Source organism: Panthera leo, chromosome D1, assembly GCF_018350215.1.
Source record: "Panthera leo isolate Ple1 chromosome D1, P.leo_Ple1_pat1.1, whole genome shotgun sequence".
NCBI classification, from domain to species: domain Eukaryota; kingdom Metazoa; phylum Chordata; class Mammalia; order Carnivora; family Felidae; genus Panthera; species Panthera leo.
The window spans coordinates 26,228,282-26,372,460 of record NC_056688.1 but is presented as its reverse complement, the minus strand read 5'-3'; the positions used below and the strand labels follow the sequence as shown (position 1 = coordinate 26,372,460).

General features: G+C 43.0%; 1 protein-coding gene across 1 annotated transcript; it reads right to left on the bottom strand.

Moving 5' to 3' along the window:
• Positions 1 to 50,570: 50,570 nt before the first annotated feature.
• On the bottom strand, positions 50,571 to 126,886 carry BARX2 (BARX homeobox 2). Its single transcript, XM_042905126.1, has 4 exons — positions 126,266 to 126,886; positions 65,406 to 65,706; positions 60,740 to 60,824; positions 50,571 to 51,333 (listed from the first exon to the last, which is right to left on the bottom strand). Exons 1-4 carry the CDS (start codon positions 126,450 to 126,452, stop codon positions 51,067 to 51,069), a joined length of 840 nt encoding a protein of 279 aa, XP_042761060.1. The 5' UTR covers positions 126,453 to 126,886; the 3' UTR covers positions 50,571 to 51,066.
• Positions 126,887 to 144,179: the final 17,293 nt, after the last annotated feature.

Here is a 144,179-nt window from a genome sequence, read left to right as displayed (position 1 = left end):
GCAGTCAGTAAGACAGAGTTTGGAGTGTGAGATGCTTGTTAAGGATGGAAGTCGGTTAAAGGGGGCAGGAGGAAAGCACAATTGGGCAGAAGCAAAAGTTGAACATGACACAGGCCTGACAGAACCTCAGGACCCAAATGTAAACTCTGGAACAGTCACACCACAATGGCCCAAATGCAAGTCTTTATGCCCCTGTGTACAGTTTCCTAAAACAAAGCACAACAATAGAAATTTATTCCGTCGCAGTTCTGGAGGCCTGAAATCTGACATCAAGGTGTCTGCAAGGCAGGCCCCCTCCAAAGGTGCTAGGGGAAGATTCCTTCCTTGTCTCTTCCAGCTCCTGGTGACTCCAGGTGCTCCTTGACTTGTGACTGCACCATCCAATCTCTTTCTCTGTCTCCACAGGACCTCTCCTCCATGTGTCCAAGTCTCGAATCTCCTTCTGCCTTTTTCTTATATGGACATCTGTCACTGGATTTGGGGTGCACTCTAAATCCAAAATGACCTCATCGAGATCCTTAATTAAATTCACAAAGACTTTTTTTTCCAGCTAAGTTCTCACTGACAAGTTCAGGGGTTTAGGACATGGACGCATCTTTTGGGGCCCACCATTCAATCCTCTACACCCTACCTCACTCAGTCATCTAATACAGACTGCCCCCTAAAGGATTCAGCCTTCAGAGATGCTGCTCTTGGTAACTGAGACAGACCCTAAAGTTGCTGACAGCTGGAGGCTGTCTGTTGGCTGTATTCTCCACAGATGGGCAGCAAAGTCTTCCTTGAAGGAGGTCTGTGTGGTACATCTTGTCTACTACACGTAGCCAAGCCCCATGCTAGAATCAAGATGAAGTGGCAATAACATCAGAGTTCCTGTTCTTACTACACTTGCAGTGTGGCAAGGGAAGACAAATATTAATCACACAACCCCACAACTCCAGGCGAAAGCACTTCAGTGGCCAGCGCTGCCAAGAAGAGGTACATGTTACCATAAGAAAATGTGGAGGGGAGACCCTATAGGGCATGATGTGAGAGTGGAGAACAATGTTTAGGACAGAGACAAAAGCTTGAACAAAGATTGGGTCATGTGCCTTCAAGGAAGTGAAGGGAAGCCAGTGAAGCTAGAGACAGAGAGTGAAGACGGACAAGGTGTGGCATGAGATTGGGGAGGGGGGTGCTGTGGGGAATGTGACCTCTAGCCTTAGAACAACACAACTCTATTGAAGAGTTTCAAGAAAGAGTATGATGGCAAGGCAGGAACTAGGAAGCGACCATACTAACTTGCATTTGAAGGCGAGATACATAATGCCATGACAGCAGTGCAGAGAACAGATTCCAGAAGAGAGGCAGTCATTGTAGCAAACCAGCCAGGAGTTTATGGGACCTCAGCTAATGGATGATGATAGCGGTGATGGAAAGAAACCAATGGATTCCAGAGCAATTTAATCAATATTTAACTGGATTTGGTGATGGACTGGGCATAGAAGTGAGGGAGGGAAAGATGTTCAGGATGAATTCCAGGTTTCTGCAAGTGGATAAAGAGTGTTGATCCTCACTGAAAGAGGGAGTGTTAGAAAGACCAGGTGCGAACGAGCATGGAATGTTCAAGAAGCTGGGAAGAGTTGTTCCATGTGTGGTGTAAGGGGAGACCAAGTGTTCAGAGATAGGCTAAGCTCTCTCTCCTCCCTCCCCCTACCCCATTGCTGAGTGCAAACTGTTGCCTCACCATCTTCATGTACAAATCTTCCCTTTTGAGATTTTTCTTCTTGAGTATGCAATATTATTGCCCTGTCTTATCATTGACAGGTACTGAATCACCTCTTGGACCCTACCCACATTTGGTGAGGATTTTGGCTTGTGGCCCAGACTTTCTATTTCATGTTATGCTGTCATTCTTGGTAACTTCTGTTATTTATGTAGATATTGGGATATCACTGACTCTACTTTGCCTCAGTCACTCACCCCTACTCACCTTGTCCTTCTCAGCCCCCAAACTGTACCATATCAGATCTTACACATCATATCCCACTGTCTGAATACAATCTTCTATCCTTCCAGCTTGCTTGAAATTTCCTCCTATAACTGTTGTTCTTTGTCCCTTCATCTTTTCCTGGTCAGCCATCCCTGGCCTCACTTTCTTCCTTTCCAGCTTACATCGAGTAGGGTATCTCCATATTGCACTGCCTTCTCTGAGCATAACCTTGAATTTTGTGTCTTAGTCTCCACATTCACTAGAAATTTCAATTCCCTTCCAAGTTTCTCCTTCTTTATGTTAGGCAAAGCCCAAACCAGGATTAATCCTAACTGTGCCTCCTTCCTCCTCGGCTTCTTCCAGGCTACTCACACTGCTGAAGAAAGTTATCAGGCTTTCTCTAGCTAGTCTCCAACCTCAGCTTAGCGCTCAGACCCCTAGACTATTCTTTGGAGTAGTCTGGGTGTGGGTCACCAGCAAATATGGTAGTTGTGACACGTACATGGGTGAGGCTGCCCAAGGAAAATGGGAAACAGGATGGAAGAAACTAGACTACAGCAGTTTGAGGCATGAATGAGTAATGAAGTGGAGACCTTAAGCAGGAATGCTTATTCAAAAATTTGATAGAAAAGGGAAGGACATGGGGTGCCTGGGTGGCTCAGTCAGTTGAGCGTCTGACTTCGGCTCAGGTCATGATCTCACTGCTCCTGAGTTCGAGCCCTGCGTCAGGCTCTGGGCTGATAGCTCAGAGCCTGGAGCCTGCTTCGGATTCTGTGTCTCCCTCTCTCTCTGCCCCTCCCCCACTCATACTCTGTCTGTCTGTCTCTCTCTCAAAAACAAATAAACATTAAAAAAAATTAAAAGCAAAAAGAAAAGGGAAGGACAAAAAAAGGAAGGTAGGTTTGGTACTTTGTAGGATAGGAGAGATGAGAGTGTATGTATATGTTCAGAAGAAAGAGGTAATTAAGGGGGAGAGGTTGAGGTTATAGGAGAGGGGATGATTTCAAATGTCCAAGAAGAAAGGAGTCATGAAGCAAACAATGGACCTCAACTTAGCAGAATATTTTATACATACAGAAAGGAGACACACAAAACTGTTATGCTGTATGATCACAACTACGTAAACAGTGTGTCCATTGGCATAAGGTTTGGACAGGAATAAAGAAAAATAAAGAGCACTTATATCAATGGAGCAGATTTATTTATTTATTTACTTATTTATTTATTTATTTATTTATTTATTTTTTTAACGTTTTATTTATTTTTGAGACAGAGAGAGACAGAGCATGAACGGGGGAGGGGCAGAGAGAGAGGGAGACACAGAATCGGAAGCAGGCTCCAGGCTCCGAGCCATCAGCCCAGAGCCTGATGCGCGGCTCGAACTCACAGACCGCGAGATCATGACCTGAGTTGAAGTCGGCCACTCAACCGACTGAGCCACCCAGGCGCCCCTATTTATTTATTTATTTATTTATTCATTCATTCATTTATTTTCTTTTTAAATTCAGATTATTATTAGTGCAAAAAATTTAATAATAAGAAATGCCTTTTGGAAAAGATGAATAGGTCCATTCTGCATCATTTCACATAGGGCCAGAAATTCCAACCGTATAATGTGGACACAGATGAATCTGGGTTCAGGGCTTGCTTTGCGACTTGCTTTGTTAGTCATTTAAAACATCTAAGCCTTGGTTTTCTTAAATATGTAAAATGAGGATAATAATAATTCTTCTTTCATAACTGTGGGGATTAAATGAGATAAAACATATTCTTATGGTCTGTGGCATATAGTAAGTGCTTAGTAAATGTTACTGATGATTATCATTGTCGTTAGCTCCACCAATGCTGAGTCAGATGCTCTGTCTTCAGATGTCTTCACAGCAATCACAGCACAGCATAGTGGAATGAGGAAAGGTGTTGGAACTGGACATACCTTCCAGTTTTGTCTCTGATTTAGCTTAATAAATTTAAATAAGTTAGTTAACTTCTGAGATTTGATTTCCACATCTTTTAAAAAAGAATATCTACCTTTTAAAACCAAAATCAAAATTCTTAATCTATTTTACAAGATCTGGGCAATGCTTGTCTCTCCAGCCTCACCTTTTCTCTCGTCCCTGTACCGTTACAACCCAAACTGACTCCTCCCATTCACCTTTCGGATCTGTTTCCTCATTTCCTGCCATCTGTGGGGTTACTTCCGGTTTCTTTGTTTTCTCCCTGTCACTCTACTGATTTGTAAATTATATGCTCTAATTCTATTAGTGTTTTATGTAGATATAATGTTTTAGCTACCATCAGTACCTTTTCATATTATATTGGTCATTGTTGCCCAGTATTTTAGTTTCACTGCTTTAATACCCCACTTAATGAACTATCATTATTTTTCCTGTTTAGCAGTCAATGCATGTATTTACCTACAGGCTTATCAATTTCTTTGCTCAATATTTCTTCTGATATATATTTTTTTACCTTCTGATACCTTTTTGATTTAGTTTCTTCATATATATATATATATATACACACACACACATATGTATATATATATATAGTTTATGTATTTTTTATTTAATTTATATAATTATATTTATATAATTTAATAGTTCATCCAGCAAGTTTCTGTTTATGATAAAATCTCAGTTTTCAGTTATCCAAAATGTCTTAATTTCACTGCCATTACTATGTGATACTTTAACTGGGTATTGGATTTTAGGTTTATGATGTTAATCCCTTATCACTTTGAAGATAGTATTCCATTGCCAGTGGTTAGTATTGTAAGTCACCTGTCAGTCTACATGCCATTTCTCTGATGGTATCTTATCTTTCTCTATGTTTAAAAACATTTGTCTATGTTTTTCTCTCTGGTTAAAAAAATTTTTCTCCATCTTAAAAATATTCTTTGTCTTTGTAGTTTAATTACATTGTACAATTGTACAATTACAAAAGTACAATTGTAGTTTAATTACATTTTCTTTATCATGCCAAGTACTCAGTATGCTCCCTATATCTGAGGATTCATTTCTTTATTGATTCTAGGAAATTGTCTTTGAACATTCTTTCTTCCCTATTTTCTCAATTCTTTCATTTTAAAACCATAATAGATATAACTTCACATTCTCAGTCTATTCTCCGTTAGTCTCTTTTCCCATTTTCCATTTTTTATCTTTCTGAACTTCATTTTCTTTTCTTTAATTTTTTCACCTTATCTTCCAGTTTATTAATTCTCTCTTCAGCAGCCTCTAATTTAATTTGTTTTAATCTGAATGACTATATTTTTTTCTAAAAATTTTATTTAGTTTTTTCTCACAATTATATATTTATTAAAGCAATTTTGTCCCATTTTTTCAATCCTCATTTTGTGTCTTTAATAATTTTAAACTTATTTATCTTGTGGGCTTTTTCAACTCATTCCATTACTGATGTTCTTAAAGGTCTAATTTTGTTAGGTATTATTTGTTTTTTTTAATGCTCCTGATAACTTGCTTTTACTGTGTTTGGTAATGTTAAATTGTGGGCTTATCTTGATAATGATTTATTTGTGGCTTTATTTGTGGAAATTTGTGGAAGCGTGAATTATATCTATATTTATGTAGATGTGAAAGGAAGGATCTGTGTCCCTCCAGGGAATTTTTGCTTTTGCCTAAGACATCAGCATAGGACCATCTTTAATATTACTTTCTCCCCAAAGTCATGTATATTTAAACCCCAAATTCTTTGAAGTTCTGTAATTATGAAGTTTCAGGGGGTACTTACTCCCTGCCACCAGAACCCAGACTAAGACAAATAAATGTTCTCATCTCCCTTTACCTGCTGGCAGATTTTTTTTAAACTATCATTTTTTACTAATACTGTGAGTGTCCTGGATTACATGATGGTTGCAGTTTTAACGACTCACCTTTGGGGAAGTCCTAAAGGTCTTTCTTCTTGAACTAGTGTATTTCAATCTAAGCTCCACGGTTACTGAGATAACGGTGTTCTTTATAACCCCTGTACCCTACTCACATCACATGCCCCAGACACTGTCAGTTTATACTTTCCAACCTTTTTTTTTACTTTATTTTTTGCTTTGAGGAGCTGGGAATTTTTATCTAATTCTATACAAGCTCAACTATATATTTAAAAGGATTTTTACTATATTTTGTCAGTAGTTCTCTTTAATAACCCTAACTCTATTGTAGTTAATCAATTAATTAATAATTTAATTTTTATTTTGTGTTTCTGCTCCCCACTGGATCCGAAACTCTTTAAGAGCAAAGATTATATATATTTTGCTTAATAGTAAACCTTGAGGGCCCCACACAGTGCTTGACACATAGTACATCACAAATAAATATGTGTAGAATGGATGGAGGTGTTGTGAGATTTAAATGAGAGATTGTGTGGAATCAGCATATAATATTAGGTGCACAGTTACTAGAAGGTATTTGTTCATTGTGTCTTTTACTTTCTTCTTCATTTACATGGATTATCACTTCTGGAAAAGTAAAAAAGCTTCAGTGAAGCCACCTTATCTTATTGTGAGCCAGCAATTTCCCTACCACTCTCATAAGCCAGTTTAATGTGGAGCAGCCCCAGATATGGAGGCTTAAATCCTACTCCTCACACTTGGGTGCACTTATATTTTTTGAAATGCATTGTGGGGAAGGTGTGGATGAAAGACAGAGATGCGTATTTGATCCTACTGAGCTAGTCCCTTATCCTTATGCCAACATTTTCTTCTGGTCTTTCTCTTCACCGATCTGCTGCATTCTCCAGCACCCACGTGGGCTCTTATTGGACTAGCACAGAACTAAGCACAAAAAGACCAAAGATCCAAGTTCTGTCACTGACAGGCTATGTGGTCTTAGGCAGTTCACTTAACATTCTTATAATTTGTTCCTAACAAGGAAAATTAAAAATTTGGGCTTCACTGAAAAATCTTCCTTGATATGAATATGACTTACTATAAAATTGCTTGCTTGTCAGACTATCTTCCACCTTCCGTCATTAGCAAAGCAGTATGCTTTCTTTCTCTAAGTTGCTTGTCTACCTTCTGTTCCTCGCTATGCCAGTTTCCTTCCTCCTTCCAATCCATACCTTCACCACTGGTTTATCCCCAGTTATAACAGATAAGCTACTTGAGGGTGGAGTAATATCTGTCTAGAATCTACAGATTAATAAACTATTATCATTATTATCATAATAATTACACTTTATTTTCACCCTGATCCTTTGAGCTCAAGTTAATCCTGCCCTACCCTCTTAAATTGACAAGTAAAAAAATTGCTTGGAATCCCGTAATAGAGGGATTTGTATTTTCCAAGTGTCTCACTCCCTGTGACACCTTGTCAATATCCTCCCTAGTTTACCAAGGAGATGTCAGGGGCACAGATGAGGGAGGAAGATCTTCAAGAGCCTTGTAGGGATGCAGTGACTCCCTGCTTCCTCTCTGATTATGATAGCAATGAATGGCCTGGAAGGAGAATTTAACTGAGTTTTGGTAGTTCTAGGATTAGTTTTACTGGAATATCTTGGTGTCCTTAGGCAGATTGCTTCGCCTCTCAAAGTTTCATTGTCTTCATCTGTTATAAGAAGGGATTACCAAGGGATTGGTAAGCATGGACCTTAGAGTCACATAGATCCCAATTTACATCTGGGCTCTGCTACTTTAGTGGCTATATAACTTAGGGGCCATTAAATTCTCTGAGGCACAATCTCCTCCATTTCCTAATTGTCTAGCCTAGGTTAGCTCTTAGGCTAAGTATTTCTATCTTAAGTCACTCTACTTCATTTCCTGTTCCAACTAACTCAGTTATCTCCCATCCTCATTCATTATTCTTCTTTTCACCTTTTTCTCCCTCCCAAGGCAGCTCTCATTCTTCACATTGACTGGCCCTCACATAGTCTCCTACCCCTTAGAATTGTACAGACTTAGGCTTAAAGCTCTCCAGGGCTTTCCATCTTTCCTCATATGCCTAAGATCAGCACCAAGGAAGCACATACCCAATTAATAGTCTCCTTGGGAATGCCTGGGTGGCTCAGTTGGTTAAGCATCCGAATTGGACAGCTCAGGTCATGATCTCATGGTTAGTGAGTTCTGGCGCTGCATTGGGCTCTCTGCTGTCAGCACAGAACCCGCTTTGGATTTTCTGTCTCTCTCTCTGCCCCTCCCCTACTGATGTGCACATGCTCTCTCCCTCTCTCAAAAATAAATAAACATAAAAAATAGTTTCCCCATTTCCACCACCACTACCAGCATACATCCCTCACTTGTGACCCTTCAGTGATAAGGATCATACACCGGCTGACTCAGCTTTCACCATTTTAGTTCACCTATCTCTCCATCTCACTTATTCCTCTTAGCAGACTAAGAGACTCAGCAGACTTCACAGACTGCTTTTGCTATGTGCTGAGAAATATGGTCCCTTACTTTTTTATCTTACAGCTTCACTCACAAGAGTGAACATGCTTTAATCATGTGGATCTCAAAGCTAATAACCTTTAAGAAGAAGGGATTTATTAGCCTATCTCAGGTCAGATGAAAAACATGACAACTATAATAGCCACGTAAACGGGGCAAGGATGTAGTTGCCAGGAGAAAAGGGACACGATTACCAGTTAGAGTGGAGTTATATTTTATAGAGGCATTCATTCTAAAATCGTACAAAAAGCAAAAATTAAATATAGCATAGACCACCCTTAAAAATGGCTTAGGGATGCACTGTATTAGAGACTGAAATCCAGTGTCTCAGTAAGTCCAAAGTCACCAGTGTCTCTTCCAGTGTCAGAACACATTGTTGCTTCCTCACTAGATGATGCCTGTGGATTGTGTTTAGTGGCCATGTGGTGCAAAACAAAGCAAACACAAACAAACAAAACTTTTGAACAGACATTCATGTGAATTCCTCTCACTAAGATTTACTATGCGTGCTGTTTGGTGCTGAGTGGAAATCAGTCAGGATTGCTTGAGTACTTTTGAGATAATAGTCACTTACTCCCTGCCTCATTCTTTCTCTCTTTTTAATATAGTTATACAGTTGAGTTCATGCAAATTAAAACCATGGAGAAGTTCTTTCCACCCTATTTCTACAAGCCCCTTTAAAGATCTTACAGCTTAATCCGGAAGACAGACTGGTAATGGGCAAAGGGGATAATTGTCACAATAGAGCAAGGAAAAGGTCATGGGAGTCCATTGCAGAATTACCTAATCCAGTATAAGAGGAGTCAGGAAAGGTGCCCACAAGACAGGACAACCAACCCAAAATGTGACGGACAGATAAGAGTTAGCCAGAGTGAGGAAAAGAATGATCCAGACAGAATGTACCAAGTTTAGGAGGTGAGTTAGAGCCTATTATACTAGTTAAGGATAAGTCTTGAATACTGTGGCTATGTGACAGGGGCCTGATGACCAAAGAGAGCCTTGAATACTGTGCTACTGAGTTTGGAAATTATTCTGAAAGCAGTAGGGAACCACTGAAGCAGAAGAGAGGCATGATCAAGTTGTATAGTGCAAAGAAAATTCTGGTTGTGATTTGCAAGTAAGAGTGAAGAACAAAAAATGTGTTGTACTAAGAGATCAATTAAGAACATTCCAGTAGTGGAGGCAAAAGATCATAGGGGCCTAGATTATTGGCTGTGGAGGTAGAGGAGACAAAAGAAAGGAATCAGTGATGGTCTCCCAAGTGTCTGACATGAACAACTAGGTGGATGTTGGTGCCATTTGCCTAGGTAAGAATAATGAGAATAGCTTCCCATTTTCCAATTGGCTTTAAATTACTCTTCATATTTCCTTCCCAGTCATCTCTTTTCTTCCTCCCTCTTCCCACTTCCAGAGAATGAAGACCAGGATAGCAAAGGCTTTTTCCACCTTCACTGTGTGAGAGTCTAGACAACAAGACCTCAGGAAGAACCTTCTAACTTCAAGACCTCTGATTTCTTAGTCCTTAAAATGGTGACTGGATGGCAACAGAGAGAAGGCAGAGCATAATGGGATACAGAGAAAGATCTACTCATGGGGTAAAGAGTGATTTGGATGGCAGTTGAGACACAATTGTAGACCTCCCGTTTCCCTTGGTAACTCAAGTTCTGACATGCCAATTTCCCCCGCAGTTTCCAATCTTTCCACGTCAAAGCTTTCCTGGTGATGGCTAACGTTGGCCATGGTTGCCTCATCTTACACAGAGCCTAGAAGGTCTATTTCATCTCACAGGAGATTGCCACACAAAGAGCCATTGAGAAAAGGAAATCTAATAGGTGGATTTCTCCTGACCCTTCCCTTTTTGGTTATAGGCCAAAGGGCACACATGAATCCCAGTTCTTAGGATTAAGAGATTACCTTTAGAAAAAAAAAATAGATAGTGTTAATTAATTTTTATTTGAGGCCTCCACCCTTTTCCTGCTCTCTATTCCTCTTTTGTCTGTTCCCAGGGAAAAACCTGTGGGAGAGGTTCAGCCTGTCAGCAGAGCTGGCTCTTCCTCAGCAGGGGACTAACTGTGGCCACTGTGAGCCACCCTGCCCCAGCCACTCCTCTTCCCCTTCCAGCTCTTACACAACAACCAAGCAGGCAGATGGAGAGTCCAGTCTGTGCTTTTCTTTCTGGGCTCCCAGGCTTTTCAAAGAATCCCTTTGTTAGTTAATGTCAACCTCTCCCCAAAGGCCCAAAGTGGGAGCCAAGGAGGCTGAGCCCAGATGAAGTGGAAGCTTCTGTGAGGGGTGCCTGAAGGACGGGACTTTTGGTTGCCTCTGGGGTAACCTTGCCATCAGCGTGTTTTCCAGGATGAGAGTGGTCTAGCACTTTCAAAGTCTTTTATAAGACTCACCCACTAAAGGAAGCCCTCCTAATTATCCCCATTCCTGCTACACCTGTGTCTTCATTGGGCATTCTCTTAGGCTGGTATGCATGTAATGCCTCTTCCTGCAGTATTTTATAGACCACTGAATACATACACACAAAAAGGTACATGCTTGGATCAGAGACAAATTCAAAGCCAAGACTCAAAGTTCTGTGCTCTTTCTACCTAACTTCTCTAGTCCATTCAATACTCTAGAATCAATTATGTTAGTTTCAGGTGCCCAGTGGAGAGGTTGAGTCCTCTTATAGGACTTATACTACTCCATTGTGGTCCTTGGTGCTCACTTATGGCCTGAGGTTGCTCAAATACAGTGGACTCTGTCTTTCTGGAAGCCTGGGCATTTAAGGAGTGTTTAAATGGAGGCCCTCAGTGCTCTAGCACTCCCCTTTTCCAAGCAGGCCCTCTCAAGAACTCCTGACATGGTGACATTCAGGTTAGGGCACAAAACAACCAGCACCAAGAAAGACAGTGGGACCAGAAACGTACACAGCTTGTATTATATTCTCCATCTATTATGAGTTCTCGCTGACAGAAGTAAAGAAAGAGGCATCTAATGTTGGAGAGGCTGCACAAAGGAGCATTTCAAGCATGAACTTGGAACCAGATGGCCCATGTGGGTCCAAGTGCTGGTGCTATTCATTTGTTGGATAGTCTTAGAAAAATTTACTTACCTCTCTCTAAACTTTATTTCCTCCTCCTTAAAATGGGATTTATCATACCTGCCTAAGTAAGCTATCATGAGGATTAAATGCAGTAATGTAATTAGAAAGTACTTAGCACATGATACTTCTTCAATAAGTGGTAGGCGGTATAATGAAAGAATTCTGTACTGACCAGTCCAGGGTTAAATCTGAATTTTGTCTCTTTTGGTTCTCTGACCTTGAGCAAGTCACTCAACCTCTTTGGGACTCAGTATCCTCTCCTTTAGTGAAAGATTGGACTGATGACCTCCAAGTTCCCTCCCAGCTATAAAATCTTTTAATTTTGTGTGTCTACCTGCCTCATCTCCACGTCTGACTCCCAATTCACTTGTAAGCCTCTTCATGGCAGGAAGCATTTCACTTTCAACCCTAGAGCCAAGAATAAAAGCAAGGCTTAGTGGATATATTTTTTTTTTTTCTAGTAGGAAAAACCCTAGTGTTGGGAGCTGGGATCATCTTTCTTGGTGCCTTAGGGACCCACAGTGTAAGCTTGGATCAGCTGAGGGAGGCTTGTCAGCTGCCCTGAGCTTAGGGGCCACAGAGACATCCATCCCGTCAAGGCCAAATCATCAAACATGCTGAAAAAAGACTAAGGGCTGGCGACTTGGTGTCTGGCAGGCCCAATGTCATCTTCATTCCAGCTGGAACGAAGGAACACAACAAACCCATGTTATGCTGGGAGCATGACGACCTGCCCCCTCCTCCCCTAACTTTCCAGACCTAAGCATGACAGAACTTTGACCAAGGTTACTCTGCCATATGGGTGGCCCAAAATAGCTAAATGATCATCCCATGCCCTTACCTCAGTTCATTTTTAAAACAAACGAATAAACAAAAAAGAGAAGCGTTTCCAAAGTCAGAACTATTGGGGTTATAATACTTCCCTCTTTCTAACGTTTTCAGACCTTGGTATTTCAGTGAGACTAGACTATCTCTGTTGTCTTGAAAAGAAAAGATTTATCTTCGGTTTGATTCTTGAGTACGTCTCCTTTGGGAAGATGGGTTTGCAGATGTGGAATCCGTGGATTACAACAGAAGCCAGCAAGGCGGCTTGATTCTGGAAATGAGGCCAACTTAAGACTAAAAGGGGAAAAGAAGCGATGACTCAAGAAGCCTAAAAGCCTGATGTGCTGACATTCATGACCACTAACCACAGAACACACTTCATGTGTGTGCACTGTCGACACTTCATGTATGTGCACTATAGACACAGCCTAGAGATCTTCAGCCTTGTCTGTATAATAGGAGCATCTGATTGGTCACTAAGCCTTGTGAGTTCCACCTTCATGATTCCATTTCCCACTTTCCATTCTTCACTGCTGCTTCCCCAGTGAGCTGCCCCAAGGTTTCCCAGGTCTGTGAATGCAAGTGGGAACACATGAGCATACACACTGCTCTTCTCAGATCTGAACGCTTATCTGCTGCAAGAAAGCCCAGCCCTTCCCAGCGTCTCCCCAGGTGTCTGGGATTCTTCAGGTTTGTCATGGGCGCTCAAAACCAATGCAGTCTTCTCATCAATACCTACACACACACCACCACCCACCAGCAGCAGCTCTGTTACTAATACTTCCCATAGGATGCCCATGTTTGACCTGGGCTGGGGTTGATGTCAAATCTGGGAGAAGTCCCTCTGCCACTGTGCTGCACTTGGTCAAGGTTGTACCTGGAGTCCCACAAAGACCCTTGTGGAAAAGGCTCCTTTATTGTTTAGCTCTCCTACTTTCTCCCCAGAGTCTCTAAACCAGTCTAACAAGCAGCTGTCAGGGCATTCAACCATTCTCCTCAACACTCCCCTTTCTTTCCCCAAACCTCTGGAAGATTTTTCCTGAGGGGGAAAGAGTCCTATGCACATTGGCACATTCAGTCAAGAACTTGGGGGTAGGCAGGTGCGGCCTAATTTCATTTCTCAGAAGCATCCACGTCCACACTGGCCAAGCAAAGACATCCTGTTAGAACAGCTGAACCACCATTATCTTCTGCTTGAATTATTGATTACACGTCTCCTGCTTATCAGTCTCTCCTTCTTCCAGTACACCGTCCACACTGCTTCCAGAATGATTTGCTTCTAATCTAGCAACAATTGCCTGTTGTTTACAGAGCAAAGAGCATGTTTTTCAAGGGCCTGCCAAATGTAATTATTGGCCTTAATCCCCAATACGACCTCCTTTGCACCCCAGAATCTGGCCACTCGGTTCTCTTTCCAATTCCCTAAATAAGCCAGGTGTTGTTGTGTCTTGATCTTTTGTTGACACTGACTGTCCCAGCTGACTGTCCACTTACTCTCTAGTTGACTACATCTTACTGAAATTTCAAAAACCGCTTATATAGCATCTATGTGAAGAACTTCCAGCTTCCTCTTTCCCCTCCTGCTCCAGAATTCTTAGAAAAGGCTAGGGTTTAGGACTAGAGAATTCCATGTTTGCATCCCGGTTCTTCTGTTTACTAGCTATGTAAAATATTCAGCAAGTAGTTATAACCTCTATAAGCTTCACTTTCTCATCTGCAAAATGAAAATAATAACCCTTTCCTCCTGGGATTATTTTATTTTATTATTCTTTCTCATGGGATTACTTTAAAGATTAAATGCAATAATGTATGTGAGGTGCCTGGCACATATTCTTATTGACTACTATTTAGAGACTTATTTTCTCTGAGTTTCAGTTACTCATCAATAAAAGTACAAGTAAAATACCAAATGTGAACATATTTTTTAAAATGATTTATAAAGTGTTGAATGTATATTCACTAATTGCAGTATTTTTGACTTACAGCTATAGGTGGTTTATCCTTACCTGCCTGGATTTTTGTGGTTTGTTAGATGATGTACACTTAGTTCTGCAGTTAAGTGTTGTCCCTGGGTTTTTTTTTTTAATTTTTTTTTTTTAACATTTATTCATTTTTGAGACAGAGAGAGACAGAGCATGAACGGGGGAAGGTCAGAGAGAGAGGGAGATACAGAATCCGAAACAGGCTCCAGGCTCTGAGCTGTCAGCACAGAGCCCGACGCAGGGCTCGAACTCACAGACCGCAAGATCATGACCTGAGCCGAAGTCGGACGTCCAACTGACTGAGCCCCCCAGGCACCCCTGTCCCTGGGTTTTTAATCTATGTTCTATAGCTTTGTCTACTTTGGGGGGGGGGGCGATTAGAAGGTATCTAAACTGTGTCACCACTGCCACCTTCCCCATATCCTCTGACAGTCCATATTTTGAGCTTTATTAAGGTATAATTGACAAATAAAAGTGTAAGAATTTTTTTAAGAGGGAGGGAGAGAGAGAGAATGAATGAGCAGGGGAGGGGAAGAGAGAGAGAGGAAGACATAGAATCCCAAGCAGGCTCCACGCCCAGTGCAGAGCCCCATGTGGGGCTTGATCTCACAACCTTGAGATCATGACCTGAGCCAAAATCAAGAGTCGGACACTTAACTGACTGAGCCACCCAGCTTCCCCAAATTGTAAGACGTTTAAAACGTACATCATGGTGATACGATATGCATATACATCATGCAAGAATTTCAACCATCCCATATCCATCATCTCACATATTTATCTTTTGTCTTTTTTTTTTTTTTTGTGAGAACATTTTCGTGTTCTACTTTCTCAGAAATTTTAATTAAATAATACAGTGTTACTAACTACAGCCAACATCGTGTACATTAGATCCTCAGGCCTTATTTATCTTATCACTGAAAGTTTGTACCCTCCCTTTTACTAACCTCTCCCTACTGCCCCACCTTTCAGCCCCTGTAAACTTTTCTACTCTGTTTCACAAGTTTGACTTTTTTTTAATTCCACATTTAAGTGATACCATGCCATATTTGTCTTTCTCTCACTTAGCATAATGCCCTGAAGTTCCATCCATGTTGTCACAAATGGGAAGATTTCCTTTTTTCTCATGTCTGAATAATATTCTGTTGTATATATATCCCACTTTATTTATCCATTTATCCACTGATAGATACTTAGCTAATGTAAAAATGCTGTAGTAAACATGGGGAATGTAACTATCTCTTTGATATCCTATTTTAATTTCTTTCAGATGTGTACTCAGAAATGGGATTCCTGGATCATATGGTAGTTCTATTTTTAATGTTTTCAGGAACTGTTGTACTGTTTTCCATAGTGGCTGCCCCAGTTTACATTTCCACCAACAGTACACAAGTGTTCCCTTTTCTCCACATCCTTGACAACACTTGTTAGCTCTTGTCTTTTTGATGACAGCCATTCTAACAGGTGTGAGGTGATATCTCATTGTGGTTTTGATTTGCATTTCCCTGATGTTTAGTGATATCAAGCACCTTTTTGTATAGCTGTTGGCCATCTGTATATCTTTGAGAAAATGTCTATTCAGATCCTCTGCCTGTTTTTAACAGATTGTTTGTTTGCTTGCTATTGAGTTGTAGGAGTTCTTTATATATTTTAGATGTTAACCCCCTATCAGATATATGATTTGCAAATATCTTCTCCCATTTAGTAAGTTGCCTATTCATTTTGTTGATGTTGACTTACTACTAATATCGTACTTCATAGTGAAATATTGAACACTTTGCCCTTAAGATCAAACAAGGGGAGGATGTCCACTTTCATCACTTCTATTCAACATTGTACTGGAAAGCCTAACCAAGGTAGTAATAAGAGAAAAAATAAGCATAAGATTAGAAAATAAGAAATAGAATCATCTCTATTTGCAAATCATAATTGTTTACATAGAAAATTCTAACAAATCTAGCAAAAAAAAAAAAACCCTACTAGAAACAGTAAGTGAATTTCCTAAAATTGCAGGATACAAGAAAAATATACAAAAAGTGGTTGTGTTTTTATATATTACTAGCAAAAACTGGAGCAATTAATTTTTTAAAATACCATTTATAATAATGTAAAAATCATAAATATTTAAGAATAGATTTAAACAAAGGGTATTCAAAACCAATTAATGAAAATTATATAGTGCTGATGAGAGAAATGTTAAAAGGCCCATATAAATGGAGAGATATATCATGTTTACAAACTGGAAGACTTAGTATTGTTGAAATAACAATTCTCGGAGTGCCTGAGTGGCTCAGTTGGTTGAGCACCCGACTTCTTCTCAGGTCATGATCTCACCGTTTGTGGGTTCGAGCCTGCATCAGGCTCTGTGCTGACAGCTCAGAGCCTGGAGCCTGCTTCAGATTCTATGTCTCCCTCTCTCTCTGCTCCTCCCCTGCTCACGCTCTGTCTCTCTGTCTCTCTCTCTGAAAAATAAACATTAAAAAATTTAAAAAAAGAAATATCAATTCTCTCTAGATTAATCTGTAGTTTCAATGCAATCTCAGCCAAAATCGATGCAGACTTTTGTATAAACTGAAAAGCCGCTTCTAAAATTAATGTGATAATGCAGTAGACCAAGAATATCCAAAAGAATCCTATAAAAGGATGACCCTAGAAAAACAAAAATGTGCTCACACCATAACCTTTACTGTTCTAGCAGCTATATTTATAATTTTCCCCAAATGTTTGTTCTTTAATGAATGAATGGATAAACAAACTGCAATGTATCTGTAAGATGGAATATTGCTTGACAAATAAAAGGAATGTTATTGATACATGCAACAACTTGGTTGAATTTAAAAGGCATTTTACTGAGTGAAAAGAGCCAGTCTCAAACATGTACACATACTGTATGATTCCATTTATATGATATTTTCTAAAAGACAAAGCTATAATGACAAAGAACAGATTAGTGATCGCCAGGGTTTAGGAGCAGGGAAACGGTGCCAGCGTTCTGTATTCTGAGTGTGATGATGGTTACATAAATTTATTTATGTGTTCAAATTAATGGAACTATACAGTTTCAAAAATTGGCCTTTACTATGTGTTCATGTTAAAAATCAAATTTTATTTGTTTTTGTTGTTGTTTATTTATTTTTGAGGGAGCACAAGCTAGGAACGGGTGGAGAGAAAGGGGTACAGAGGATCTGAGGCCGGCTTCGTAGCCCGATGTGGAGCTAGAACTCACAAACCACAAGATCATGACCTGAGCCAAAGTCTGATGTTCAACCGACTTGAGACACCTGCCCCTAAAAATAAAATTTAAAAAGAGGAACAAAGTTACAAGACAAAATATCTGACTTCAGAACATATGATAAGTTATAGTAATCAAGATAATGTGCTACTGGCATGAGGATAAACAAATAGCTCAATAAACTTATATCGAGAATGCTGCTGGAACCCGTATTTATATGGCAATTTGATTCTCAAAAAGATGCTAAATCAAGCCAATGAGAAAGGAAAGTCTTTTCAATAAATGATACTCAAACAGCTGCTTATCCATATGGGAAATAATGAACTCCTGCTGTATTTCATACACAGTGATTAATTCAAAATGAATTAGAGTTCTAAACATAAAAAGCTCAAACTATAGGGGCACTTGGGTGGCTCAGTCGGTTGAGGGTCCGACTTCAGCACAGGTCATGATCTTGTGGTTCATGGGTTTGAGTCCTGCATCGGGATCTGTGCTGACAGCTCAGAGCCTGGAACCTACTTCAGATTCTGTGTCTCCCTCTCTCTCTGCCCCTCCCCCACTTACACGCTCTCTCAAAGTAAATAAACACTTTTTTTTTTAAAGCTCCAACTATAAAGCTACTAGAAGAAAACTTAAGAGAATATTTTTACGACCAAAGGTAGGCGAGGATTTTTTCAGCAAGGTTCACAAAGAATAACCATCAAAGAAATACTTGATAAATTAGACTTCACCAAAATTTAAAAATTCCCTCAACAAATGATACCATAGTAGAAAATGAATAATCAAGCCACAGGATAGGAGAAGATGTTAGTAAAGCACATGTATCTAAAAAATTATACCCACAGGGGTGCCTGTGGGTTATTCAATGGGTTATTCGCCTGATTCTCCATCTTAGCTCAGGTCTTGACCTCAGGGTTGTGAGTGCAAGCCCTGCATTGGGCATGGAGCCTACTTTAAACAAACAAACAAACAAACAAACAAATAAATAAATAAATAAATAAAATTAGCAAGACATTAGTAGGATAATAAAAAACGTTGGCTCCCAGGATAATCTTCTCTACACCCACCAAACAGATGAGTTAAATGTTAAATGGGGGACATGGATAGGAATCACTCCACCTGCATCTTCTAAGTCTTTAAAGTTACACAAATCCCTGTAATTTCCTTGGGCTTGTAGAATTGCTTGTAGGATTTCGAACTGTGAGGACTGGGAATTTAGTGAGCACCCATGATGCTCTGTTGTAGTTACTAGAGACACATCTCCGTTCACCAGACCTAGGATTTTTTTTTTTTTCTTTTCTAGAGTTCAAATAAAACACTAATGGACTGACCATCTATTTCAGTCCTTGAGCACCTATGAGCAGTTAGTAATGCTAATGATCAGTCTAGTTACCACTTTAGCCCTGCTAAATCACGATAGTTATTACAGTGGCCATCCATTTCACCTTCATCCTTGCACGACAGAGGCAGGAAAACTGAAAGTCACCTTTCTTGGACCTTTGCAGCTATGACTCTGGATGTGAGTTAGGCTCCACCAACCTGATGTTTTTCCATAAGATCTGGAAGGTAGAAATCATGTTTTTGCTGCTTCTGTTGATTCGCCCAGTAAGCGTAGTTATGGCTGTATTGAGTTTTTCTTTGTCAGGTTGGCTGGATTCCCAGCATCCAATCCTTACATTTATGGTCGTTACGAGGCAGGATTGGGGGAGCATTTATGTTTTGCTAGTATGAATCTAGCAGGCATCATCTGACTTTTTTTTTATGTTTATTTATGTATTTTAAGAGAGAGAGCGTGCACACACAAGCAGGGGAGCGGGAGAGAGAGAGGGAGACAGAAAGAATCCCAGGCAGTCTCTGCACCATCAGCACAGAGCCCAATGCGGGGCTCAAATCCAGGAACCATGAGATCATGACCTGAGTCGAAACCAAGAGTCAGACGTTTAACTGACTGAGCCACCCAGGGGCCCCTGCTTCATAGATTTTAAAGCCATGTTATTAGGTGCATGAACCTTGAGGATTGTCACAACCTCTGATAAAATGACTCCTTTATCACTATGAACATACTTTCTTTTTATTCTTTTTTTCTGACATCTGCTTTGTCTGATATTAAAATACCCACTGTAGCTTTTTTTAAACTAGTGTTAGAATGGTATATTTTTATCCACCTTTTTACTTTTAACCAGTTGTGTCTTTGTATTTGAAGTGGGTTTCTTGAAGTCAGCATCTAGTTGGATCTTGCTATTTTATCCAGTCTCACAATCTCTGCTTTCTTTTGTTTGTTTTATTATTTTTTTTTCTTTAAATCCAAGTTAGTTAACATATAGTGTAATCATGGCTTCAGGAGTAGAATTTAGTGATTCATCACGTACATACAATACCCAGCGCTCATCCCAACAAGTGACCTTCTTAATGCTCATCAACCATTTGGCCCATTCTCCTGCCTGCCATCCAGGAACTCTCAGTTTGTTCTCTATATTTAAGAGTCTCTTATGGTTTGCCTCTCTCTGTTTTTATCTTATTTTTCCTTCCCTGCTCTTATGTTCATCTGTTTTATTTCTTAAATTCTACATATGAGTGAAATCAGGTTATTTATCTTTCTCTGATTGACTTATTCCATTCAGCATAATACATTCTAGTTCCATCCATGTTGTGGCAAATGGCAAGATTTCATTCTTTTTGATTGTCAAGTAATATTCCGATATATAGATATATATATAGATATAGATATAGATATATATAGATATATATATATATACCACATCTTTATCCATTCATCAGTGGATGGACATTTGGGCTCTTTCCATACTTTGGCTATTGTTGATAGTACTGCTAGAAACATTGGGGTGCATGTGCCCCTTTGAAATAGCACTCCTGTATCCTTTGGATAAATACCTAGTAGTGTAATTGCTGAGTCATAGGGTAGTTCTATTTTTAATTTTTTGAGGAACCTCCATACTGTTTTTCAGAGTGGCTGCACCAGTTTGCATTCCCACCAGCAGTGCAAAAGAGTTCCCCTTTCTCTGCATCATCACCAACATCTGTTGTTGTCTGAGTTGTTAATTTTAGCCATTTTGACAGGTGTGAGGCGGTAGCTCATTGTGGTTTTGATTTGTCTTCCCCTGATGATGAATGATGTTGAACTTTTCATGTGTCTGTTAGCCATTTGGATGTCTTCTTTAGAAAAGTGTCTGTTCATGTCTTTTGCCTATTTCTTCACTGGATTATTTGTTCTTTGGGTGTTGAGTTTGATAAGTTCTTTATAGATTTTGGATACTAACCCTTTATTAGATATGACATTTGCAAATATCTTCTCCCATTCCGTCGTTTGCCTTATAGTTTTGTTGATTGTTTCCTTCACCACGTAGAAGCTTTTTATCTTGATGAGATGCCAATAGTTCATTTTTGCTTTTGTTTCCCTTGCCTTAGGAGACATATCTAGTAAGAAATTGCTGTGACTGAGGTCAAAGAGGTTGTTGCCTATTTTCTCCTCTAGGATTTTGATAGTTTCCTATTTTACATTTAAGTCTTTCATCCATTTTGAATTTATTTTTGTGTATGGTGTAAGAAAGTGGTCCAGATTCTTTTGCACGTCGCTGTCCAATTTCCCCAACACCATTTGCTGAAGAGACTGTCTTTTTTCCATTAGATATTCTTTCCTGCTTTGTCAAAGATTAGTTGGGTCCATATATGGGTCCATTTCTGGGTTCTCTTTTCTGTTCCATTGATCTATGTGTCTGTTCTTGTGCCAGTACCATACTGTCTTGATGATTACAGCTTTGTAACACAGCTTGAAGTCCGGAATTGTGATGCCTCCAGCTTTGGTTCTCTTTTTCAACATTATGTTGGCTACTTGGGGTCTTTTCTGGTTCCATACAAATTTTAGAATTGTTTGTTCTAGCTTTGTGAAGAATGCTGGTGTTATTTTGATAGGGATTGCATTGAATATGTAGATTGCTTTGGGTAGTATCGACATTTTAACAATATTTTTTCTTCCAATTCATGAGTATGAAATATTTTTCCATTTCTTTGTATCTTCTTCAATTTCATTCATAAGCTTTCTATAGTTTTCAGTGTACACATCTTTTACTTCTTTGGTTAGTTTTATTCCTAGGTATTTTATGGTTTTTGGTGCAATTGTAAGTGGCATCAATTCCTTGATTTCTCTTTCTGATGTTCATTATTGGTGTATAGAAATGCAACTGATTTTATACATTGATTTTATATCCTGCAATTTTTGCTAAATTCATGTGTCAGTTCTGACAGTATTTTGGTGGAGTCTTTCAGGTTTTCCACATATCATGTTGTCTATGAAGAGTGAAAGTTTGACTTCTTCCTTGCCAACAATCTCTGCTTTCTTAAAAAAAATTTTTTTAACATTTATTCATTTAGAGAGAGAGAGAGACAGAGCACGAGAAGGGGAGGGGCAGAGAGAGAGGGAGACGAGACAAAGAATCTGAAGCAGCGTCCAGGCTCTGAGCTGTCAGCACAGAGCCTGACATGGGGCTCGAACCCAAGAACTGCCAGATCATGACCTGAGCCAAAGTCAGATGCTTAACTGACTGAGCCGCCCAGGCGCCCCAATCTCTGCTTTCTAATTGGAATGCTGAGACCATTTACATTTAATTGAGTCTTTTATCCTCCTATATGTTTTCTATTTGTTCCACTTGTTCTTTGGTTCATTTTTCCTCTTTTGATGCCAATTTTAGATTCAGTATCTTTATAATTTCATTTGAGAGTCATCTCATAGTGATAAAAAGGTCAGTTCATCAGAGGACATGACAATCCCATATGTTCACGTACCTAGTAACATAGCTGGTCTGTCTCTCTCTCTCCCTCAATCTCTCTCTCTCTATCTCCATCTATATTTATATCTATCTATCTATAGATATATATATGTAATTCTTTAATGTACACAACATGTAGATAGATATAGATATCTAGATAGATATATGTGTGTGTGTGTGTATATATAACTCATATATGTACATATAAAACAATTGTTATGTACAACAATTTATTAACATTTTAAAGGTTGCTTTAAGGCTTATAGTATACATCTTTAAGTTATCACAATTTATCTTCAAATAATATTACAGTACTTTACGTGAAGTATAGCAGCCTTACTATAATATACTTCTTTTTCTTTCCTCTTGGCCTTTGTACTATTGTTGTCATATACTTTCCCTCTACATATGTTGTAAATTCCACAATGCACTGTTATTATTTTTGTTTAATCGGTTACTTTTAAAAAGGTTTTTACAAAGAGAAATCAGGTCTTTTATATTTACCCACCTAGTTACCATTTTCAGTCCTCTTTAATCATTTGTATAGATTCAATTTTTCACCCATATTTTTATTTATACACATATTTTAAGCTCCATAGTACACTGTTATTCATTTTGTGTGCACTGTCAATGATCTTTTCAGGAGGTTTAAATAATAGACAAAAATATTTGTTATTGATCCGTATAGTTGCCATTTCCGGTGTCCTTCATTCTTTTGTGTAGGTCCTAATTTCCAACAAGTTTCATGTTCCTTTTGCCTATAGGAGTTTCTTTAACATTTATTGCAAGATAGGTCTCCTGGTGATAAATTCTTTCAGCTTTTGAATGTCTGAAAAAGTCTCTTTCACTTTCATTTGTGGAAAACTGCTGACTATGGATTTCTAGGTTGCATTTTTCCCCCTTTCGGTATTTCAATGATGTTACTCCACTGTCTTTGGCTTGTGTTGTTTACAACAAGAAATTTGCAGGCATTGTTATTTTTGTTCTTCGGTACATGATTTTTTTTTTCTGGTTACTTTTAAGACTTTCCCTTTATCACATATTTTAAGCAAGTGATTATGATATGCCTTGGTGTAGTTTCCTTCATGTATTTTGTGTTTAAGATTTATTGAACTTGTGGGATCTGTGAACGTAAAGTTTTCATCAAATTTGGAGAATGTCCAGTCATTATTTCTTCAAATATTTTTTCTGCCACCCACTCCTTCTTTCCTTCTGGGGCTCTAATTACATGTATATTGCACTGCTTGAAATTTCTCTACAGCTCACTGATGCTAAATGGGTTTGTTTAATCTTTTTCTTCCAAATGTTTCATTTTGGAAATGAAATTTTGTTTCTAGTCTAAGAATTCACTAATATTTTCTTCTGTAATATCTAATCTGCTGTTAATCTGGTCCAGCAAATTTTTCATCTCAGACATCATAACTGTTAGGACAACTGTTTTTATAACTTTGTTTCCTAATTCCATCATCTGTGTCATTTCTGAGTCAGTTTCATTTCATTAGTTTTGCTTCCCTCATTACAAGTTATATTTTCCTGCTTCTCTGCATGTTTGATAAGTTTTGATTGGATGCTAGCCACTGTATATTTTACTATGTTTGGTTGCTAAATATTTTATAGTTCTTTTTTTTTTTTAAAGTAAGTTCCATGCCCAACATGGAGTACAACGTGGGGTTTGAACTCATGACCCTGAGATCAAGACCTGAGCTGAGAGTGAGAGTCAGATATTTAACCAACTGAGTCATGCAGGTACCCCTGAAAATTTTATATTTCTATTAAGTAGTTGGTAGCTTTGTTTTTCAATCCTGTTCAATCGCTTGGAAATACTCTGATGCTCTCACATCTTGTGTTTATGTTTAGTGTGTTGGTGTTAGAACAGCATTAAGGACTAATACTTTCCCACTACTCAAGACTCTATCTGATGCTTCATGAATTATGAAGTTTTGTACTCTTGACAGGTGAGAACAGGAACTATTCTCAGCCCTGTGTGAATTCTAAACATTCTTCATCCTAATTCTTTAATGTGGTTCTTTCCTGGCCTTGGGGAGTTTCCTCACATGCATTCGTTAATCTTTACTCATATTTAGACTCAAGAGGGATCTTCTGCAGCTCTGCAGAGCTCTCTCTCTATTCAAGTGTTTCCTCTTGGTCCTTCGCTCTGCAAATGCTAATCATTTTTGTTCTTTCTACACTCCCAGGTTTGTCTCCTCAATTCAGGGACAGTACCAAATTCTGCCTGGGTCTCCTTCCCTGTGCACCAAAGGAGAGTTATCAAGAAACTGTCTCCAGAATGTAAATTGATGCTATCATAGGAGTTCTTTTATTGGTTTCTCACTTCTCAGAAATAATTTCCCTTATCTGATTTTTAATTTTTTAAACCATTGTTTTTTATATTTTCTGTCTCTCTCTCTCTTTTTTTTTTTTTTTTTTTTTTTTTTTTTTTTTTTTTTTGGATATTTCACGTGGAAGGGAAAATCTGGTTCTGGCTCTTTTATCTGGGCCAGCAACCAAAGTCCTTGTCATCTACCATTGAACCTTGACTAATACATACATCAACCTTGCCTTGCCTCTCATTGGATAAATCCTGCTACCTCTGCTACCTTACTACCCCATAATCCTCATTCAAAGAGATGATTTCAACAGAAACATCTTCCATATGTATCCCCAGCCTGCAGAAAACAGTATCTACAATACACCAATCCATTGGTGCTCTCTTCACTAATGTTATATTTCAGGGTCTTAGAGAATGAATTGTCTTCTGGGAACTTTCAAGGACATAGTTGAGTGTTAGTGAGTGGGTCACATGATAAATCCACTCTAACATTCTTTTTCTTTCTGAAGTCTTGGGATTTCTTTCTTCCTATATTTCCCCTAATGATGTCTAGCATCTCAAGTTTTATTTGGCATCAATCCTCACTGAGACTAAATTTTAACCAGCCAAATGAGAAACCATTAAAATTACTCTCAATTATTTGAACTAACATATTCAGTTCAAAATCTCCACTAAGTGAACCCATATTAATCAGCTTGGCCTTATCTAAAATTATATTTCTACTCCTATCCCACGCAGCCTCTTATCATTTATTACCAAGTATATTTCCCAGTTTTTAACCATATAAATTAGCAAAATCTTGTCATTATTTTTGTCACTTCCACGGATTGAGTTTGTAATTGCCTCCCTGCCATACCCAAGGATTTGACTTTAATTACAGATCTGAAGACAATACAAGGCGGTTAGTATAGCCCATGAAGACAAAATGTTACCTCTAAGGTAACATCATGCAGGAACAGACTCAATGAAGAAGGGAAAAAGTCCCTCCTGCTGCTGAAACTTTGGGAATTGAGATGCTCTCAAATGTCCCCATACCAATTCATGCCTCACTCTTTCCCAGTCAGTGTCCTAACTTCCACATAAGAATCCGCTTAAAGCAGTGAATTCAACCTATTTTAGAATTCGGTGTTCCGTTGTGAATTTTATTTTCAGCTACTTCAACGCTGTGGCTGCAAGAGATAGCATAGAAACTGATTACAGGATAGTCTCATATGCTAAAACTTTTCACTTTTGACTTAACACTTTCTTTGTTTAAAACATCCAACAGAGTTAGAAGCATCAGGCTCAGTCCACAGTACTTACATTTCTCAGGCCCTCCAACATGAAGGCCACCAAAGCCTTGGGTTGGTAGGTTATGGGACAGTTTACATAATTGTTTCATCACTGTTCCTCCTAGGCTACCAGAATCCCCTCCTCTAACACCAACTAAACAATCATTGCCTCGCATTCAAATCCAACCACTTCAGATAACCAACCGTCAAGTCCCCATTTCCTTGAACGTTTATTGCTGGTAACCATTCCAAGTACCAATCAGTGCATCTGTCAGGGTCTTTATTTATTTTTTATTTTTTATTTTTTCAATATATGAAGTTTATTGTCAAATTGGTTTCCATACAACACCCAGTGCTCATCCCAAAACGTGCCCTCCTCAATACCCATCACCCACCCTCCCCTCCCTCCCACCCCCCATCAACCCTCAGTTTGTTCTCAGTTTTTAACAGTCTCTTATGCTTTGGCTCTCTTCCACTCTAACCTCTTTTTTTTTTTCCTTCCCCTCCCCCATGGGTTTCTGTTAAGTTTCTCAGGATCCACATAAGAGTGAAACCTTATGGTATCTGTCTTTGTATGGCTTATTTCACCTAGCATAACACTCTCCAGTTCCATCCGTGTTGCTACAAACAGCCATATTTCATTCTTTCTCATTGCCATGTAGTACTCCATTGTGTATAGAAACCACAATTTCTTTATCCATTCATCAGTTGATGGACATTTAGGCTCTTTCCATAATTTGGCTATTGTTGAGAGTGCTGCTATAAACATTGGGGTATAAGTGCCCCTATGCATCAGTATTCCTGTATCCCTTGGGTAAATTCCTAGCAGTGCTATTGCTGGGTCATAGGGTAGGTCTATTTTTAATTTTCTGAGGAACCTCCACACTGTTTTCCAGAGTGGCTGCACCAATTTGCATTCCCACCAACAGTGCAAGAGGGTTCCCGTTTCTCCACATCCTCTCCAGCATCTATAGTCTCCTGATTTGTTCGTTTGGCCACTCTGGCGTGAGGTGATATCTGAGTGTGGTTTTGATTTGTAGTTCCCTGATGAGGAGCGACGCTGAGCATCTTTTCATGTGCCTGTTGGCCATCCGGATGTCTTCTTTAGAGAAGTGTCTATTCATGTTTTCTGCCCATTTCTTCACTGGGTTGTTTTTCGGGTGTGGAGTTTGGTGAGCTCTTTATAGATTTTGGATACTAGCCCTTTCTGTCAGCGTCTTTAAATGCAAACAGTAGAAGTAATTATGGAACTTTAAGCTAAAAAAAAGAAAGTTTTAAGAATACCAGGTAGCTCATCAAATCTCCTGGAGGTCAAGAGATCTAGATCCTGAAGGTAAGCAGCCAAAACAATGTTCATCTGCTTAGTCTCCCAACGGTTTACAGCCAGAAATTCCACGATTGCCACTCTGAAGATCTGGAGACTTCTGCTATCATGCCTGCTTGAGGATTGATCACTCATGTATAGCTCTCTCCTCATATTTGTTACTTCTGAATCAAAGTCTTATGAGGGTGTGTCTGATTGCCAGAATCTAGACCATATGATTGCACCATAGCTGGGTGAGGTCTGCAGTTGTGAATTTTCTAGCTTCTACCTTGGGGAGAGAGGATTCAGAATACAGTAAGTTACCAAAATGTAAGAAGCAATTGAGAGTTATAGGATGACCACAAATAAATAATTAATGTTCACTACACAAGATTGTAATTCATAGCCATTTATATCCAGAGTGCACAATTATGAGTTAATGCACACAGATACACAATTTCAGTTGCCCAGAGATCTCTGAGATTTAGGGATCAGTAAAAACCTCAATCTAGATCTTGTATCCATATAGGACTTTCTGCCACTAAAATGGAAGTTCGCGTGATCTAGAAAGAAGCCAAATTAGCCTACAATGCAATCTTGCCTAAGACAAGAAGGCTAGATCTAGTGCCAAGAATGCCCCTCCCTCCTGGAAATTCCAACACTCTATCACCGTGCAACATGCTTCAGTGACCCTTGCGGCAATCTTGCATACTGGTCCCTCTATTTATAAAGTAGAGTTTCTGGGTAGAAGAGCCTTGGCGAATGTCAGGTTCCCTCTGTGCCAGGATAGGATTAGGGTTCTCTGCATCTTGGTCACACCAATCACTCCCAGAAGAGACATAGGCAGGCTGTGGCTAAAATTAAGTGTTCAGCCCCACCTGACCCCCAGTAGACAGCCCATCATGCCCACTTTTGGAATAGCTAATGTTCCCTGCCTCTTCTGGGGATCAGGTGGCTGAGGACTGCAGCCAAGGTTCTTCTGTATGGTGATGTGGACTCCACGGTTCGCAGCGGAAGCGATATCACCTGGGATTAAAGGATTGCCGCCTCTTTAAATCTGATCTCTCTCAGAATTATTAGTAGGCTGTTCTCTGGCCCCATTTCTCTGTCGTCGTTCATTCAGGACAATAATTTGATCCAGAGGAATAGATGTCTGGGTTCAGGGGGATCTTTCCAAGCCAGGAGAGCTATGTGGGAAGATCATCATTAAGTAGACACATTCATCAAAAACCTGATTACCAGCTGCTCTGCCTGGATTCTGCCGAAAAAGGGGGCACATCCCCTGCTTCGAGGGCATATAACTCAGCACAGACATGGGGGCTCAGATGGGTCTGTAAAGGACAGACACATGGCAAAAAGAGCAAGGAGCAGCTGACTCACAGCCAGACCACAAAATATGGTGCTGACATCAAACCCACTGCTGTCTACCTCCATGCAGGTCCTCATTACCTCACCCTGGAGCTATGTGAGCAGCCTCCTCCCTGCTCTCTCTGCCTTCCAAGGCTCCCTTCCTCCACCCACTCTGAGCACCTGTAACTCTTCTCAAAAACCTCCAGGGGCTCCCCTTGTTCCCACAAGCCCTTCTCAATCTTTTTGTAAAAAAAAAAAAATTTACAGCTTTCTACAACATGGAAGTCATACTGTGCGATCTGCTTAAAATAGCCAAAAGCTACTTATGTAATAGTCAGGAAATCTTGTGTATTAAGTTATATTTTAGTAATCCAAACAGCATCCACATCGATTCAAAATAAAGGTGAGACATTATTTTTTCTGCCCAAAGACAATGATTACTGCATATTAGGATTTCAGTAATTCTCCTTGTCCTGCTCCGTGCTTCCTTGAAAGTTCTACTGTTTTCAGTAGAAGGTTCAAGTTTGTCACAATGTAGCCACCACCTATCTTTCTGAGCAGAAAACCCATTACTCCATTTTATGGCCCATTTATCCCATTTCATCCACCTGTCATTCCAAACACTTGCTTCTCTACTTCCACACCGTTGCTCACACTTTTCTTGCCCTGAAGGCCGTTTCCTATCCCTCTCCTTCCATCATCATCTGCCCAAACCCTCTCAATTGTTTGAGGTATAATTTAAATGCCACCTACTATCAGAATAACCTGCAGGTCTTTTTTCAAAAAACATGGATTCCCTGGGGCATCTGGATGGGTCAGTTGGTTAAGTATCTGACTTCAGCTCAGGTCACGATCTCACGATTCATGAGTCTGAGCCCCACATCGAGCTCACTGCTGTCAGCACAGAGCCCCTTCGGATCCTCTGTCCCCCTTTCTCTCTGCCCCTCACCTGCTCACACTCTCTCAAAAGTAAATAAAACATTTAAAAAATAATTTTAAAAAATGAAAACATGGATTCCCCAGGCCCTCATTTTCTAGTTCCTCAGTTCTGGGACAAAGCCCAGGAATCTATTTTTTATTGTCCCAAATGATCCTTACATCCCACAGATTTAGGGAACCACCCACTAGGGCTATGGATCCTAAACTCTTAGATTTCACAGACCAACAAGATTTGCACATGCATGTGTGCACGCACACACAAACGCAACAAAGCACTCAGACTAGGCTGCTGACTTTATATTTTGTTCAATAAGATATTATAAAACATCGGGAGAAAAGCACATCGCTTTTCATGTCTCCTGAATAAAGCCGTCAGCCCATAAGCATTACCTGGTGGGACCTGAGCATGGGCTCAGCCCTTGCCCAGGTACTTGGGGGTGTGGGAAATTATAGGATGGTCCCTACCTGAGGGGCCTATAGCCTGGGAGGGTTGCGGGGGGAGGAAGAGGGTAAGAGTCATCAAACTGAAGAACAATTCAAGTCCATTTCCATGAGTGCTAGAGAAGGTCGGAGCTGGAGCTGGCTCCGTGAAGCCAGGGCCACAGGGGAGGACTTCACAGCAAGGGTGGAACGCAGCCGAAGGAACCGAAGGGAGGAAGGAGAAGGATGTGATGGTGAGGCGGCAGCCTGCATGAGAACCTCCAGCCCAGAAGAATTTTGTCTCCTCAAGAGAGAACTTCACTAGCCTTGCCCCCCATCCAAATAAACCAATTAGAAGGGAAATGAAGGCAAACATCAGTGTGATTAGCTGAGCTTTAAAAAACTGGGCTCGATAACTCTGCTGCATCTATAATTTAGCAACCCATGTATAGTCTGCATAAGTGTAGCAGAGCAGAAAGAGCAGGGGCCTGGATTCACCTCCCAACTCTTCTTGCACAGATTACATGACTACACGGAGCCTCAGTTTTTTCATCTGAATGATGGGAATAACATCTGCCTGCCTGGGTGTTGTTCTAATTAGGTAGGATGAGTGATTCAGCTCCACCATTATCCTTTCTATGAAACTTCTCCGTTCTCAGTCTCCTGATCCCATAGTTGGAAACAATCGCTTCATGTTTTATGCCCTATTGTGCTTTATAGAGATTCACAACACATTTTTCCCAAGCTTATATCCCTCTACCAGACTAAGAGCTCCTTGAGAAAAGAACTATATCTTACTCATGTTAAGTTCCAGTGCCTACTGCACTCTCAGCACAGCTAAAAACTCAATATATTTCTGAGAGAGTGAGAGAGCGTGCATGAGAGGGGGAGGGGCAGAGAGAGAGGGGGACAGAGGATCCCAAGTGGGCTCTTCACTGACAGCAGACAGCCTGATGCAGGGCTCGAACTCAGGAGCCATGAGATCATGACCTGAGCTGAAGTCGGACACTTAACCAACTGAGCCACCCCTGTGAACATATTAATTAATAATTATTAATTATGTGAATTAATTAATTAATTAATTTGTTGCTGTGGTTATTAGTTGACTCTTAGTCTTCTCTGACCACAACGCTGGTAGAGACCTCCCAGAGAATCTAGTCCAACTTGTTCCCAACACGTAATTATCTCTGCTCTCAGATAGATGGTTATCTGCCACGGAGAAATGTCGGCGACAGCGTGCTCTCATTTCCAGATCGTTGTAATAATTATGAAAATTGTTCTTGATTTGGCAGATTCTAGCTAGATGTGCAGAAAACCCATTTCTTCCTCTTCCTGGGAACACAGCAAGACTATATATCCTGGGTTTCTTTCAATGCGATGAAGAACATGACTAAGTTCTAGCCACTCTTGGCAGAAGCTTATATCCTACTTCTGGGTCTGGGCCACTGAAACCTCTATTCTGTTCTCTGCCCCTCTTCTGCCAGCTGGATGTAGAGGATGGAGAGAGGCATTAAGGGATGGGAGAGCCCTAGGAGACATGAGCATACACTTCTTCAAAGAAGACATCCAGAGGGCCAACAGACAGCTGGAAAGATGCTCAACATCACTCATCATCAGGGAGATACAAATCAAAACTATAGTCAGATAGCACCTCACACCTGTCAAAATAGCTAAAATCAACAACACAAGAAACAACAGGTGTTGGCCAGGATGTGGAGAAAAAGAAACCCTCATGCACTATTGGTGCGAATGCAAACTCGTGTAGCCACTACAGAAAATGGTTATGGAAGATTCTCAAAAAGTTAAAAATAGAAGTACCCCTAGGATTCAGTAATTGCACTACTGGGTATTTACCGCCAAAATATAAAAACACTAATTCAAAAGAATACATGGGGCGCCTGGGTGGCTCAGTCGGTTAAGCGTCCGACTTCGGCTCAGGTCATGATCTCACGGTTTGTGGGTTCGAGCCCCGCGTCGGGCTCTGTGCTGGCAGAGCCTGGAGCCTGTTTCAGATTCTGTGTCTCCTTCTCTCTCTGCCCCTCCCCAACTTGCACTCTGTCTCTCTCTGTCTCAAAAATAAATAAACATTAAAAAAAGAACTTAAAAAAAAGAATACATGCACCACTATGTTTATTGCAACATTATTTACAATAGCTAAATTATAGAAGCAGCCCAAGTGTCCACTGATAGATGAATGGATCAAAAAGATGTGGTATATATACATAATGGAATATTACTCAGCCATAAAAAGAATGAAATCTTGCCACTTGCAACAACATGGATAGAGGTAGGGAGTATAATGCTAAGTGAAATAAGTCAGTCAATAAATAAGTCAGAGAAAGACAAATGCCATGATTTCACTCGTGTGGAATTTAAGAAACATAACAAAAGGGCAAAGGAAAAATAGAAACAAATCAAGAAATAGACTTGGAAGTATAGACAACAAACTGATGGTTACCAGAGCGGGGAGGGATGGGGGGATGGGTGAAATAGGTGATGGGGACTAAAGAGTATGCTTATCATGATGAAAAGAAAATTTTTAAAAATCTATTTGGGGGCACCTGGGTGGCTCAGTCAGTTAAGCTTTTGATTTCAGCTCAGGTCATGATCTCGCGGTCCATGAGTTCGAGCCCTGTGTCAGGCTCTATGCTGACAGCTCAGAGCCTGGAGCTTGTTTCAGATTCTCTGTCTCCCTCTCTCTCTGAACCTCCCCCGTTCAGCTCTGTCTCTCTCTGTCTCAAAAATAACGTTAAAAAAAAATAAAAAAAAGATTAAAAAAAATCTGTTTGAATAAGACAATAAAACCAAGCAAAAATTTTTTAAAAAGAGAGGGAGAAATGGCAGAGCCCCTAAAATGAGGTCCCTGATGCTCAGTTTGGAGGAAAGCTTCCCAGGAGAAATACCTGACTAGGAATATGCACATTGGACCACTGTCAGAGCAAGAAGTGAATTTCACTGTGCTATGGAATAGAAATTTGGGGACTGCCTTGTAGAGCAACTAGCATAACTTAACTTGCATAAAACTTTGTACCTTGAAATAGAGTGCTGCCATTTCTTCCCCCCAAAAACCACTATGATATGTGACATTGGCTTAGCAGTGAGGTGACAAGAGAACTAGTAATAAAGGCTGGGAAAGGTATTTACAATGGCAAAATATTTGGTATAAACTGGCCTGTGCTAACTCAGAAAGCAGGCCTGTAGGTTCTAAGGGCACAGCTCCAGGGGTGATGGCCCAAAACAATCCATGCAAGCGTTAGTCTGCATTGGCTACTATGGGCTGCCTTCAATAAATATTGTAAGAAAGAGATAAGTTCAGGAAAGAAATGGACCTTTAGTAAAGGCGAGATTGAGGGCCATGGGGCTTCTCACCCAAGCCTATTAGCACAGCTAGCTTCAAAGAAACAAATAAACTTGGTGAGGATGTAAAGTAACTAATCAAGGTTGAGCATTAAGCTTGGGGAAGAAATTTAGGTACAGTTACTGGCACATAGCACTGACTAGAAGCAAATAGAAAGGAATCCCAATAACGTTTTAAGGCTATTGTATTACCAAAGAGGCCACAAAACATACTAAAAAATCTTTAACTGTATTCTGACTCAAAACAGTCCTTGAGCCTCAAAACTTACACAAGAATGAATGTACATGAAGGCTGTACAGCCCCAAGGAAGCATCCTCCAAAATATCCACTTCAGATGTACTTAAGCAGACACAGAAGAACCTTACCGGGGGTGGATTCAGAGGCTATAGAAAACAATGGACAAAAGAGACCCTCTCAAAGTAGATCAAGTCTAACCTAAGGAACATTTCTCCCTCTCCAAATCCCCTGCCTTAGTAGGGGGACTTCATAATGGCTCCCCAGCGTGCTTTTACCATTATTGTAGATCGGTGATTATTGTGTCTCCTACTCTCCCTTCTGTAAATAGGGTAACTTACTGAGACTACCCAGTCACCATTCCATCATAGTCTGTTAGGGATACATGGATGCTTGGAGACTGAGGGCAGGCAGACAACTCATCTATTTAGTTCATAGATGTCCACACCACAAGAAACCTCAACTGGATCTGCCAGAGAGATCTATGCAATATTTGGGAACAGTGGATTGGAGCAGAATGCAATAGCTGAGTTAGATTTGCGGTTGTTTTCTTTGAGGAGATAGGAGAAAATCTGTATATGGGAAGAAGAATGAAAGAGTATTTGGTGACTATAAGGGCAGTCCATGGCAGAGATGGGGTCAATAATGAACAAACATATTTCCTCTTATTACTGAACTAGACTGTATTCTGCCATCTTCCTTACAATCAGTTTTGGCCTTATGGTTAAGTTCTAGCCCATAAAATGTGGTTAGAACTGATACACGCCATTTTCAAGGCTGGTCCATTAAACTTGCAATCTCCCGCAGCTGTCCCTCTTCCTGGTTTTGCTGCCCAAGCACGGGGCGTGCAGGAGAGGGCTGTGGAGCCCTAAGGGATGCAGTCCACTTAGGAGCCTGGGTCCCTGCACCACCACTGGACGAGAGCTACAATGGTGGTCCAACCAGGAACACCCCATTGAATTGTTGCCATACCAAGAAATCACAGTTTTTATTTACAATTAAGCTATCAAAATTTAGGAGTTTGTTATATAAGTTGACCTACTTCTTTTTTTTTTTTTAAGTTTATTTATTCTGACAGAGAGAGAGAGGAGAGAGAGAGCATGGGCAGGAGAGATGCAGAGAGGGGGGCAGAGAGAGAATCCCAGGCAAGCTCTGAACTGCCCCACGGAGCCCAATGTGGGGCTTGAACTCACAACTGCGAGATCATGACCTGAGCTGAAACCAAGAGTCGGACGCTTAACTGACCAAGCCATCCAGGTGCCCCTTGATTAACTCACTCCTATCATACTAGCATCCCTTTTCCTTCCATGCACCAAGCCTTACTGAGTTACACAGAAAACAATAAATCTTCCAAGCTGGCAACTCACGGAAGACAACTGTCATAGCCCCACCCATTGACTTTCCTTTTCCAGGTTTAATATAAAATATTCTTTCATCTTTTTTTTTTTTTTCATTCTTTGTGTTTTAAATATTCCTTCCCCTATGAATTTGAGAACAGATTATTTGGGTCCGGCTAGAATGTTTTTAAATGGCTCCATGAAATTTCGGTTACATAAAACCTCCTCTCAAAAGATCATTTTATGATTTTACCCTCTTTATTTCCATTTGGAAAAATACCTGTAGGTTAATTGCCATCCTCCTAGTCAAATTGAAACAAAAACTGAGACACTGTTTGGACAAAACAGCATACAAGCTTTGGACGAATAATATAATTATGTTAGCTCTCGAAGATGCCCTGAAGAAGCTTGGGTTGATTCTTTTGCAAGTACGTCACATCCCCCAACCAACAGATATGATTCTTAAGTTATTCAGTGCTCTGAGTAGTCAAGAAACTGTAGTATACACAGGTAAAGAGCAAAGCGGTTGGTAGCAGGAATATCGGAGGGTTAGCTGTCTTCCAAAATCTCTTTTCCACTTCTACCATAATTTAATACACTTTTAGTTGAGCACAAAACTTATCAGACAGTGGCCACAGTTCCCAGCCTCCCTTACAGCTAGGAATGGCCATATGGCTACATTCCCACCAGTGAAAAATGCAAGTGAAGTGATGTCACCACTTCTATGTCACTTGAATAAAAGGAATTATTTGTCTTCTACTTATTTCCTTCCCTTTCTCCCTTTCCCGGGAATATATAAAATTTGAGTTCTGGGGCTCCTGAGTGGCTCAGTCAGTTAAGCGTCCAGCTCTTGATTTTGGTTCAGGTCAGGATCTGGCTGTTCATAACATCAAGCCCTGTGTCAGGCTCTGCCCTGAGAGTGCAGAGCCTCTTTGGATTCTCTCTCTCTTTCTTTCTCTGCCTCTACCCCATTTGCATGTGCTCTCTCTCTCTCTCTCTCTCTCTCAAAATAAATAAACATTTTTCAAAAATAAATAAGTAAATAAAATTTGAGTTCTGTACAGTAGTCCCCCCTTTCCTGCAGGAGATATATTTCAAAACTTCCAGTGGCTTCCTGAAACCCCAAATAGCACCAAATCCGTTATACACTATGTTTTTTCTTATGTGTAATACCTATGGTAAATTTTAACTTACGAATTAGGCACAGAAAGAGATTAACAATAAGTAATAAAAATAATTCTAATATACTGAAATAAAAGTTATGTAATGGGTTTTCTTTCTTTCCCTCAAAATATCTTATTGTACTGTTGTTATATTATTTTCAAGCCACATCAAATCAAACACCCTCATGAGAGACAGCAAAATTAACCCCCTCAGTAATGGGTGAGTACAATTAGCTAATAAGAAATGGTGTTTGCCACAAAGTGATAGGATAGAGGTAATATATGAAATAAGAAGCATGAGGGGCACCTGGGTGGCTCAGTCGGTTGAGCATCCGACTTCGGCTCAGGTTATGATCTCGTGGTCCGTGAGTTCAAGCCTCGCGTCGGGCTCTGTGCTGACAGCTCAGAGCCTGGAGCCTGTTTCAGATTCTGTGTCTCCCTCTCTCTGACCCTCCCCCGTTCATGCTCTGTCTCTCTCTGTCTCAAAAATAAATAAACGTTAAAAAAAATTTAAAAAAAATTAAAAAAAAAAAAAATAAGAAGCATGAGGGGTAGAAAGGCTCCAGAATGCTCTCTGGGTTTCTGACCTGTATGACTGGTGGATGATAACGCCACTCACAGAGACACAGCATAATCTACCCTTTACTGTTTTTTTTTGTTTGTTTTTTTGTTTGTTTGTTTTGGTTTTGGTTTTTCAAGAAGAAGGGAAGACCAAGTTTGGGAGAATCCCATGAGTTTAATTTTAATATGTTGAGTTTACGATGCATTTTTCAGCAACTAAGTGTAGATGTTAAGTAGACAACTGAATTATATTTGAAGTTGTGGATTTTTATGAGATGGACTTTAGCCAGGACACAGGGTTGCCAGAGCACCTGGAGAGGGTGTCCCAGACAAGTTCCAGGGCTCACCACTGACAAAATCCAAAGGCAGAGAGAGGAGTGGTGGGGAAACAAGAAAGGAAGTTATGTCAGCGAGGCCAATACTGGGAAGACAGCAGACAGGTGTCTCAAAGACTGCCTCCAAAGTGCTGAGAATACTTCCAGGTTTATATAAGGAAAATGTGGGGCAAAGGTGGGCGGGCACGTGCATGTGGGCAGGAAAGGTCAGGTCGACCATTGTCTTGGGGTCAGTCACAGGAGGTCTTGCCATGTCAGGACAGTTGTCAGAGGAGGCGATTTTGGTTCCCATCAGGGGATGTTGTGCCCTCAGGATCTTCCACCTGAGCCAAGAGATCCCCTGGAAAGAAGAACCCAACTAGAAAGCTTAAGGTCAAAATGGAAGCAGCCAGAGTCTTCTCTTTAAGGATCAAGGAGGCAATACAGATTACAGAGAAAATAGGGGGTCTATGTAGAACCTAAAGATGCAAGAATGTAATGGCTTTGATAGATGAGGATGAGTCTAAAAGGAACTCATGAAAGGCATGTCAAAAGAGGGAGAGTGGGAGAGCATGGTGTCATCAAATTCAGAGAGAGAGGATCCAAGAATGAGGGAATGGTCAAATATGTGGAAAGGCCAAGTAAGATGAATGCTTAGAATTGTCCACTGGCTTTAGAAACATAAAGGTCTTAGCTATTCTTTTTTTTATGTTTATTTATTTATTGGGGGGGAGGGGCAGAGAGGGAGAGAGAGAATTCCAAGCAGTCAGCTCAGAGCCTGATGCAGGGCTCGAACTCACGAACCAACATTGAAGCTTAGCCAACTGAGCCACCAGGCACCCCAAGTCTTAGCTATTCTTAATTAAAAAACTGTTTGGGGGCACCCAGCTGGTTCAGTAGATAGAGTGTGCGGTTCTTGATCTCTGGGCTGTGAGTTCGAGCCTCAAGTTGGGCATAGAGATTACTTAAATAAACTTAAAAAACAAACAAACAAACCCAAAAATGTCTTCAGTGAAGTGAGAGAACAGAAGCCGGATTGGAGTCAACTGAGTAGTGGGGGGCGGGGAGAGTAAGCACAGGAACTGTGGCTGGAAGAGGAAAAAGGTCAGGAGCTGGAGACAATGGTATATTGAAAAATGGAAACAACCCAATTCAAACGGGCAAAACGTTTACACAGACATTCCACAAAAGGAGATACACAGATCACAGATAAGCTCAGGAAAAGATGCACAGCATCATTAGTCATTAGTGAAATGCATATGAAAACCACCGTGAAAAACCACAACACATCTATCAGAGTCACTAAAAGTAGGGGGCACCTGGGTGGCTCAGTGGGTTAAGCATCCAACTCTTGATCTCGGCTCAGGTCTTGATCTCCTCAGGATCTTGAGTTCAAGCTCCACACTATGTGTGAAGTCTATTCAAAAAAGAAAAAAAAAAAGAGAATCACTAGAATTAACAAGAATGAACAATTAAGAAAGAATTCTTGAGATGTCTTCAGTGCAAAAAGAGTGACTTTTTAAAGCACAGGGACAAGACTTGTGGGCAGCAAGAGCTGCATTGGGGTTACGAGGAGCGGTGGATTATATACTTTCAAAGCCGGGGGGGGGGGGGTAGGGATAGTGTAAGTCTCTAAAGAATTTGGAGGCAAGGTTTCCAGGACCTTGAGGGGCTAGCTGTTGTTGGGGAAAGGTCATCCACCACCGTCTGGTAAAACCTTAGTCACAAGATCCTTCAGATGTATATCAGTGATCCATACGCTTGGAGGATGATTGCTAACATGTATCTTGCCAAGGTAGAGATAAAGGAAGTTTCCAAAGGGATTTTTATGGGATCCTGGAGGTCAGGCTAATGTCAAGCTAAGGTTGCCTTTTGCCTCTAACATAGTATTAACATGGGGGCAGTTGAGCTCCTTGGAAGAAGGTCACCCTGCCTGTCCCAAGTCCTTGCCAATGGGCTAACTTATAAGGAAGTTTAATTTTTTTTTCTTTTGACTTTGTTCTCCACATCAGTGACCATCCTAAGTGTTGGTGAGGATGTGGAGGAATTGGAACTCTCACTCGTTGCTGGTGGGAATGTAAAATGGTACAACCACTTTGGAAAACAGTCTGACAGTTTCTTAAAAAATTAAACATAAGCCTTCCTTACGATTGAGCCTTTCCTAGGTACTTACTCATGAGAAAAGGGAGCAGACATCCACACAAAGACTTGTACATTAATGTTCTTTTCAGCTGTATTTATAACGGCCGAAACCTCAAAACAACCCAAATGTCTAGCAAGTAGTGAACGGATAAACAAATTTTGGTTTTGAATCACATTGGAATACTGCTCGGCAATTAAAAAGAATGAATTATTTATATACGACATGAATGAATCGCAAAATAAGTATGCGGACTGAAAGCCAGACAAAAGCATCTGAGTATTTGTTGGTTGATACCATCTATATAAATCTTTAGAAAACACAGACTAATCTCAAGTGACACAAGGCAGATCAGTGGTTGCCTGGGGAAGTGGGGCAGGAGCAGAGGATTAGCAAGGGGCGTGTGGAAATCTTTTGGGTGGTGGATATGGTTACTATCTTGATTGTGCTAATGGTTTTACATGTATATGCATATGTCAAACTTGTCAAATTATACACTTTATGCGAAACTTATTATTTGTCAATTGTGCCTCAGTAAAACTATTTAATAATAGATGCACAGTTGGAAGAGCTGAGAATGAGAAGGTATAAGCCACAGGAAAAGTTTCCAGAAGTGTGAGGTGGGCATCCGAAACACAGGTCAAAGAAGTAATTGTGCATAAGGGTAGGGACACTTCTTCAGTAACAAGAGGAAGAAAGGAGAGGCTGGGGACAGAGACAGAGGTTTGTGCCTTTGGGAGCAGGGTGTTGAGGGAGTCCCATCTAATAGCCTTTTTAAAAAATTTTTTTACTGTTTATTTTTGAGTGAGAGAGAGACAGAGAGAGAGAGAGAGAGAGAGGAGGAGGGGCAGAGAGAGAGGGAGACCCAGAATCCGTAGCAGGCTCAAGGCTCTGAGCTGTCAGCACAGAGCCTGACATGGGGCTCGAACCCATGAACAGTGACATCATGACCTGAGATGAAGTCAGAGGCTTAACCGACTGAGCCACCCAGGCATCCCTAAATGGTTTCTTTTTTTAGTGGAAAGTTGCATCATTGCAGATGCAACACAGTGTGTCTAATAAAAAGGAGAATGGATTCTGGAAAGTGTTGAGAGCACTGCCGAGGTTGCTCAGCACAAGTGAATAGTAGCACCCCTCTCCCCTTCCACAGGATTTCTTCCTACAGCATCTGAGGCTCTCATGCAGACATCAGGGAAGTAGAGAGAGCTTAGTCACACGGGGTTGCAGATTTTGCTAAACAGTGATGATAAAAAGATAAGGGGGTTCAGGATATTCAGGAAATGCAGCACGAAACTTATGGTGAATAAGGAGTAAAAAGAGGAAAGAAGAAAGCTAATAGTTTGTGAGAAAATAAGCCTACAGAATGGAAGTCTGCTGGCATCTGAGAATAGTTGTAGGGGAAACAGTCGAAACAAGAATGGGAAGCATGGAAAGTCGTGACCAGAAAGTGCAGAGTAAAATGTTTGAATTAGTTACTTTCAAGGTAGGTAAGCTTGGGATGGTGACAACGTTCATGATGTGACTGGATTTCTTTTTTTAAGTTTTATTTATTTATTTTGAGAGACAGAAAAAAAGAGATAGAGCAAGCATGGGAGCACAAACAGGAGATGGGCAGAAAGAGAGGGAGAGAGAGAATCCCAAGAAGGCTCCTCACAGAGCCAGAGGTGGGGCCTGAACTCATGAACTGTGAGATCCTGATGTGAGCCGAAATCAGGAGTCGAATGCTTAACCTACTGAGCCCCCGGGTGCCCCACAATGTGACTGTTGAGGTAGGACAGTGAGGATGCTTGGTGGGGGGAGTTAAGAAAGTCCATTTGGATGTGTTATTGGGGAAATTTTCTGGATTTTGCTGATTGCCTTACTGGAGCATCATTTCTCTGTCCCTTGATTTCCTATAAATTAATGTTTTGAGGTAGGAGCTTGATCGGGTTCAGATTCGATTTTTTTTTTTTTTGTCTTTTGCAAAATTCCCTCGTAGATAGTGGCTTTTATCAGGATACACATAATATCTGCTTGTGTCTCATTCTGCAATACTAGCATACTTTGGTGAACTTCACCCAGATTCATTCATTCCAGGGGGTTCTGAATATGGTGAGTATGGTGACATTCAAAATCAGTCATTCCTTGTTTACTTACTATTTTCTCTAAAGAGAAACTTCCCTCACCAATTATTTCATTACCTAGAGGCACAGTTCATATAGGGTAAATGCTCGATGCTTTCCCTTTATTTACCAGTTTTCTTTTTTTTTTAATTTTTTTTTAATGTTTTTTTTTTTTTTTAATTTATTTTTGAGACAGAGACAGAGCATGAGTGGGGGTGGGGCAGAGAGAGAGGGAGACACAGAATCCGAAGCAGGCTCCAGGCTCTGAGCTGTCAGCACAGAGCCCGACGTGGGGCTCGAACTCACGAACCGTGAGATAATGACCTGAGCCGAAGTCGGACGCTTAACCGACTGAGCCACCCAGGCGCCCCTATTTACCAGTTTTCAAAAGCATTAGTTGGTTTCCTGGCAGCCCTTCAAAGGTGATGAAGTGGTTTTATTTTTTAACTTCTGAACACATGGATTTATACATATCTGATGTACTTCAATCCCTTGCAGTTATTATTCTTACTGACACTCGCATGGCCCCACTTGGAGTCAGTGGAAGTCTCAAGTTAGCCCCCATATCCTTTTTCTTTTTTAATGTTTATTTATTTATTTAGAGAGAGAGCACGAGTACAAGTGGGAGAGGGGCAGAGAGAGAGGGAGAGAGAATCCCAAGCAGGCTCCGCACTGTCAGCACAGATCCCAACGTGGGGCTGGATCTCAGGAACGCTGAGATCATGACCTGAGCCATGATCAAGAGTTGGACGCTGAATCAACTGTGTCACCCAGGCGCCCCGCCCCCTAGATCCTTTTGACATGACCCAGTGATGTTTGAAAGCTTCACTGCCTTCTAGTACAAGACATTCTAAACCAACCTTATGCAATTTCTGCCCCAGACCTAGAATGAGTCATTTCCAGGGATTCCTAGTTCCTTTTAGTGGAAAATAAAATTTTGAGATCATCATTTGGTGCCAGGAGTTTCCACTGCTACTGAGCTAAACCATTGTTCTCGGTCTTTCCCCAAAAGCAGCTAGGAAACACTTTTTTTTTTTAAGTTAATATACATCATGAGTTCACTCTGATGTCAATACATTCCTAGCAACAATATATCCAATTTGCAAATAAATTGCAGGTGAGGGAAAAAGAAATGGAAGAGAAATCTACAGACAAAAAAAGAGCTTAAGGGACACACCAGCTCTTAAACTCAGACCCCTATTTATATGCTAAAAAGGTTAAAAGCTGGGCATTTCTCTTCATATACTCCTATTCCCCAAAAGAGAGTCAGATTCTTTTAGCTCCAAGAATATGGCCCCAAATAACTTTAAACTAGTACTTTTTTTTCCAGCATACGTAAAATAATATGTAAAAATTTTAAAGACCCTTTTTGAGCACATATTTATAAATTTCAAAAGATGCAAAATACAAGGTAAATTGAACACTGGAGACTCATGTGAGTTAAACTCACAAAAATTCTCTTATGCTATTTCTGTAAATACTGTAAATGTTTATGAGAGAGAGAGAGAGAGAGAAAGAGAGAGAGAGAATGAGTGGGGGAAGGGTAGAGATAGAGGGAGACAAAATCTGAAGTAGGCTCTAGGCTCTGAGCTGTCAGCACAGAGCCCGACACGGGGCTCGAACCGACAAACCACAAGATCGACCTGAACTGAAGTTGGATGCCCACTCGACAGAGTGACCCAGGCGCCCTATGTATCAGCCTGTGTTTTAAATAATTACAACTTACTGGTGTAAAACCAGCTGGATTCTGGAAAGGAAATCTTGTACAGCACCTTCAGTATGCAGAAGCCTTTTTTAGAAATATACACTCACTGAATTCTTTGACGGTCATGACCACACACACGTGTTCCAGGGTGCAAATAGGCAGAGCAGCCTTGATAATAAAAGGAAATGTTTGCCATCCTTAGAAAGGGATACAAAACAACCAGCTCCAACACATCTCAAGCTTTTGTATGTGTAAATGAACACAGCCTCTTCATGTTTGCATGCTGAACATCTGCTTTGATTGTACATTGTATCTGTGTAACTATGTGGAGGGTCATAGTGACTTTCTCATACGGAACTGATTTACATTGAACACAAACTTCAAATTAAAAAACAATAATTGGCTGAAAGAGAAAGCAAGAAGAAGAAGAAGAGGAGGAGGGTGGCAGGAAACAGGAAAAGGAAGACTGGTTCTAGGGTCTCGGAGGGGCAGGAGCGTGATGATCTGGGTCCATGGCCGAGGCTCCAAGGCTGGCTTTGACCTCAGAGGTCACTCCAAGAGCTGCTGAGAAAGAGCGGCAGCCGCATTCAGAGCTAGAACAGAGGACTCAGTCTTCTAAGCAGCTTCTACCAAGCATCTTCAAGCTTCTACTCGTAAGGCTCCCATTCTGGGTTGGAAGCCAATGTCAGCTAGCACTCCTTGGCATTCCAGAGTGAGGATGCTGCCCGGTTATTGTGCCTCAGACGTGACCCCTTCCTCCGAGCCTCCTCCTGGTGCCAGCGTCCCTTTCCCAGGTCACTGCAAATGACAACGCAGTACAACGACTATTCCCAAGCCTGTGGATACGTAACAGAAAAGGTGGGAGGGGGGCTGGACTTATTGCTGGTGTGAGTGGGTAGATGGAGGGCTTGACCATTCACAGTTAAGATCTGTTGTCTGCACCCCAAACGCGAGGCCATGCTGTGAAAGATACCCCAGGTTACAGCAGGATGAGAACAGGGCCAAGGCACCTGTAGGGGAAGCTGGGAGACAAAGGAGTCTGCCTACCTCCCTGCTTTGCCCTGAGATCAGGCTCAGGCAACTCAGCCTTGGTCTAAGTAAGGCAGGCCCGGTTCAGGGCTGAGAAGTACACTCCCAGGGGTGTCAGGCAGCTGCCTGAAGAGTTCCCCACGTTGTCTCGGCTTTCCCATCTCTGAAGTGGAGCTGGTAATAGTGCCGGCTTCACGGGGCTACTGAGATGATCCAATGTGATGATGCAAATGTCCTGGTGACAGGGCCTGGCGAATAGTCAGGGTGCATAAAGACGCCAGGCCAGAGCCTCGCTACGTTCAGCAAAGCTACGCGTGTTTCAGGAGCCAGGTGCTAGGGAAGAAACCCTGGCAGAACCAGGAGGGCTTGGATCAAGGACATTGTCGAAGAATCCCCAAACGGCAGGGACTCAGCCCAACATGCCTGGAGGTTCCTGGCAACCATTTTGAGCAGGTGCACAGCCACCATGCAGCCGCCCCAAGCGGTCTGCTCCCGGGCAGCGGGGACAAAGAATGAACTCTAGACCCCTGAGTCCCGCAGGAGAGACGACACACATCTTGACGGACAGGGTGAACTCAAGGCAACTCTGAGGGCCCTTGTTACATTCTTGAGCTCCAGGAGAGGCCGCGGCTTGGGTTTCGGTTGTTCTTGGCCTCCTCACTGACCTGGGGCACTATTTCCTCCTCCTCTCCTCGGCCCCATTCCTCCCCACCTTCTTTTAAAAAAAGGTTTAAAGGGTTTTGTCAGTGAATGATCTTATTCATAAAGCAGGCGTGATGACAGTTTGCAGAGCTAAATGGGCACTTAACTGCGTGTCTAATAAATCTGCAACAAAAATAAACAGAAGGGAAGCGGGTTTGGGAAAGAAAGGAGGTCAGGTATGAAAGGAGCCTGTCACAGTGATTTACCACCACCCCCTCAGCAGTCAGTGGCGGCCTCGTCCCCACCCAGCCACTGTGGACTTGGAGATATGAGAGGCTGACTGGGAGCCCTGGGTAGAGTCCAGTCCAGGGCACGGCCGGGTGGGCACAGCCAGGTGGGTGGGAGAAGACACAGGAAAGGCCCCTGGCATCCACTGCCCACTGGGGAGGCAAGTGTGGAAGGCAAGGAGACAAAGGCAAGCTGGAGTCAAGCGCCTTCTTTTCAGCATCTGCGCCCGGATTACAGATGGAATGACCAGCCCCAAACCACCCAGGATTTGGGTGACAATCCGGGATTAGAGGCACATTCAGGTGAATCTAGCAAACACCTGTTGTTCCAGTGTTAATCACACTTCCAGGTGAACAAGGGGCCTACTTAAAATATTAACACCCCCCCACCCCCCATCACCCTTAGTGGAACTAGCCTGGTGAGGACACTAAATCACCTTTCTTGTCCTGGAAGAATGCCATCTCGCAGGGAAGGGCAGGTGTAAATACCTCAAAACCCTTTTTGGAATCCCTGCTGCTTTTCCAAACCCAGTAAAGTAGGAGTTTCTCCAACAGGATTTTAACTTACTTGAGGGCAGGGCCCTGTTCCTTTGTACCCTGTCCCCCACTCTCCCACCCCCCCACCCCCCGCCAACCCCACATTAGCACGGTATTAGGCACAGGATAGATGCTGAGCAAGCATCTGAACTGTGGCTAGTGCTACTTAAGGAGACAGAAGCCCAGAGCACTCTGCTTCCAGAGGGCGGAGGACCCCAGCACTGGCCTCCCACCCGGCTGGCTCGGGGCCCTCTCTCAAGTGACTGCTTGACTCAGTTTCTCCCTCTGTGGGCGGAAAGGATGTCTCTGGCTACTGCCCATCCCAAAGTTTTAGATTTGGCTGCAGTCCTCAAAGCTGAGCCCCTGGGTACACTGCAACCTTCCCACCATAGCCCTCCCAGGCATACTTTAGGATGCACTCACCTCCCTTTAGCCATTTCTCCATATTATCTTGTGAATGAATCATCAGGTCAACTTCACCAACCCACCACCAGCTACCAGATTTGATTTTGGTATAGACAGGATTTTAATTTTTGTTTTAGACCAATGTCTCAGTAGGCATTCTCTTCCTCTCAGACTGCCCCCTGCAACACTGCCTGTGATCTCCTTGAGGAAAATTCTTCTGAGGGTATTTTCCTCAGAGCCCTGTCAATACTTCTTCTAAAAGAACTAGCAAAATGGGGGAGGGGGGGATAGATTGACCTTTGACCATGAGCCAAGTATGGGCTCCTGATCATTCTTTGCCCTCTTTGGTCCTGGGGAAATGGGCCAAGCATTGCTTCCCTTGGGTGATGGGAATGTTTCCGTGGACACCAAAGATCTTTTCCTCTGCCTTCTCTCTTGTGTCGGAAAAGTGCTGGCATCCCTCAGCCCTAAAGCCAATGAGTGTGGCTCTAACAATGGCCAATGACCAGGAGAGTTGCTTCATGATTTGGGACCACAATGTGACAGCAAGTTGTGCCCACCAGACCACTAAAAACCCAAAGCCTCTGGACATCCAAGGAAGATGTTGACAGGATACCAGGAGCCTCCAGATCCTCTCATTACGTACCCATGGGCCTTGGGACCCTCAGCACAGGAAAAGGAACTCAGAACAAGGAATTTAGGCTAATCCATGTCCTCTTTGGACATATGGCAGGACTATGGTGTTGATGACAACAGGTGCATGAAGAGGAAGAGGTGGAAAGGAATGAACAGGTTAGACTGGAGAAGAGGTGAGGTAAATAAGGAGCAAGAAGACATGACTGAGAAGGGTAAGGGAGAGGGGAGCCAAGGCAGGTCAGAGAGAGGATGTTGTCTCCTGGGCACAGAGCAGCTTGGGTACAGTCCCTCAGAGTGGGACTGAAAGAGAGAGAGAGGAGGGTGGCCTCTCTCTGGAAGATGCAACGGAGAGAGAGGAGTGAAGGGGTACCTACCCAAAGAGCCACAGCAGCCCCTCAGGGCTTTAGGCAAACATAAGAGCAATTCAGTGCACAGAAATCCTGAGAAACAAGTTTGCCTTTTTTTTTTTTTTTTTTTTTTTTTTTGGTGCAAGGCAAATTTCAGCCCTCTAACCCAATAGCTCCTGCCCTTCAAAGATGGGCATGACATGATAGGGGTTAAGAGTTAGGCGGCATCTACAGAAATTGGTGGGAAGATCAGGCAGTCACCTAACCTAAGTGGCTGGCCCAGGCAGGAGAGAGATGGGGGAGGACCCCTTTGGACAGTCTTTACTCTGGTCCTGCAAAGTCCCTGTTCATTTTCTGCTGAGTGGACAGCATGTGACCCGGCTGACAAAGCACAACCTGTTGAGGAAAGAACTTCATACCCTGTAAGTCCAGCCCAGCCCAGCCCAGCCCAGGGCGTGGGGCAAGGCCGGGTGGAACCAAGTTGAAAGGTCATGAAAGGGACAGGGAACTTGAACCACCTGAGGAAGGGAAGAGGAGGTCACAGAGGTCCCCAGACCCCATCTCTAAGACAGCTCTAGACCGGACTAGTCTCTGAGGAAAACTTAAAACCAGCCTAGTGAGGGCTGGTTTCTGATATATCTCTTTGGACTAATTTAAGGACTACAGGCTCACAGCATGGAACCCATTTGGTTACTGTTTGAGTCAGGCCAGGTCTGAGCCTTACGTCTCAGCCAGCCTTTGTAGACTACGTAGAAGCGAATCAGAGGGTACGGTGACCCAGAACCCCAACCCATTGTTAGGTACACACACTTGGGACACTTACTGAGAGTCTAGAACCTGCTCCAGGAATCCTTGCTCTCTAACATAAAAGATGCAAGGGTTTGGGAGCAGAGGCGGTGGCTTCTGGCAGCCTCACCTTAGGTAGCCAGGAAAGCCCCCAGCCCCTCCCTGCCTAGGACGAGGCTGACTTGTGGGGCACACTGCTGCTGAACCCCCCCCACCCCCTCCCCCCTGACAGCCCCTTGTGGCCTTGGGAGGGAGTGCTAACCTCTAAGGTCCCAGCAGGGAATCTGGCCCCTGGGCTGGTTCTCAGCATGGCTCTTGACCAGCTCTGTGACCCAGGGACAGAGATACAAGGTAACCTCTCTCTGGTTAATAGGCTTCCTATAAAACTGGAAGAAATAGCCCATTTCACAGCCTGAGGGGGCGGCATCAGCTACAAGTGCTTGTGAAAGCATTCTCCGATGCTCAGAGACACTGAGAAGTAAGAGCCAAGGTCTCTGTGGTCTGCTTCCTTGTGTGGGCAGTTGGCCTCGGCTCTCTCCCTTCCTCTGGAAATTCTCAAAAAGCATCAGGTGGCCAGACCCTAGAATAAGACCCTGAACCCTCATGGTGTCACCATCCTGCACACCAGACAAGGGAGAGAATGCTTTCGTTTAGCAAAGGCCACACGGCCTCCTAGTCACCACACCTCAGACAACTTACGGAGTTGGTTTCTGGGTACCATCACATATCTTGGGAAGTAGAGGTAATATGGAAAAGACTAGAAGGAAAAGGGAAAGATGGAGGGAGAGCAGGGCTTGGTGTGGAATCAATGCCCACTCTTCTCAAGGCCCAGCCCTGACCCATCTTGGAGTCACAGGGCAAGAGTACACAGAGCTGAGGCCAGAGGACAAACCCAGGGCTCCCAAGTGGAGGTGACACTGGGCTCAAGGCTTCCAAAATACCAGGAAGATCATCAGAGGTCTTAAGCCCTCCACTGAAATACCTCCAACCCCTAGAAACAATACAGATGACAGGCCAAGGACTAAGGGCCTCAAGTCAGAAACAGTGCCTGTGTGGGGCATCTGGGTGGCTCGGTTAAGCTTCCAACCTCGATTCAGGTCATGATCTCGTGGTTCATGAGTTCAAGCCCCATGTCAGGAGCGCTGTGCTGACAGCTCAGAGCCTGGAGCCTGCTTTAGAGTCTGTGTCTCCCTCTCTCTCTGACCCTCCCCGCTCGTGCTCTGTCTCTCTCTCTCAAAAATAAACATTAACAAGAAAAAAAAATTAAAGAAACAGTGCCTCTGTGTGTGTGTGTGTGTACACACATATCTGGTGTGATGACAGTCACTACCAGACACCTCAGAAAAGGACAATATGAGGGGCACCTGGGTGGCTCAGTCGGTTGAGCTTCCGACTTCGGCTTGGGTCACGATCTCATGGTCCCCGAGTTCGAGCCCTGCGTCCGGCTCTGTGCTGACAGCTCGGAGCCTGGAGCCTGGAGCCTGCTTCGGACTCTGTGTCTCCCTCTCTCTCTGACCCTCCCCCATTCATGCTCTGTCTCTGTCTCAAAAATAAATAAACATTAAAAAAAAGAAAAAAAAAAGAAAAGGACAGTTATGAGAGCCCTGGACAAGAGCCCGAAAACAACCACAGGAAAACAGCATCCAAATGAAAAGTTTTCCGGGATGGGGCTGAACAGGACAGTGCAGTTCCTTAGGAGTGAAACCAGACTGGCACAGGCCCACCCGCTTACTGTGTCCACGTGTATCCTCCAGCTCTCTGGGTCACCGCACGGTAGGCAGATCATAAAGCTGTACCTCGGGGTGGGCTAGAGGTGCAGGAGGCAGCTTTCTGCATGCACAGGGCGAGCAACCTCACACACGGCTGGGTGTGGTCTGCACAAACTGGTTCTCGGAGGCCAAATCCTTACCTCCTTTGTTCACAAGACGTAAGAAAAAGACTGCTTTCTTTTTGCTGATCTCAATAGCGAAGGGGATGAAGGCATTGCCTCGCCAAATCAAAGTCGCAGTCTCTCTCGTTGTCGGTGTTAATGGAGGGAAGCAGGCAGCCGGATTACCGAAAACAAGCAGATCGGTCCCACGTACCTTTGAAAAGAATTACGTGATTTGTTTCACAGAACAAGCAACACGTTTTGCTCCCTAGTGGAGGCCATGACTAGAAGCTGGTTTACGTTTCCTGAGCCCAGAGTAACTGTGGGATGGTGAGCTGCCAGCGTGCAGGGTGGGCGCTCTGCCCAGCAGGACATCAGCAGGGAGCGTGCAGGGAAATGCAGATCAAGGGGACCCCTGTGAGGTCAGGCCTCTGGGCCAGCGGGCGCGACAAAGAGATGGTCACAGTTCTTCAGCGAGTCTGGAGTCCCCTCTTTCCTGGTCTTACTGAAAGCTGGGGAATCATTTTAAATTTCGAATCGCAGAGCACATCTAGCAAGGAGCTCTCAAATCTCCTTTTGTGGCGGAGCCCATCATCCAAATGATCCAATTTTAAACATCCATGTTTAAAGAAAGATAAACAAGAAACCAATAAAAATGGTTACCTATGCAGGGTGGAGGTGGGGAGCAAGTCTTTTTGGATTTTTGAAACAAATACATTTATCATCTCTTCAAAAAAGTAAAGGAATGTTTACAGTTGGAAGGCTACAGTGTAAAGTGGCTGATGGCAGAGCGACTCTGGCAGAAGGCGGTGGGAGGGGTGGTGGGCAGAGCCCAATCTTTTATTTGACAGCGGGGGAAATTAAAGCCCAGGGAGCCGGGCTAGCTCTCTGGGTCTTTCTTTCCAGAAGACATATTCAGAAAGGGCTAAATATACTCCCCCGAAGAAACCAAACACCCAATCCTTTTGAAAGATTTATTTTTCATTAAAAAATAAAAGTTTTCTTAACATATCTGCGTTGCAGCTTCAGGGATGGCAACTCAAAAAAGCAAGAAAAACAAGGCGTATCCGTTCTCAGGTCACCTGACCATCTTGTAATGGGTACAAAGGCACACGAGTCTTCAAACAAACTTTATTCAGAAACAAGTCTAATAATTCAGAACTCCCTTCCCCCAACTTTTCTTTGTCCGCCCTCACCGGCCCCACCCCCCCCCCCAAAAAAAACAACCAAAACCATTAAATTCTCTTTCAAAACTACAGAAGTTAAGTGCTGAGTCAGCAAGGAAGCCAGGCGTGCTGCCCAAGCTTCTCCATCTCTCTCTGCTTGGACGCCGGGCTGCCCAGAGGCTGGCAGGGAGAGAGCCAGAGCAGTCCTCCACCACGCCAGGGTGGGGCTCGCAACATGGGCAGGCCTCTTGCACCCAGCCCCGAAGCCACCACCCCAGTGGGGGCAGGCAGTTCCAAGGCACTGTTTCCCTTCGTCAAGGGCATCCCATGGCTAAAGCAGCCTTTCAGGAACAGAAAGGCCTAAGGCAAGCCAAGTCTTCATCAAATGCTTGTGATGAAAACCACTGAGACCCGTGGGGGAGAGGGGGACCAGGATCTCTTGTCCCCCTCCCCCCCACCGAGTTTACCAGGCTTTGGGAAGCGGTTCCCTATTCTCCCTGCCTTCTCTTTCCATTCCTCCCCATCTCCCCCTTCCCCCCAAAGAGTTTTATTTTAGCTTGATGGTGGGGGTTCCGAAGAGGCTACTGGCAACTCTTGGGGCTGGCCTGGGGGCTCTGGCATCTCTAAGGGGACATCGCATGCTTTTGCTTCCTGTGTGTCACAGAGCTCCTCCTGTCTCTGGGAGGGTGCAAGGCGCTCCTGGCTCTGGGCCTGGCTGTTCATCTTCTCTTCAGCTTCAATCTCTTCTGAGGTGGGGATGGAGTTCTTCTTGGGACGACCTTTGGGTTTTGTGGGTGCTTCCTGTCCACCTTTAAGAACCTATATGGGAAAAAAGGATGGTCATTAAATCTAATAAACAACTTCCTCCCTCCTCTTTCCCAGTCAAGAGCATCTATACCATCCATTCCCAGCAGTGATGGCCTGGCAAAAAGGATTTTCAACTCATCACTTCTAGGGTATAAAGACATTTTCATTCGTTAAATGTTCATTACTCATTTTCCGTCAATATTACATATTTTGGCATTAAATAAAATGATCACAAACACATTTAAAAAATCCAACTTCAACGGTAAGGAAAGAAATAAAAAAATTAAAATATTACTGTGATTTCTATCAAGTTGACAAGTTAAAAGAAAAAGACAGTATTTATAGCAAGCAGGAAGAGAAATACTCATACTCCAGTATCGAAGTGTAAAGGGTGCAACCATCTCAAAAGGCAATCTGAGAATTCAAATCAAAAGTCTTAAAATGTGTACACTCTGACATAGAAATTCCACTTCTAGTAATTAAGCCTAAGGAAGTCATCAAAGACTGATGTAAAGATTGATCTGCAAAAAATGTTCATCAAAGAATTGGTTTTAACAGCAAAAACTGGGGGAAATATACTCTAAATTTCTGCAATATGATTGGGTAGATAAATACAGTATATCCCAAACAGAGAATACTTGATAACCATTACAGTTATTATGTAGGAGAATGTTTAGTGATACGGGAAATATTATTAATATACTTTTGTGGAAAACAGGTTATACCAGCATAATCCAAACTAGAGGACAGACAACTATATACCACCTTGGTTGCAGTATGAAGATGATCAATAATTTTTAAATTTTTTTTGTATTTTCTAATTTTTTTAAACAATGATCATATATTTCTGTAATCAGAAAAAAATGTAAGAAATATAGAATTGTATCTATAAAGAACTTACCAAACTCAACACCCAAAAGACATAATCCAGTGAAGAAATGGGCAAAAGACATGAACAGACACTTTTCCAAAGAAGATATCCAGATGGCTAACAGACACATGAAAACGTGCTCAGCATCACTCATCATCAGGCAAATCCATATCAAAACCACAATGAGATACTACCTCACATCTGTCAGAATGGATAAAATGAGTAAATCAGGCAACAACAGGTGTTGGCGAGGATGCGAACAAAGAGGAACCCTTTTGCACTGCTGGTGGGAATGCAAACTGGTGTGGCCGCTCTGGAAAACAGTATGGAGGTTCCCCGAAAACTTAAAAATAGAGCTACCCTACGGCCCAGCAATTGCACTAGGTATTTATCCAAAGGATACAGGTGCGCTGTTTCAAAGGGGCACATGCACCCCAATGTTTATAGCAGCACTATCGACAATAGCCAAAGTGTGGAAAGACAACAAATGTCCATCGACTAATGAACAGATAAAGAAGATGTGGTATATATATACAATGGAATATCACTCAGTGATCAAAAAGAATGAGATCTTGCCATTTGCAACAAATGGATGGAACTAGAATGTATTATGCTAAGCAAAGTCAGCCAGAGAAAGACAAATATCATATGATTTCATTCATATGTGGAATTTAAGATACAAAACAGATGAACATAAGGGAAGGGAAGCAAAAATAATATAAAAACAGAGAGGGAGACAAACCATAAGAGACTCTTTAAAAAAATTTTAATATTTATTCATTTTTGAGAGAGAAAGACAGAGTGTGAGTGGGGGAGGGGCAGAGAGGGAGACACAGAATCCAAAGCAGGCTCCAGGCTCTGAGATGTCAGCACAGAGCCCAATGCAGGGCTCAAACCCATGAGCAGCAAGATCATGACCTGAGCCAAAGTTGGACGCTTAACCGACTGAGCCACCCAGGTGCCCCATGAGACTCTTAAATACAGAGAACAAATTGAGGGTTGCTGGAAGGGTGTTGGGTGGGGGATGGGCTAAATGGGCAATGGGCTTTAAGGAGGGCACTTGTTGGGATGAGCACTGGGTGTTATATGTAAATGATGAATCACTAAATTCTATTCCTGAATCATTATTACCCTATTATATATGTTAACTAACTTGGATGTAAATTTCAAAAACGTGTTTAAAAACTGAAAAAAAAAAAGAAATATAGAATTATAGTGTTCAAGGGTGTAGTAGAGAATAGAAAGTTCTAGCTAGCTTTGAAAGCAGAATAACTAGATTAAATGTTAACTCTGTTACTTTTCTGTTTTGTCCTTGGGAGAGTTCAGAGTTCTTTAAAGACTCTGAGCCTCAGTTTCCTTATCTGCAAAACAGAGATAATAATACCTTATCTCACAGGGTGACCAACAGATAGTGTACTGGAAAGAGCAAGAACTTTTTCTGAATGGCAGATTTCCTCGGTCCAGAATAGGCCTCCCACCCTCCTCATCTGGTTAACTCAGGTTAGGTAGTGCTTCTCCTGGGAGCCTTCTGTGATCTCCCAAGTGGAAGTCCAACACCCTCCACCATGTGCCCTATGAGCTCTTACACTCCCTCCATGCGAGCACTTTTCATAAACCACTGTCACTGCATGTTTACTTGCCTGTCCCACCCACTCAGCCCTTGCACATAGCAGGCATTCAATAACTGGTATTGAACAACAAGCCTTTTCCTAGAGGTGAAGAAAGATATAAAGCAAGCAAAATAACAGTATCCCAAATGGCCTTTGCTGATCTCATACATTATTATCCCAGTGTGTGATGTTCACAAGGGTACCATGACTTACGAAGGGGTAACTCTAAAAATATTTATGTGTTACTTTAGAACATAACAGATAGTCCTTCCACTGGCTCTGTACTCTGGTGTGGTTTAGTTGTTGATTTTCTCAGCAGCTAGTGAGAAGGGCTTCAGGAGTACCTGGATTAGCACAGATAATTAGGAGCGAACTATATTTTTGCTGCTTACATAACTAGCTTAATCTTATCTTCCGTAGTTGAACAGAGGCTCCTTGAAGGTGAGTCCTACATCTATCCCTTGCGTCAGGCTCCAGGCAAGCAACTTCTAACTATATCTCTGCAGTCACTAAATACTTACTCTTTCCTTTGAGAGGAGCACAGGATCTCCAGTGCCAAATTGTAAGAATGAATGAATTCAATAAACCATAGGTTCTTTTTAAAACAGCTTTACTGAGATATAATTCACATACCATACACTTCATCCATTCATATCGACAATTCTGTGATTTTTAGTACAGTCAGAATTGTACAACTATCACCAGAATCCAATTTTAGAACATTTTCATTGCCCCCCAAAAGAAACCCCACACTCGTTAACAGTCATTCTGTATTTCTCCCCAGCCCCTGCTCCCCAACCCTAGGCAACTGCTGATCTTGATTCTGTTTCCACAAATTTGCCTACTCTGGACATTTCGTATGAATTAGGTTATACAATATGTCATCCTTTGTGACTGGCTTCTTTTCAGTCAGTATAATGTTTTCAAGGGTCATCCATGTTGTAGCATATATCGATATTTCAATTCCGTTTTATGGCCAACTAACATAGACTGTATGGATATGCCACATTCCATCTGCCCATGTGTCAGTTGATGGGCACCTGGGTTGCTTCTACCTTTTGGCTGCTGTGAACAGTGCTGCCATGAAGATGGGTATAGAAGTATCTGTTCAGTTCTTTTGGGTACCTACCTACAAATGGAATTGCTGGTCATAGGGTCACTACATTTTTTTGACGAGCTTCCAGACCTGTTTTCTAAAGCAGTGGCACCATGCCAATCAGCAGTATATGAAGGTTCCAGTTCTCCATATGCTCACCAATACTTGATATTCTATCTTTGTGGTTATAGCCATGCCGGTGGGTAGGAAGTGGTCTCCCGTGTAAGTTGCACTTCCCTGATGACTAACGAAGTTTGGCATCTTTTCCTGTGCTTATGGGCCAGCTCTGTGTCTTCTTTAGAAGAAGAATCCTTTGCCCATTTGAAAATCTGGTTGTCTTTTTATTACCGAGTTGTAATAGCTTTTTATACATTCTGGATATAGGTCCATTATCAGATACAAGATTTGCAAATGCATTCTCCCATTCTGTGTATTGTCTTTTTGCTTCCTTGAGGATGTCCTTTACAGCACAAAGGTTTTTAATGTTGATGAAGCCCAGTTTATTTTCTCTTTTGTTGCTTGTGCTTTTAGTGTGCTAAGCAGGTTTTGCCAAGTCCAGGGCTGTGCATACTTACTCTTAAATTTTCTTCTAAGAGTTTTACAGTTTTAGCTTTTACATTTAGGTCTGGGGTTCACTTTATTTTTTGTATATGGCACGAGGAAACCCATTAGCTCTCAGTAAACACCTCCTTCTAGCCAGGAATCTGCTTGGCCACTGTACTTTCCATGCAAACAGCAAACACAGAGATATGAAGGGGACCTCTAACAAGGGATACATGCTGACAGAATCCACCTCTGGGGAGAAGGCGTCCCTATATATTCCTTTTCACATAAGTCAGCATCTGATTTTTAATTCAGTCTGAGTGCAGGCTGTTGAAAGCACCCAGATGTGCCAAGATGGAACTGACATGTTGAAAGCAGCTCCACTTGGTATAAAAGAGGTTATACAAAATTAAGTTGCCCCATATAGTAATCAAGTTATAAAAGGGCAGGTCTAAGGAAGCCACCTAATTGGCAAAAGAAAGTCCAGCCCAGCAATTAGAGAACACCACCCACACAGCTTGGATAGACCCCACCTGGCTGTTTTCCTACCGCATGAAAAAAAATAATAATAAAAACAACCAGACCATTTTCTAAATGGAATAAAACATTCCAGCACAAGCAGTAATTAGGAGATAACTACCCTCTTGGCTGCTTCCCGCATTCAACCTCTGGCCCCCTGCCTCCCAGCACACCTGAGATGTGCCATTATCTCACAACCGCCCCACTCCAGGAGCTGCACATTCTCATGCACCCTGTGGCCCTCCTCCCCAGATCCCTCCTTCCCAATGACTCCTAAAGCCAGTTTAGTTCCCTCAGTTGGGAGAGTCAGACAACCCACTGCTCTCGAGGTCACATGCCTCTTGGAAAAACAGCTTGCACACCATCTACGTCTATTAGCTGTGCCTGCTGCCAGTCTGCCTCAGAACTCTAAAACTAGAGTTTTACAACTGTTTTTCAAATGTTCTGTTGCTGAAGATGTCAGGACAGGCCTCTCTTTCCTTCCCGAGGCGCTTGGGTCAGGGACAGGCAGTTTGACAGCACAGCTGTAATGTCAATGCAGGGAGGAACCCTCTACCTCCTCCATTACTCAGACAGGAAACCGAGCAGGCAGAAGTGGTTTGTCGTGGTCAAAGAGCAAGCCGAGGGCAGGGCTGGGATTTGAACACAAAACCCTGCCCATTTGAATCTAACGCTCATTGTGCATAATGTACAAAGGATACCTAAAATGTGCCGCTGTTATTTCTTTTCTTTCCTTTTTTTTTTTTTAAGGTTTATTTATTTTTGAGAGAGAGCAAGAGCACAAGCAGGGGAGGGGCAGAGAGAGAGAAGACTGGACCGAAGGGGGCTTTGCACTGACAGCAGCGAACCAACGCGGGGCTTGACCTCACGAATTGCAGGATCACAACCTGAGCCAAAGTCGGACGCCCAACCAACTGAGCCAACCACTGAGCAGCCCTGTGCTCCTGTTATTTCTAATATTTATCTGCAGTTATGCAGTCTCCCAGCAGACCCTCGGCCACGGACTCATTAACCGGGGTGCTTTTTGCTCCTTTTTCTCTGTCTTCATTTGCAGCTCTCTGGAGCAGTGAGAGTCTGCTAAACTGATGAGTGTTCCCAAGCAGTGAGAGGCAAGTTCAGATTCTCCAGCATGAATCTCTTCCCAGCACCCTGTTCAGCAGCCTTTCTGTCCTAAAGGCCCAGTGGTGCCTCAAGCAGGGCCCCAAACACGAAGACACTGACTGGGAGACAACCCAGCAAGTGCTCAGTGAGAAAGAACAAACAGCCAGGATCGCTCTCATCCAAAAGAAACATTCAGAGCCCCTGGAAATTTCAGCTTGTGTCTCCTGGCCTCAGAAAGCATGGATAGGTAAATGAGGAGGAGGAGGAGGAGGAGGAGGGTGGCAGCTAAATTTCTCAGCTGCATACTATGCAGCAGGCATGGTGGTAAGAGCTTTACAGGGATTAGCTCAGTCAACACCACAACCCTATAAGGTACATGTATATTAGGCATTGTACTAATGAGGAAACAGGCGCACAGAGGTTAAGTAACCTGCTCAAGATTACATAGACAGTAACTGGTAGCATTGTGTGGAATTGTTGCCTATTCTGGAGACTTGCTGATGATGGTACATGGTCTGTGGCCCACCCAATTCTGTGACCGGGGCAGGAAGGTGGTGAATACATTTGGATCCTCTCACAGAACAGAACTGCGTGTTAGAGCTGAAAGAGATCACTGAATAATGAGGCACTTTCAGCCTGTTGCAAAACATTCTGGGTCCTCCTGGAACTAAAGCCAAAGAGAAATGGAGTGGAGGGTGAGCGTCCCATCTAATGTGCAAGATTAAATTTACCCAACCTGCTATAGCTTACAAATGCTGACCGGTAAAAACTAGTCAGAGATGCTATCTGGCCTCTGGCAGCACTATCGTTGGCCGCCGTGTGAATAACTCAGAATCAAGTGCTAATCTTTTTCCAGTTCCAATTAGGTTACTAGCCTTGAGACATCTTTATTACCCAATTAGCTTTTTCTTTCTCTCCCAGTACTTGAAGAGATAGCCTTGAAAGAGTTTTACCAGGAAAACATGAGGCAATCAGGCTCAGGCCCCCAACAATGGCTCGCTGTTCTGGGAGAGTCGGAACTCAGACCCACAAACTGAGCAACGACCCTCTCTCTCCTTTTAGCTCTGGCCATTCTGAAGTAGTTCAAGTGCTCCAAGGATTTCTGCCCATGACGCTCTTCCCACCTTCGCCTGGCCCACTTCTATTCACCCACTAAAACCAACGTGAAGCCCTCCCTTCTCTATCCTGATTCTGAACCCAGTAAATCCCCCTGTTGCCCTGATCACTCTGAATGATTACTAGTTTTACAGGTCGGTCTCCTCCTCCTTGACTGAGTATCTAGCTCTAATTTTATTTTGGAACGGACGGGTTCATGACCTACCTTTGCATCTCCATTGCCTGGTGCTCCAATATATGCTCAATAAATAACTGGTGAATGGAGAGCCTGGGGCTCTTGCTTCCTAAAGGGACCTGAATGTGGTTGGCCTGTGGCACGCTGAGGTTCAATCTGCTCACTTACTTCCATCTTGTCTTATATGACATGGATAACCAGCTCACACTGTGCCTGTAGCACCGTGGCGGGTGACCAGCAAGTGACGTCGGAGGCAAAGGCACACGCTCGTCCCACGGGCATCGGGCGGTGCTGGCAGGGATGGCGAGCTGTCAATTCATTAATCGTCTGACTCACGAAGAGATTGCTGATAACCGATTTCAACAATGCCTCTGCCGCTCAGGAGACATTGATGTCGATGATGATGATTGACGGAGGAAGGAGGTGGGTGGCAGACTTGCCCAAAATCAGTCAGGGAGGGACAGGCATGGGAACTTGGCCCAGGGTTTCTAACTCCCAGATCTGGTTCTTTCTGAGATCAGTCCCCCAGGAGGTTTCCGCCATCGTTTTCACGTGTGTGTTAGCGTTCTCGAGGTGTTGCGATGAACACTATTTAACTGAATCCCATTTATCCGGCACCTTCTCCCGGCACCCTTCTCACATACCTGTCCTCTGAACTCTTGTGGGCTTATACACCGCCCAGTAATTATAACTCATCATCATGTGCTCCCTGGCTGCTTCCTGGACCTCGATTCCCCAGCTAGATCACAAATGCCATGAAGGCAGGCTTACATCTTATTTCGTTACTTCCCATAATGCCTAGGACAAGGCATGGCTCACAAGAGAGGCTAACACACGCGCTGATTCACCCAGCGTATGTGTGTTTTGTACACGCAAGTGACATCTAGGCCTCGCCTCGCAAGCACTCCGCGAGCCACACGGCCTCCACCTTCATGAACCTCCCTTCCGCTCAGGCTCAGGCCTTCCCAGAGGAAATGATGAGATTTGCCTAGGAATTTCCTTCCGGGAAGATAAATGCTGCCTTGTTGGCTTTTTTTTTTTTTAACGTTTCCCATTAATATTAATTTACAATGTATTTATTTTTTTCATTGTTAGCAGTCAACAGCAAGAACTAAAGTTTTCAGAAAAAATTACTGGACAAAAACACAAAAAATGAGACAATGTCTCACTATCTATTAGCTATTAAAAATATCTATTAGCTTACTTGTTTTCCTGAAAACCAGGGGATGGATAATTACCTTAGCTATTCTCCAATAGCTAAGGTAATATTCTCCAGTGATTGTATAAAAAAAAAAAATCAGATTCTAGCCTTTGAAATGCCAGAGAAGATGGCGCATGACCAGATGGGTTAGCAAATTAGAATGTCAACCAAGCAGGCCTGGACCCCCTGGTCCATGCGAGACGAGAAAGGACCAGTAGGATTCAGTGAGGACTGACAAAGGACCGGGTCCCAGGTTTCTGAGGATTACAATTCTGAGGTTTCTGAGTATTCCTGGTCCCTAAAGAAAATAGGCTGCTTCCCAGCCTCTTTTCCCAGCTCACCTCTGTTCTCTGGGCTTTGACCTTTTCCCCTTGCAGTTTACAAAACTGGAAATGAAACACTCAACTACTTGGGAAGTTTGGGTTTAACACATCTTTCAAACTGTTTTTTTTTTTTTTAAAGGAAGTTGAGTTCCTCAAAATATAAGAGATGTAGATTTGTTTTTTTTTTGGGGGGGGGGTTTGTTTAGAGAGATGTTTCTGTTCATCAGTCCACTGAAAAACCAAAGATGGAATGAGGCATTAGCTAGGTGGTAGAGTAGTATTAGGGACCCCGTAGTCCTTATATCAAGTGCATCAGAGGAAGCTGGGAGCTTGTTAGCACATGCATTCCCAGCCCTGTCACAGATCTCTGCAGTCAGGGTGTTGGGAGGCTCCTGGAGTTCTATGTTTTTGCCTGCAACCCAGGTTACTCTGATACCCACTAAAGTTTGAGAATCACTGCATTACAGGACACAGAGCTACAGGAACAACAGATGGGTCCTATATGTCATTATAAACAAAGAGTACTGACTTCTATTCTAAGCTACTGGTGGGAGGGGGAAGGAAGTTCTTTGAAAAGGCTAGCAGGTGGGGTTAAAACTAGCAACTGAGAAGCTTGTGGGCTTTCTTTTATTTCTAAGGAAACTGTGAAAAAGAATATCCTTCTGGTCAGGAAATCCAGGTCAGGAGGAATGACTTATCTGACTGTTCAAACTGCCTCCCCCCACAGCCAGCATCATGATAGGAATCACACTCTCTGGAACCCAAACCACCAAATGGTCCTTCCTGCCTCCTTACCAGCCCTGTAGTAAGACTTTTTCCCATCATGATGGGCACATGGTGAGACTCACTCTCTTCTTTCTTACCATTTTCTTCCACTTCATCCTGCGGTTCTGATACCAAGTCTTCACCTGCAGTTGAGTGAGTCCCAGAGACTGGGCCAAGTCCAACCTAGAAGGCATGAGATACAGAGGAAGGATGAGGAAGGAGGGGAAGGGCAGTAGAGATGGGGTCCTTTGACCAACTCTGGCACTGCTATCAATGCGTGAATGTCCTCCATTAAACCAGTTCTTCCCCCCAAAACTATACTTTCCAAGAATCTCATGGATGAAACTCTGGGAACCTAGGAAACAGTTGCCCACACCCACAGATACCTAGGGCAATCATCCTGGAAACATTCAGTGTCTACCCTGGACCCAAAGAGGATTTCTCAGCCTTGACTGCAAAGTCCTCTTTCTGACCTGACAGAGTCTTTACTGGGATCCTACACAAAATAAGGGCTCTGACCCCCAAATCCATACTGGAAAGGAAAAGTTAAGACCTATCATCCTTGTCAAAATCCTGCTCATCATCCCAGATCTGGCTCAAGCCACTCCCCCCCCCCCCACCAGGTGAGCCTCCCCACACCCATGACACCTCCCATGGATTATCTGCTCTGTACCTTCCCAACTGTCAGCCCTCACCGAGGTGGCTCCACATTCTCAAGTGTTCTCTAACTGTTTCACATGAATAATTTGTGTCTCCCTGACTCAACTGCAAGGGCAGAGTCCACAAATGTGCCTATCACATTCTAAAGCCAGACCAAGGACTCAAAAATACCTTCTGATGGATTGATTCATTCCTTGTAGCTGCCCTAAACTGTTATAATGGTAGACTCCAAATGAAATTAAATCAGTAGCCCCTCCTGTTTCCCATTCTGCTTTTAACCACGGTTCTGCATTTCTCTGTAGCCTTCTGAAAAGTCCTGAATGTCAAAGCCATTCCTGGGAGGTGTGAGGTTGGAGTTACTTCTGACAACAGAGCAACTATTTCTTGAGTACCCAGGCCCCCGTGCTAAGCCCCTGACATACGCTGTCTTATTTCTTCCATTCACAGTGCTGTGAAGTAGGTATAATTATTCCCCATCTTATGGATGAGAGATTTGAAGCTTGGAGAGACTAGAATCTCTTGTTAACCATGGCTAAATCCTGTCTGCTACTTGCTTTCGTAAATAAAGTTTTGTTACGTACTGTCCGTGGCGACTTTCATGCTACAGCCTGAGAGTTGAATGGTGGAGACAAAGACTATATGGCCCACAAAACTGAAAATATTTTCTCGCTGACCCTGTACAAGAAAAACTTTGCTGACCCTTGGTAGATGATCCTAGAGTGAGAAGTGGAGCCAGAATTCAAACTTGCTTACGTCTGTCTTATAGTCCTCCTCCTGTATAGGGGCTCCCCTCCACCCACCATATTTTTGTACAAGTTAGATCTGTCAAAGGGAAGTCCTTGCTCAAGCTTTTGTGGAGAAGAATGCAGGGGTGGGTGCCACATCATAAGGTGTAGCAAACAACCCAATTGGAGCATATTAAATGTGAAAAAGAACCAGGCTTCCAAACCCAGTCCTCAAGATTACAACTACTTTGTTGACCTACTTTGTTCAGAACCCCAGGTCTACCTGAGCATCAACTGGTTGGACCACCTCCTTGAGCCAACCCTAGCTGTCTCCCTGTGGCTCCAACCTGGGTCACTGCAGAAGTATGGACAGCTAGAGCAGTAATTTGGGATGAGCACCCTTGATATAATGAGCAGGGGTCACCACTTTCAAGGGTCCCAGGATCCTAAGGATTACAATTCTGAGGTTTCTAAGGATCATAATTTGTGGATCTAAGGTCCCTTATCTCACACAAACCTTCAGAGCCAAGAACCTGAGCCTCAGGGACTCCCAGGTGTGAGTTCTCAGCTCCAACTATCTTCCCCGTGAGAGTGAGGAGCAACATATCACCATCAGGAAGGCCAATGGGTATCGGCAATGAAGGTTCCAGGTGCTAATTCCTGGTACTGCCGGGTGCACTGCCCAGCCCCCCTGCTCCGACTAGAGTGCGCAATTTAAACCTCCAATACTAAACACAGTCTTTCTCCGAGGAACTTCAGAGCCTGTCTTAAATCTGCATTCATGTATGTCTGGCCGTCCCAGGAAAAGGGCTACTGGAAGCTAACAGTTTTATTGAAAGTGATTAACAGACTGAAGCTAATAAAGCCCCGCTGCCAACAGCACTTAGGTCTCCCCCGCTAACAGAGAGCTGTTTCCCAGGCAGTCATTCATGAAGAACCAAGGACCCAGGGGGCCATGCCACAGGCTTCTGGTCTCCCAGGCTCCCACCGCGCCTTCCAGCCCGGTTCACCTGAGGCCATCAGGTGCATTAGTCAATGGAAGGCTCAGTTCGCAGCTCTGTGCGTTGTGTTAGCACATGGCGTTAGCTCACTTGGGAAAAATGCACCCCTGACTCACTCTGGCTACAGAAACAGCTTCACTGTCATCAGCTTTCTCTCATTACCTGCCACCGTTACAAATTCTCACTTCCCTGCATATTCACTTAAATGGGGTCACCTAGGAAACTGGAGAAACAAACAAAGGGGAAGAGGGAGAAAGCTGTGGGAGGAGGGAGTGCTCATGGCCCTGGTCACGTACATAGGGAGGTGAGGAACACGGGAGAGGGCGGGTTAAGGCGGCAGCTTCCATGCCAACCAGATGGTGTCCTTCTCCCCAGGCAAGTGAATCAATCCTACGTAGGTCACCTGAGAGGTGCCTGGGCAGGTATCCGGAAGTCCCAGGAGCTTTATTAGGAACTAACATTTCTGTTAAAGAATCCTCTGGCTTCTAGAAAATAAGCCTTAAGTTTTACCCTGTTGAAGCCCTTCTGGTAAACCACCACACAAGTGGTAAATAATGTGCTCACCTCACCTGGTTGCCCACATCCCCGAGGCTCTCCATCACATGCGGGGGGTACCGAAATTGCTGCTGATGCCTAGAGATCCCTTCTGTTAATCCCCAGTTCACAGCCACGTCTCCACTGTCCACCCAAAGGCTCCTCAGATGCTCAAGTTCAAACAGAACTCACTCTTTCCCCACCAAACCCAGTCTGTCCTCTGCCTTGCACACCTGCAGTTACGGTGGCCCGATCCTGGAAGCGCAGAATTCCCACTCTCTCTCCTCTCTTCTTCACGCCAGTGTCAGTTCTGTCCATTCCACCTTCAAAACTGTTCTCCAATCTCTTCTCCCCTCTGTGTTCCCACTGTCACCACCTTAACTCAGGTGTTCAGTGACTATCCCTGGACTCCCTCCCATTCTCCTGCTCCATTGCTTCCCTCTCAAATCAGTCACTTACGGTGCCACCAAAGTGAGGAGTCTAAAATGTCAACCTGGCCATGTCATTTGCAGTGCTTGGTGGCTGCTGATGGACAGCCTAGACAAAGTGTGCATTCTTGGGCCAGGCCCACGAGCCTTCCCATCCCCACGGCCTCATCTCTGGCCACGCCCACACATGCACCTTCATCTGGAGATGTCCCTACCACTTGCATTTCCCTCAGCAGGGAGACGTGCCTCTCTGCCTCTGAGTGCCATTCCCTCTGGAATCAAAGCTCTTCGTAAATGCTGCCTCCTCTGAGAAACCTTCCCGATCCCCACCCGACACACTCAGCAATATCTCTGTGCTCCTCCAGCCCTTGGTAACACACCGGCACCAGTACCCACGCACTGTGTTGTAGTCATTTGTCATTTCCTTCCCCTTGATCCGGACTTTCTAGACTCATAACCCCTGCCACAGTGCCCGGCATACGGCAAACCCCTGATGTGTGCCCTTTGGTTAGTGGTTTATAGACTCCTCTCTCACTTAAATTTGTATCAAACAGCTACTAATAGCTTAAGAGATGCATTGGGGTTTCCTTCCCTTTCTCTTTGCTAGGACTAAGGGCCAAACCTAGCACGGACCAGGAAGTGAGCAGAAAGGACCTGGAAAATCCTCCCCCAAAATAGATCGCTCATTAGCTCAGCCACTTCCACATCTCCAGAGTGAGTTTGAAGAAACAAGACATACATTCTTGCACAGTCTGCAGTTTAGATACTAAATTAAAGAAATAAGGTGAGAATCTGAGTAAAGCAGGGGTCATAGCTCAATGATCTGGATCTCAAAAGGGTTTAAAGAAGGGCCTCCCATCCAAGTCCTCCTCCTCTCAGCCACGTGGTTCTGACTTAGTATCTCTCACATGTATCAGGACATCTAACAGCTCCTCAACTGAATTAATCCAGGCCTTTCCATGCAAGAGCCAGGCCAGCACACTGAGCCAGCTGGGAGTCACGGGGTAGGGAGAAGCCCCAGAAGGTCCCGGGTCCCAATCCCACATCTAGCCCCACTGCACCTGAGCCTGTGTGCAAAGTGGCTTTTCAAAACCAAACCGTTTTCCAGCTCAGAACCTGGGCAACCATTTCCTAAACATGACCTTGCTTATTATACTTGAGCAGTTAAGCTAAATACAGCAAGGAGCATAAATTCAGCAACACGCAGGCTTCCGGGGCTTAAGTGTGAGGAGTGCACGTGGGCTGGGTTCTGTTGAACGAGCAGGAACTACAGAAGCCAAGGACGAGACTCCTGCTGTGGTGTGGAACCTCTCTAAAACAGTCTTTGTGGCCATCCATCCCACACACACAGCCAAAGGGGTCTTCTTCCCTGCCCAAGGGCCTTCCCTGTGGACAGTCCTCTCCCTGGTTTCTCACCTGTCTGGGGTGGACAAGTACTTCTGCTTCTGGAATTTCTTCTCCAGGCCCATGAGCTGCAGCTCAGTGAAGATAGTGCGACTCCGACGGGGCTTCTTCTGCCGGGGCGTGGGCTGCTCCGTCTCTGACTCGCTGCTGCCTAGAGCCTCGCCCCCCGGGACCTCAGCAGAGGTGGCCTCAGAGGCCGGGTGGCAGGACAATGCCTGGGCAGCTCCCGGGGTGGCAGGGACCAGGTGGGAGATGACCGCGGGCTGTCGGGTGATCACTGAGAGGAGAGGGTATGCCCGGAGGGAAGCAGGGCCTGGAAGACAAACAGGGAAGCAGGTCACAAGAGGAGCCAGCGGGGGAAGGAAGCCAGAGGCCCCCGGAGGACCGCTTGCAGAGACCTGACTGGTGGGGCCTCTGGATCAGGAGGAGGTATAATGGAAGAAGGGGAAGCAGCAGCAACTCATGACCTAGAACTGCTGGGTGGGCGGGTGAGCTGTGCTCGGCCTGAGGTATGAGAGGTCCCCACGGCCAGGAAGAGGGTCCTGCAATTCCTCTGGTGTTAAGTGGACGTTTCCCCTCTCTCTTTTTTCTTTTTAAAGTTTATTTATTTATTTTAAGGGGGAGGAGAGGGACAGAGAGGAAGAGAGAGAAGGAGAGAACCCCAAGCAGGCTCTGCACTGTCAGCACAGTGCCCGACACAGGACTTGATCCCATGAACTGTGAGATCGTGACCTGAGCCCAAATCTAGAGTCAGATACGTAACTGACTAAGCCACCCAGGAGCACCCACCATCTTTTTTAAACCTCTAAATTCTGGTTTCAGAACTATGGGTCAATAATCTGAGCAGATGAAAAGCAGTTGTCAGAAAAAGCTAGAAACACACACTTGAGAATACAAATAGGTTTGTAATATACAAACTGCCTGAGAATCACCTCTGGTCTTTGTAAAAATACATAGTTCAAACTGTGCATTCCTCCTGAGAGGTCTTTAGACCTTGAATCATAACATTTTTCAGAGCTGGAAGGATGCTTAAAGATTATTTCATCCAGGGGCTCCTGGGTGGCTTAGTCGGCTCAACGTCAACTCTTGGTTTTCGGCTCAGGTCATGATCTCACAGTTTCGTGGATCTGAGCCCCGCTTAGGGCTCTGTGTGTTGCCACTGCAGAGCCTGTTTGGGATTCTCTCTCTCCTCTCTCTCTCTGCCCCTCCCCCACTGTCTCTCTCAAAATAAACAAATAAACTTTAAAAAGAAAACGAGTATTTCATTCAACTTCTTCATTTCAGAGACAAGGCTGAGTGAAAGGCTAAGTGACGTGCCTAACATCACAGAGATTAGAGCTTTGAGCAAGAAGGCCCAGGAGTCAAACCAAGTTCTTCTGGCTTGAAGTCCACTCTTATCACATCATGAACCACATGCATACATCATTTAGGGAAGGGGGAAAACAGAAAGATTTTAATTCACATGGAAACTTGGATCCATTACGGCCGGCTGCCTACAGCACTGTGCTGAGGACGACTGCCAGGCTGGGTCAGAGCTTGGCTGAGAAAAGAGAGCTGACGTTGAGTGATGACGTCTGCCGAAATGCCGTGGGCATCTGCGGGGGCGTAAGGTGGTATATATGCTAGCCATGTGCCACTCCTGCCTTAGGAATTTCAAGGCAGAAGTACTTTTCTGTCCAAGAATCTTACGTCTTTAAAGTTCAAGTAAAAGAGCTCTTCCTTTTCATTATTCAATAGGATTATGTTTCAAACGTCATGATCATTACCTATATGTCATTTTATCTTTCCGGGCCTCAGTCTTGCCATCCACATAGTGAGTAAAAGATAATTTCAAAGAATTCTTCAAATTCTAACTTACTGATGCCAGTAAAATACTTCTCATCCCAAGCCCATTTTGATATCTGATGAATACAGAGGAGACACAGGGACTGCCCTTGGGGACTCGGCCCAGCCCTGACAACTCATTACGAAGGCAAAGGCAGGCATGTGAGCCAGCCAACATTCACACTAGTTCTGGGTTAAAACGAACCAATGTCAAAGAGACATTCAGGGGCTGCTTGTGTTCTGTCTCCCTCCTCTGGGTTGGCTTTTCTCTTCTTATTCATTCCCATGCTTCTGTTTTGGACTCCAGTCACAGTTATTAAAGCAGATAACTTCTCTTGTTCTTCTAGAAAGGCCCAGTACAAACCACAAAGTTGTTAAATAATAAATCACCAACGGCTATGACTTCCATGAACTCTCCAGCCAATGCTAACACTTGAGGTTTTGTGTTGTGGATTCTTTTTGAGGAAAAAAAAAAAAAAAATCTGGGAATGAATTATAGCAAGAAAATAAGGACACCTGGGCCTCTGGTTTTGGATCTCCCAGTATACATTACGAAATGTCACTTCTTGAAAAAAAAAATTATCTGAAAGCTTCTTTACTGGCATGAGGTATTTCTCATCTCAAATCACTTTATTCCTTTAATTCGGACATTTCTTTTAAAAGGAACAGGCTTTATTAAACAGGCTAACTTATACTCTAGACACTCTGGAGCTTACCAGCATGGCAACTGCCTAGTTACCTACCTGTCAGTAATGCTTTTATCACCTGAGTTTCCGCTTTCTCTTGTGAAGAGAGTTAAACTTTTTTGCCTAACATTAAAAAATATTTTGGAAGTGTGGTAATATCTAGTGTTGGCAAGGATATGGGGAAATGGGCACCCATATATTGTTGGTGATATACCAGTATAGTCTTTTAGAAGGCCAAACTGGGGTGCCTGGGTGGCTCAGTTGGTTAAGTGTCTGACTCTTGATTTCGGCTCAGGTCATGATCCCAGGGTTATAGAATCGAGTCCTATGTCGGGCTCCACAATGGGCATGGAACCTGCCTAAGATTCTCTCCCTCTCTCCTTCTTTCCCTCTCCCCTGCTCTCTCTCTCTCTAAAAAAATTTTTTAATAAAAGGACAAACTAAGCAGTGCCTATCAAGTTACTGACCAGGCAATTCTATAATGAGGCCAATTTGCCCATATGCACAAAGATTTACGTACAAGCATATTCACTGCAGCCTTGTTTATAAGAGTGAAAAAGGGAAACAACTCATGTATCAACAGGAAAATGATTAGTGGTACATCTACAGTATGGACTACGATGTAACCACTAAACAGAGCTATATAAACAAATAGACAGATAGATACATTGATTGATAGGTTACATGGAAAGATGGATAAAGTAAAGTGAAAAAATTGTAAAATATATTATTGAGAGAAAATAAAGGTATGGAACAATCTGCATTCTATTAAAAAATCCAGATGGGTATCTGTATTTATAAATGCATTTTTTTTAAGCCTAGGAAGTTAGTCGTCAAGTTATTAACAGTAATTACCTCTACAGAAGGAGTGGGAGTAGAACATAGTGCACAGTGGTCTCTACGTATTAATCTAACCCTGGATTCAATCCTGCCATAAATGGTTACTGAGCAACTGCTATGGGCTGTACTCTGTTCTAGAGGTTGGGGACATAAAGTCCCACCTTTAGGAAGCTTACATTTCAGTCAGGGAGGTAGACAGAAAACAAATATATAATGCTAAAGGAACACCTGGGTGGCATTAGTCTCTTGGTTTCAGCTCAGGTCATGATCTCACAGTTCATGGGTTCGAGCCCCACATCGGGCTCTGTGCTGATGGTGCAAAGCCTGCTTGGGATCCTCTCCCTTTGTCTCTGCCCCTCCCCTGCTCTCTCTGTCTCTCTCAAATTAAATAAGTAAAAAAATTTTTTTAATTAAAAAAATATATATATCCACTATATATATACATACATACAGATATGCATACATATAATGCTAAGTAGTGATAAATTCTGTGAAGAAAAACACAGCACATTATGAAGATGGGGCAGGTGAGGAGGAGGCAGGTACTTCCGAGAGGGGAGGCAAGGCAAGGAAGAGGTGACAGTTTTGGTAGACAGGTGACTCAGGGGAGAGGAGAACCTTGAGAAGAGCACCTGGGCACAGAACCAGCTTGAGCAAAGCCCTAAAGTGGGAATGGTCTGTGTTCAAAGTCAAGCAAAAAAGGCAGAGTGAGTAAAGTGTGTGTGGGGGGGGGGGGGGGGGGGGGAGTCACAGGAGATAAAAATTTGGAGAAATATGCTGCAGTCAGATCACATAAGGTCTTCAAGCCCAGGCCAAACAGTTAGGATTTTCTTCAGAATGAGATAAAAATATTGGTGAGATCTGAGCTGGAGAAGGACATGATGTGATCTGTGTCCTGAAGATCCCTATGGCTGCCATGTCGGGGACTGAATGTAGGGGCGGAGGGGAAGCAAAGGAGTAAGCCAGGAGGCCAGGCCACATTCCAGACTAGAGACCACAGTGGCATGGGCCAGAGAGGTAGCAACTGTGGTTGTGAGAGGTGGTCAATTCTGCGTGTGCCTTACAGTTAGGGGCGAAAGAGCCTGTGGAAGGGCGGATGTCATGTCTGAGCTACAGAGAGTTGCCATGACACATCTGGGTATCTGGCCTTAGCACCCAGAGGAACAATGGTGCCATTTACTAAGAAAGGAAAGACTGGGTGAGGAGTAGAATTAGGTGGGGAAACGAAGATTTCAGTTTCAGACAAGATGCCATTATACATGGTAGATGTGCTGAAAAGGCAACTACATACACCAGTCGCGAGTTCAGAGAAGAGGTTAGGTTGGAGATACAACCCTGACTCATGGCAATATATGCGGCACTTAGAACCACAGGATTAAATGCCATCACCGAGAGAGTGAGTGGAATAAAGAAGTAAAGAGACCCAAGGATTGAGCCCTGGGGTATGCCAACATCTGAGGTCATAAAAAGGATGAGAAGCCTGCCAAAGGAGCAAGGAAAGGAAACAGAAATGGGAAACCACTGACCCCATAGTTGAAAATCTGTGTACAATATTATGACTCCCCCCAAATGTAATAGCCTACCGTTGATCAGAAGCCTTACTGATAAACAGCTGATTAATACATATCTTGTACATTACATTATACACACACACACACACACACACACACACACACACACACCCATGCTTATAATAAAGTAAACTAGGGAAACACGTTAATAAAATAATAAGAAAAAGAAGATACATTTACCATACTGTACTGCATTTGTTGAAAAAAATCTGCATAGAAGTGTACCCATGCGGTTCAAACCTGTACTATTCAAGGGTCAACTGTATTTACATTCTACTATAAGCATGTATTACTTCTGTAATTTAAAAACAAAACTTTCAGTTTTGTTCTCATTGGAAAGTTTTAATATATGTTCAATTTGTCAAAAAAAAGAATTTTCATGTACTGGTGCTCATACCCATAAATCATTAAAACTTCTCAAGAGCTAGGCAAACAATAACCAACTAGAAACTCCAGCAATAGAGTATAAAGTATTTCTGGTTTTATGACACTGATAGTAAAGCAAATATTGTGGTATTCTGAGCAAAGGGGACTCTCTCTTAGCCACCTCTGAGCCAAAGGGTCTATGGAATTTTCTCTCTTCATGATAGAAGATGTTTGAGTTCTCATGCTAGATAGAATCATATTCTTTCCTTTAAAATAAAAACTATTTAGTGTGGAGAAGTGATAGTCTTTAACAAGTGGTCCTGGGACAATTAGATATTTATATGCCAAAAAAAATGTTAACCTAGAACTCATACCTTATTTAAAAAGTCAACTGAAAATGGATTATAGATCCAAAAGTTAACACTATCTTATAAAACTTTTAAAGGAAAACATAGGAGAAAAATCTTTGTGACTTTGGGTTGGGCAAGGGAATTCTTAGCTATGGCACCCAAAGCATGACACATTAAAGAAAAAGGCAAAAAATTGGTTTCCATCAAAATTAACAACTTTTATTTGGCAAAAGATAATATTAAGAAAATGGAAATATAAGCTATAGACTGGGAGAAAAATACTTGCAAATCACCTGACAGGGTGTATCCAGAATATATATTTAAAAAAACTCTCAAAGTTCAACAACTTAAAAAAAATCACACAATAAAAAAAATGAACAAAGGTTTTGGACCCTTCACCAAAGTGGATACACAGACAGTATGTTAAGTACATGAAAAGATGCTTAGCATGATTAGTCATTAAGGAAATGCATATTAAAACAATAAGATACTACTACATATCTGTTAGGATGGTCTAAATATTTTTATAAACTGACAATATCAAGTGCTGACAAGGATGTGGAGCAACTGGAACTCTCTCTCATACATTGCTGCTGAGATGCAGAATGGTACAGCATCTTTGAAAAGCGTTTTGGCATCTTCTTATACAGTTAAACTTATAGTTACCATATAACCCAGTAATCCCACCTCTTTTAGGTACTGACCCAAGTGAAAATATAAAAACCTGTATGCAAACGTTTATAGTGGCATTATTAGTAATTACTTACCAAAAATTGGAAATAATCCAAATATCCCTCAACTGGAATGGATAAACAAACTGTGATACATACATAAAGTGGAATAATGGAATACTATTCAGGAATAAAAAGTGAACAACAAATTATTTGATACAGGCAGCACCGTGGATGAATCTCAAATGCATTATCCTAAGTGAAAGAAGCCAGACTCAAAAGCTGTGGAATTTGCTTTACATGACATTCTGGAGAATGCAAAACTAGAGATGGAGAAGACATCTAGAAATCGCTGGTTTTCAGAGATTAAGGGTGAGGGAAGAATTTGACTACAAAGGGGTAACACAAAATAATTGGGGGTCAAGGGATGAAGTGACAGGGCTGGGTTTATTATTATTATTATTATTACTGAAGTGTAGTTGACATACAGTTGTTTCAGGTATACAACACAGTGCTTGGACCACTCTGTACCTTACACTACACTTTACTTCTGGTGATGGGACTGTTTTGTATCTTGATTGCCGCATTTGTCAAAACTCATAACCATACACTAAAATAGTGAATTTTTGCTGAATATAAATTAAAAATAAAATTTAAAGCCCCCAAAACAGTCAATAAATATTTTAGGTACTGTTTTGTTTTTTTAGGGTTAAAATTTTTTTTTTTTATTTCAGTATAGTTGACACACAATGTTACATTAGTTTCAGGTGTACGACATAGTGATTGGACAAGTTTATACATTGTGCTGTGCTCATCACAAGTGTAGCTATTATCTGTCACCACACATACTACAATTCCACTGACTACATTCCTTCTACTGTGCCTTTTATTCCCATGACTTATTTATTCTGTAACTGGAAGCCTGTATCTCCCACTCCCATTCACCCATTTTGCCCATCCCCCCACACCCCTCCCCTCTGTCAACCAAAGGTTTGTTCTCCATACTTACAGGTCTGATTTTACTTTTTGTTTGTTTCTTCATTTGTTTAGTTTTTTTTTTTTTTTTTTTTAGATTCAACCTACAAGTGAAATTACATGGTATTTGTCTTTCTCTTTCTGACTTATTTCACTTAGCATAATACACTCTAGGTCCATCCATGTTGTCTCAAATGGTAAGATCTCATCTTGCCATTAAAGCTGAGTAATACTCCAGTGTGTGTGTGTGTGTGTGTGTGTGTGTGTGTGTGTGAACACATCTTCTTTCAGCAGGGAAATGCTAGAATCAAAAAGGCAAGAAATAAAAAATGTTGGCAAGGATGTGGAGAAAAAGAAGCCCCCATGCACTGTTGATGGAAATGTAAACTGGTGCAGCCACTGTAGAAAACAGCACGGAGGCTCCTCAAAAATTTAAAAATAGAACTACCCTATTATGCAATAATTCCACTACTAGGTATTTACCCAAAGCAAATGAAAATGCTATTTCATTTTTATTATAAAAGTAACACAATCTGTTACAAAAGAAATTTAAAACAAATCAGAAATATATTAAAGTAAAAGTTTCCTCTCATTACTATGAAACCTAAACCTTAGAGAGAAACTTCCATAACTATTCCTATGTATATAGCACAAACATACAGATAGATGCTCCAAATCTAGTAATACCTAGGCTCATCTACTAAGACACGTAGTTACAAAGTGCTTATTTTGTGAAATATAAATATATCACTTAATTTTTTTCGAAATGGGTAGCCAACAATGTCAATGCCATACACTGACCAGCCCAGTGACTTAAAATGCCAGCTTTAAGACACACTAAGTTCCCAAAGAAATGAAATTGGGAATTTTGGTCACCAGAATTCTGAGAATCTCCTGCTGTCCAGAAAAGCAGCACTACCCTTCCCAAGGGCTGCCCTCTGGGGAGGTGGTCACAAACAGAGAACACAACTGTGGTAGTATTACATGAAGGCAGTGGGTATGGGGGAGGTGGTGGGGCGGAGGGGCAGGAAATCAGAGAGACAGGTAAATTTCTAGAGGCTGCCATGAGTCTGCAACTTTGGAGAGAGCAAAGGCTATTTAGAGAAGATTTCTGAAAAACAGGGTATACACTGTGTATAATCCATGAATATACCTGTTAGAAAAACTAAAGATCTTCATGTTCAACGCTTCTGTGGTCAGATTTTCATTGTCTTTGAATGTAATTCTGTACATACACTGGGCCATATGTGGTCCTAAAAACAGGTTGTATTATGTACATGTGTCTGTTTCTGGACTCTTCCGATCTATGGAACTAATCTATGAGCCAACCACTCCACTTTAATTATTATAGTTTTTTAAGAGAGTTTTGTTATCTGGCAGAACAAGTCTTTATTCTTTTAACAAAATTTTCTTTTTCCCATTGAATTTTAGCATCCCACTAAAAATTTGGTTCAAATTACACTAACCTTATAGATTAATTTAGGGAAAAACTGTTATTTGGGTGACCCTATCCTCTGGCAGGTTGATGGCTTTTTAGGGGCACCTGCGTGGCTCAGTCAGTTAAGCATCCATCTGTTGATATCGGCTCAGGTTGTGACCCTGCAGTCATAAGGTCAAGCCCCACATCAGGCTCTGTACTAAGCCCAGAGCCTGTTTAAGATGTTCTCTCTCTCCCTCAGCCCCTCTCCCCGACTCGTGCTCTCTGGTCTCTCAAAATAAATAAACACTTAAAAATGGCTTTTAGAGGAATGCTCATACATTGTTGATGGGAATGTAAATTGGCACAGTCACTGTGGAAAATAGTATGGAGGTTCCTCAAAAAATTAAAAATAGAAATACATATGATCTAGTAATTCTACTATTGGGCATTTACCCAAAGAGAATAAAAACATCAACTCAAAAAGATATACTCATCCCTATGTTTACTGTAGCAGTATTTATACTAGCCGAGATATGGAAACAACCTAGATGTTCATCAATAGATGAATGGATAAGGAAGATCTGGTGTGTGTGGGTGCGTGTGTTCATATTATATACATAATGGAATATTATGCAGCCACAAAAAGGATGAGATCGTGTCATTTGAGACAACATGGGTGGATGGAGAGGGGATTATGCTAAGTGAAATAAATCAGACTGAGGAAAACACATACCATGTGATTTCACTCATGAGTAAAATCTAAAAAAAATAAACAAAAAGCAGAATCAGACCTATAAATGCAGAGAACAAACTGATGATGGCCAGAGGGGAGAGGGGTGGGGGATAGACAAAATGGGTGAAGGGGAGTGGGAGATAAAGGCTTTCAGTTAGGGAATGAATAGGTCACAGGAATAAAATGCACAACATAAGGAATATGCTCAATGGTACTATAATAGCGTGTATGGGGACATATGGCAGCTATACTTGCGGTGAGCACGTTCAATGTATGAACTTGTCACATCACTATGCTGTACACCTGACACTAATTGGGAATTGATGTAATTTGGTTCCAAAAGACTTAAATCCAACAACAAAAACACCTTCGTTAAACACAAAACAAACAGGGGCGCCTGGCTGGCTCGGTCAGTAGAGTGTGTAACTGTTGATCCTTGGGGTCATGAGTTCAAGCCCCATGTTGGGCACAGAGCTTACCTAAAAAATAAAAAAAAAATAAAAAACTTCCAGTGAAAGACAGTGACCTAAGGCAACATCCTTCACCAAAGCCTATAGCTGCAGGAATCCTGACCCGAGGTTCTAATGCAAGTTCAGCAAGAAAGCTGCACTCTATTCACTGGCTGAGAGCACCTTATGTTGTTGGAGGTTCACAGACAAGGCCACTGTGATGATGATAAATGTTTGGGGGTTTCAGCAGGACCACCCTTGTAAATAATATAATTGCAGTGAGGCACTGTGCTGAGTTTTTGGTACTTGGGAAGCACAAACTCAGATGCAACGGAAGTCAGGGTGGGTAATGTGTGTGCGCCAGAGCATGGAGTCTCCTGAAAGGCAAACCAACAGGGAGCAGAAAAGTGAGACACAACGTACTCGAGCCACAGCTGTTTGCTGTCTCTTCGTGTTTTAATATATGACCCGATTTCCAACAAAACACCACTGGCCCCAAGCTTTAATTTCACAAAGCACTTGCAACTCCCATTTCATATTCCCACAAAACTACTGTGGGATCATCGGCCCTATTTTTACATTTTGGCTAAAAATCAGATTTAGGTTTTAAAAATAGCAAGGAAACATTTAAAATTAACACACATTAGGGGGCACTGCGATTACTGAGAAGTCAGATGATGTAGAATGCTATGTATTAAGTATGTCTTTCCCTTTCCCTGAGAATTATCACTATGTGAAAATGTTGACTGAAGACAGCTGCCTTGCTATGCTGGACCATTTACATACACTTGTGAAATTCAAGCACGTTATCTGCTACCGAGAGAGTAATGACTAATAAAGCAAAGACACTGTTTAAACAAACACATTTTTAGTTGACAAAAGGGGTGTAAACATGACCACAACGAATGCATTTTCTAATAGTTGTTTTCCTTCCAACAATCCCCCTAACCAATGTTTTGCGGGAGGATGGATATCACATAACTGTGTGTACAGTATACCTAGAAGTCATTCCCTGCCAAAGGGTTGACCACTTTTAGAATCTGTTTTTGGATTAGAAAATCTGAGTGCATTAGTGGTGGGTAGGACATGGGACATCCCAGGATTTGGGGGATGATACAGAACATTCAGCAGGCTAAACAGAACATTTTCTGTTGTGCTGATTCTGAAAACTGTAAACTCATGCATGTGAACACATTTGGGCCAGGCTGCTGACTCCAGGCACATCTCCTCAAAGGAAATCCCCTTTCATGGCAGAAGCCCGTCCCCTCCAACTACAGCTGTACTTGAACTTGATAGCAGAATCTCCAAAGAACAGTTTTTGTTCCTACTCATCTCCTGTGGGCTTCTCTCTTCCATGCTTCCAACATACCAGTCCCCAAATTGACTTTCCACACCCACGCTTCCGGTTGACACAGGCGAGGGCCAAAGGTCTGAGTGGATAAGAATCTCTAAGCTGCCTGCTTGACTGATTTATGTTCCAGGAATGTGTGACCTATATATCCGCTGAAAGCTTCCGAGGGTCGAAAGCAACACACACAAAGACAGGGTGCAAAAATACTCAGATAACCTGACAGACTCAATGGGACAACTGGGTAGCTCTAGCTGAGCTTCCTGGGAAAAGTCATAAAATCACCCACATCAAACTATTCCCATAGGCTCACATTTCTACCAATTGGCAGGTAACCTGGGGTAGTGGAAAGACTAGGGTCTCTACCATTGACTTGTGGAGTGATCTTGAACAGGTTACCAACCCTTTCTTAGTTTCAATTTCCCCTTCCATGAAGCAGGGCTAATAATAGTTCACCCATGTAGATTACTGTGAGGTTTAAACACATTACCATATGTGAAGTGCCCAGTGGGCATTTAATTGCTGTTCCCTCCTTTTCCTTTCCTACCTTCCCTGGAGTTGCCTGATGCTCTGTGAGTCAGCCAAATGAAAGCAGATAAATGTTCTTACCAAGAAAGCAGACTTCCCTGTGAACTGCGGAAGTGGGTCTTCTCGTCATCTATGGTTTCACATGCAAAGCAAGACCGCAACTCCAGAATCTGCCAAATGGAGGTCTTCAACTGCCCTTACAGCTATGTAGAGAGACAGACAGCAGCAAGGGAGCAAAAGAAATCGGTGGGAGGGCTGACCTGGCTGGACATCCCCTAAACACTATCAAGACTCCAGAAATCATTACTCGGGCTTTGCAGACGTGTATAAAAAAAATTCACAGAACGCTTAAGGGACCTAACGCACAACTCTTCCCAAGGTTAAGAAGGTTGGGGTCAGAGATGGGAGACCCAAGATGGGCCATAGTCAATCTCTAACATCTGCAGAGAAAGCAGATATGGGTGGTGAAAATGAATTTGGCTTCTCTTATGCTGAAAGAGGGCTAAAGAAAGGCTGGGCTGAGGGGAAGTGGTAACCAGACATGAAAATTCAGTCGCTGTGTGTCTAGATGGATAATCTGTAAGCATGGGAAAGGGGGAGAGGGATGAAAGCAAATATAAAGATGCTCTGAGAGGCCTTTTCACTTTGTGACCCACCACGTTTCTGGCCAGCAAGAGCTAATGTGAAACGGATGCACCCCTTTACAGGTTATGGTTTTGTACAACTAAAGAAAAGAGAAAATGTTTTTTTAAGAGGCCAACTCAAAGGCTGACAAATATGTCTTAGCCATGAACTACTTCATTAAAAAAAAGGTGGCGGGGAGAGTGCTTTGATAGGTTAAGTATAAATGAGTTAGAAACATATGGGACAAGGGGTGCCTGGGTGGCTCAGTCAATTAAGCATCCAACTCGGGCTCAGGTCGTAATCTCACCACTTTTGAGTTCGAGCCCCGTGTCGGGCTCTGTGCTGACAGCTCAGAGCCTGGAACCTGCTTCGGATTCTGTGTCTCCCTCTCTCTGTGCTCCTCCCCTGCTCAAGCTCTCACTCTCGGTCTCTCGCTCTCTCTCTCAAAAATAAATAAACATTAAAAAAAGAAAGAAACATATAGGATAAATTTATTCCAAAATGTACATGAGACTGCCATGCTGTAGACTCTGGAATAAGCATCTAAATAAAAACTTAAGAAGGAGGTTTGCAAAGGTTGGAAAATACAGGAAGCAGGGAGAAAACATTTGGGGGGCTTTAGAGAAATGTAGGAAATTGGGAAAACAAGCAGAGGCCATCACAGCAACCCCGGCAGGCTGATTGCATCATTCCATCTTTTCGGATTCTTGATTTTGCAAAGAGACAGGCTCAGTCTTATCACAGCCAACCTGCAGTGTCATCAAAATTGCAGCCGCCCACAAAAACACTGGGCCACTCTGAGAGCTCAGTGAAATCAACAAAGCCGGTTGGGGCCGATAGGTTTAGGGACCTTCCCCTCCTGCCTAGAATGTCAGACTACCCAAATGTGGTCACCATCCACCCTCTAGCCTCCCCCACCCCCCGTTGCCTTCTGCCAAGGAACACACTGGAGACGGCATTGTCTTTCTCCCCCTGGCCATTCTGTTTTCTACATACACCCACACCTGCTTTCATCCATACCTCATAATCACTCACTGACGGAAAGCTTCCCAGAGCAGCTGTTGTTTAGTACAAAGACTGAATTAATCACTCCTACCTTCATGCGCCCACAGCATTTTGTTTGTGTCCTTATTCACCCTTACTTAATTCAAACCTTGGAGTAAGAATTAATTTGTTTACCCATCTATTTCTCACTAGATTGCAAACTTCTTTAGGACATGATCACAAGTGCATCTTCCTAGTGTTTAACTGCATGCCTTACTTGAACTGATTTCACCTGGAATCAGACAATCAGGGCTGGAGATGTGCTCCTGACACCCTTGGGCTCTAATGGTCTCGGTCAAACCGAATTCCCAAGCTTCTGTTTTCTCTTCCATAAAATGGCAATGATACTTCTCCACAGGCTTGCTGAAGGTTAACATTAGATAATGAGCAGGAAAAGAAATATTTTTAAACAGTGAAGACCATACCAAAAAAGGCACTGATTTTTCCAAACACTCAAAAGGCACTAACGTTCTGTATTTTTGGAGATACTTCTATTGATGAGAAGTCCCAACACTGCTCCCTTGTGCTAATCTAATCCAACCCTTTGCTTCATACCTTGTGCTTTGCAATTTCTACCTAAGGTCCTGGCACCCCATGGACGCGGTCTACACAAAGCCAACCAGGAAGATCCCTCTTGTTCACTGTCACTATCATCAGTGAACTTGACCAAACAGCTATGCAGCTCTACACTAACTGCTAGAGACAGGAAGGGAAACGATTCCTCACCTCTGCCCTCAAGAAGCCAATTATCTCATTGGGAAAATGAGCCACTAAAATGAAAAGGAGACAAGAAAACAAAAGCATGCAGCAAATGCTGGGTGGGATAAAAACCCTAGGAATTCAGGACAGATGGCTGTGTTCTACAGCGTACAGGGCTGATTTGGGAAAGAGGAAGGGCTGGGTTGTGGGGAGAAAGGAAGGAATGGATTCCAGAGGCACCATCAAGGAAAAACCAATAAGATCTGGAAAACTACTAGCCTAGGGTGGGAGACAGGTGCGGACACACAGAAGGCACAGGAAGACTCAGACTCTAGTGGCCCCTGCGGAAACTGTGGCACTTCTGCTGTGGGAGAATGTCCTGGTAGGAAAGATAAGGCTTACAGAGGCTTATTTAGTTTGTGCTGACGATCAGACACCCAAGTGATGATACCTAATAGGCAGTGTTAGCCGCAAACTGTACTCCCAGAAGCGCCTGGAGGTGGGTATGGAGACTGTACAGAGAACCAGAATTGAAGGATGGAAAGTCAAATCCATCTCCCAAAAAGTAACACTTAAGAACAACAGAGGATCAAGGACAGAGCCCTGAGGTGTGTCTTTATCAATGGGGATGGAAAAGGAAAAAGAAGTAATAAACAAGACAAACTTGCCTAAGAAACAAGCAGCACAATAGAAGTGCATAGGTTCCATGAAAACAGCCAAAGAGAATTGTAAGAATGACTAACTTTCAGTGAGTCTACTCACTAGGAAATCGTTTGACCTGGGGCGCCTGGGTGGCTCAGCTGGTTAAGCGTCCGACTCCTGATTTCAGCTCAGGTCATGATCTCACTATTTATGAGTTTGAGCCCTGCATCAGGCTCTGCCCTGACAGCATAGAGCCTGCTTGGGATTCTCTACCTCTTTCTCCCTCTCTCTCTCAAAAATAAATAAATATTTATTTAAAAAAATCATTGCCTTAAGTTCTAAAATTTTCTCCCCTTCTGACACATACAGACCTACCATCATAGTATATGAATCTCCACCAGGCAAGCTGGGAAAATGTGTGTAACGCCAGGGCCCCAGGTGAAGTTTCTAGAAAAAGCCACAGGAGGTTACTTTTCTGCAAGTGGCCCCACGAGTCCACAGGCAAGCTCCTGATTACCCAGAAGGAAAATCACCTGCCAGACTCAGTACCTATCTTATGCCAAAATGTAATTTTCTAAATTCAAGTTAATTTCCTCCTTCTCCCTATGCATTCTAATCCTGGCTTAAATATATTCTCCATAGCTTGCCTTTGGTTGCAAAGAATAGAAGCAAAGTGGGATAAAAGAGAATAAAATTCAATTCAATTTAACAAATTATGGAATACCTCGCGTAGACACTGTGCCAAGAACTGGGGATAAAACGGTACACAAGACAGACCAGGTCCTTGCCCAGCTTATGGTCTGGCCAGATGGCAGACACTTAAGAAAGAAGTAATGCAGGGTGCTATAAAGAACATTCAGCAAGAGGATTTAACCAAATATAGGCGGTCAGCCTGCTCCAAGAAGGCTGTCGTTTAAACGGAGATGTAAGGTTGAGATTAGCTGAGATTCTAATCCGAGACGAGAAATAGGTAAAAGGATGCAAATTCGCCAAACACTTATTGTAAAAGAAAAAATGATTTTTTTTTAAGAAAAACAAAAAACACAGGATGAAAAGGCATTTGGGCCTTACCAGAGAATACCTAAAGAGATTCGAATGTGGAAACTGGTTCCACTGAGTAGGGCCAGTGGGAAGAGTTCCCTGCTGGAACAACAAGGCAAGTCTCTAAACCAGAGTGCTCTCAAGCCAACTGGGGTCTAGGAAGGCCCCCCAAATATAGTCAGGGGTCAGAATATTTCCCTTTGCCATAATGATCAGCATAATACAGGCATTTTCATCAGGATGTCTTGGGATCATGCAGTCAGTCATACCATTTCTGTGGTCAAGTCTCCTCCCCTTGATATCCCTTTGTTTGCTGATAAAGGGTATCCTTAAAGGCTATACAGTGAATGAAGTCAGGAAACACAGAACTGTGTGGCAGAAAGGATTCAAACTTTGGAGAGATGCACCCTATCAAAGAGAGGACAAAAGAGAAGCAGTGTATTTTGTAGAAGGATCTTGTTGGGTAGGATGGATGAGTTCCTCTCCCTTTCTCTTACTCAAGTCATTAAGAGCAAACAGTAATCAGAATATTATACAGCAGAACATCAATACTTACTCATGTGTGAGTCTTGCTCTTGTAGGCAGTAAAGGATAACAGTAATAAGGGATAATAGTAGGAATAAAAACAGTGAACGTGAATTATGTGGACCGTGGTTACCCAACTGGCCAACCAGGACCAAAGAGTTGTGCCGTACGGCAAGAAGGCCTTCCCCTTCCCTGCACGGAGTCAAGTCCTGCCTATTAAGATCCAACTCTACCCTCAACAAGGCCATTAAGTTTACTTCGTCTTCAGGGCACAATGAGGTCTTTCTCTGAATTGTCCTCATTTGTAAATGGAGGAGTTAGATGGTTTTTAAGGTCCCTTTTTGGTACCAAGATGCAATCATTTTATCAGCAGTTAATGATACTCAGAGGCAGTGTGTCTCTGGGTTTCTCAACCCGACTGTAAAGTCTTTGCCTTCTATCTCTACCTCCCATGTGGTACTTCCCTACTTTGCCAAGATACCAACTGAACAAGTATTAGCTGAATTAAACAAGTACGCTGAGAACAAGACTATTAATGCATGCAGGTAAACCTCTCCAGCACTACTAAATCTTCTCAGTTCACAAGGAAGCGGAGTGATCAACTGTGTAACTCATCTCCTATTTCCCACAGGTGATCCAGATTGCAACTACTACAGGCAGAAGACTATCTTTGCATAAAATCTAACCATGTACAATGAAGACTTTGTGGCCGTGTGATTTGTAGCTAATGACACACTGAATAACAGAACACAGGGATTACTTTTTCTAACCTAGTCTTTGATGTGTGAGGCAGATGGAATTAAACAAAGTCATACAGAAGGTCGAGGTCTGAACCAAGCCACACCCCTAGAGGTAAGGACAAATGTTCTGTTCATGTCACCGTATTGCCTGCCTAGACAACAGCTACCAAAATGCTGAGTACTGGTTGGCCTCAAACATGTCTTCCTTCATGTGTTCTGTTTTTTTTTTTTTTTTCAATCATTAACTCTCTCACTCTGCAACCTAGTGTTACAAACCACTGTGATTTTAATAATCTGAGAGGACATGGTAAATACTACTTTGGAAATTTCTGGGCCTTTGCAATTTCCTTTTTTTTTTTTTTCCAGCTTTACTGAAACATGATTGTGAAATAAAAATTATATATGTATAAAGTGTGCAACATGATTTATGTACACATTGTGAAATCATTATCACAACCAAGCTAATAAACACAGCCATCACCTCACATAATTGCTTTTTGGTGTGTGGCAAGAACACACTTAGCAAATTTCAAGTATACATTATTTTTAACTGTAGTCATCACATGCTGTATATCAGGTACCCAAAACATATCCATCTCATGAATGAAAGTCTGTCCTCTTTGACCAACATCTTCCCATTGCCCCCAACCACCAGCTCTCTGTAACTATTTTCTACTCTCTGTTTCTAGGAGTTCAACTTTTATAGACTACACATATGAGTGAGATCATGCAGTATTTCTCCTTCTGATTCTGACGTATTTCACTCAGCATAATGTCCTCCAGGTTCACGCATGCTGTCACAAATGGTAGGATTTTCTTCTTTTTTAAGGCTGAATAATATTCCATTGTATGTGTACACCACATTTGCTTTATCCATTCACCTGTCAATAGACATTTGGGTTGTTTCCATGTTATTGCTACTGTGAATAATGATGCAATGAACACGACAGTGCAGATCTCTCTTTGAGATAATGACTTTATTTCCTTCGGATGTGTACCCAGCTGTGAGACTGCTGGATCATATGGTAGTCCTATTTTTCATTTCTTGAGAAACCTCCATACTGTTTTCCACAGTGGTTGTAATCATGTGGCCTATTTTTAAGGAAGCTTGAGTGTATGTATGTATGTATGTATGTATTCATTCATTCATTCATTCATTCATTGAAAGAGGACTCTATGCCCAACATGGGGCTTGAACTCACAACCCCAACGACAAGAGGTGCATACTCTACCGACTGAGCCAGCCAAGCACCCCAAGAAAGCTTGAGTGTTTTAGAGATTAACAGCTAATAATCTGACATGTTACAAAGCCAATTTGAAAGACTTTCCTTGGAAATTTCTCTTAAATTGGGCAAATACACATTTAGGAAGAGAGGAGGAATGTAAAGGTAGACCTTTAATCTGTATATTTCAACTTGATGGCAACATTGACACTGATTTGCTCACTAAGAAAAAAAAAATAGTAACTCATCTTGTGTCAAGGTCCACAGGAAGGATCAATCTCTCTAAAATAATAGAGGGTCAACAAGCCACTAAATCAGTCTCATGCCTCTTAAATTTTACCCATGTGTAAAAGGCAATGGACAGAAGAGCCAAAAGGAAAGCTTACTGAGCACTACTGTGGGCTAGATTTTGCATATATCTACCTCTTAGTCCCAACAAAAGTCATCAATGACTTAGGCACATATCTGGAATCTGAATGGATATGTGTGATTCACGGTCATGTTCTTTTAATTATATCACACTATCTTCCAAAATTCTAAAATACAGTTTCCCAGGGATTTTCCTTTCTGGTATTCTAGGGGTCCAGGTAATCCATGTACATGCATACACAGTTAAAACCTTCTGCTTCTTCCAAGGGATACTAATGAGTTATGCATTGGTGTTGGCTCATATTGCATAAGAATAGTCAATACTTTCTCAAGGGCCCCCTAATTTTCATGACATGGTGCCCCACTCCCAAAAGAAAAAGGCAAGCAAGGATATATTTTTGTTTCTTCTTCAATCGCATTAATTTTTTCCCAGTAGGAAGCAACATGTTTCAATGTATAAAATTTAAATCTACAGAAATACAGACACCAAAAAAAGTATATTCCCACGTACAGAAAAACCAGTGAAGTTCACAGATTTCTGAAATATAAAGGAGATCCTATTTGGAGAGGCTCTGCGTGGAAGAAAGATGGTACCATGGTTTTAGCCCGGGCCAGAAAAGAGAACAAATAGTTGTGTCTCCTGGGGAACAGCTTGGGTTGAAACAACATATGACATTCTGAAATCCATCTAACATAGCAATAATGACCCTATTACCAAGACCAAAGAAGTAAGCCAAGCCATACACTAGGGCAAAGAACTCAGATTTGTAGCCAGATGCCCAGGTATTGTCTCATTTTCCATGAGCTATTTCCCCATTGACCATGTGAGAAGTAGAGAGGCATTTTTCATAGAACTTGAAACCATTATCCCCAGAGATCTGTATCAATATTGCTTTGGGTTCCACTTAATTAATCAAATTTATTTTCTTTGCTGCTAACAAGTTAGCAAATGCTATAGAAAAGTAAGGAGAAAAACAAATGTTCCCTTTCCTCACTAGATTCTGAGTTCAGAATTTTAGGCTCAAAAATTATCATTCCAGGGGTGCCTGGATGTCTGTCTGTTGAGTGTCTGACTTCAGCTCAGGTCATGATCTCACACTTTGTGGGTTATAGCCCGAGTCGGGGTCTGTGCTGACAGCTCAGAGTCTGGAGCGTGCTTTGGATTCTGCATCTCCTGCTCTCTCCCTACTCCTCCCCCTCACTTGTGCATGCTCTCTCTCTCTCTCTCTCTCTCTCTCAAAAATAAACAAACATTAAAAAACTGTCATTCCATCAATAGAAAAAAAATAAGGTAAAAAAATTGCAGGGTAGAATCGTACCAAGATTACATCAAAGGCACAGTATTTTTTTTTTTTTTTTTTTGAGAGAGGGAGAGAGAGAACGTGAGCAAGGGGAGGGGCAGAGGGATAGGTAAAGACAGAATCTTAAGTAGGCTCCACACCCAGCATGGAACCTAACTTGGGGCTTGATCTCACGACTGTGCGATCATGACCAGAGCCAAACATCAAGAGTAGGATGCTTAACCAACTGAGCAACCCAGGTGACCCAGGCACAGAATTTTATTTTATTTTTTTTATTAAAAAAAAAAAAAATTTTTTTTAATGTTTATTTATTTTTGAGACAGAGAGAGACACAGCATGAACGGGGGAGGGGCAGAGAGAGAGGGAAACACAGAATCGGAAGCAGGCTCCAGGCTCTGAGCCATCAGCCCAGAGCCCGACGCGGGCTCGAACTCGCGGACCGCGAGATCGTGACCTGAGCTGAAGTCGGACACTTAACCAACTGAGCCACCCAGGCGCCCCCAGGCACAGAATTTTAAAATAAGTATACATTTAAAATTTTAGGATCCCCTTAGCCTACTAAATAAGATGGATACCAGAACAAGGTCTTAAAATGTAATCAGAAAATGGAAAATTATAGAAATGCTAATGTAACAGTCGGTGCTTAATATGTACTATCATTATAAGCCGAAAGGGGCAATACAAATGTAGGCTCTTGTCATCATCTGACAGGGACCTCTGGGCTAGCACAGTCCTTCCCAGAATATCTCCCTTCTTGCTGTCAACATTACAGAACCCAATTCCCACACCAAGTTTAGCTAACAGCACAGACACAGGGTGATTCTGCAAAGGGCCTTCAGCCTTCCGATATCCGCAATGTGTATTCTCCTCTGCTATTTAGATGCCGCTAGAAAAGAGGGTTTTTGACGAAGCAATGTTTGGGCCCCAAAAAGAGAGGAGCTTAAACATGCAATGTGCCCTGCAGGCTCACGCCCCCTTAATGGGGCATTAGCTCTCTTCCAGTGGCCCTCTCCATCCAGCTGCCCATTTAGGACCTTTCAGGCCAGACCCTGCCTTCCCTCTCCCTCCCATCACACAGCCTGAGAGCATGAGATGAGGGCCACTCCAGGGTCTTTCCTGTCCTGGGGGATGGGGCTGAGAGTGAGTCAGAACGTAGCAGTGTATCTCTCTGATCCAGCTGTGTCTATATCATTATCCCACAACTCAGCAAAGGACTGGTGGAAGGCAGGAGTGTTGTAATGTCTTTTACCATATAAATAGATCTATTGGACAGACAGACTCCTAGGACACTCCAAAAGCCTCCAAAAATAGCCTTGGGCAGCAGCCAAATTATGCCATACCAACATCTCAATGGAAGCCATCCACTCACAGAGGAGAGGAAGAACCACAGTTGATCTTCTACGTTTTTTAGGCCTATAATGAAGTTATTAGAGTCAGTTTCAAGCAGTCACTTTTCCAAGGCAGTAATTAAATATAAACTAGTGGTGACAACTTGTTAACCCGCCCACCTACCGATTAAGGCTTCTGGCTGGTCACAGTTCAAGGAGAAATTATCGGCCCCAACATACCAACTCCAAGTATAGGTGACGGACTCCACAATTTCAAGGATCTATAACAATCCTTAGTTTCACAATGCTTTGTGCATTATAGCCAAAGATAATCCATCAGAAACACTGAGTCAATTCGTTTCTCCTGAGCCATTTCTGAGAAAGTTTCTGTAGAAAGAGGATGTCCTGCCAAATGTCTCCATTCCCCAGCAGCGCTCCTCCCACTTCTCAACACACTAACCTTTGCTAGTCTTTCTTAACTGACATTCCCACCGCCACCCTAACCACACCCTACTCTCTCCACAACAACCACTGAACATCACCCATCTGCCAAGGCTGGGTAAACAATCGAGGACCAAGACACTGGCCTGGTTCCCAAACATGGAGCCACGATGTGGCAGAATTCACAGAGTCGGAGTGAGGATTTAAAAAGCACATTCAGCTTTATCTCCTGTACCAACCCCTGACCCTGAACCCACCTGCAGACCATGGGCAAGCCTTGCATTTCAAGTGCCCATGTGGAGAACAGCCAGCCCATGGAATCCAATCCTTCCCATGAAAGAAAAGGATAAAGCAAGGGGCAGGAGATTCTTAGGAAGTCTACAACTCTGAAACTGGATGGGTCTTTCTGGACATGGACTCTGAAAAGCCTAACGAGGGGGCTAAAAACCCAGGTGATGTCAGACCCCATACTAAAAAGTCTCCAGAAACAGTATCATTGGAGATACAGGGAAATCGCTGGGACGTTAAGCCACCCCCACACTTCAAAAACATCTATGGTCACCACTTTTCTTCAGGAGGAGGGGTACAAGGGACAACTGGGGTAAGAGGAGAGAAGTTTGTTAAACCAAGTCTTGATAAACGTCTAAACATATCTTATGCAATGAAGGATACGCTCATTCCTCAGCTTATGACGCTTTGAACAACTTAGCTATAAGAAGGAGTCAAAACTTTCCAGGATCCAATGGTCCATGATCTGGGAAATGGTTTGTAAACATTTGGGCTTTCTTGAGGAAAAGAGAGACGTGCTGAAGGTGACGGTTGATGCATCTAATATACAAATTATAAAAAATGGGCTCAGTAGAGTGACCAATATTGCTTATCTAAACCTCTGGACAGCTGGAGGAAGGAAAGCTTGCTGCCTGGAATAGTTATGTGAAAGACTTTCCCACGACATCCTACAGGTTTTGCTAAAATAATAAATAAATAATAATAAGGTGAACGGCTTTTCCTGATGCTTCTGGGTTTAAAAGGGGAAAAGAGCCATGAAGAGAACAACTGGCCAGCCTGGCCCCACACCATGAAGTCACGGGAAACATCAAAGAGCCTGTCTTAGTAGGCAACGGGAGCACACTTAAAACTCATCATCATCATCATTAATACCATCAAAACATTTATTAAGAGCCTAATTACGGGGCCTATCATAGGGAGTCAACTCAGTGCACCAAAACCATGCTTGCTCATAAGGAGTATAAAGGGGTTGAGGTGGGAGGAATCATCTAATTTTTAAATTAAAAGATTAAATATTAAATTATAAATAATAGTAAAACCATTTAAAATTAACTAACAGTTTTAAACAAAGGTATACAGGAGCAATATTGTACTACTTATCATGACTTAAAACGAAACACTTAATGCCCTAGAGCCAAAGAGAACAATGAGTCCATTCATTAATTGCTATCTCATTATTTGGGAGATTTGTTGACAGCTCTATTGTTCACCCTAATTATTTCTGGCCTAAACTCTTTAGCCCTTATGAAAATCATTAGTAATAATGCACTTGAATTTCTCACACCTAGCTCAGGTAGTATTTTCACATACCTGGGACACTCGTAATCAAGGCACAGGGTCTTTCTTAAGCCAGTGCATGGCAACAATCACAACAGAGCTACAAGCTGACAAGGACTCGTTCTGTCTTCCTACTGCGGCATTCCGGTGTAGTGCTAACATATGACTGAAGATTCAGGTATCGAGAGAGCATTATGGAAGCCTAGGAAAGGATCTATAGAAGTTTCCCATCCCAGACTTGGAGAACATCTCATTCAGTGGAGAAAGGTCTCAAGTTGTTAAAAGAAAGATCTGTACCTAGTAGCCATAATTAAAACTAAAGAGAAGACAGCAGGGGAGTGAGAAATAATTGGCAAGCTGAGAAAGCAGCCAAGCAGAGTCCTACATTAGGATCAAAGATTATACTTCATGTAACTCCTTTGTCTCAGAAGCTCTTAGAGAAGCCTTATAAAGTAGCTTAGGGGGCTCCTGGGTGGCTCAGTCAGTTAAGCATCTGACTCTGGATCACAAGGTGGTGAGTTCAAGCTCAGCACAGAGCTCAGCGCTGGGTGTGAAGCCTGCTGACAGATAAATAGATAGATAAATAAATAGAGAGATAAAAAGTAGCTTAGTCACAGGGCCTAAATTAAGTAATAGCCAGAACTGAACTAGATCAAAGGTCATACTATCCTCACAAAACCTAGCACTAATTTAGACAGACTATAATTCCAGAAAAATCACCATTTGCCTTCCCCTAAATAGTCTCTTGAAAATATGAGCTCTTAACTCCCAAATCTCTCTACTAATGTAAGGAAATTCAAACTAACATCAAGCCTAAATTACCCGTGAGGTATTTATTGTCCAGTCCTAATGCTTTGCCAGCTCTGCACAGAAAGGACAGTCCTCCTTCTCTGAAGTGCCTGACACAGTTCCCACCCTTTCCCATCGTAAAGACTTTGTTTAGGCGCTTCATGCCTTGACCACTGAGACATCTGTTTAACTGTTGTCTGTGCCTTCAGGCTCAAAGATCTTCCTAAAAACTACTTTTCATCATTGCACTTCCTGCCTCCAAATTCTTCAAGGACTCCCTAGGATCCAGAAGATGGTCCCCAGGTTACTTTCCAGAGAATCATATAGCTACTCAATCCAACCTGCTACTTAGTCAATGTACAAAAACACACTTTGCTCACTCTGGCCTCCCTCCTCTGCTCACTGGTCCTACAGATGGTGGTCACAAGCTCAGCTCAAGAGCCAACACCACATAATAACTTGCGTGGCCTTTGATGAATTTTTTTAACCTCATTAGCCTTGGTTTTTCCACCTGCAATACAGAGAGTAACAACACGTAACTCCGAAGTATACTGAGAAGATAATCCACGTAAAGTGCTTCTCATGGTATCTGGGAAGAGAAGTATGCCCTTGCTGTTTGCTTTATAAATGATAAAACTAAATTAATTCTTTGCAATTCTTTAAGGTGAAACTCAAATTCCACCTACAACTAGAAACTTGTCCCAAATATATCTAAGGATACCTCTTTGAATTCTTAGTGCACTTAAATTTCCAATCATAATTTAGGAGGAAATGACTCTGTTTCTCTTCATCTTTTTTTTTAATGTAATTTTTTTTTTAATTTACATCTAAATTAGTTAGCATATAGTGCAACAATGATTTCAGGAGTAGATTCCTTAATGCCTCTTACCCATTTAGCCCATCCCCCCTCCCACAACCCCTCCAGTAACCCTCTGTTTGTTCTCCATATTTATGAGTCTCTTCTGTTTTGTCCCCCTCCCTGTTTTTATATTATTTTTGTTTCCCTTCCCTTATGTTCATCTGTTTTGTCTCTTAAAGTCCTCATATGAGTGAAGTCATATGATTTTTGTCTTTCTCTGACTAATTTCACTTAGCGTAATACCCTCCAGTTCCATCCACGTAGTTGCAAATGGCAAGATTTCATTCTTTTTGATTGCCGACTAATACTCCATTATATATATACACCACACCTTTATCCATTCATCCATCGATGGACATTTGGGCTCTTTCCATACCTAGGCTATTGTTGATAGTGCTGCTATAAACATTGGGGTGCATGTGCCCCTTCGAAACAGCACACCTGTATCCCTTGGATAAACGCCTAGTAGTGCAATTGCTGGGTTGTAGGGTAGTTCTATTTTTAGTGTTTTGAGGAACCTCCATACTGTTTTCCAGAGTGGCTGCACCAGTTTGCATTCCCATCTCTTCGTCTTTGTTATTTTTGTTTTCCCCTAATACAGAAGTTTCTTGTGTGTTAGTCTCCTCTGTGTCTCCTTGAGAACTTCTTTCAGGGCTGAGCACATACTTGGCACTTAATTAAGAGTCCCCAGCTAGCCCAAGCACAGAAATATCTCCCTATTCCAAGCTCATCTTGGAATATTATCTTGTATTTTATAAACTACTTATTTGGCACACCTTATATTATCACTTTAATTTCAGCATTAAATTTCAGGCTCCAATCAAGCACCTTAACGACAGGAGTCGTATTTTGTACTTGGTGGTCTTCCACAGAGACTCCATTCCTATGAGCATCAATTCCCATTACAAATTAAAACAACATTGGGAGCTTTTAAAAAATATTAATTCCCAGGCCCCATCCCCAGAGGTTCTGATTTTTTTTAATGCTTATTTATTTATTTTTGAGAGAAAGAGAACACAAATGGGGAGGCAGAGAGAGAGGGAGACACAGAATCCGAAGCAGGTTTCAGGCTCCGAGCTGTCAGCACAGAGCCCAACGCGGGGCTTGAACCCATGAAGTCTGAGATCATGACCTGAGCCAAAGTCGGACACTCAACCGACTGAACCACCCAGGTGCCCCCAGAGGTTCTGATTTAACTGGACCGTGGTAGGGCCTGGGGATTCTACTGTGTGGCCAACGTTGAGAGTTACTCAAAACCAAATAACAAAATACAGGTCAACAAATTCTTGTTGATTTGCTGATGGACATCAACAAATTTGCTGGACTATAATGAGGCCTCCCAGTCTTCCTGTTCCTAGGTTAATAAACCCATGTTCTGTGATCTTTGCCCTACATAAGCCTCATCCCAATTCTCACTGGGTTCTCCTGATTCCACCTAGCCCGTTAGCCCACAATTTAGTTACAGAATTTCCATATGGGCCCAGCTCTCCAAAGATATAAGGGCTATTTACAGAGCATAACTTCATTGTGACCGTATTATTCTCATTTACATCTACTCTCTGCCTTTCTTTATAGACTCTCAGCTTCAGAGGGAGGGTCACCAGAGCACAATCAGAAAGACTGTGAAACCTGCTGTGTTACAGACCTGTTTCAAGCCTGTCCAAGAATGTACTTGAAAGGAATTTTGTTACAATTCAGGCTTGTATATAATGTGACCATTACTCTGGATTCTGGATAGTGTATTAGACTCCCCTTTGATTAGCTGAGGGCGGCAAAGGTCACTACACTTCTCTTACGGTTCATGTTCAACCATATTCAACTGGTATCACACAGAAACCTTCACATTTACTATTGCCTACCTGAGCTCCTATAGTAGACAAAACAGACGTGGTCTCTCCTCTCGAAGAGCTTACAATGTAGACAGAGACAGAACGTCAATAAATAATAAACAAGGAAACAAATATATAATCATAACTCATGGTAAGTACTATGAGAAAAATAAACAGGTTGAGAGATGGAGAATATATGGGCGTGGTTTGGGGAATGGGGGGCTAAGACCTTTTAGAAGAAATCTGAAGGTTTCAGAACCAGCCACAGAAAATTTTCCAGGTAGTGGAACAGCATATGCAGGGGACCAGGGAAGAGCTTAGTGTGTTTCAGGAACAGCAAAGAAGATGTATGTAGATGAAACACAATAGGAGTTCACGGGGACAGGCAAGGGCCAGGTCAGACAGGGTGCAGCAGGCTTTGTAAGGTCTGCGCACTGCCTGCTGGCCATCCTGTTCAGTGTTATTTAACAGCTACTTTCCAAGGCAGGTTAAGGTGCTCAGACCTTATTTTATTATCCCTTTTTATTATCCAAAATTTGGCTAGAAACAGAAAAGGGGTTCTAACCAAATCCTCTCATGTCACAGAAAAGTAATAATGTTGCGTGACACAACCAGGATTTTTGAAGCTTGGAGGGTGCTAAAATCAACAGGTATTAAATACATCCTTCAGTGGCATTCAGGACAAAATTCAATCTCTTTAGCAAGGCAGGAGAAGCCCTCCCCACCTCTGCAGTTTCCGCCCTCATCAGGGAGCCTATTGTTCAAGCCAGTCCTCCAAATACCCTCAGGCCTCTTTCATGCCCAACAGTCCTGCAAAGTGTGTGCTGTCTGCCTGGTTCTCCTTCACCTGGTTTACTTTTATTTGTGTTTCAAGAGTTCACAGAGGTACCAAATCCTCCAGGAGTCCTTCTCTGGCCCTCTCCCCGCACTCTTTCATTCCCAGAGAGGGTTCAGTGGCCCTCGTCTGTGACTGCGTAGCATCTTGCTTGCATTTCTATCAGTGCACTTTCCCACCATATTGGTTATATCCGTTTATTTATGTGTCTTTCCTACTGGACTGAGCTTGATTCTGAAACTACATCTTGGTCCAGAACTGCATCTGAGAAACAGGATCTAGTAGAGTCCCAAATATTCAGTAGATACTCAACGTTTACGGAATGAATAAATGAATTAAATAAATACAACCTGGAAACCATCCGACTGAACAGCTGTTTGTGGAGTGCAGATGGGTGGAAAGTGGGATTTGAGTTGATCACAGTTCAAAGAGAGCCCAGCCAAGGCATCACTAATGAAGTACAAACACAGACTGTGCATAGAGCGTTGGGTCCAATAGTTGAAACCACCCTTTAAATGCAACCTACCTCTCTAGAATAGTGTGATGGAAACAGTATCGCATCAGGAATTTCCAGTTGAACTAGACTATGAGCTCCTACGGGGCAAAAAGCTGTGTCTTATCATCTCTGTATCCCTAGCAAGTATTTTGTGTTATTTATACAAATATTTATACACAATAAATACACAAAATAAATGCTCTGCATATATTAGATGAGGGTGTAGAAAATTGATGCAAATGTGACTTAGCAGGACTAAGAAGCTGCCTACAAATATTTGTGGGGCCTTCACCTGGAAAATGAGATTTCTAATGCATGGCTCCAGAGTGTTAAATGAAGATTCTGAGTAGGTGGCTTTAACTTTATGAACACCAACAAAGAAAGGAGCTGCCGAGGAAGCAGCAGTTGTCTTCCTCCCCACTGGATGTGCAAGCAGAGTTTGTGGCAACCTGTGCAGTCTGCGGAGGAAAGCCCTACAGCACGTCGGGGGGTCAACAAGGTGGCCTCTCTGGTCCCATTCAACAGGCTCTAGGACTCAGAGAGTCTACACTTGAACATGAGAAAGATGTATCTTCTGCCTAGAATATCCCTTTGGTAGACCACTGTCGGTTTTTCTCATGAGATACCCACGCAGTGCTTCCTTGGCTTCTTTCCACAGCATGAAAAAGACAGAAAGTCACAGTTGTTTTTTCTATTTTTTTTTTTTTACCTGATTTAAAAAAATTCTTTAAACACTTGTTTTATTTTATTTATTTTTGAAATGCAATTAGTATACAATTTTATATTAGCTTCAGGTGTGCAACAGTGATTCAACATTTATATACATTATGAAGTGATAAATCCAGCTACCATCCATCACCAAAGTAGTTACATGCTATTAACTGTAATCCCTATGATATATACATCGTATACCGATGTCTTATTTATTTTGTAACTGCAAATCTGTACCTTTTAATCCCTTTCCCCTATTTTTGCCCATTTACCTGATTTTTAAAACAAATTCCTGTAGTCTCTCCAGTGGTCTCTCTGCACCTCTTTCTCTTCATCTATTTTATGCATTTTATAGACTTGTCTACTACCTCAGAAGCCATAAAAATCCAAAAACTGAGGGTAAATTTTGTTTACCAGAAAATGCATGCTAACCAGAACTAAAACCTTAAAGAAGAGTTATACATTCAATCCCTGTTGAGACTGGTTATCCCAGCCCAGAGAAAAACCACGTGTCCATCCTTTTCACAAACCCCCCTCTGACACAGTCCACTGATTCTCGTGAAGTGCCCTTACCAGTGTCTGCCCACCCCCCCCCCACCCCCACCCCCGCCACAGTGCCTGATGGCAGGCGCCTCTCCTCCAGCGGCCATCTTGCTGGAATGAGACTGTGGCTTGCACACTCACCTCCCCACCAGCCTGCCAGCCCCCGGGAGGCAGGAACAGGGCTTTATTTGCCTTGTATCTGCATGGGACACCTGATGGACAACATGGCCCCCAAATATAAATGTATGTTTTTGGAGTCAGACCTAAATTTGAGTTCAGACCCTGCCACTACCAAGTTGGGTGGTCCCAATGGAATTCACTAACCTCTTTGAGCCCCATTTTTCTAAACTGTGAAATGAGGACAAAAGTAATAATTATGCCACAGGATTATTGTGGGAGTTCAATGACATTTTTTTCTGAGTTTTATTAATGAAGGGCTCCTTAAACATTTGTTTAAAACAACAGACACAGAAGGGGTGCCTGGGTGGCTCAGTTGGTTAAGTGTTCAACTTTGGCTCAGGCCATGATCTCATGGTTCGTGGGTTTGAGCCCTGCATTGGGCTCTGTGCTAATGGCTCAGAGCCTGGAGCCTGCCTCAGATTCTGTATCTCCCTCTCTCCCTGACCCTCTCCCACTCATGCTCTGTCTGTCTGTCTCTCTCTCTCAAAAATAAATAATAAACATTAAAAAACTTTTTTTAATTAACAGACACAAAGACAGAGAAAGACAAATATTGCCTGGTATCTCACACATGAGATCTAAAAAAAAAAAAAAGGCCTAACTCATAGAAACAGAGTAGAAAAATGGTTGGTTGCCAGGGTCTGGAAAGTGATGAAAATAAGAGAAGTTGGTAAAAGGCTACCATCATTATGAAATGAATAAGTTTTGAAGATCTAATGGAGAACATGATGACTATAATTGATAACGCCATATCGTATAGTTGAAATTGCTAAAGGAATAGAACTTAAATGTTCTCTCAAACAGAGATGAGAGAGAGAGAGGAAAAGAGGGAGGGAGGGGAGAGACAGAATGGAGGGAGGGAGGAAGGAAGGAAAATATGTGAGGTGATGGATGTGTTAATTAACTCCATGGGGAGGGGAGGAATCCTTTCACTGTGGATACATATATCAAATCATCATGTATACTTGAAAAAGTTGAAAACTGTATTCGTCAATTATACCTCAATAAAGCCGGAAGCAACGGGCACTAAGGATATTAGATGAATGTGTGGTTGCCATGGTTTACTATGCTCCATTTATTTTTGTAAAGTATTTAAGAGTTACCTTATGCAACGTACTATGCTTTGCTCTGTAGCAACAAATACATGTCAAGAAAAAAAGAAGCCTTTTGTCAGGAATTTGTAATCTAGTAAGGAGACAGGTAAGTAATACACATCGATATCTACAAAGCAAGGCATTTGATTAAATGTGGAATAAAGAATAGAAGGCCTCTAGAAACTTGGTAGAGGGAGTGAAAACTTCTGCCGGAATGTTCACGGAAGGGAGTGGCAGTGCACTCCGAGTTAACAGGATTTTGATCGGCAGACGGAAGGAATGCAAGCATTTAGGCAGAAGGGACAACGTGACTGAGATAAAAAGACAAAAACATGCAGGACAGGTTGTGGGGGGGAAAGTCATGGAGGAGAATTAGAGACTGGCATTCAAATGCGAAACAGAGTTTCTGTACTTTTAACCTCTGTCGTCTTTTGAAAGGCAGTGTTTTTTGGATGTGCTCCTGGAAGCCAACAAAGCATGCCCACCCTATAACATTACCAAAATGGTTTCTATTTACCATGTTTATTTTTTTTTAATTTTTTTTTCTATTTATCATGTTTAAATGTAAATGTATATTATCAGTTAGGGGCCTGGTACATTGGTCTGGGTAATAATGGCCTGAACTCAGAGTATCAGTGAAGAGACAGGCAAATAAGAAAACCTACACACTTTATGGACATGGGTCTGAGGTAGGAGGTAAAGGAGCAATCAGGGAGACTCATGTCAGAGCTTGCTGCCTGTGACCAAATGGTGATCCCATTAAATACGTGATGGATGTCAAAAGGAAGACCTCCCTGTAAGGATGGGGCACAGGAAGGAAGATGAATTTGGTTTCAGACTCACAGACTCTATAGCACAAGTGTAAATTCGTCACCTCCATGAGACAGTCAACTCAAGTCACCTGCCCTCTGGAGGGTGAACAGCCTTGGCATATGAAAGAGGGCTGTTCTATCATACTATTGTCGGAATGTCTCAGAACTGCTTCAGGTCCAGGGGAAAGAAATGCTTCTGCCCAAATGCTCTGAGGCCTCAAACCCCTCAGAGCATTAAGGGACTGGATTTCACTGCATCCGATGGAAATCTCTCTCAGATCGTGCGATGGTCACAAGGAAGCAAAACACGGATCAAGAGGATATATGTATGAATGTATATATAACCCACATATTTTTTGCATACTTCCAAATTGCATTGTTTATACAGCTGTTCACAAACTCAGCTTCTCTGTTTATTTTTGTCCTTAGAGGAAACAGAGAAGAGGGCTCTGCCTATTAGACAAAGGGAGATCAAAGAGTCCCCTTCCCGGCCTGAGAGGGTATTCCACTAAAGCCTTCCATCTAAGCAGAGATCAAAACAAGCCTGCTGCCCTCCGAATGGCTCCTCCACCGGCAAGCTTGCCATGGCACCTGTTGGAACCCTCCTTTCCCTGCTCACACCAAATGGACAGGCTTTGGATTTTCCTGGGAATGCAACGTGAAATAACAGCTAGGTTCTCCAAAGAGAAAAGCACTTGCCATCAGGTTTATTAAGACAACATGACTCTCACAGGGCAGGTAGTGTCGTTGTTGTTTTATGAACCAAGGGGGACAAGAGGTAGGAAAGGCCAACCGGCAAATGAAAGGTATCCGGCGTTTATACACAGACTCGGGAAGCAGCAGATGGCAAACACTTGCTTTCTCTCTTGGGCCATGGAGGGGGAGGGGGAGGGGGAGAAAAGTCAACATCCTCTGTGTTTTCTTTCCCCGTCTCCACGATGTGTCACCCTCTTAATTGGGTCTAATCACCTGAAGCAAGACTATAGAGTGACATCTATTCCCAGCACCATTTTGGTTGGCACATGAGACAGGCCTGCCCTTGTAACCTGTGAATAGAGCATTGTTCAGCACGTCAGCCTGTGGCCTCCCGTGAAGTCCTGTCCAATCTGACTGGGGTTTACTTCAGGATGTGGCAATTCCAGTCAAAACTGTAACAAAAATGGCTGTGTGGCAGCATGCACGACTTCAGGTATGGTTTCAATACTTCTCCTTCTGGGAGATTGCAGGGTTAAGTGGACACTAGACTAGCTCTCAGAGAGAACTGTGCTCAAATCGTTATTTAGGATGGGTTCCTGGTTCAGCACCCTAACCCTTGTTCTAGTGCTGTCCTTACCCTTGCTGACATTTCTGTGCCTTCAGGAAAGTGCCAGTTGCCAGTTGACCCAAAATCCACTTGCAGCAGAAGCAATGAAGGAGCATCCCAGCCAGAAACAAGGCGGAGGGACTTAAGTTCTTGCTTTCGTGTCCAGGTGCCTTCAGTTCGACACCAAATCTACAGCAAAAAATGCCACTCAGTTGTATGATAAACGTTAGTTAAGTGGACATGTGAGGTAGAGGGATACGCCTTGCACAATCACCACTGGCCGGGGAAACACTCACACTGACTGAGCACTGTGGCCAAAGGCAGTAGGGCACGTGGGGAAATGGGGGCCCAAGAGTGGAGGCTGCCCGTGGGAAGGCCGAAGGTGGAGAAACCCAACAGGAGCCTCATGGATGGACCGGGAATAACACCCAGAGACAGATCCAGATTTCACTCCACTTTGCAGCACAAAGGAGCACAAAATTCACCCAATTTCCGTGATAAAGATTACATCTGCGACACTGCTGTGCTATCCCTGCTTCTAAGCAAGGAGAAATGGAAAGGAAGAAACCATTTGTAAGTACACGGCTGTCAGGGACTTCCCCTCCAGACAGCCAACAGGAATACTAAGAAACCTTGAAGAGGCTCAGAGAACCACAGCGGCTCCGGGCTCTATCTAGAAAGCCGTGGAGCTTCAGGGGAGACCATTTCACCTCAAGCACTGCTACACTTTATTCCAGGGACACCGTGGGCATTCCACAGCTGCTCTTGTTATGTGCCAATTTCTCCAAGTACTGCACATGTGCATAAAGAAGTGATTTGCAGGGCGCCCGGGGGGCTCAGTCAGTTGAATGTCTGACTCTTGATTTCAGCTCAGGTCACGATCTCCCGGTTTGTGAGTTTGAGCCCCGAGGTCAGCACAGAGCCTGCTTGGGATTTTCTCTCTCCTTCCCTCTCTTGCTCTCTCTCTCTCTCTCTCTCTCTCTAAATAAGCATTAAAATAATAATAATAATAAAAGAAGCAGTGATTTGCAAATGCTTTCTTTGTCCTCTGACCGTGCACTGCTTGAGCGCCTCACTTTGGCCTGAACCACTTCCCTCTTTTGAATCTCTTTTGAGTCTCTTCTGAGACTTCACGCTCCTCCTGGTTTTCACTGTTGTTTGTCTGTCTGTTTTGGATCTCCCTTGGTGTCTAGAATGTTATCTTACATACTTCAGACATTCAGTTAGCAGGTCGTCGCCTGATTAACTGACCAATTTCTCCGTTAGAGGGTCTCCTAGGAACCTGTCACAAAAGGAGTTAACCAACCAGCTAATGCTCTGACCACTAGTCTCAGTATTTACAAACATAGTTTAACGTTTCCTTTAGCTTCTAAAAGTGTTAACATGTCATGACAGTGTTTCATAAATAGCTCATTTTTCTCGTTATAAAATCGTATACAGAAGGCACTATTATTGGCCCTTTTTCACAGATAAGGAAATTGCAATATTCCAGCATGAAAAAGCTTGCCTAGTCATGCACTGATTTTCACATCTATGCACTCAACTCAATCATTCATTCAAACAGTTGTCGGGTGCTTACCTGGTCTACCCTAGTATGTGACACCTGAGAGCTTACACATGCACTTTCTCATGTAATTACCATAACAATACTGTCTAGTGGGTATGGTTATGCCTTTTTTTTTTTTTAATATAGGCCTCCTTCCACTCAAAGGCCTTACTCTTTTATCATTATTATTATCATTTGAGATGGGCGGGGGAAAGGGGCAGAGGGAGAAAGAGAATCTTTGCGGGGCTCAATCCCACGATCCTGTGATCATGACCTGAGCTGAAATCAAGAGTCGGACCCTCAACTGATTGAACCACCCAGGCGCCCCTATTACGCCCTTTTTAAAGATGAGGAAACAAATGCTCAGAGTGTCTAAAATAATGTGCCCAAACTTAATGGTGCTGGGCTGAGAATTCAAACGAATCTGTTCCTTAAAAAGCTGTGGGTTCTTATTCACACACAGTGATGCCTCTCAGCGAAACCCCAGAAACACAGAACCGGCACTGAAAGGCAAGCCTCATGAGTTCAGGACAGCAGTCACAGCACTCCATCCTACACACGACAATGCCTTGCATTTGTTCGATTGCTTCTGTGTCAGGGTATTTATGTCTCCTACATATTTTTTTTACTCTATCCACCTTCCTAATCACAAATCTCAATCTTTCTGCTTTCCCTGAAGCCAAAACACAGGCGCACAGGTCTCTGCCATGCTGAAAACGTGGTTTCTTGACTTATCCCTGTCTCTGGCAATTTCTCCCTTTCCCATCTTCGCCAAGTTTCTAGCAAGACTGTATAATCTTCACCTTTTCATTTCACAGTCACCCCCAGATTCACCGCAGTGTTGATTCTGTCCCCACCATTTGAGTGAAAATGGTATGCCAAGGTCATCAACAACCACTTCCACACCCAGACCCTGTCTCTGAAGTGTGGGTCATGAGTCTGCATTCCCAACCAGCTCCCAGATACCGCTGGTGCTGCTAGCCCACGGACCATGATTTGGAGAGTGCTGCTCCTGACATTTCTTAGTCTTGAGTTAAATGGATCCCTCGGCTGCACTTAATACCCCGATCACGTATTCCTTTTGAAATTCTCTTCTTGACACTCTTTTCTGATTCTTCTTCCATCTCTCTGACTGGGGTTCTGCTCAGGCTCCTAGTTCTCTCCTGCCCATTGGGATTCCCCAAGGCTCCCTCCTTAGCCCATTCGTACCACTTCCCTAGTTCATCATCTTTTGCCTGCATGAAGACAAAAGCCTCCTAATGGTTCTCCTGCCATTGATCTTGTGCCTGGCAAAGCCATCCTCCAAAATGACTCTTCCCCAGACCAAACCCAAGCGTTAGTCCCTTGCTTGGACCCATGCAGTGATTCTCCGGGGCCTGCAGAATAAAACCTCCATTGGCATTAGGGCCCTTCCTTTCCAACCTCACCTCCTAGCACCACTTCACATTTTATTAATACTGACCTGCCTGCAGTTCCCAGACACATACCATGTTGTCTCAAGCCACATTTTCCTTGATCACATTTTCCCTCTTCTCAGGATGCCCCCAGCTTCACCCCCAGGAATCTCATTCCCCTGCCTAATTCTCATTCATCCTTTAAGATTCAGCTTGGGCTTTCTCATCCATAAAACTTTCCCCAGCCTTTTCCTGCTGCCTCCTACACAGACTGAGCTAAATCCCTTCCTCTGTGCTCCCACGGTGCCTCTGTGCTTACCTTTCACAGTGCTCTCCCCAGAGTACTTAAATTGACTTATATTTGTATCCCTTCACTACTCAGTAAGCTCTGAGGGGGTAATTCATCTTTGTAGCTGTTCCCTCAACCTGGCAAAGAGCAGGCCTTCAGTGAATGTTTTCTGAGCTGACTTAAATCTGTTTCTCAGCCAAATGAAGGTGCCAAATGAAGGTGCTTAGTTGATGAACAGCCACAAGTACCCTCTGGCTTTAAAGGTCAAGGGTTCTAATCAAAGGACCATCTCCCTAGATTCAAGAGAAGCAGTAGCTGACTTCAAGTCAAATTTGTTCTCTTGGCTCTCCAGGACCACTTGCCCTCCCACTGTGCCCCAATCTGAAGGTCTTCCCAGGAGAACAGTACAGTAAAATCTTGGATTGCAAGTGACTTGTTCTGTGAGTGTTCCGCAAGGCAGGCCAACATCTCTGATAAATTTTACCGTGCTAAACAAGCAGTGTCTTGCAATACAAGTAGCACGTAACACTGAACATCACACGATCACATGATCACAACTGAGTTTTTGAAATTCGCTTTGATATACAAGTGCTTTGGATTACAAGCATGTTTCCAGAACAAATTATGCTCCCAAACCAAGGTTTCACTGTAATCTGAATGATAAACTGATTATTTACACTCCTGGAGAGATTACAATGCTGATACACCGTGTTACAAATGCAATACTGATGGGCTAATCTAGGGGGCAGACAGGAGCCCCCAGGGACGACCACAGAAGTACATGGACTACATGGACTGTCATATAGGTAGTCTGCCACGATGTTTCTTGAGCAGCTACTGACAAAAGTTGTTATGCTTTTTCTCTTTCTGAAAATATCCCTACAGTGGAACCACAATCCCCAAATGGTAGCTTCACTAGGTACAGGAGTCTGGCGTGATTTTCGCTGAGCCACTGTCACCAAGGGACACAGTTATCCCAACCCTTCTGAGGACAAGGAGACTCAGAACTACACAGGCCCCTTCTCTCACAAACCCTATCATGGGCACTTGGCTGTGTCAAGGTTTTATAAGCCAAGTATTTGGAACTGAGATCAAACACAGCTTCTGCCAGTAGAGTGCCAAACTGTGTTCTGTACGAAGTGAACTAACACGTTTCCTGACCTCCCATGCAGATTTGGACGAACTCAGCCAACCAAATGATGAAGGAGCCAGAATCTGAAATACACATGGAGCGCTGAAATTCCAATGGGAACAGAGAGGACACATTTTATTATTTTTTTTATGAAATTTATTGTCAAATTGGTTTCCATACAACACCCAGTGCTCATCCCAACAGGAAGGACACATTTTTTTAAATTCACCTGTTGCAACTAGGATTCTAACACTTTGCAGTGAACCAGGAATGGTTAAGATCTCAATTAAATTTCCTTTGGCAAACATTTATTGAGCATCTGCTTCAAGCAGGCAAATGTGTATGTACATAACTACAGTTTGCATTTTCCTAAGTTTCCTATTTGGTATTTAAGAACCTCCAAGTACTCCACCAATGAGCATGCTATCTGCATTCAAAAGAAAAGTTCGAAAGAAGTACAACTTACTCTAGGAGTGTAAGTCACTCTAGGAACTCATTACACAATTACAAGTAAACTCAGTATATCAAAGCAGCCTCCATTCTGGTAAAACAAAGACCTAATTTCATCAAGAGACATGGATACTATACTGACCCTACAAGGCAGTAATGATGAAAAAGGGAGGATTTTGGGGGGGCGCCTGAGTGGCTCAGTTGGTTAAGCGTCCGACTTTGACTCAGGTCACGATCTTGCGGTTCACGGGTTCTAGCCCCGTGTTGAGTGCTACACTGGCAGTGCAGAGCCTGCTTTGGATTCTCTCTCTCTCTACCCCTCCCCCACTTGTGCTCTCTCTCCCTGTCTCTCAAAAATAAATAAATAAATTTTAAAAAAAGAAAAAGGAGGGATTTTTGAGGCAACAGTGGTCATGATTCAACAACACACAATTTACCCTCCTTCTGCATTGTCCTTCTCCTATGCAAGCATTAGGTTGAGTTTACACGGGTTTATGTTTAAAACACAACTTCCAAAGATGCATTTCAGACAGTAGTATCTTTAATATTCCACTAATATTTTATACAACTACATTTACAACACTGTATAAAGACTGGTGATAAAAATTACTACCCTGAAGGTCACAAGTTCTTCAACCATCAAAATCATGCTCAATCATGTTTGCCATAGCATTCAGGAAAAGGAACTCATTTTAGAAATGAGTTAGAATTCCTCTGAGCCTGCCTATTTATCCTGATGGCCTCAGCTTAGAGGCTGCCTTCCCTGGGCCTTCCCTAACTGCTACCCCATGTCCTTGTCTGGGTTAGGTGCCCCTCAGCACACTGACCTACCCCCATCATGGAATCTGCCATTTGATATTGTACTGGCGACCTCGTATTTACTCCAGTGCATCTCCCACAAGAATGCGGGCAGAAACCTGGATGCTTTGTCACCATCCTATCTCCAGTCCTGTCATAACACCTGGGGGACAAGTGCTTGATAGTTTTTTTATTAATGAACTCTAGTTGAAACAGTAAGGGCTGTTACCTTTTCTTTGTTTCAATCAGAAAGTTTAATGTGGATCTCTCCATCATATAAGAGTTAAATTTTATTCACTAAGGCTGTTTTTTTAATGCCAGTATAATTAATGTACAGTGTCATATCAGTTTCAGGGGTACAATACAGTGATTCAACAATTCTATACATTACTCAGTGCTCCTCATGATACGTGTGCCCTTAATCCCCATCACCTACTTCACCCACCCCCCCGCCCCCTGCTCTCTGGCAACTACCAGTTTGTTCTGTGTATTCTAAGAGTCTTTTTGTTTGTTTGTCTCTTTTATTTGTTCATTTGTTTTGTTTCTTAAATTCCACATATGAGTGAAATAATATGGTATTTTTCGTTCTCTAGCTGACTTATTTTGCTTGGCATTATAAGCTCTAGCTCTATCCATGTTTTTGCAAATGGCAAGGTTTCGTTTTTTTTTTATGGCTGAGTAATATTCCATTTTACACACACACACACACACACACACACTCCACATCTTCTTTATCCACTGATCTATTGATGGATACTTGGGCTGCTCCCATAATTTGGCTATTGTAAATAATGCTTCAATAAACATAGGGGTGCATGTATCTTTTTGAATTAGTATTTTTTTATACTCTTTGGGTAAATACCCAGTTGTGGAATTACTGGATCATAGGGTACTTCTAGTTTTAATTTTTTGAGGAGCCTCCATATTGTTTTCCAGTGGCCACACCAGTCTGTGGGTGGGTGGTGGGTCAGTGTGGCATTCCCACCAACAGTGCATGAGGGGTCCTTTTCTTCCACATCCTCGCCAACACTTGCTACTTCTTGTGTTTTTGATTTAGGCATTCTGACAGGTGTGAGGTGATATCTTATTGTTAACTCACTAAAGTTTTTAATGTAGACATTGTAAGTTTTGATAAACTTGCTTAGAATCTGATTTGCATAAAATCACAGCCGTCTGTACAATTTCCTGTGCATAAAGAGAGGCACGCGAGTTCATTAATAATTTCATCTCCAAATGGGTCACACTCGGAAGTGAAGCTGTGAACATTTTAGGGCATCTTCCCCAACTGCCAGCATTGGCCAGGTTCTTTCATGCAAAGATGTTTCATACCAGTTTTATATGGTAGGTGACTTATTCTTTCAGTTTCTTAGTGCTTTTCAACCAACCTCTGAAAATTCTAAAAGGTTTTGCAATTACTCTGATCATCAACTTTACATGACACCAAGGTGGCAAGAACTGTATGTCTATTACATGGATGTTTCAAGTAAGGAAGCAAGGAATGGATGCTGCATGCCAACGGAGGGTAAAGCTCCCCGAGCTACACTGAAACCTTGCTGGTGATTCCACCAGGCTTTCTTCTGGGGCATTGTGGGGCTAAAGGCTCAGGGGCTCTGGTCTCATGAGGCATAGTCATTGTCTACAACTGCAAGTTCCAACCCCATGTCCTGTAGCACACGGTGTCCTCATCAAATTCCAGCATATTCTATTACTCCAATTCCCTTTTCATGTTTAAGCCGTTGTGAGGAGTTGCTATGCACTGTTCAACAGCTGCCATTTAGCTCCCATCTCCCCCACCCCAGTAAGTTACACTTTAGTCTTGTAGATTAACTGGAAATGAACCATTATCCCTCATGGGGAAGTACAATCGATATGAACTTAGAGCACCAGACACTTTCATTGAATGACAGGCCTTAAATTTAAGGATTCTCACACCAGAGCAGACAATTCCAGATAATAAAGTCTATTAGCCACGTGTGTGACAAGCTGCATATATCATAAATTCTGAGACCAAAAAAAAAAAAAAAAAAAAAACTGGGTCCGGGAAGGAGCACCAACATCTGAAAACTGCAGGTGTAGGAACATGCCGCTTCCTAGATGGGTTCCTAGTAGGGAGGAAGCAGGGAGAAGCTAAGCAGAAAAAAGACTACACTGCCTACAGTAAGTTAAGTGCTGGAAGGCGACACCAGGCAGAGACAAATCGCAGCAGGTTTAGCAAGTTTCGGTAAGGTGCAAAACCACACTGTTTTCAGTACCTACTAAGTGCCAAACTATGCTAGGTGCCAGCCGCACAAAGATGAATAAGGCATTTTGCTCGGCTGATGGAAACTCACAGTCCCACAGCAGAGACAGTCAAACAAACAGAAAATTTCAGTGCGGTATAGTAGCTGAGCCAGGTGCTGCTGGAGGGCAGGAGAAGAGGCCAGCTGGTGTGCCCCAGTGCGGGGGCATGCCACACATCTCGCAATCACCGTTCCCTCCGACTTTCTGTAGACGCCTTCTCTGGCTTTCTGATGCAAAAAAATAAGGAAACATGGAGAATATATCTATTTTTAAATATTTATTTCAGAGGTAAATTCCTTTGTCCGCGTAAGATTCAGGAGACGCAGCTCAGTCAATCTCTACAGCAAAACCCGGGAGCACTGGTACATCTGATTACATCTGATTACTGATGTATCTATTTCCCACTCAATAAGGGAGAGGCGGAGAAACACACAGCAGCTTATGTGCACATCTGCACAGTGTGCCTCCAAGTCCTCTCTTGCACTCCTGTTCCGTTCGTAAAACGGATTTTAAGCTTTCAGAGATTGTTCTTAAGGGGAACCAAGTCAAAACCCACCCCCCGCCCCTCCCCTGGCAAATGCAGAGCTCACCAGCTCAGGAAGATTAGAGGAGCAAATTTCTTCCACGCTGAACCATGGCTATTTCAGGATGGGGGCAGAGGGAGAGGGCTGGACAGGGCACTGGAGGGGTGTGATGGGAGGGCCCGGCGAGATTCCAAGAACATTAAAAGCCTCACACCCAACCCTAAATGCATGGAACTCATTGCCCCCTAACCCCCCTCTAATCCAAATGACCTCATTAAGCTCTCTCTTGCAAAGCTGCCGTTTCCTTAAGAGGGAAAGCCCCAGGACAGTTTGTGGACAAGCTGATGAAGAGATGCCTGTGCCAATATTTGTTGACACTACAGCAGGATTCTTCAAGCTTAGTGCTTGTCTTCCAACACCGATGGCGGCCGCTGAGTTGCAAGACAATGGAAATATTGTCAGTGACAGAAACCAGGCTCCGGAAAGTAAATAAAATCTCTCTAAGGTCAGCACAGTTGACAGGGTGGGGAAAAGCAGTTTTAAAAATCAAGCCTTAAACTGTCATGATAGGTTTGATTAATGATTTCATTTTTTAAATGATCCTAAATAAGATGCACTGAAGCAAAAAATAGGACTGGGAAAAGCGGCTGATGACTTACAAAGGAAACTGTGGGTTCCTGTAGCTCTTTGAGAAAAGCTGCATTTAAAAGGCATGGCAGGCCCCTCTGTGGTCTTGGTTAAGTAGCATAATTACTCTGGGCTTTGGGTCTCTTTCCAGTCAAAAACAGCGGAGTGGAGTATAGATCCCTACCTGCTTTAAACCTCTGTGCCTTTGTACAACTCCATAGATTATTTCAGAAAGTTTTAACGACTATCTTTTTAGGTTGAAAAATGTCCAAATTAAACATTTCTTTTCTAGTCTATAAGGAAACGGGTGGAGCAAAGACCATGTTACCTATATAATGCAGTATTTGCTCTCTGTTGCTCTGGATGACAAAAAGCTTACTTAATGTTTCATTTAGAGAAGAAAGTACTTCACCTTCTAGTTAAGATTACTTTGTTTTCAACCTTGTTTGTTTTATTAAAAAATAAAAATCTTAAAACCACCTGGGTGGCTCAGTCGGTTAAGTGTCCAACTTCAGCTCAGGTGATGATTGCACTGTTCGTGGGTTCGAGCCCCACATCAAGCTCTGTGCTGACATCTCAGAGCCTGGAGCCTGCTTGGGATTCTGTGTCTCCCTCTCTCTCTACCCCTCCCCCGCTTGATTGCACGCACTCTCTCTCTCTCTGAAAAATAAACATTTAAAAATTATTTTAAAAATATATAAAACCTCTACCAGGGATTTTCTTTTTCCAATAAATGCTTCAATTCATTAGAAAATAAAACATACAAATCATTTTCAATTCTGGAAAAAAGTTAACCAAAAAAGCAATCAAAAATAAATCCATTTAATATGCAACAGGCATCCAAATAAAAACAACACCTGTTTGTTTAAAAAATACATATTACAATTTTCGTTAAACTGTAAGACTATCCTTTTCATAGAAAAACTATTTAAGTGAATACTCCTGATCACTGGTTTAAGAAAAGGAATTTAACAAGAATGTTCAAAACAATGATATCGCTAATAAGAATTGGACACAACCCCAAAGTCCGCCCATATAATGGGTAAATGCGTATTTATACGCTGGATAGTATACAGCCAGGAAAAAACTAAACACACTACAGCCACACAGAACATAGATGAATCTTGGGAATGCAGTGCTACATGCAAACACAAGTCACAAAAAATACACACAGCATACTTACGTTTATATGAAGTTAAAAAACGAGCAAAGTCAAGCAATCTGCAACTTAGAGATACAAACATATGGTAAAACTACAGAGAAAAGCAGGATATGAACAGAGAATGGAAATACTGGTTACCTCTAATGGAGGAGAAGAATGGGGCAGTGTTGGGGAGAGGCACAGGGTAACCTCAGAATAAATGTCCTTTCTTTAAACTGAGTGGAAATCACACACAGGTGTTCACTATATTGTTATTCTTTATACCGTATATATATTGTATAAACAGTTTTATCTATTCACATTTAATTTTTTTAATCTTAACAATAAGGTAAGTTAAATTATACCCATCCTGGAACAGTACCTAAGGCAGTAAAGCATGATGGGTAAAATACTGAACAGCGCCCACCCTTCACTCACTTGGCAAATTTGGACACTAATGGATTCCCTAGGACTTCAGCCAGGACTTCACCATTCCTTGGGGAAAAAGATATCCTAATCATTCCGGGGAGTTTTATAGTCTAGAAATAAAGAACTAGGTAAGGAAAATCAAATGAGTTATAATAAGAGAAAATCAGAAATTTTCTTAAAATACTGCTGCAGATCTACTCTGTACCCAGGCAGCACTACTTTTCAAAAAGAGAAATTTGGGGGCGGGGGGTGCACCTGGGTAGCTCAGCCAGCTGGGCGTCCAACTTTGGCTCAGGTCATGATCTCACGGTGCGTGAGTTTGAGCCCCGTGTCGAGCTCTGTGCTGACAGCTCAGAGCCTGGAGCCTGTTTCGGATTCTGTGTCTCCCTCTCTCTCTCTGCCCTTCCCCCTCTCACACTCTGTCTCTGTCTCAAAAATAAATAGACATTTAAAAAATGTTTAATTTAAATAAATAAATAAATAAAAATAAGAAATCCTTCAGGAGTCTAAGCTCCAAATTAAGCAACAGAGTTCCCTATTTGTGACAAAGTTGGGATTTCTCCTCTACTCCTCCACCCATATATTTTGAGTAGGGCTTTTTTCCCCCCACTTTCTATATTAGCAGTATAGAAATCAGAGATTATCTCCCAATATAATTAATCTCTATACCACCTAAAATGTGATTTCCTCTCCTCTGCCATACTATCCCATCCAAGAAGAGGTCTATTTCTCTGTTTCCTCATTTTTAAGTGCAAGAAATAATAGTATTAAATAAGTGTTTGATGTCATATTTAATTTTGGGTTTATATTTATTTTGTTTATCATTGTTATTACTGTCCTTTAATCAAGTTCGTCTCCATTTGGAGTTAAAAAAATCAGAGGTAGCGTGTACCTTCTCTTTGAGAAAAAAAAAAATCAGAGGTAGCGTGTATGTTTCTCTTTGAGGTCAAACAGTGAGTGCCTACTGACATCGGTGATTTCTTCTTCTTAAGTTAACCTACCTTCCAGTGTACACACCTCTTTCCAAGTCCATTTTAGTGGTAAGGACAATGTCTGAAGGATTCTCAGCGCCGTGACTGGATAAATATAGTGGGTAGGAAGTTATCATGAATCAAATTTATTTCATATCTCCCACTTCCGAAAGGGCTCCATTAGCTCAAAGGCTGCCTCAGACACTAGAAGCCTCATCCTAACCCAAGTGCCTAAAACAAAATAAGAGTGCACTGAGGCACCAAGAGAATCATAGTTTGTTCTTCCTGAAAGGTCTGGTGGCCCCCTGACCCTGAATAATTGAAAGTTCCGAAAGGTGTGAATTTCCAAGGCAGAATGTGTGACCACAATCGAGGGCTATGGTCATGTAAGTGCAGAACTTGTATTATTATTGCTATTATTTCCAGGGACAGACAAGAAGTTAAAGTCAAGTGAGAAGTATGTAAAAGTTTACCCAGGGGTTCCTGGCTGGCTCTATCGGAAGAGCTTTCTACTCTTTTTTTTTTTTTTTTTTAAAGTTTATTTATTTATTTGAGAGACAGAGTAAGCAGGTGGGAGCATGTGAGTGGGGGAGGGGAAAAGAGAGAGGGAGAGAGAGGATCCCAAGCAGGCTCTGCACTGTTAGCACAGAGACCAATGAGGGGCTCAAACTCACAAACTGTGAGATCGTGACCTGAACTGAAACCAAGAGTTGGTCGCTTAACAGACTGAGCCATCCAGGTGTCCTGAGCTGTGCGACTCTTGTTCTTGGACTTGTACGTTCGAGTCCCATGTTTGGGTGTAGACATTACTTAAAAATAAAATATTTTTAAAAAATAAAGAAAATAAAGAAAATGTCACCCAAACCTCAAGCTGAAAAATGTCAGTAATTTTGGTACTCCCAGACTCTAAAAAGTTTTCATCTTCAGATTTCCTTTGGGAAAACCCACTGAGGGTTAGGACAGCAAAGAAAAGTCCCCAGAATTCAACGGAATCCTGACTACTTTATTGTAAATATTGTTAACCCCTCTCTTGGTGCAGAAAAATCTTGCGTTATTTCTAGAAAGGGTCAGAAACTCAACCCTAGTTCCAAGAGCCTTGTCTCAATTTAAAAGCGTCCCTGCAAAATTTCCCAGTAAACTCCCACTTCCAAGGCCGTTCACACATCACAGGATGACAACAGAACCCTGGTCTGTGATGAATCAAAGGAGGTATTTTGTGGCCTGGAATAACTAAGATGACATCATATGTTGTGGATCAGTAATAACCGTTATTACACAACAGAGGAACCCTACTTCCAGTAGTCTAGTTCAAGGGTCTGCAAACTTTTCCTGTAAAGGGCCAGACAGTAAATAGTTTGGGTTTTGTGGGCCATACTGTCTCTGTTGCAACTGCTTCCCTCTGCTGTTAAAGTATGAAAGCCCACCCAACACAATATGGAAACAAGTGGGTGTGGCTTTGCTCCAATCTAACTTTATGGACAGAGATACTGGGACTTCAGGTAATTTCCACATGTCACAAAATAAGTCTTCTTCTTTTGATTTCTCTTCTTCCATTTACAACTGTAAAAACCATGCTGAGCTCATAGCAGTAGGAAAACAGGTGGCCGGCCAAATTTGGCTCGCCTTTGGCCTAGCGGTCTAGAGAAACACAGTAATCATGTACGTTACTACCCTGAGACTGCGTGGCTAATCTTGCATGAAGTCTGTGCATGTTCACCACACCTTTATCTTTGCAAAGCATTAAATTAGTACTCCTTAATCTATCACTCTTCCCCAACACATGGGGGAGTAGGTCTGCTTTATCAATAGCAGAAACTGAGGCAGTGAAGGGCCCGAGAAGGGTTTTCTGACAGGATTTCCACTTTGAACTCTGCTCCCACATGGCCTCTTTACATCAAGTACGTGCGATTTCCTGCCTGGCACTGCATGCATACTGTATTATCATGTAATAATAATGATCGTTTTGTGACCCAGGATGATGAAATTCTTTAATGCATCCTTACTATATATGATAATTAGGCAACATGAGTGGCTGGGCGGGTCACTGCCCGATCAGAAGCCATCAACGGCTGTCAGTGATGAGGAACGCCTCTGGTAATAAGCACGTACTCACAGGGCAATTTCCAAAATGAAATATTCCATTCTCATCTTTAAATCTGTTTTCCTGCTGGGGACAATACATGTTGAGCAGGCATCTAAGGACCCATGCTTCAGTCTTCAGTAGTATAACCCATTTCCTGACCCTTGACTCTTCCTTTCTCCACTTGCCAACATTCCTTCTCATCCCCAACCCATTTCTGCCTATGCCCCTACTACTGTAATAGACATATGTACACACTGCTTTTCTGAATTCATGGCTTTACCAGAAAATTCTCAACAAGCTGCCAAAAATCTCTATCTCCAACTGAGTCCTATTTCAACATTGGTTCTGAGGAATTCAGGGAACCAGTTGAGTCTTCTCTATCTCCAACTGAGTCCTATTTCAACATTGGTTCTGAGGAATTTAAGGAACCAGTTGAGTCTTCTCTATGCCAATCACTACCTCTCCATGGTGGCCTTAATGACATATCAACTCATTCTATTTCACCTGCTTCCACTTGGCCCCCAACCCACCACTGAAACTGAATGATGTCATTAGACACTGTTTGTAGGAATCATCGTGATAAATGGGTGGAGAGAGGTACCACCCTGTTCACTGGGGCTTCCTTCATACCATGGAAGGCGAGAACTCCTCATCAAGAGAATTTTTCTCACACTATGGAGGGGATTCACTGATTAAAGTATTTCATTAGCAGTTACTTATCTCCTAAGATACCAGTGGCTAGCTGAGAAACACAATTCCAGGAGAAGTCCATGTAAAACCCTTGTCCACACAATCCCATCCACATAACAGTCACCATTACCATTCAGAATGCAATCTTCAACTAGCCCCTCTACCAATTTAAAAGCTGTAGAACAGGGGCTTTATTTGGAACTCCCTGTGAATCACAGACCAATATACTAGGACAATGACTTATCTCCCAACCTACCTTTTCCCACATCACCTCAAAAAAGGTCACAACTGAATTATTTTTCTCTCTCAGTACTCTGAAATAAAAGAATATTCATATTCTCTTGTACAAGACTATCCCTAACTGTACTCTTCAAAGAAGAAAAGCATTTAAACTTGAGAAATTCTGCCACTTTTCTAAAACAGTTCTTGAGATACACAGCTGTATGATGAAACGTTTCCTACAGGTAATTAATCCTGAGCAACTCTTGTAAAAAATGACATAACAAAGCACAGTTTGTGACGATGTCGTGTTGACCTGTTTGTGCCACTCATTTAGGAATTTACAAAATTCTGAATTTATATCATAAAACAGAAAGGTGAGGGAATCAAACATGTCTATTCATAAAGACCTGAACTTGGCTCCCAGACCACCCAGGATGCAAGAGGCCTCAAAAGGCAGTTAGTGAAATGACATAATTCACAAGAATGCCCTAGAGTGAAGTGGTTTTTTTAAGGATATTTCGTTTTTCGTGAGTTTAATTCATCAAGGATAGTGATCTTTCTCTAAAGGACTGTGCTTCAGACAACCAAGACATGGTTATGATTATAAGATTATTGTTTTTAATCGAAGCTATCAATTACTGAGCACTTACACTCCAGGAACTATGCTAAAAGCTTTATATGCATTATCTCATTTAACCTACATGACTAACCCTATTAGGCAGTTAATATTATCTTTCCATTATAGATGAAGAAATTGAGAGTCAGAGAGTTTAAATAACTTGCCTAAGGTCAAACAGTGCCATCTGACTCAAAATCCATCCACAAGGATCATTCCATTAAACCGGCTTCCTATATTTGAGTCATAGGGTACAAATTATATCAATCTCACCTTTAAGCTGGTATCTACACTACAATGGCTCCCAAACTTGACTTTTCACTAAAATCATTACAATCTCTTTTTGAAAACAGAGTTTCCCAGAACCTACCCCAGCCCAATTAGATATAATGTGAAAAAAATTAGTCTCTTATTCTTTTTATTTTTTTTTTTTTAAAAATTTTTTTTTCAACCTTTTTTATTTATTTTTGGGACAGAGAGAGACAGAGCATGAACGGGGGAGGGGCAGAGAGAGAGGGAGACACAGAATCGGAAATAGGCTCCAGGCTCCGAGCCATCAGCCCAGAGCCTGACGCGGGGCTCGAGCTCACGGACCGCGAGATCGTGACCCGGCTGAAGTCGGACGCTTAACCGACTGCGCCACCCAGGCGCCCCTCTCTTATTCTTTTTAAAGTGATGCCAAACCAATAGCCAGATTTTTTTCCCCACTAAACTTAATAGTGAATATTTCATGAAAAATATTCCAAGTCTTAACTCACAAGGCAGTCGACTGGCATTTAGTGGTTAAGCATACATATTCTTTCTCTCTGGTTCACAAGAGTGAATGAATGAATGAATGAATGAATGAATAGCAATTCCACCTTTGACCCCCACAGAAAAGCTTTATTCAAAGAATCATAGCTCATGGAAACACCTTAAGAAAAGAAGCCTTGGGAATGTCATACTGAGAAGGACACTAGTATCCAGGGGCAAGGAGATGTGTTCAGAATCACACAGCCAGAAGGCAGTAGGTCCACAATCTCACTCCAAAGACCTTATGGCTTCTTAGAATTTGTCTAGAATCATTCAGAGACCCAAATAATCACAGGAAAGGAAAGACTGGAGGGCACACACTAAATGATTGGCAATATGTGTAAAGGAGTTACCAGGTTCAAAGTAAAGTCCTTCACATTCGTTGGGCCTTGCTTTATATAAAGTACAGACTTTCTATGGACTCCATGGAAAGGGACAAATGTGACTTCTAATTTATGCATTTTCATATGATTATATACAGTACGGAGCTTTGTACTGAAAGAAACAGACCTGAGTTCCAATCTCAACTCTGCCACTTACTCATGTGACCTTGTTACTATCTATTTCTTAGTGTCCCTGTGTCTCATCTTTCTCACTGGAAAAGCAGTGATCACAACTATTACAGAGAGGGTCTCCCTTTAAGGTAAATGCCTCAATGCAGGAATGTGTCTGCCACGCGGTTACCATTTATAATTATTTCTATTTCAACTTTGCAGTTACCTGACAAGTGAAACACTCTGCTTATGCAGCTAATTGTTCTAACTGCCAAGGTTCAATGTCCCAGTTTGAAAAAAAACAAAACCGGAGCTCCCACAGAATGCTCCTCTATGCTGTACTCTAAACTGAGGATTGAAAACATGCTTCCAGAACACACAGCTGTCTAACGTGCTAAGAGCAATAATGAGTTGCCATGATATCCAGGGATAACACAATTAACAACGTCCTCCAAAACAATGTCCTCTGGGGCGACTTACCAATTATTTCAGTAAAATGTTCAGTCATGAGAAGAAAAGGAAGCTGGATTGGAACTGGGAGGATTCCTACCTCTCTCTCTCAGTGAAACTTGCTGAAAAGTAACCGTAAATATTCTAAATCCTTGCCTGTCTTTTCCCAAGGAGTTCCAAACAGAAGAGCCAAGGTGGACCTGTTGGATTTGTTGCCAACAAACAGACTTCCTCGCGTGGCAAGAACAGGTCCTTCTGCATTTTATCCTACTTAGAGCATCCTGCGGCAGCTCTCTGGAACTTTTTCTTGATAATGTTTTCTCCATTCACTGCCTCCAGCCCAGCTGGTCCCTTTTACGAGGAGTAAGATTTCACTGAAAAGATCCAGAAGGTTGACTGAGTAAGACACGGTGAAAATTTCAGCCCGTCTGATCTACTCTGGCCACTGCAAGTGCCTACATGGGTTAAGATAAATTGCAGAACTTGTTCCTGCAACTCGTGGAAGTCTGTTCATGGACAACAAATCTGACAGATCCACCGTCCCTTCAGTCATGTCCAATTTGGCCACAGTCCTCTAGATGTGGTCATTAATTCCTGCTGCTGACCGTGGCTGCACTGCTGAGCACCGAAGAAAGCCCTGTGGCACTGTCTACAGATCGTCCGGGTGGGATGTGGGCCCTACAGTACTTAGATTTCTTTGCTTCTCTGTATGTACAGTTGACTCTTGGACAAGAAAGAGTTTGCAGTGTGCCTGAAAATCACCATCTAACTTCTGATTCTCCCCAAAACTTAATTACTAATAGCCTTACCCACAACCTAAGCAGTTAACACATATCTTACATGTTATGTGTATTATGTACTGTATTCCTACAATCAAGGAAGCTGGGGGAAGGAAAATGTTATTAAGAAGATCATAAGAAAAAATACATCCACAGGGCTGTACTGTATTTATATATACAAAAAAATCCATGTGCAAGCGGACCTGTGCAGTTCAAACCCGTGTTGTTCAAGAGTCAGCTGTACTGAGGCAGAGAGGGGTGGTCTAAGAAGGGGAAACGCGTTGGCCAACTCCCGTTTGGGCCACACTGAAGAATATTTTCCCTTTGAGGGATGCAGAGAGATAAAGCCCCCAAAGGCCACATTTTTGTCAAATATCTTAACAGCAGTATTTCTAAATTGGAACTATTTTGCAGAGAAAAGAAAAAAGGTCTTGGATGTTAAGACAGGCTGAGCAAAGCACCTGCCACCACAGTTGTCACTGTAGAGTAATATGGTCTAGGTTAACTTCTCCAAACCACAGGATGGCCATTTATTATTCCTAACACACAGCTATCTATGTGATTTCCATGGTAACAGTTCTCATCCCTTCTTAACAAGCCTTGATACCACATACCAAAGTTTTAAAATCAAATCATGGGTCCAGGGTGCTTGGGTGGTTCAGTTGGCTGGGCGTCCAGCTCTTGATTTCGGCTCAGGTCATGATCTCATGGTGCATGGGTTTGAGCCTCACGTTGGGCTCTGTGCTGACAGTGCAGGGCCTGCTTAGGATTCTCTGTCTCCCCTCTTTATCTGCCCCTCCCCATGCTCACTTGCTCTCTCTCTCTCTGTCCAAATAAATAAATAAACTTTAAAAAATAAAAATAAAAAATAAAATCACAGCTCCAAAATATAAGGAGCACTCGGTCATTTCATATGGCAATACCGACATCATTCTTCCCTCTAATAAGCTACATTTTAATTTAGATTCTTTGGTATTCACAGCTATCCCCAGACAATTGTTTTGAAGTTAAATTGTCACTAGCAATGGACAAACCTTGCTCAAAAGCCAAGGGTGGCATATCGTATCAGCAAATACATACAAATGCAAGATACAAAAAAAAAAAAAAGTTATTGTGATTTTAAACATCACTAAGAAGAGAAAAAAAACCCTAATGACTCTTGCTTGCATGATTATGGATGTATATCTAAAACAAACACTTCTTGGAGCAATCACCTCCTAGTCCTAGTGCCCAGCTCAGAGAGCGCTTACTCATATGCCAAAGTATTACTTGGGGAAACGGCAGCTATCCTGGTGATAATAGTACCCCCATCCAGCCAGGGGAGGTTAAGTGAGATCCAAAAGCCAATTACATTAGCTACAGTGGTTGTTTTAGTGAGAGTTGTACACATGTATCTAATTATAAAGTGTTTTTATTTCCCCACTGTGAGACTGCATACAAGGTCTGCATTTAAAAGCTTCCCCTGTTTCAGGGCAGAAAAGCTATTAAGAAAGCCATCAAAAGGTCCACAACATTAAGAGTTTCATGGACATCTAGGGTCTCCCATACTATCATTTTTCAATGTTTATATTACGAAAAATTTCAAACACACAGAAAAGAATAATGTAATGAACATCTGTATACCCACGACCAAGCTTTGTTAAATCTCGATGTTTGGCCATATTTTACATTAGGCCTTTTCTTTTCCTTAATAAACTATGACATAGGACAATAAAAACCTGTGGGTGGCCTTCCTAATCCCATACCTTTGCCTCCCTCAACAATATGTATCAGTCTCAGTCTGCATGTTTTCAAGCAGCATATAAATGGTATCAGGCTGTAGGTATCAATCTACAATTTGTTTTTTTCTCAACACTGTATTTCTAAAACTTATCCATATTCATACAAATAGATCTGGTCCATTCATTTTCGTTGTATAGAATTTCACTGCTTAAAGGGAGCACATGTACTTTTATCCTTTTTCCTTCTGAAGGGCAGTTTGATTTAGATTTGTCACTATCACAAACAACACAAAAATGACCAGTCTTAAACAGGTGTCCCTCTGCACACATACAAGGCATCAGCCCAGAGGGGGAGCGGGGGCTGGAAGGTACATGTGTATCTGTAGCTTTACGGGTATTGCTACACTGCTCTCCGAAGGAATCGTACCGAAAAAACATTCCCACCACCACCAGTGTATGAGAATGTCTATCGCTGTCATCGATCAATAGAGTCAGATTCTTTGATTTCCACCTATCTGATGGGTGTGAAATGGTATCTCATTTTAATGTGTGTTCTCCTGATTAACAGTAAGGCAGAACATCCTTTCATCTTTACCATGTGGATACTCATTTCTATGAACGGCGAATTTTTCTACCTGCCCTTTTTCTCATTGCTTTGTAAGAGATCTTTCTGTGTCCTGTGACTTTGGGAAAATTACTTCTCGGCTTTCCATTGGTAAAGTGGCGATAGTAACACCTACGTCTTAGAGATGATCTGAAGCTGATCATAGAGCACTCAGTCCCATGCTTATTACACATTAGGCATTCAAAAAAACCAGTCACTCTTTCTATGACTGTTATGAATGTGAATAAGAAGGTTCAGTGTATTTCTAACATATCTCAAGTTTATAGCTGCCTTTGGGATAAATAAAGCAGGATTCCGGAAGAGGAGTCTGGGCAACTCTCTGTGCCCAAGCTATTTCCCCACCACAGAAGAGATAAAACGAGGACTCTGTTCTTTGTAAGTTACCATGAGTTAAATGTACAAAGTCGCTTCCTATAGATATTGCTTAAACTAAACATCTACCTTGAACTTCCTTCAGTCTATAAGCGGCTGTGCTCCGGTCTGTGAAATGACCATAATCCTGAATTTCAACAAAGGTTATGTTACAGAATGAAAAGAACTCTGAGGAGAGGGAAGTGGGTGGTGGAGGCTGGCAGGTTCATCAGTATCAGGAACTCGCCGGGTATTCCTGGGGTGGAAATACAGCCACGACTTCATGAGACTGCACCAAGCCCAAGACCATTCCATTTTCCCACACTTCATAAGCGATCCTTGAATAAGAAAAGCCAAAGGACCGTCATCATATCACTGATCGCACCTAAGGGTTTTTGTTGTTGTTTTTTTTAAATAGTGACACTGACATCGCCGAGGCGGCAGGCAATCCTTTTCAATGCACATTGTGAAAATGTTTATCTATCCCCAATATCGAGAGGAACATGCTGCTAAGGACGTGCTGGTAAGCTAGAAGGATGCAGTAAAAAGGAATCACGTAAGCCTGTCTGCTTGAACTCTTAATGTATTTAGTTTCATGGCGAGATCCTCCCAGATTGGCTTCTATTCAGTCGTATCTTGACCTTTCCTTGGAGAAAGGCCATGTTCATCTTTATGAACTCTGCCAGTGGAGTCAGAAAGCATATATAGCTGTTCTCCAGGCCTATCAAGTAGTCCTGACATCAGCTTCAGCTGGTGACTGGCAGGGTCCCTTTTCAGATGTACTTGCACATCATCTAACGTTCAGAATTATCTCCCTCCGTATTCAGTTTCAACTGGCACTAAAGAAACCAGAGACTTTCTTTTGCGACTAAAGTGAGGCCCTCTACCCCCCCCCCGCCCCCGCCCCCCCGCATCTCCTCCAGGGCAGTCATGTGTAAGAGTCAACTCTAGCCCAAACATAATTAGACCATCTTCTGATACCTATCTAGGAGCACTGCTTTCTTCCTTAAACGTATGCCAAGTTTCCACTTTCGAGAAGTTAAATTGCCATATAAAAATGCCCTGGTGATGATGAGTAATTAGACACTGTAATGGAAAATTAACTGTGTTTTTATTTAGAGCATTCATTTTCACAAGACTTTTTTTTTTCTAACTGCTATTAAGCTGCAATAAAAATAAATTAAATCCTGAGAGTTTGCAAAGGTTTTCTGGTTAAAAACAAACAAACAAACAAAAACTTCTCATTCTGGAACCGTTTGTTTTGTTAATATCACCAAGTTTATACAAGGTTCTGAATTGAACCCCATTATTAATACATTCTGATGTCAATTTTAATCCCGTCAACTGTGCTGTAGAGGAAGAAATAACCACTCCAATCTCACAGGCAGCTAACGCAGAGACAGGCACCAGAGAGGCAGCCGAGAAGGGCTTGTCACATGCGTCAAGGGCCTTCACCCAAATAGCCACAGTCCCTCTCTTTTTCCCACTTTGTCATGCTGCTTCCGAGGGAAGTGGGCCACTTACAGGCGTGGTTCCTGACAGTTCGGAACACCCGTAGGCTCTGGGCAGCCCTCGGTGAAGAGGCTGATCCAGCTGTGAACGTGGGGTTCATCTCTGGTGCCACACTGAAAGCACCAGCTCCATGAGCCGCGGTGTAAACCAGCATTCCCCAAAGAACGATGTCAAAGGAGGTTTAAATCTGTACATCTCAACCCAATCCCTACAGCCCCTCTGTTCCAATCCTCTGGTCCCACATTCCACTGAAAAGTTCATCAGCGGGTTCGGCCACAGGCCCTGGGTTAACTTCAATTTGGAGCTGGATTCACACAGCCCGCACACTGGCGGGGCAGGTTCTGGGACACCCACCAAAGTTCACAGGATTAGTACAGATGAGGGAGACTCAGATCGCATGGCCTACCTAAGCTTTTCATCTCTGTTCCTCCCAGACTGCAAAACAACATGCACATGACACCTAAAAATGCTTTTGGCTTGACATTTTTTCAGTCTCCCCTCAGTGAATGCTGAATGCTGGGCAGGGCCCAGACTCTGGGTGGCTCGTTTTAAGGGGTCCGGCACGTATGGAAGCAAAATCAACTTTAGCCATTTACTATCCATGCACCGACAGGTATCTCAGAAGCCCCATGAGTTCTGCTGGGGGGTGGGGGGGAGGTCATGCTGAAGGACAGGGGCTTCGTGCAAGGCTGAATGGAGAAGTGTCAGGAGTTCTAGGGAAACCCGCTCTTTTACTTTTTCCCTACTCCTTCCCTTTTCTTTTTTTTTTTTTTTTTTCATTTTAATCTCTCCTTACAATTTAAACAAGCTTTTATAATCCTTACTGCTTTCCTATAGATTCTTGGGATAGATATATTCAAGCTAACAATCTTTTCACTTAGATTCCCTAGGTAGGTTAAATAAAGCTAGCAACTTTATGCAGTCCACGCTTGTATCCAAATGCAGTTTTAGTCGAGAGAGGTACAACCAACAAGAACTTGAGCAGACTGGCTTCATTAAGGAGTTACTGTCTACACCATTTCATTTTGGTTGTATTTAACGGGATTAATATGATAGTTCGGTTGGTGATAACACCCTTTAGGTGGAGTTCAAAGACAAAATTCTACATGGTAAGCAAAAATATTAAATTGTCATAATGTTCCCCTATCCCAATTCCAAACTGCCCATCATATGTTCTAGAGAAGAACAAAGAAGGGCTCAGTAGTGGGTCTACAGGTAGTTTAGAGGAATGTTTAAAGTATCCCAACTGTGAGTCAAGATTTACAATAAACTTAAACACAAGGACTCAATAACAGTGCCATCACCAAGCAAGTATAAATATCTGTAGAATGAAATTATTAAATTAAATGATACAAAAGACTGTAGACATTTGGAGAGGCATTTTAACATGTGAACTATACATTCTCCCATGGGTTATTAGGAAAATCAGAACCGGAGAAGAAGCTGCTAATAAACTCTATTCACTAGTTCAAACTGACTCCGAAGGGTCCCCTGAGCCTCCCTGTTTAACAAAGGAGTTACAAAATTTAAGGAGTAAATGAGACAACAGCTGAGGATCCCAGAAGAGCGCAGCTCCAAATATATTCTGACCCTGGATGAGTCCTATATCCTGTGCACCCCTCATTTTATTTACCCTTAGAATGGGAACAGGAGAAGCAGTTATAAGTAATTGCTAATAAAAGCCTATTTGCCTCTGGCAGAAATGCAAATGCTTGGTGATAATGATCATTCTCCCAAACCCCAGTTTACATTTTTCCATTAACATTTCAGTCCTCAATGCTCAGGTTCCCAAGATCCTGTGGGTTTTAGTCTTAGACTAACAGACCAAGCTGAGATTTGGGGAATCACGGGAGCCAACTCCACAAAGCAATAGCTGGCTGTCCAACTCCCAAAGAAGTCATTACACATGTCCCCACCTCATTTCATTTTTCACTGGGATGACACCGAATCTTTGTGATCAAAATGAACCCAAGGACACCACCCGAAAGAACTTGTTTCTCTTGGACCCACCAAAGGATAAAATGTTCTCAATGCCATCTCTTAAGATAAACACCCTCCCCAAATGCCCCTTTTAATTGGCTGGTTGACTGTCCCTTGGGTGTGAGGACACGGATTTATCCCAGGTGTGTAACCAAATTGGAAAAGTCTTCTCGATTTCTGAGTCCCCTAACAAGAAGGGCAGCAGTGCCCAGTGTGGACTGAAAGTGTCTAAGCACTGATGTGACCCCAGCACTTCACAAAAAAAAACTATATTCTAACTGGGGAGATTAGATTAGATTCTAACTGTGACCTCTGTGATCCCTTCCAGCTCTGTAACCGCAACAGTCAGCTCGACACGACTGGCCACCGAAGGTCACCGGGAAATCCAACAGAACCATTCCACCGGAGAAGGAGAAAGGAATTAGCCTATAGGTTTTGGTGGATTATTTAAAAAAGCCCTGTGCTGGTCACAGGCTGAAAATGTCCTAAATATCTACAATTCACCTTTCCCCCAAAATGTGCATGTGCAAGTCTAGGGCAATTCTAGGTTATAAGCATAAGCAATTATAATAAAACTCTAAGTAATTAGCACAGTAGGTTGGTTTCTCGGCATCCCCATGAAAACCCGTAGGATAAATTGTATCCTCGTTTTTGTGAAGCAGGCTATTCATCGTTTCCAAACAATCCTCAAATTTAGAAACCGCCTGTTTCTAAAGGTCAAACTGAAAGAGCCTTCAAAAACGACTCTGCCAGTATCTTTGCAATGGATTCCAGCCTGAGGAACCAGATTTCTCCAAGCTACTCTTCCCCCCAAGAAACGTTAATCACAACCAAAAAGGTGAAATAATGTACTCAAGAGTTAATAGTATTTATGACATCCTCAACTGCACCTCAGTTTTGGTTTTTAATCTGTCAATGTTCTAACACGTATGAGAGAATGTTAATGGATTTCTAAACGGCAGTATATTCCCATTCTAATTGGGATTGCTGTTACCAGATTTAAACAAAACAACACAAAACAAACAAAACACGTTACACACTAAATAAATTCCAAACATATTTCACCCCTCATAGATGGTCTGAATAACAAACTTTTTTTTTTTTTTTTTCAAATGGAGGCTCTCTTTGGGCTTAGTTGGTTTTTTCTTTTTTTTTAATTTTATTTTAAATTTAATGACAAATGTTCCTTTAGCTTGGCCTCAAAGGACAGGATTCCCGTCCTCCCTGCCTATTTTGTGATGTAGAACATCTCTTGGGAAACTTCAGTAAATTTAGAGACAGCCTCCTAAGCCTAAAATTACTGCATTTGTAATAAGAAAAGGCTTGTTAAAACAAACAACAATTTTTTTGGAGGTGAGTATTCCATCAAGGTTAGAGTGTCGAATAATAAATGACTGTCAGGTGATGATCTGCCTGATGAAAAATGTTTCCATTTCTCAGTTTACTTGAATACATGTTCCTCTGCCTGAGGAGATTCAGTACCATAAATTGGCATCTGGATTACTAAATCTAAACAACAAGGACTACTTAATTATGTAGAGGCTTTTTAAATGCTGTGACTTTTGTTCCACCCCAATTTTATATGCTTATTGTGCAGGGTGGTAACTTTTTTTTATTCTTACTTCATTATCTTACCAGGCAAGGTTCACTTCTGGTAGTTATTTAAATCTTAAGAACAGCAAACCAAACGATGAGAAAGTTCAGTAATTTTAATTCCAATTTGTGCCTTTCACTTGATTTGAACTTTTTACACATCAGTTCTATGAAAAGTGCTAAATAATTATCTTTATCCAGCAAATGTATATTTACATATATAGTTGTATGATGAATGCCAGCAACTTATTGCCAGTTTTTTAATTAATAAAAAAAGATTAAGTTTATCCAGTCTAAGATTTTTGATCTTGAACATAACTGTTAAAAACAACAAAAATGCTTTGAAAGTGTGGTATTTGCAAAACCCTTGAGAAGTCACTAATGGGATTCCCATGATCTAATACACGTAAGGCTTTAACTGTAATTGTAAACCCACTAAAGGCTTATGATCCGAAAGTATGGACTATTGTAGCCAGTTTTTATGGGCTTAATTCCACTGGCAAATCCCAGTTTCTATATTTTAAATCTCAACGAGAGCAAAATCATGACCTTTTCAAAAGAACAATCTAAAGAAAGTAAACACTGAAATGATAGGGCAAGAAAACCATTACCAACAACCATCCTTTCATACAAACCATCAATGAACTTCAAAAGCACAAGGCTAAGCAAAACTTTCAGCTCGTGATATATGTACAATTCACCCTTAACAGTCTCAAAACTACATATGAATCAACTTACTTCCTTCCGACTGATTTCCCATACAAGGTTTAGTGAAATACAGAACTTACTCAGCCCGTATTAATGACTGGACCTCTGTTTTCTGAGCAATTTATTCTTTTTTTTCTTTTTTTTTTTTTAGCATGTTATTACTATGATCCAATTCTGTGACTGCTAAAAGCCAGGAAAACTGCCTTCAGGACAATACACAGCAGAAAGTTGCTAAAAATTGTGCCGGCCCTGTGTCACACCTAGGTGTTCAGATTTGTTCTGTTTTGTCCTAGGGTCCTGCAGGAGGGCAATGTCTTAGCAGGGTGCATTGAAATTTGTGATTAAATCTTATTTTTCCTCAAAGGTGTCTGAGTTATTATAGCAAATGATAATTTATGCTCATTACAAGATTCAGTCTACCTCCCCTACCCAATATATATGTAGTCTATTCATTCGAGGGTTTGTACATGGCAGACGCATAAATGTAAAAATATACACATCAAGGATATCTACCTTGTTCCTAAAGTGTCTTAGTTGTTTCTTGTCTCATATGCTTCTTGGTTCTTAAAATTCGGGATTGCAAGTCTTGTGATGGCCTATCAGGCCTAATCCCACCTTACAGATAAAATTTATTTTACGAAGGTATAACTGAGTATAGTATTCATCTTAGAACCAAATACATGTAGGAACAACTTGCTTTTGAAATAACTTTGCTGTATGTATTTACACACATACTGACTGTCCTAAAGGGACAATCCAAGAAACTAAGGATTCCAAGAACCATGTACTAGAAGCTTCAGGCCTGAAAGTTAAAAAAAAAAAAAAAAAAAAAAAAAGTCTTTAGAAAACACTGCCAGCAATAATAATAATAATAATTAAATAAAAACACTGCTAGCTCTTCGCTTTACTTTTTCAATATAACTAAATTATTTCATGGCACCCATGCCACAAACATAAACTCAAAGTTCCTTTTCGTTGGGAAATACTAAATTTTTACCTTCAGTTGAAACCACAGCTGATAACTTATTTTTTTATAAAAGTTGCTTCAACTTTTTTTTTTTTTCTATGCCTGCATTTCGACAGCCTAAATCCTTTGAATGCCAGGGTGCACTTTGAAACTTGGAGCTTCTCTTAATGCACTCAAAGCTTCAAAAATGCCTTTCGACTTCCTTTCCACACAAACCTACGACTTTTTCAATGTATTTATTAAATGTTATCTTTCCTATTGGCCTGAGTTAGCTCTTATGGATAGAGGAAACCAGACGTGAAGAATGTTTTTATTGTTATGCCTGTTGTTTTCTTAGTCACTTAAAACAAAAAGAGGTGACCTCCTCAGCTTGCATGCACCACAACGCGACGTCTTCCAGAACTACCGCCACAGAGGGAGATCCTTTTAAGTGAAGTTCAAGGATTTCTGGATCTTGTGGAGAACCTCAGGATACTGATTAACTTGTAAAACTCCCAGGGGAGACAAGAGGAGATTGGACAAGTTAACTCGAGGCGAGCCGCAACACCACGTCCTGAAACAACGATTCAGGCGTTGAACCGGGTCAAGTGTTTGAACTTTCCGGCCGAAAACCACAGCGGCGCTGGGAAGAGGGCAGCTTTTCTCCCGCGGGCAGGATCGCCCGCGCTGCAGTAGCGGCCGCTCCTAGGGGGCCGCTACCTACCTCCACTCCACTTCCAAGCTCGCGATCGACACCTTGCCCGGCCCTTCCCAGGTCGCGGACGCCTGTGCGATGCCCGCCGCTGCCTAGTCTAGCCCCCCACCCCGGGCCGGCGCACAACAGAAGAATCCCCGCGACCCTTCCTTTCGCCCTCCCGCGGGAGATCGGAAGCGGGAAAGCTCCCGACAACGGCGCGAAAGCTACCGCACCCCACTAACCACCACCATCCCCGCTCTGCGGCGGCGCGTCTTACCGGTACAGGAATGCAGGGGCTTGGGTCGCACGACCAGCGACGGGCACACGGAGTAGAGGGAAAGTTTCTCAAAGTAGTCGCAGGTCTCCTTGGAAAGGATCTCGTCGATCATGAAAGTCTTGTAGCGCCGCCTGGCTGCTTTGAGTTGGCCGGGCGAGCTCAGCCTCAGCTCCGCGTGGCAGTGCATGGTGAGCCGGGGAGAGCGCCGGCCGGCCGGGGCCGCGGGGGCTGGCGCGCCGGCGGGGACCTCAGCCCGGCTCCTCGGCCGCCGGGGAGGCGGCGGGCTCGGGAGGCGCGCGGAGGGGAGCGGGCACCGGGCGCGCCGGCCGCGCGTCTAGATCAGCATCTTCGCGGAGCCTTTTTGGGACAGCGCAGCTGTCAATCAGCTCGCGCTTCCTGCGGGGCCTGGTGCGGAGCCGCGCCGAGGGCCGGCCGCCGAGGGGCGTCGGCGCCCACCCCACCCAGTCCGCCCGTGCGAGCCGGCCGCGGACCTGCACGCCTCGAGCCCGCCTCTCTCGCTCGCCTCCTCCCGCCTCGCGGCGTCTCGCGCTCCTCTGCCAGCCTCTCTATTTTAAGACACTCGCTTTGGCTCTCCACCCCGCCCCCCTCCTGGGACGAGCTCCAGGTGTGTGTGCCGAGGGTGCGCGCGCGGGTGTGCGCGCCGTGCGGGGAGCGCGCGCCGCCCCCGCCCGCGGGCCAGGCTTCGGCCGCTCCTCCGCGACGCGACCCCGCGCGCCTCCTTGGAGGTCCGGTACTCTCCACCAGCCACCCTGGGCGGGGGGCGGGCAGGCGCGCCTAGTTCTCCCGCTAGGAAGAAGTCGAGTCCTTGCTGAGGCTCCCGAGGCTGCGGGCCCCAGGGCCGGCGCCCCGATGACCCGGGGGTCCTTATACCCTGTTTCCCAAGGACCCTCGGCGCTCCCTCGAGTTCCCTCCACGCGCTTGCCCCCAGCGGAGCCGCAAACCTGACCGCCCCCCACGAGATCCCAAACCGTAAATGACCCTTGCCCCGACCGTTATCCCAATAATGAATTGTAAAAATAAAAAGTAATCCCCCAAAGGCGTGCGTTCTTTTTTTTTTTTTTTTTTTTTTTTTTTTAAGTTTTAGCAAAAGGTTTTAAACCGTTTTCGCCGCCGGAAGAGCCAGCGCAGCACGATCCCGCGGTGCCTGCGGGCCCTCGTGCCGTCAGCCCCACTCGCGGCGGCTCATCGCCGGCCGCTCCCGGCCGCGCGGCTTTGGTTCCCGGTTCCCTCGAGACGCTGAGCGTTCGGAGAGCCGCGAGGACACGTGCTTACTGGGGGGCTTGCCTTCTTCCTGCTGGGCTCCTAACCTCCGAGTCTGTTCCAACCAATCAATATCTGTAGGAACTTATGCGTTCTATTGGAATTGGTGGGCGAGGGGGGCCCCGCCTGGTCTCCGCGCCCGGGACGGCTCCCGCTGCCTGCGTCCTAGCACCCCGCCCGGCGGCCGGCCGAAACCGCCCGGTGGCACCGGTTTCCCACGATTTTGTCTCCGAACTGGTGTGCGTGGGGCCAGAAGGAAAACGCACGAGAGGGAGATGTCGAATGGCAGAGGCGGACGGCCTTCTCCCAGACCGAGTTTGGGGCTGGGGACATCCCGCTCGGAACCTGCAAGCGGCCCGGAGTCGCGGCGGGCTCGCTGCGGAGCTGCTCGCCTAGGAGTCCGAGTCGCCGCGGAAGCAAGCGGACGCGAGCCCCTGGGCGGGTGGTTCAGGTTGAACGGAAGGGACACACCTGGAGGACTAATAAGTAGGCACTTAGAGAACATAAGAGAGCAATAAACCGGATCAGAGCCTAGTATCTGACAGGGCCGGCAGGGAGACTTTGGGGAGCTTCATTCCCGAAGTGTTCACGTGTGCCAGCGTCCCCACTCGTCCCCTCCTCTCCATTTAGAATGGTTTTCGTTCGTTCTCCTTTTCCACGCACAGGCGGCTCGAGGGCCCGCGAAGACTGCGGCTAGGTGTCCCGGCGGCGGCGCGCCTCCCGCCACAGGGACTGTAGGTCGTCGCGCTGGGCCCAGGAGCGCCCCGGGCCCCGGTGGCCAGTAGTCCCCGCCGCCTGTCCTCTGTCCGGCGCCTGGCAGAGGACCGCTCCCGGCTCGGCTCGGGCCCCGTCGCACGATGCCAGCCCAGAGGGGTTCTCCAGGGCTTGGGCGGAGCGGGGACCAGCTGCTCCACGAGCTGTGGACGGGTCCCAGGGGCGCGGCGCTCACGCCGAGGACAATTTGGGGTAGGGGGTTATATTTTCTCCCTGGCGAGCGCGGAGCTGTTGGCAGGCGCCGAGAAACCGAGTGTTTGGTGGGATTCGAGAGCGCGCGGCGTGGGGAGGACCCCACGGGCAGCGCACACCTCCAGGAGTGCTCCAGCGCCTGGGGCGCCGCACCTGAGTGACAGCCTCTCCTTTTACCGGGCGACCCAGGAGAGGGACTCAGCGTTACCCCTGTGGACTGTCCGGTCCTGCCGGGCGCTTTGGGGACGCGCTTACTCCGAGTTACTCTTCCCGGGCCAGTCTTTGCATGGCTCTTTTTCCCCTGCACCTCTTGTCTCCTTTTCCAGACTTATTCCCCCCCCTCCTCCCCGTCTGGCTCTCTCCGCCCCTTTAACCGCCTTAACTCCTCTCCTCTTCTTCCTTCCCATTCATCCCTTTGCCCCCCCCCCCCCTTCCCAGCACTTCGGCCTCCCCTCCCCTGTGTAACGTCTCCCTTCTCTTTTCGACCCTCCTTCTCTTCTTCACCCCATCTTCCATCCTGGTTTCTCTCTTTCTCCCCTTCTCTTCCTTCCCTTGCTCCTTCTCCTCTTCCTCTCTTCCTTCCCTCTCTTCAAACCCGGATCTGCAGCCGCGCTCCTGTGTCCCTGCGTCGCGGCGCTGCCACATGGGGGGCTGCAGGCAGCGCGTGGAGGGGACAGCGAGAAAGTCCTCACCGCCTTGCGGGAGGCAATCGCCCTGGCCTCTCTTGGCCTCGCCCCACCCCCGGACCTCCGCTCCCCGCTTGGCCTCTGGACCACGGCTCAAAATTTGCTCACACTCTCCCGCACACTGCCCTTCGATTTGAAATCTAACGCGTTTTAAATAGCTAAAGAATTTCTATTCAACTCCTTGGATTTTCCACTTTTTCCACCTCGCAGAGGGGGTCTGAGGGCACAAGACTCAGATGTAGGGGGAGAGAGAGATTCCAGATCCCGGGAGTCTGGAGCCTCGAGCTGTCTGTCGCTTATAATCAAAGCTGAGCCTCCATTTTTTCATTATAAATGGTAATCGTAATACCTACCTACTTCACAAGGTTGGCCTTTCATAATCCATGCCTTTACACAAGCTTTTCCCTTTATGGGAACGCCCTCCACAGCCTACCCCCTCCCTCCATCCCTGCCTGAAAAACTAGTTCAAGACCCATCTCAAATGTCACCTCCTCTGTGAAACGGTTCCCCACTCCCCAAGGCTGTTGATTCCTACCTCGGTGGTAGTGGTTCCTTTGCTGCATTATCTTTTACATGTTTATTTCACTCACTGGACAATGAGCTCCTGGTGTGTTACTCATCTTGTATAACCAATACTAGCATGACACCTGGCACATAGTAGGTTCTCCGTAAACGTGTCATGAATAAATGAATGCACGAAAGCTGAGATGAGTCCATAACGTGTGTGTGAAAGACCCAAGCATATAATGGGACTTGAAATCTTGTACTGAATTGGTCTTTCTCCTCAAATGAGTCTTTGCCTCTCTCTTTTCTCGATATTTTTGGTTTTTTAGCAATGGCATCTAGCCCAATTCCCATTTTGCTCCCATCTCTCTCTTTTCCCTCCCTCTCTCCTTCTCTCAGACTGTAAAGGGCTTCTGTGGGAGGAAGCACACCCCAGCTGTCAATCATGAAGTGGGGCTTTGGTCAGGAATAGTCAGGGGTTTAGTTTCCAACATTAATGAAGTGGCTGGAACAGCAAACATCTGCCAAAGAGACTCAAACCTTTTCCAGCTGCTGGAGACGCACAGACACTTCCCAGCCTCCTGTGACTCTACCCAGGCAGTGTCTGCCCTGGTGCCCAGGGAGGGGAACACACACAGAGAGGAACAGAACCGTCTGCAGTGAGCCACGCTTAGGCAGGCATGGAAGGGGATAAAAATTCAGGAAATCAGCCCCCCATTCCATCTGGCACCTGATTCCTGGGGACAGAGCCCAGCCAGAAAGAAGGGGACAAGGACATCTTTGCAACGTTAGGAGGCTCAGACAGTCAAACACCAAGAAATCCCTCTTTCCTACTTCAGTTCACACCTGGTATCTCCACTCAACTAGAACTCATAAAATTTAATAAAACAAAGTGGTTTTTAAAAATTCTAGGGCAGCATTGAAATTGCATGCAGGCTTTCACCCTAGATGAACTCAGCTTGGTTTTTAGTTTATCCTTTTATAACCTTGGGCTATGTGTCAACGTAGATCTTCAGAAGCAGCCACACCAAAGGTCTTATAAATATATTTCCAATCTCTTTTCTCCAAAGAAGGGAAGGGGGACAAAAGAACTTTTTATATTCTAGTAAAGTGTATTTAATAACTTGTATTTCAGTTGCTGAGTTTTGAAATCATTTCAGACACGTAAAAGCAAAATAGGGAAAGCCTTGTAAGTTAATATTCCCCTGGGCCCCAGGGCAATGCCCACACTGCTGTCTGTGGAGCCCAGCACGGCAGCCTTGCACAACAGAAAGTTAGAGGTGGTATACAAGGAGGCTAGCTTATTTGTAATGATGATATTCATTTACAAGAACTGCTCTCATACACGGTAAAGCATCGTTTCAAGAGAGGGCACAAATGTAATCCACTTGACAAATGAGTCTGGGAAGGTCTGAGTAAGTCTTTCTGTCTTTTCTCAAAATAGTTTTCTGGAGGAAAAGTTTAAACTGAAAAAATAACCCGCAAAAACCTAAGACAATTAACTATATCTGCAGAGCACTAAAATGTTATGAAGACTGGAAATGCAGTTAATCGTGCAAATGTTTCCAAATTTTTAATAGTTTGGTATACAGATTAAAATAATTTGTTTTGTGGGGTGCCTGGACGGCTCAGTCGGTTAAGCGTCTGACTCTTGGTTTCGGCTCAGGTCACAATCTTATGGCTTTGTGGGTATGAGCCCCTAGTAGGGCTCTGTGCTGGCAGCTCAGAGCCTGTTTGGGACTCTCTCTCCTCTCTCTCTCTCTCTCTCTCTCTCTCTCTCTCTCTCTCTCTCTCTCCCTCTGTACCTCCCCCATTTGTACTATTTCTGTCTCTCTCAAGATAAATAAACTTTAAAAACATTTTTTTAATCAAATAATATCATTAGTTTTGCGAATCCTTTCCCTTTCTTACTGGTGTTATCGTGACCTGAGACAGCCCTATTGCTGCCAATGGCCTGTGTGCTTTGATTATCTCAACTGACATAGCCAGGCAAATAAAATTTGATCTCTCCTATCTTTGTCATAATGTGGTGAAAATAAATATGAGTGTTTGGAGCATCCCTGGCCTCGACATCATTTTTCTCCACCGGATAACCCTTCACCAAGGAGAGAACTACAAACAGAAAAGGCACATCTCAACGTGCAGTGGGGCAGAGCCCTGGGGTAAGTGGAAAGAACCTTTGAGCCAGGCAAATCTGGGTTCCATCCTGGCCAATCACTTAGTAACTCCCCTGACCTCTGGTCTCCAACCGTAACATGTGGGCGATGGCAGCCAATTGGAGGTTTGCTGAAAGAGTCCATGCAAGATCGCATGCACGGCACTCCCACCACCTTTCCCCTGAGTTCAATTGGCGACCAAAAACCATCACCCCAAAAACCTGCTTTTTAAAAAGCATTAGAGCCTTTGCTATTTTGCCTGTGTTTGGGTTTGGGTTTTGCTCCATGTTCAAAACCCAGGATCCACTGAGAAATAAAAAGCGGGGGAAGGAGGAAGCAGAGGAGTATGTGACTGTTGTTCACTAAAAGGAAATGGCCTGGCCACCAAGAGTCCCCAAGTGCTACTTAACATCTGGCACCTACAGCCACAGACTCAGCACATCTGCAGGCGTCAATCATTCTAACGAGCACTTCGCAAGAGACTGACTCATTTATAGTTGTTACATTTTCTTGTCTGCAAAAAAAAAAAAAAAAAAAAAACAAAAAAAAAAAACCACAAAAAAACACAAAAACAAAACCAAACCAAAAAGCAACAAACAAACAAACAAAGCAAACCATGATCCTGCACCCACTGGGTGACATCCCATTCAAATCATCTCATAAAATATTTTTATTCTCTCCTTTGCCTCAAGCAGGCCAGGTTGGGTTTCTCATGAACTCTTTGTCATGTTCCCTAACACAGGGCTAGTCAGCAACCCAACAAGGCAGGATCTCAGAGAACAGGCACTTAGCAGTGGGACATTCACATGGCCCGTAATCGAGGACAAGCAGGCTCCTGTGTCAGCCAGCGCAGGGAAAGACTCGTGGGGCCAGTCGGCCTTCCGAACCCATGAAGGTAAAACAACACTCATGAGAGCTTTGAATGATTAAAGAAATTTGCTGGTATGATTGTCGTTTGCGAATACAGAAGAACATTTACCAAGGACACCGGGTGCAGTGTGCCAGTCACAGAATGTAATGGTTTCTGCGTTCCAGGTTCCGCAGAAAGAAGGAGCTTGTACTAACTAGTGGACATAGGTGCTAATCACCCACTTAGGTCTACGCAGAGAGGGTGTGCCTTTGTGTGCATGCCTGCCTGGGCTCATGGTCTGTAGACTTTTTTTTTTTTTTTTTTAGGAGGGATGAAAAACTGGGTAAGAAAGAGGAATTTTTAAAAAGGGGGAAGGAGGTGCGGCACCTGGGTGGCTCAGTCGGTTAAGCGTCCGACTTTGGCTCAGGTCATGATCTCACGGTGAGTCCAAGCCCCTTGTCTGGCTCTGTGCTGACAGCTCAAAGCCCAGAGTCTGCTTCAGGTTCTGTGTCTCCCTCTGTCTCTGCCCCTCCCCTGCTCTCTCTCTCTCTCTTTCTCTCAAAAATAAATAAACATCAAAAAAAAAAATGTTTTTAAGGGGGAAAGGAGAGACATTTGAAAATCTTGTTGGCTAAACAAATTCAAGACAAATCCATAATCTGCGGAGAAAAAAGAAAAAGGAGCCGAGTTGCCCAGCCAAAATTTCACATTTTTAGTACCCTTCTGTCCTGGGTTCGGCCTAGGTTACAATGCAGGCCTTCATACATGGAACAGCATGTAGACCGTTTCCTTTTTGAAGAAATAAACCCCAATTTGAAATATTTCTCACAAAGATGGCCTCGTAAGAGAAAATTGACCTCTGTGAGCTATTTAGAGCGAATGTTTTTATTATCAGGAGAGATTACAATGCGGCAGATACGCTCAAGCAAAATGGTCCTTGCTTACTTTCAAAAGTTACAGGGGTGCTCAGATCTAAATCAGCTATAAATTACCGAAGTAAATGAATGGGGTGATGCCAATCTCTGTGCATTGCCATTACACAAGCAGCCTGCCCTTTTAAAAGTCATCACAGAACAGAGAATCCCCGATATTATTGCCAATCTACATCCTGATACGTTTACTTAAGTCAATTATTGAGTCTCTTAGATTATGTCTACATAAGCTGCCAAAACATCTGGTCATTTCAATCAGTTCGATAAAAGGTTCTGCCAAGCCAGGGGAAAAAATTAGTCAAATTAGTTCTTTGTATAGGCAGAACAATGGATTATTCTCTCAGGGAAGTCAGTAAATGGATACAGCTCAAAAGGTTTTGGTTTTCGCTTCTGAAACCAGAATACAGTCCAGAGTTCCTGAAGGAGGTTGTGATTTTTATCAAGTAAATGTTTGGGAGGTATTCTGACAGAATTTCTGTCCAAAATGTCATGGGTATGAAGATGACTTAGCCACATTTCTGAGACAGTTCTGTGCTCATTTGAATTCTATGCTCTCAAGGTTGGGACTATGCCAGAACTAGGCCAGACTGGTGTTTCCTAAATGTTGAAAAATAAAAGCGGCAATACTAGAAATCACAGAAAAGTGTGTGTTCCCCCTGGAACTTACTAGCGTTTCTATGAGCATGTGACCTCACTTCGGGATCCCAGCCCAACATTCTGCCCATATTACTCCATTTTCCTTTCACATTACGGTTCTCACTTACGGACTAAAAATTCTCTGATCTGAAACGTTTTATGGAATGATTTAGTTCAGAAATCTGTATTAGAATGCAAGGTCCTGCTTGAATAAATGCATTGGAAGAACATTTTTAATGTTCATTTCAGGCAACATTAAGTACAGATAACCTACCCATGTCCGGTTTTATATGGCTTTGTTTTCTGTGCATTTATTTGGAGTCTTTTTAAAGCCACAATTAGAAATAATTATTGTTATAATTGAATAATGTAAACTTTATATTGTCTGAGATGACTCACCCTCCCACTGAATATTCCAGAGTGCATGATCTCTTAGGCTGATGTCTGTGTATAACTTGTTAAATGTCTATAGCTTAATTGTTAAGGGTTAATTGTCAATGAATTAGTAAAAACAAAAACAAACAAACAAATAAACAAACAAAAGGCTTTCTGTCTCCTTTAGGAGAGAAAATAAATCTTTACTTCAAGGACAAAGAAATTAAAAGAAATCCAATTTCCCAGGTAGGAGGAAGATAATTTTTGAAAGAGAGAAAAAGACTTGAATTTAGAACTTTAATCTGAAGTTGTATTTAGAAGTTCAACCTGAATCTTGCTTAATAAAATCTGGGGTCCAGTGAAGGAATGATGTTCATGTGGCCAAGACTGAGGTTGGTAGTATCAAAACTTTTTGGAGAATTAGGCGGCAAGACTCTGGAACTAAGAATGGGATGAACAAGGAAGTTCAAACAGGGAAAGGAGGGTAGATTATAGTTGACTTCTTATGGAAAGAACCAGAATTTGTTTTCCATCTGTAAGGACTAATTATGCAGAGTTTATGCCTTCATCTATCTAGTATAATTTTGGAAAAGTAGGTTTTACTGCCTTGGAGACCAGAAAAGGGGGAGGACAGAAGGGAGGGTGCTGAAGAGAGGAGACACGCAGATTGGGTATCGTGAACACAGAATGTGCAGATACATTCCTGAGGACCACAAAATGATTAATGTGCTTGAAGAGTAGGGCTGGACCTTGAATTCAAACTTTAGAATACACACGTGTGTGCGCACGCGCATGGACACACACACACACACACACACACACACACACACACACACACAGTAGCCTACAAGTAGGTTACTGTCCTGATGACAAACTAAGAAGTAATCTACAAGGTAATATTGTGGAATACAGAGAGATCCAAACAAAAGCGGCCAAATTAGTCACACGCTGTTTGTGGGAACATAAACTGGTATGACATTTCTGGAAGGCAGTTTGGCATTATGTCTCAAATTCAGAATCAATCCAGTAAAGCCCAACCTAGGAATGTAAACCAAGGTTGTGGTTCTCAGACATGACTGCACACAACAACCTGGTTGGAGTGCTATGTCTTTTTCCCCAGACGGGAATCTGGAGGTGTGAGAACTGATATTTTTAAACAAGCAGCCTTCTTAATTTTGTTACCGTCTAACAAACAGATGTGAAAGAGATAATAATAAAGGCGGGAGAAGCTATAAGCAGAAGTAAATGTGTTAATTGTAAAAATCTTAAAATTGCAAGAATGGGAAAATCTCTTTCACATCTCTGAACCTCAGTTCTCTGTCTTTGCAGTAAAAACACTCAATGCCATTCCTGTGAGATTAGATAAAGATTCCACATAAAAGCCCCAGACAATGGTTGACACATTGTTAAGGATCAATAAATTCTAGGGTGCTTGGGTGGCTCAGTCGGTTAAGAGAATGACTGAATTTTGGCTCAGGTCTTGATCTCCCAGTTGGTGGGCTCCAGCCTCACATCGGGATCTGTGCTGACACTGTGAGATCCTTTGGGTTTCTCTGTCTCCCTCTCTCCTCCCCTCCCCTGTGCGTGCACTCTCTCTCTGTCTCTAAAGGTGCCCAAAGGCCTGTTCAAACATTAACAACGATTCCTTGATAATGGAATTTCAGGGGAGTTACTTTCCTTTCTGTAGTTTTGAGTACTGCTCGATTTTACAATTAACACTTATTTCCCCCCCAAAACGTTACATTAAGTTCAAAAAAATAAACTGTACTTCAATAACATCTTACATTTGTATAACACTTCCATTTACAGAAAATTTCCAATTGTGTTACTTTGCGTGAACCTCACACAGTCCTGTGAATGAAAAAGGACATGTCTCATTTCCTTTTTACAGATAAGGAAACCAAAGGTAAGTGGTTTACTTACACCCACACTGCTATCTTTACAAAGCCTAGTGTCAAACCCAGGTGTTTTTTGTTTTTGTTTTTGTTTTTGTTTTAGAGATAGAGAAAGAGAGAGAGAGAATCTTAAGCAAGCTCTATGCCCAGCGCGGAGCCCAATGGGGTTTAATCTCAGGACCCTGGGTTCATGACCTGAACCAAAACCAAGAATGCCACACTCAACCAACTGAGCCACCCGGGCGGCCCTCAAACCCAGGTCTTTTGAGCCCAACAGCATACTTTCTATGGGACAATACTCCCTCACTGATCCCAGTTAATATTTAAAAAGAGGGGGGCACCTAGGCGGCTCACTCATTGAGCATCCAATTTCGGCTCAGGTCGTGGACTTCAGCTCAGGTCGTGGTCTCCCCGTTAGTGGGTTGGAGCCCTGTATGGGGCTCTTTGCTCTCAGCACACAGCCCGCTTCAGATCTTCCATTGCCTTCTCTCTCTGCCCCTCCCTGGCTCGCACTCTCTTTCAAAAATAAATTAATTAAAAATAATAATAATAAAACATTTTTAATGGATTTCTGTTTTATGAATATGTATTTTTTCTTATCCTCTGCATTAAGAAGAATACTAAGCACTTGATAAAACTGAGAAAAGTTGAATACCAATATGCCTGATATGGCAACAGTAAAGTCAAAAAATATCAAAGTCAGGTGTTTGATACAAACCTTCACCTTTCCATGTGCCCTGCGGGTTTCGGAGGACACGAGAAATCCTCTAGAGACAGTCCCAGTCACCTGTTACAAGTTAACAGAAATTTCATGAGCCAAGAAAGTAAGTTGGCAGTTATATAGAATGGAGACCGCTGTTGGGGTTCCTCTGAGTTCTCACTGGTTTTTCAGCTCCTAGTTATCCGGCCAGAGGCATCCGACGGAGCTTTAGGGCCAAGCAAGTTTGGCTTTCCACCGCGCCTGAAATCAGGGGACTATTCTAAGGGAGCAGCCTCGATCAAGGGCCGCGGAGTGGCTGACACTGCCCTCTCCTGGATGAAGAGGAAGAGCAGCGTCTGTGCTGTGGAATCCCGTCTCCCCCTACCGGCAGAAAAAATTACTACACCGAAGACCCGCGCTAGGGAGGTGATGAATCAGCGCCCATCGCGGTCCCACGGTTTCCAAACATTATCTCGGCGCGGACAAGCTCGGGTGGAATTTAGCAGCTATCATTCGATGGGTGTTCAGTGCAGACATTTAAGTAACTCTGCGGCCGCACAGAGTTCGGTTCTCTGCTCTGGGGGCTCCTCAACCCCAGTTCTGTGACAGAAGTGTCAGAAGTTGCTATTCTTTCCTAAAATAGTGAAGCGGATCAAGAGACACTCTTTATCTTTGCTGGCCCTAAACCCTAGTCTTAGTCCTGATAGTCTCACTATCAAAGATTTAAATTGTCGGGGCGCCTGGGTGGCTCAGTCGGTTGGGCATGCGACTTTGGCTCAAGTCGTGATCTCACAGTCGGTGGGTTCGAGCCCCACGTCGGGCTCTGTGCTGTCGGTTCAAGAGCCTGGAGCCTGCTTCGGATTCTGTGTCTTCCTCTCGCTCTCTTTGCCCCTCCCCAACTCACGCTCCGTCTGTCTCTCAAAAAATTAATAAAGGTTAAAAAATTTTTTTAAAAGTCTTATACAACTTAATTCTACTTCTATTTAATAAGGGCATTTAACAAGGGAGGATACGACAAAAGCACGTAGTACAAGTAGAAAGGCTGGAGCATGCAGTTACAAGATCCCAGACTGTGCCCGCAATACCACCGTGTAAGAGATGCGGCTCTCCTCTGGCGTAGGTTTGGAGGCCTCAACCATAAGGAAAGGCTCACTCTCTCAAGTTAGTCTCAAGATGTAATTAGCTGATGTTGGTAGATCTCTCGTGTATTCAGCAATGTGTACCTACTTTTACATTTTAATTATGGGTCGGATGCACCGACAGGACTCAGAATTCATAGATGACACCTGGTCTCCCTTAACTCAGGTTATAGACCCTCTTTGAAGAAAGAGAGTTGAAGGTCTGGTGGAGGAAAAATGTCAAAAGTAAAATATTAATAACAAGATGAATATGAAAGAAGGGACATAGAAAGAACTCAACATTTCCTGCCAGGAGGGAAAGCCCTGACCCCATACACCGTAAATTCAAAGCTGACTTTGCTATGTTCTCATTAACAAACACCCGTATTTCCTTATCCTCTCTCTTCTTGGAATGGATCTTCCTGAGCAAATCAGTGTTGCCTGGCATGAAAAACGAGTATGTACATACCTACAGCAACTCCCCCTGTCCTCAACAAAATTTTCAAAACAAAACGTCAATTCATGTGACTTGCTTAAATTACCATGACACCATGGAGAGTGATTAAGAAGCTGGCTGAGGTGCTGTGCTCCTAATGACTGTTCAGCCAATCAGATAACTGAGTTAAGGACAGGATATTGTTATATTTCAATATATTTAATAACACATTCTTAAATGGCAGCATTTCCTTCTTTGCATTGCACTGCATTGTCTTAATTGTGGCAGTGCACTGTGGTTTTGTGATATATCTAATGTGTGCAAATTGAACATAGAGATCATCTATCCTATGGATATTCATTAAGCACCCACTTTGCCCCAGGCACCATGTTTGTTCAAAGAAATACACGTTTCTTGTGCTCGCGTCAGCAGCACATATACTAAAATTGGAAGAAGTACACGTTCCTGGTCCTCAGAATAATATACCCATAACAGAGACAGACTGATACCCAAGATTATGTACTGGGAACTATGGGAGCACAAAAGAGAGGTACCTAGGGGCGCCTGGGTGGCTCAGTCGGTTGAGCATCTGACTTCGGCTCAGGTCATGATCTCACAGTTCGTGGGTTCGAGCCCTGCGTCGGGCTCTGTGCTGACAGCTCTGAGCCTGGAGCCTGCTTCAGATTCTGTGTCCCATCCCCACTCATGCTCTCTCTCTGTCTGTCTTAAAAAAATAAATAAAACATTTTAAAAAATTAAAAAAGAGAGAGAGAGAGTTACCTAGCTCAGTGTCCAGAGGGATCAGGGAAGGATTTCAAGAGGAACTGTCATCTTAGCTAAGACTTGAAGGTAGAGTATGACTTAGCTGGGAAGAAAGGAATTGGGGAGAGCATGCAAGGCACGTGGGGAAAAACATCTAAGACCGAGGGACAAGAGAAAGTGTCTTGTTGGGATTTGCAGCACTGAGTGTGGTTGAAGCATAGGTTGAGAGGGGAGACTGTTAAGAGGAAGTGAGAGAAGAAAAGTAGGGCCAGATCCTAAAGCATCTCTTAAGCTAGGTTATTGATTTACATTTTATTCTGAAAACAATGAGGCACGGAAGGGTTTATGGCAGGAGAATGACATAACCACATTAGTGCTTCTGATAGCCCTGGCCACAACGTTTGCAGAGTGCAGACCACAGCAGAGCAGGAACATTCAACCGGAGGCAGGGAAATCAGGTCAGAAGTTACTATATTAACCCAAGTGAGAGAAACCCAAGTGTTTCTCCTTGCTTGAGAGAAACAAGGAGAGATTGAAGTGGTTTTCAGAAAATAGACTCTATGAAACTCAAGGATTATTTAGATGGGCGAAAATAAGGAAGTCAAAGTAAAGAGTGAGATCCATTTAATATCCAGAATAAAAAGAACTCCTACAACAACAAAAACACAAATGACCCGGTTAAAGAGTAGGGAAGGGACATTAATAGATATTTCTCCAAAGACAATGTACAAGTGGCTAAGAAGCACACGAGAAAATGTTCAACATCAGTCACTAGAAAAATGCAAATCAAAACCACCACGAGTTATCACTTCACACCTACTAGGATGGCAATAATCAAAGAAAATGGAAAATAACAAGTATTGGCAGGGAGGTGGAGAAATTAGACCCTTGTACATTGCTGGTGCAAATTTACAATAGTACAGCTGCTGTGGAAAACAGTTCCTCAGAAAGCTAAACATAGCATTCCCATATGGCCCAGCAGTTCAGATCCTCGATATATACCATAAATAATTCAAAACAGGGGTTTAAACAGAGTATATACCTAAGAGAATTGAAAATAATCAAACCAAATCGTATGTACAAATGTTCATAGCAGCATTCTTCATAACGGTAACAGCCCAAATGTTCATCAGCCGGAGAGGGGATAAATGGTGTTACACCCATACAATGAAATGCTACCACAGCAATTACAAATAAATTACAACCGCTAGACACACAGCGTGCATGAATTCCATAGACAAAAACTTTGAGGGCTAGAAGCTGGACACAATAGATTCATGAAATATGATCCCATGTCTATTATTTTTAAGAACAGGCCAAACTAATCCACGGTGACGTAAGTCAGAATGGGGTCTACCTTTGGCGGAAGGTAGTGACTGGGCAGTGTCTGAGGGGGCCTTCTGAGGTGCTGGAAATGTTCTAGGCCCTGACCCACGTGGGAGGTACACGGAGCTATACTTTTATAAAAATTCCTGAAGCTGTCAACATAAGAAGTGTGTACTTTATGTGTGTTTTATCTCAATTTTTAAAAATGTTTTTAAATGCCCTTTAAAGTTAATGACTGGATTATTTAGACAAATATAGAATGAGCAGAATATCCTAGAAAGGGAATGCAGCACCAATTGTATCTACAGTTGACATTTGCTGATGCTCGCTGTAAATTGTTGTCTTAGGCAGCTCAGGCTGGAGGCAGGGTAACTTAAACAACAGGGATTTATTCTCACAATTCTAGAGACTGGAAGTTCAACATCATGGTACCAGCAGGGTCTGTGTTAGCAGGTGAGAGCTGTCTCCTTTCTTCTTCTTCTTTTTTTTTTCAATGTTTATTTATTTTTGAGAGATAGAGCATGAGTGGAGGAGGGGCAGAGAGAGAGGGAGACATGGAATCCAAGGCAAGCTCCAGGCTCTGAGCTGTCAGCACAGAGCCTGACGTGGGGCTCGAACCCATGACCCATGAACCCATGACCTGAGCTGAAGTCAGATACTTAACTGACTGAGCCAACGCAGGCGCCCCTGTTGTCTCTTCTTATAAGGACACTAATTCACCCTAAGGGCCTGCCCTTATGACCCCATCTAAAACTAATTACCTTCTGAAGGCCCCATCTCCAAATACCAGCTCATTGGGTGTTAGGGCTTCAGCAGATGAATTTGAGAGGGAATACAGTTTAGTCCTTGGCAGTGGTGGTAGGTTCCCAATTTAGAGAAATCTAAAAACAGCGTGAGGAAAAACGAAAGAACCCAATGATCCATTTCATATAAATTCAGGAATATTTACTAGATGACACAAAAAGTAAAATAATCTTTGGCAGATGTGGGAGAATTCTGAGATGTCCCAAGATCCCTGTCCCTTGGTATACGTGTTCTGTATAGTGATATAGTTCATGTTCTGCACTGTGATTATGATGGAATATCATTCCTGGGATGATATGGCAAAAGGGATTTTGCAGATGAAATTAAGATTCAAAGCAGCTGACCTTAAGATAAGGAGATAATGTGAGTGGGTCTGGCTTAATCACTCGAGCCTTTAAATTGGGGCATAGAGGTCAGAGACAGATGTAAAACAAGAAAAGGGTTCAGTGCACCATTGCTGGCTGGAAGATTGAAAGGACCATGTGGTAAGGAAAGTGGGCAGCCTCTGCAGGCGGAAAGCGGCTCCTGTCTGATAGCTAGCAGGGAGTCTGGGGCCCTCAGCACTAAAACTGCAAGGAGCTCAATTCTGGCATTGATGAGATTAAGCTTGGAAGCAAAACTTCGTCAGAACTTTCAGGTAAGAATTCAGGTCTGGGGCACTTGGGTGGCTCAGTCAGTTCAGCATCCAATTCTTGGTTTCAGCTCAGGTCATGATCTCACGGTTCATGAAATGGAGCCCTGCGTCGAGCTCTGTGCTGACAGTGCGGAGCCTGCTTGGGATTTTCTCTCTCCCTCTCTCTCTGCCCCTCCCTGACTTGCTCAGTCACTCTGAAAATAAATAAATAAAGACTTTTAAAAAGAAGGAAAAAAGAATCGTCTGACTCTCAGACTTTGGCTCAGGTCATGATCTCACAGTTTGTGTGTTGGAGCCCTGCATCGGGCTCTGCGCACTGATGGTGCAAAGCCTGCTTAGGATTCTCTCTCTCCCTCTCTCTGCCCCTCCCCCACTTATGGAATGCATGCTCTCTCTCTTTCTCTCTCAAAATATATAAATAAGCTTAAAAAAAAAAAGAATTCAGTTGCCACCTTGATTTTAGCCTTGAGTAGATGATCTATCCTTGGCACACCAGACTTCTGACCTACAGAACTGTGAGCTGCTAACACATGAATGCTGTTTGTGGTAATTTGTTGCACAGCCAAAGAAAACTAATTAGCAAAGCTGTCATAGGTTTAGAAATTATATACACAGAACACCAATACAGTGAAGGTACTCAACCAATGGTGGCTATTACTACCGCATAAACTAACAATTACAAGATAATGACTATAATGAAGATGTTTCTACCAGGTGCACTGGGAGAAAGCAATCCTAAATCTTTCTGAGGGATTCATGAAAAGTTCCTCTGAGAGAGTAGACTCTGAGTTGCGACCGATGAATGAGTTTGTAAGTTACCTCAGCCTGAGTCATGAGAAGCAGAGAACTATGAGCTCCGCATTCATAAAGCATCGAGTGAAAAGTGTTGTCAACGAAGAGCAAGTAGGAGATAGAGATGATCAGGTTTTCGGGGTCCAGTTCTTTCCTGCTTAAAACCTTCCATATGGGGGGTGCCTGGCTGGCTCAGTCAGTAGAGCATGCGACTCTTGTTCTTTGGGTTGTGAGTTCCAGCCCCACGATTGGTACAGAGATTACTTTAAAAGAAATGTTTTTACAGATAAACTGAGGCAGGGATGCCTGGATGTTTCAGTCGGTTGAGCGTCTGACTTTGGCTCAGTTCACGACTTCACAGTTCATGAATTCGAACCCCACATTGGGCTCACTGCTGTCAGCACTGAGCCTGCTTCAGATCCTCTGTCCCCCCCCCCCGCCCCTCCCCTACTCGTGCTCTCTCTGTCTCTCTCTGTCTCTGTCTCTCTCTCAAAAGTAAAAATAAACATTAAAAAAAGATAAACTGAGGCATATAAAAAATGTAAACCCTCTATACAGAGTAAAATTCAAACTCCTTTGGAACTACAAGAACTGGTTTGTACCTACATCTTGCACCTCACATTCTATTACCGTTCTCTTCAAGTGCTGTCGTAAATTGTATTATTTACCCCAATTCTCCACCATTCCCTGTATCCATCCATTTGTCATTTTCAGCACCTTTTCACTCAACAACGTGACTCGTTTGGCCAATAGAACGAAGCAGAAGTGATGTGTCTGTTCTGTGTCTGTCTGGACTTGAGACCTCTTCTGTGCCTACTCATACTCTTTTACTGCTGAAGTCACCATGAGAACAATATACCCGGTGGGTCACTTCCCCCAGAAGGAAGATGGGAGACATGCAGAGGAGGACCAAATCACCCCAGCCAGGGTCAGCCCAAATCAGTCAACCCTCAGCCAACCTGCCAATAAACCATTGCTGCTTTCAGCTTCAGAGTTTTCTGAAGCTACTTGAGGCAATGGCTGACGATAAAAAAACAAAACAAAACATGGGAATCTGAGAC

Bases quoted from the DNA above. Each gene is read 5' to 3' on its own strand.
- BARX2 (XM_042905126.1), bottom strand. From the start codon at position 126,452: ATGCACTGCCACGCGGAGCTGAGGCTGAGCTCGCCCGGCCAACTCAAA. The intron at 65,707-126,265 runs GTAAGACGCGCC...TTTGTCTTCCAG, and splicing joins GCCCCTGCATTCCTGTACCG to GCCCTGCTTCCCTCCGGGCA. The intron at 51,334-60,739 runs GTAAGAAAGAAG...TTTCCCATATAG, and splicing joins GGATGAAGTGGAAGAAAATG to GTTCTTAAAGGTGGACAGGA.